The sequence below is a fragment of the Trachypithecus francoisi genome, unplaced genomic scaffold (assembly GCF_009764315.1).
Source record: "Trachypithecus francoisi isolate TF-2019V2 unplaced genomic scaffold, Tfra_2.0 Lachesis_group3, whole genome shotgun sequence".
Taxonomy (NCBI): Eukaryota; Metazoa; Chordata; class Mammalia; order Primates; family Cercopithecidae; genus Trachypithecus; species Trachypithecus francoisi.
Genome location: NW_022681468.1, coordinates 50,274,859 through 50,419,037, shown reverse-complemented (window position 1 = coordinate 50,419,037; position 144,179 = coordinate 50,274,859). Strand labels below are relative to the sequence as shown.

General features: G+C 40.3%; 3 protein-coding genes and 2 pseudogenes across 5 annotated transcripts in view; 2 read left to right on the top strand and 3 right to left on the bottom strand.

Moving 5' to 3' along the window:
- Positions 1–30,985: 30,985 nt before the first annotated feature.
- Positions 30,986–118,576, bottom strand: WDHD1 (WD repeat and HMG-box DNA binding protein 1). The gene is given in 27 exon segments (XM_033187971.1): positions 30,986–31,388; positions 34,040–34,178; positions 41,400–41,530; positions 43,048–43,218; positions 43,602–43,645; positions 48,409–48,462; positions 48,649–48,764; positions 48,863–49,080; positions 52,409–52,540; positions 53,208–53,322; positions 69,162–69,318; positions 72,662–72,799; positions 75,381–75,622; positions 77,227–77,411; positions 79,386–79,573; positions 84,287–84,364; positions 84,367–84,493; positions 89,785–89,926; positions 90,168–90,274; positions 91,857–91,949; positions 97,250–97,345; positions 98,270–98,320; positions 98,559–98,670; positions 100,257–100,408; positions 103,630–103,741; positions 118,152–118,244; positions 118,471–118,576. Coding segments are annotated over 26 exon segments (3,378 nt in total). The 5' UTR covers positions 118,229–118,244; positions 118,471–118,576; the 3' UTR covers positions 30,986–31,187.
- Positions 90,451–90,894, bottom strand: LOC117069616 (annotated as a pseudogene).
- Positions 94,716–95,765, bottom strand: LOC117069614 (annotated as a pseudogene).
- Positions 118,577–118,672: 96 nt separating the features above from the next.
- SOCS4 (suppressor of cytokine signaling 4) lies at positions 118,673–140,660 on the top strand. Of its 2 annotated transcripts, XM_033187972.1 has the most exons (3): positions 118,679–118,914; positions 123,641–123,769; positions 134,129–140,660. In XM_033187972.1, the coding sequence occupies exon 3, from the start codon at positions 134,221–134,223 to the stop codon at positions 135,541–135,543; it is 1,323 nt and encodes a 440-aa protein (XP_033043863.1). In that variant the 5' UTR covers positions 118,679–118,914; positions 123,641–123,769; positions 134,129–134,220; the 3' UTR covers positions 135,544–140,660. The 2 variants fall into 2 exon arrangements, with proteins under 2 accessions (XP_033043864.1, XP_033043863.1); XM_033187973.1 differs by lacking the exon at positions 123,641–123,769 and having other exon boundaries at positions 118,673–118,914.
- Positions 140,661–142,772: 2,112 nt separating this feature from the next.
- Positions 142,773–144,179, top strand: part of MAPK1IP1L (mitogen-activated protein kinase 1 interacting protein 1 like) — a 14,822-nt gene continuing 13,415 nt past the window's right edge. For both annotated transcript variants that reach the window (XM_033187975.1, XM_033187974.1), the window contains exon 1: positions 142,773–142,968. The gene's annotated coding sequence lies outside the window, so the exon portion shown is untranslated. The remainder of the gene's footprint in view (positions 142,969–144,179) is intronic.

The following is a 144,179-nucleotide window of genomic DNA, read 5'->3' as shown; positions in this document are numbered from 1 at the left end:
GAGCCAAGATCACACCACTGCACTCCAGCCTGAGCGATACAGCGAGACTCCATCTCGGAAAATAAAAAGAAAAAGAAAAATGGGACTAATAATACAATAATACCCTCTTTGCAAAGTTGTTAAATGCAAAGTTGTTAAAGTGATTTCTAAAAACACAATGTATGTTATATGATTCCATTTATATAAATTTCACAAACACTTTGGGAAGCCAAGGCAAGAGGATTGCTTGAGTCCAGAAGTTCAAGACCAGCCTGGGCAACATAGTGAGACCCCATGTCTATAAAAAATTTAAAAATAAATAAATTGTCAAAAACAGGGATATTAGTCTGTGATGTTGCAAGGTAGGATAGTGCCTATGTCTGAGGGGAGAGGAGGGTCTTGCTTGGGAGAGGCACCTTGTGAACTTCTGACGTATGGGCAGGGACTTGGAAGGAAGGTATACGGGGCTTCACTTTGTGATAGTGCACTGAGATTTACATTTATGTTGTGGACAATTTTTTGTATATAAATATGCTTAAATTTTGTTGACGTTGAAAGAAATAACACATATAATGGCTTAGCACTGTGTCCAACATATTCTAGGTGCTTGGTAAATGACACTTGTTATTTGTCATTCATTCTAGATGGCAAAGCCTGTTGAAAGATGTGCAATTGATAAATCAATAAGAATGAAATCCAATTTTAAAATTTCCAATAGTTTGTGCTTCTATAACATGTCATTGACAGCCCACATGGAAATTTGAGAAGTATTGTTATTAGTATCAGAGAGGGGTGTAACTGGAAGCTGTGAAAACTCACATCTGAGGGCACAGAGAACAGGCTCCATTTTGCTATTATGTAGCCCTCCTAGTTCCTGTTTCCCATTGGAGTTGCTCTGAAACCTTCATCTCTAGTCTGTGATCCACCCACCATTTAGGTCTGCATGTGTCCATTTTAAATTAAAATTGAGTTCCCACTATGTAATTTTCCCATTGAAAAGCTGGGGCATGCAAAACCCTGTCGATCTCATCAAATCCTCATTAGTGGTCTGTTTCTTGCAAATCATGGAAGAAGGCATTTACAATGAAATTCTCATTTTCTTTTTTTTTTTTTTTTATTGTCCCAGCTTTTTTCTTTTTCTTTTTCTTTTTCTTTTTTTTTTTTTTTTTTGAGATGGAGTTGTGCTCTGCTGCGAAGGCTGGAGTGCAGTGGGGCATCTCGGCTCACTGCAACCTCCACCTCCCAGGTTCAAGCAATTCTCCTACCTCAGCGTCCCAAGCAGCTGGGACTACAGACATGAGCCACCACGCCCAGCTAGTTTTTGTATTTTTAGTAGAGACAGGGTTTCACCATACTGGCCAGGCTTGTCTCAAACTCCTGACCTCGTGATCCACCCGCCTCAGCCCCACAAAGTGCTGGAATTACAGGTGTGAGCCACTACTCCTGGCCATTTGGATGATAGTAATTGGAGGATTCCACAAAATGGGGTAGAGAATACCCAGAAACATACTTACCTTTGACTCTTAACTGTCCTTACCCTCCCATCCAAGCTTCTCAGACTGACTCATTCTAATGTGTCTAGACTAAACTGAAACTTCATGTATTGAAAATAAAGTAGACAGTTATCAAGGAGCAAAAACACATGTTTAAACAAGTTTTGAAAATTATCTTAATGGGGCTTAGTTTATACCCCAGGGTAAAAGTGAATCTGATCTTTGTTATCAGCTGAAAGGAACAGATCGGTGTAAGTTGTCCAACTTAATTTTTTTTTTTTTTTTTGAGATGGAGTTTTACTCTTGTTGCCCAGGCTGGAGTGCAATGGCGCTCTATCTTGGCTCACTGCAACCTCTGCCTCCTGGGTTCAAGTGATTCTCCTGCCTCAGCCTCCAGAGTAGCTGGGATTACAGGCACCTGCCACAACACCCACTAATTGTTTGTATTTTTAGTAGAGATGGGGTTTCACCATGTTGGCCAGGCTAGTCTCGAACTCCTGACCTCAGGTGATCCACCCGCCTTGGCCTCCCAAAGTACTGGGATTACAGGCATAAGCCACCCACTGAGCCTGGCCCCAACTTAAACAAACAAACAAACAAAGATGATTCGTGGGGAGAGGGACAAGATAAATTAGCAGGAAACTAGTGGGAAATTGCATTTACAATCATGGCGTCTGGGAAGTTTCCTAAACCCCTTGGGAGGTAAGGGTTGATATTTCCATTTTGAAGAGGAAGAAACTGATTTTTACTTGCAAAATATCAGTAATTTGTTCAGTCAAAGGCTGCCCTCCAAAGCCCCAGCTGGACCAACCCACCATTCTAGCCCCCAGGGGATAAAAGGGGGGTGAAATCAACAACAATGTCTCTTTCCAGAGCTCCCTTCTGGCTCTGGCAGATCCAGGATTGACAACCAGGAGCCCAGATGTTCACCTGGAGCTTTCTTTCACACAGTCGGCCTACTCCCTATTGTCTTGTTCCAAGACCCCAGCATCAAGCCAAATTCTAGCGGGTGTCCACCCATTTCTATATATATCATCAATATCCACCTACACTTTTGTCCAGACAGACCGACTTGTGGCAAATCTCCTCTTCCATCTCCCCTTTTACAATTGGCCTGCTCTGTCTTTACCAAAAGAAAGTCATCAGCCTCAGGCATCCCATATCTATCTATGATACACTGCCCCAGGCACCCTGTGAAAGTAGCAGTTCAGAATGTTGCTATCTGCATGGGGAGTAACAATAACAACTGAGTAATGTATTCATTTGCCAGTTAAGCTGCTCTCAATTCTTTGCTTTCACCAAAACTGAAAGAGCATCTAATCATATTGTCAGCTAATAGATCATGTAAGATAATTTTTAATGTATTATGTAATTTTTACAGACATACACAATTTTTCATAGAAGCAAGGTAAATAATAACTCCTGCTGTTCCCATCTATTCAGTACTTTTGTCTTTAAATACAAAATTTGGAATAGAATTGATTATGAATATTTTCTCATTCTAGCAATAAACAATATTTATCCATGGCTTCATGAATGAAGTGGGAGGCAAGACCAGTTCTTTTTGTTAAGAAATGGGTTTCCAAAAGAATTGTACTGTTCAGTCAATATAAAAATTTGTGATATGTTTATTTTGTTTTGATACAAGATATACTACTAATAATGAAAAGATAATCCAGAATAACTTCAATAACACTTTAGAGCCTTATGGTCACAGTAACTAGTTTTTAAATTTAAATTTATGCATAAATTGTTTTTGCAGAGAGGGTCATCTGAGACAATAAGAGAAATTTAGATAAAGTTAGGTAGAGGAAAGAGAAATAGAAATACAAATTTAAGAAGAAAAATGAAAAAAAGCAAGAGCTTACTCAATGATTTGTATAACTGGATGATGGTAGGGAACAAAGTGCTATAGTATTTACATTCCATTGACCATTCTAAAAGTGTGTTATAATTTTGCTTTAAAGTCAGTATTTAGAAGACACTGCAAATTATACCTTTAACAATTATTTAATCTTATAGAACTTTTAGTTATCAATCTAACAATGAGTGTGTGAGGCAGAGGAGGGTAGGGAGAGGACACATAGGTTTCTATAACAATTTTTTTTTTTTTTGAGACAGAGTCTCGCTCAGTCGCCCAGGCTGGAGTGCAGTGGCCCAATCTCGGCTCACTGCAAGCTCCGCCTCCCGGGTTCACGCCATTCTCCTGCCTCAGCCTCCCGAGTAGCTGGGACTACAGGTGCCCGCTACCATGCCCGGTTAATTTTTTGTACTTTTAGTAGAGACGGGTTTTCACTGTGTTAGCCAGGATGGTCTCGATCTCCTGACCTCGTAATCCGCCTGCCTTGGTCTCCCAAAGTGCTAGGATTATAGGCGTGTGCCACTGCGCCTGGCCATGGTTTCTATAATTCTTTTGGAGGTACCTGAGCACAAAAATGTTTGGCAATAGCCACTGTGGGATTTGGAGACTCAGGTGTCAGAATGTATCCTCACTTCCCTAGACTCACATGCCACAGTACAGTAGCCACTAGCCATGTGTGCTTGTTGAATGCCTGGGAAATGGTTAGCCTGAATGAGATGTGCACAGTACCTATAAAACCTATCCCAGGTTTCAAAGACTGTATTAAGGAACAAAGAATGTAAAACATCTCAGATAATTTTTATACTGATTATATATCAAATGATAATATTTTGGATATATTGGGTTAAATAAAATGTATTACCAAAATTAATGTCACTTATTTCTTTTTTATGTGACTAACAGACAATTTTAAATTACATACCCATAGGTGGTTTCCATCTGTGGTTCATGTGACATTGCTTTCTTTTTTTTTTTTTTGAGATGGAGACTTGCTGTGTCATCCAGGTTGGAGTGCAGAGGTGCAATCTTGGCTCACTGCAACCTCCGCCTCCTGGGTTCAAGCGATTCTCCTGCATCATCCTCCTGAGTAGCTGGGACTACTGGCGCCCGCCACCACGCCCGGCTAATTTTTTGTAATTTTAGTAGAGACAGACTTTCTCCATGTTGACCAGGCTGGTCTTGAACTCCTGACTTCAAGTGATCTGCCCGCCTTGGCCTCCCAAAGTGCTGGGATTACAGGCATGAGCCCCCATGCCCGGCCTCATGTGATATTTCTGTTGCACAGTACTGTGTCTAGACAAATGTTTCTCAGACCTCAGAAATTCCTGTGGCTCTTCAAGACTTTTGCAATATCTGCTTTACTGATGGTAATACTATGGAATATGAAGTTACTATTTTTCACTTTATGTTGACTGTCATTTTAAATTAAAGTTATTTTAAAAGGAAGCTATAGATCATGGACTTAATATATTAGCTCAAGTTGTTAATACACATTAAATGTATAACTCTTGAAGTTTTAAAAAAGTCTCTCTCTCAATATATCTCTGAAACCATGACATGCTGCAGGAGTAACACACCAACTGTACATTGGGAAATCTTGCCCTGGACAGAAGAAGAGGGATTTAGGGGGAATTTCCTTGGGTGGTGGAAGCTCTTGGCCTACTCCTAAGAAGTGCTATTCCTGGCCACCAGAGAACTGGCCACCCACAGCTACGACCTTGGCAGCAGCTGTGAGACAGAACAGAATCTGAGCTTCAAAGGAGGGATGGAATTGCATGCCTTAGGGAGACCCTAAGATAACTCTAAGAAACACTTAGACAAGGAGCATCTCAGTGGCAATCAGATGGACTGAATAATAAAGATCTTTCTCTGTTTTCCATACATCCCAAAAGCAGCCTCGCAACTCCTCATTCTGGTATTGTCCTCAAAGGAAAGATTGCCCTACCCTGACACATAGGGTTTGAAGTCAGGTTAAATTTGATTTAGAAAAAGAATGTGAGTCTTACCCCCCAAGATTGTGGGATAAAATTCATATCTGCAACACATATATATATAAATGAAGCTCAGATGGCTTAAGTGACTTCCCAGCATCATTACAGTTAACAAGCGACAGCCTGCTGGCTCCAAATCTGGAAGCCTTGTTATAGCCATTTGCTCCTGCTTTTTTACAATAGGCATCATGGACACAACAGAGACATGGCTCTGCCCTCCACACACTTGAAATCTAATTGGGACCCCAAATATTTTTCCCTATTATGTATTAGGAAAACACCAGAAAATGTTTTCACTGGCAAACATAAATCCAGTTCCCACAAATGGAATCTAAGGCCATGTTCAGCATCCTTCCGTTCCCCACAAATGCCTTGTTGTTATTTATTTTAATTTAATATTTAATAGAGACAGGGTCTCATCCTGTGGCCCAGGCTGGTCTCAAACTCCTGGCCTCAAGGGATCCTCCTAACCCGGCCTCCCAAAGTGCTGGGACTACAGGCAAAAGTGACCATGCCCAGCCATTTATTTTATTTTAAAATTTTCCTCTGACCACAAGGAAATGATCATTTGGCAGCTGTGGTAACAAAAGCCCAGGCCAAAGTCTGAGAGACCTGGCTTCCAAATCCTAGCTCTGCCCTTTACTGTGTGACTTTGGGGAAATCCTTAATCTCTCTGGGCTGCAATTTCCTCACTTGCAAGAAGAAAAAAGTTGTTTTAAAAAATTAGACCAGGCACTGTGGCTACACCTGTAATCCCAGCACTTTGGGAGGCCAAGGCGGGCAGATCACTCGAGGTCAGGAGTTTGAGACCAGCCTGGCCATTATGGCAAAATACTGTCTCTACTAAAAATACAAAAATTAGCCAGGCGTGGTGACGCACCCTTGTAGTCCCAGTTACTCAGGAGGCTGAGGCACGAGAATCACTTGAACCCAGGAAGCGGAGGCTGCAGTGAGCCAAGATGGTGCCACTGCACTCTAGCCTGGGTGACAGCGAGACTCTGTCTGAAAGGAAAAAAAAAGAATGTATGCAAAAGGCCTTGGTAAATATACCTAGTAGTGATAATATGATGATCATAGCAAATAATCATCCCTTATTCTTTTTTCTCAAAATCTTCCATCAGCTTTAATACAAAACAGGAGCAAGCCTTTCATCTAAGGAAGAATAAAAAAGGCTAAATGGCGTGTGTGTGGCTGCACCTGTCTGTTCACTTACTTAATGTCACCATTTTCCTAGAATCAATAAGACTATTTGCCCCTGGACATAGTTTCCCAGCAACACACATCTTGAACCAATTCAGGTGAATTTCCTCTGTCATTTATAGTCACCTGGCTTCTGCATCAAGTGGCTCTTTGCAGACCTCCATAAATATTAGTATTATGCCTGCTTAAGGGAAATGAGCAAATGTTAGGTTTATACACTGTCTTTCCCTTGGGATTTTATAATACTAAGCAAAGAGCCATCAGCTGAGGCTGCCACATTCTCTTTGAAGGCTGTTGGGTGGGTTTTTTTGTGCCTTGAAAACAGAGCAGAAGAACAGATTTATCTCCAAGGTTTTCTGACCCTGTGGGAAAGAAGTTGTCCTTACTCAACAACCATTGCTAATAATCAGGAGAGAGACCTAGGAAATAATACGATTTTCCCACACAAGGGTCTAACCTGACATTTTCTTTCTTCCCACTGAGAGCAGGCTGGCAAGCACCTTTAAGGCAAAATGACAGTCAAGTTATTGCCAAACCTTTTAGCAAATAGTGTATGAATTTTTTTGTTTTAAGTGTAAATATTATTTATTTTAAATTCTCTTTATCCTTCCAAGCCTGATTTTTAAAAAAATTTATGTTGTTTGAATCCCCACAGGCGGGACATTCACTCTGATATTCATTAAGTGGGTTTTTGTGATTGCTAAGCAAGCTTTTCATATGTTTAACAACAATAAACTGTTTTTAATTAGAAAAATAATGACAAGGCCCGGCGCGGTGGCTCAAGCCTGTAATCCCAGCACTTTGGGAGGCCGAGACGGGTGGATCACGAGGTCAGGAGATCGAGACCATCCTGGCTAACACTGTGAAACCCCGTCTCTACTAAAAAAATACAAAAAAACTAGCCGGGCAACGTGGCGGGCGCCTATAGTCCCAGCTACTCGGGAGGCTGAGGCAGGAGAATGGCGTGAACCCGGAAGGCGGAGCTTGCAGTGAGCTGAGATCCGGCCACTGCACTCCAGCCCGGGCGACAGAGCGAGACTCCGTCTCAAAAAAAAAAAAAAGAAAAATAATGACAATTATTTTAAATTGAATTAAAATGTTATCATTGTGCTGTATTTTTAAAAATCAGTTTTCTTTTGTACAGTTATATTTTATTTTACCTTTTTTTTTTCTTTTTGAGACAGGGTCTCTTTTTGTCACCCAGGCTGTAGTGCAGTGGCACAATCGAGGCTCACTGAAGCCTTGACCTCTCAGGCTCAAGCAATCCTCCCGCCTCAGCCTCTTGAGTAGCTAGGACCACAGGCGCATGCCACCATGCCCAGCTAATTTTTTAACTTTTTTTAGAAATGGGGTCTCATTATATTGCCCAGGCTTGTCTCAAACTCCTGGGCTGAAGCGATCCGCCCACCTCAGCTTCCCAAAGCGGTGGGATTACAGGCATGAGCCACCATGCCTGGCCTTATTTTACATCTTTACATTTCACTGGTAACCTCCTTTTTTTCTTTTATTGTCATTATTAGCACTATATTAATTTTTCCATGTTACAACAAAATTTTCATAGTTTACAAAAAGAGCTTCTTATTAAAATCTCTTATTAACAAGAGAGGTCTTCATCACTGGCTATCACTCAAGGACAATAAGATGACCTTTATCAGGGTCTTAAATCTGTACCAGTTATAGATAAACAAATTCTGTTTTTAAGATACTTTTAAAGATACTATTCTTCTTAGATAAAAATCTGAAGTACAGAGATATCACAAGCATGTGACCTTCAGTAAATTATTTAGCCTCTCTTAACTCCTTTATCTGTAAAGCAGGGATAATAATGAAACCCAGTTCAAACAGACCTGAGATCAGGACCTCTCACATGCTGAGCAATCAATAAAGGAATATAGGAAATGTATTTTGTTGTTGTTGTTTTTGTTTTTTTTGAGACAAAGTTTCACTCTTGTTGCCTAGGCTGGAGTGCAATGGTGCGATCTTGGCTCACTGCAACCTCCACCTCCCGGGTTCAAGCGATTCTCCTGCCTCAGCCTCCTGAGTAGCTGGGATTACAGGCATGCACCACCACACCAGGCTAATTTTGTGTTTTTAGTAGAGACGGGGTTTCTCCGTGTTGGTTAGGCTGGTCTCGAACTCCCGACCTCAGGTGATCCGCCTGCCTCAACCTCCCAAATTGCTAGGATTACAGGCATGAGCCACTGCGCCTGGCCAGGAAATGTATGTTTCAAACAAGAACCATTTCCTGTCAAAACAAATGAAAAAGAAAGCGTTGGACTTTTACTGCCAGTTATCAAATTAGAGGCCATGTGTAGGGGGCAGCCTAAAGAAATATAAGTTGACCGGGTGCAGTGGCCCATGCCTATAATCCCAGCACTTTGGGTGGATCACTTGAGCTCTGGAGTTCAAGATCAGTCTGGGCAACATGGTGAAACCCTTTCTCTATAATAAAAAAAGAAAAAAAAAAAAAGGAAGGAAATATAAGTAATGGTACAATCCATGGAAAATGTTATCTCTTGATTCAGCAGTGCCAAGCTTGCCTTTGTCAGGAACTGCCAGCCTCCCTCTCTGGCAGAGCCAGACAACACAGCGGCTCTCTTCCCCCACCTCGGTCAGCTCAGTGCCTCCAGGCAAGCTTGGCTGGCCTGCACCTCTCAATCGCCAGCACATCTTGAAAACTCTATAAGACAACACACAGCTGGTTTTCTACAAAGAGCAGGACATGTTATTTTCCTTTAGCCTTCAAATGTCTAAATATTATTCCAAACAAAATTTTGTAATGAATCCCACATTTCTAATTCACTGTAAGCTGCTTTTCAAACATGCTGAAATGCCTAGTGCAAAAGGGAAGAAATACTACTAGATTTTCCAGGGTTTAAAAAAAAATGTCTATTTGATAATTTCAGATTTAAAGAAAATTTTCAAAAAGTCAAAGAATTCCCATATGCCCTTCAACCAGACCCTGTAGATATTAATTCCTGCTTCATCATTTGCTCTCTCATTGCCTTGAGTTAACCAATACTGTGTACAAGTTCAACATGTTTTCTTTACAGCCACTTCTTCCTGTGAACTGGGGTGCTCTCTACTGTCCTTATTTCCTAAAAATTATAACCCCACATAGGCTTTAAAATATATATGTATATAAATGTTTATAGATAATACACTTTTTTTTTTTTTTTTGAGACAGGGTCTTGTCCTGTCACCCAGGTTGAAGTGCAGTGGCACAATCTCAGCTCACTGCAGCCTAGACCACCCAGGCTCAAGTGATCCTCTCTCCTCAGCCTCCTGAATAGCTGGCGCTACAGGTACACACCACCAGATCCGGCTAATTTTTAAATTATTTGTAGAGATGGGGTCTCACTATGTTGCCCACACTGGTTAATTATAAATGTGTCACGTACTGCTCAAGTATCAACCAAAGTGATACACACATATAGTTTAGAAAATCAAATAGAAAAAGATGAGCTAGGCTGGGTGCAGTGGCTCACACCTGTAATCCCAGCACTCTGGGAGGCCAAGACGGGCAAGCTGCCTGAGGTCAGGAGTTCAACACCAGCCTGGGCAACACGGCAAAACCCCATCTCTGCAAAAAAAAAAAAAAAAGCCAGGCATAGTGGCACATGCCTGTGGTCCCAGCTACTAGGGAGGCTGAGGTGGACGGATCGCTTGAGCCCAGGAGGTCCAGGCTGCAGTGAGCTGTGATCACACCACTGCACTCCAGCCTGGGCAACAGAGCAAGGCCCTATTGGAGAAAAAAAAACAAAACTCATAATGGAAAGCCATAATTCCACCCTTAGCTCTGCTCCTGAGAAGCAATATCTTTTTTTTTTTTTTTTTGAGACAGTCTCGCTCGGTCGCCCAGACTGGAGTGCAGTGGCGCGATCTCAGCTCACTGCAAGCTCCGCCTCCTGGGTTCACGCCATTCTCCTGCCTCAGCCCCCCGAGTAGCTGGGACTACAGGCGCCCACCACTACATCCGGCTAATTTTTTGTATTTTTTAGTAGAGATGGGTTTCACTGCGTTAGCCAGGATGGTCTCGATCTCCTGACCTCGTAATCCGCCCGCCTCAGCCTCCCAAAGTGCTGGGATTACAGGTGTGAGCCACTGCTCCCAGCCAAGAGGCAATATCTTTTAACCAATGCTTTCTGCTTTGATTCTTCCGGTGGTGACCACCACAACATCCTTTTTTTTGTTGTTGTTTTTTGTTTTTTTTGTTGTTGTTGTTGAGACAGAGTCTTGCTCTGTCACCCAGGCTGCAGTGCAGTGGCATGATTTTGGCTTACTGCAACCTCTGCCTCCTGCGTTCAAGCAATTCTTCCTGCCTCAGCCTCCCCAGTAGCTGGAATTACAGGTACGCACCACCACGCCTAGATAATTCTTGTATTTTTAGTAGAGACGGGGTTTCACCATGTTGGCCAGGCTGGTCTCAAACTCCTGACCTCATGATCCACCTGCCACAGCCTCCCAAAGCGCTGGGACTACAGGAGTGAACCACAGCGCCTGGCACAACATCTTTAAATAATGTGTTTCAGCTGCTATTTTTTTTTTTTCCGAGGTGGAGTCTCCCTCTGTTGCCTAGGTTGGAGTGCAGTGGAGTGGTCTCAGTTCACTGCAATCTCCACCTTCCAGGTAGAAGCGATTCTTCCACCTCAGCCTCCCAAGTAGCTGGGACCACAGGCACGTGCCACCACACCCAGCTATATTTTTGTATTTTTTGGTAGAGACAGGGTTTCACCATGATGGCCAGATTGGTCTCAACTCCTGAACTCAGGTGATCCACCTGCCTCAGCCTCCTAAAGTGCTGGGATTACAGGCATGAGCCACCGTGCCCTCAACTGCTATTTCTTACTAGTCAGCTTTGGACATTTACTTTTAACTTACTGCTATGAAAGACAAGAATTTAGCTCTCCCCCATAGTGATATCACTATTCTTAGTTCTTCTACTGGTCACCTCTGTATCTTCAACCAACATGCACATTTTGTCCCAGCCATCTCACATTTTGTCCCAGCCACCACAGAAAGCGAATTGACTTCCCACTTTGTAAGCAGAGAACATTAGCACATTAATTCCTTACCTTGTCCCTTCTAAAGACTTCCCCTCATAGGCCGGGCACGATGCCTCACGCCTATAATCCCAGCACTTTGGGAGGCCGAGGCGGGCGGATCACAAGGTTTAGACATAGAGACCATCCTGGCTAACATGGTGAAACTCCATCTCTACTAAAAATACAAAAATTAGCTGGTTGTGGTGGCGCGTGCCTGTAGTCCCAACTATTCGGGAGGCTGAGGCAGGAGAATTTCTTGAACCCAGGAGGTGAAGGTTGCAGTGAGCCGAGATTGTGCCACTGCACTCCAGCCTGGCTACAGAGCGAGACTCTGTCAAAAAAACAAAAACAAAAAACAAAAAAACACAGACTGCCCCTCTTTCTTTCTTCACATTGTCAAAAATGTATAACATTTTCATTCTGTTCTGTAACCACCATTGAAATGTCCATAATCTGTTCACTCCACAAGGTGGAAAACTAATAGGGAGAATGTACCTTTCCGTGACTATGTGCCCCCAGGTCACTACAGAGCAAGTGGCATGCTAGGATTCCTTCTCCCCTGGGCCAGGATCATGATCATGTGTCGCTCAGGGAGAATGTTCCTGGAGTGAAATTGAAATGGGGATTCTACTTCCACTAGACCCCTTGGTCATCCCTCATGTTTTCTGAGTTCTTAGTACTACCTGGTCATTCATTATGCTGGCATCTGTGTTTCATCTTGGCTTGCACCCTCCTTGTTGGGCTTTGTAAGTGTGCAGGACCCTGAAATGCCAGAATATGCTTCTCTGGTTCTCCTTAGAAAATGTGCTCCTGTTTTTTAGCACAGAAGCTTTCCATTTTAATTAGTTGCCAACAATGAAACAAAATCGAGATATTTCACACAAATTCTAGATTTCTGTCTTTTTAAAAATTATGATTGGTGGCCGGGTGCAGTGGCTCATGCCTGTAATCCCAGCACTTTGGGAGGCTGAGGTGGGCGGATCACCTGAGGTTGGGAGTTCGAGACTAGCCTGACCAACATGGAGAAATCCCATCTCTACTAAAAATACAAAATTAGCCTGGCGTGGTGGCTCATGCCTGTAATCTCAGCTACCCGGGAGGCTGAGGCAGGAGAATCGCTTGAACCTGGGAGGCAGAGGTTGCAGTGAGCTGAGATTGCTCCACTGCACTCCAGCCTGGGCAACAGAGTGAGACTCTGTCTCAAAAAAAAAAAAAAAATTATATATATATATATATATATATATAATTGGGTAACTATGGACTTGAATTCCATGGCGATATGCTGAGGTACAATAGTACCAGCTCTCTTCCTTCTGCCTGTGTGGACTCTTTTGTTGCTGGGTCTCCAACCCCTGAAATTAATCTTGGCTCCAGCCCCACATCTTTTTTTTTTTTTTTTTTTTTTTTTTTTTTTTTTTTTTTTGAGACGGAGTCTTGCTCTGTCGCCGGGCTGGAGTGCAGTGGCCGGATCTCAGCTCACTGCAAGCTCCGCCTCCCGGGTTCCCGCCATTCTCCTGCCTCAGCCTCCCGAGTAGCTGGGACTATAGGCGCCCGCCACCTCGCCGGCTAGTTTTTTGTATTTTTTAGTAGAGACGGGGTTTCACCGTGTTAGCCAGGATGGTCTCGATCTCCTGACCTCGTGATTCGCCCGTCTCGGCCTCCCACAGTGCTGGGATTACAGGCTTGAGCCACCGCGCCCGGCCAGCCCCACATCTTACTCCTGCCCTCAGTCTACATCCCTTCTCAGAGGCCGCAGGGCACACCCTGCTTTTCCTGGACCATAGCCCCGCCCTATGTATTCTTCCTTGCTACTTCCTAAACATGTGGTTCATGGACTAGAACAGACTCAGCGGCATCCCCCGAGAACTTGTTAGAAATGCAGAATTTCGGCCAGGCACGGTGGCTCACGCCTGTAATCCCAGCACTTTGGGAGGCCAAGGCGGGAGGATCACCTGAGGTCACAAGTCTGGCCAACATGGTGAAATCCCGTCTCTACTAAAAGAAATACAAAATTAGCCGGGCATGGTGGCAGGCGCCTGTAATCACAGCTACTTGGGAGGCTGAGGCAGGAGAATCGCTTGAACCCGGGAGGTGAAGGTTGCAGTGAGCTGAGACCATGCCATTGCACTGCAGCCTGGGCAACAAGAGCGAAACTCTGTCTCAAAAAAAAAAAAAAAAAAAAAAAAAGGCAGAATTTCATGCCCTTCCCTAGAACTGGTACTGAATTGTAATCTGCATTGTAACAAAATCCCAGGTGACTCATGTGCCCATTAACATTTTTATTTTCTTCTTGTTTTTTGAGAAAGGGTCTGGCTTTGTTGCCCAGGCTGGAGTGCAGTGTGACAATCTCCGCTCCCTACAACCTCTGCCTGCAGGGCTCAAGTGATCCTCCCACCTCAGCCTCCTGAGTAGCTGGAACTACAGGCACATGCCACCACACCCAGCTAATTTTTGTCTCATCATCTGCCCTTTCTTCCTCCCTCCATCCCTCCCCTTCTTTCCTTCCTTCCTTCCTTCCTTCCTTCCTTCCTTCCTTCCTTCCTCTCTCTCTCCCCCCGCTTTCTTTTTCTTTCTTGTTTTCCTAAATTTGTTGAATTCTCTCATGCATGGATATCCCCATCCCTTTCACTTCATCACTGATCATTGATTTTGTGGATTTACTTCTTATTTTCATTTCATTTATATTATTTAATGGCATCTCTAGAAAGGCAAAGCAAAAATTTTGTGTGATCAGGATTCAGAAGTGATTTGCCAGTTTTCAGAGACAGGTCTTAAAACACTAGAGTAATAGAAGATTTTACCAAGCTCTGTTTTTGTTTTGTTTGCTTCTTTGTTTGTATTTTGCAGTTCTCCTCTCAGTAAGAACACAAATGTGAGAGGGGATGACAGATGCTTATGATCTTAATGGAACAATTCCTCATGTGGATGCAGAAGTCTCTTAATGCTCTTTAGTTGATTACATTACACCTGGAAAATTCAGAAATACTGCTGCCTGTAAGACCAGATCAGTGGCCACCATTTTGCTAGAAATACTGGAAATTTCTAGCAAACCGGAAACATTAAAAAGCATTAAAAAAGCAAACTGGAAATTACAATAAAGACAAAGGGAATGGAAGAGCTCAGCAGAGAGGTGCAAAACCATGTTTCTTTGTTGTTCTAGCTATATTTTTATTTTTAGCACCACAACTGCTACTGTACATTTGTCCCAGCCAGTCATCCAAGTATTTGTAGAAATTAACTGCAATGTTATGAATGTTTCACAGATGGCTGAGCCAAAGCTGATGAGAAAACAAAGGGGTTCTGATCTTGTCACCATCTGGGGGCTCTGAGTTTTATCTGGCTAAAAATAAATATGTTTTCAATCAGAAACTACTGTGGAGACATAAGATATATATATACATCTTACGTGTTTTAAGACTTGTCTCTGAAAACTGGCAAATCACTTGCTGAATCCTGACCACATAAAATTTTTCTTTTGCCTTTCTAGAGATGTCATTAAATAATATAAATATATGTTTTATATATATATATATTTTTTTTTTTTTTTTTTTTCTGCTAGAAACATAATGACCAACTAAAAGTGGCTTAAACCAATGGTTCTTAAAATTGACTGCATGTCAGAATCACCCAGAAGGCATGGCTCCCACCTGGTGAGACCTGATTTCATTGGCATAGGTATTGTCCTGGGCATTAAGAGTGATTCTCATGTGCAGCCAAGGCTGAGAACCACTGACTTAAACACTACATTTACTGTTTCACTTCACCAGAAGTCTGGAGGCGGTATTATAGGCATGGACGCAAGCACTTTCTTTCTCCTTAGTCATTCTCAGCCTGTTGTCAGTGTGTCCACATTGGCACAGATGACTTCTAGAGCTCTGAACATAAAGGGTTCAAATACAGCAGGGAAAGTGAGGTCAAAAGCACTTCCTCTGCTGGGTGTGGTGGCTCACACCTTTAATCCTAGCACTTTGGGAGGCTGATGCAGGAGGATTACTTGAAGCCAGGAGTTTGAGGCTGCAGTGAGCTAGGATCACACCACCACACTCCAGCAGCCAGGGCAACAGAGTGAGACCCTGACAGAAAAAAAAAAAAAAAAAAAAGAAAGAAAGAGAGAGAGAGAGACAGAGAGAGAGAGAGAGAGAGGAAAAAAACGGTACTTACTTTTCATACTTGTCTTTCTAGGTCAGCAAGCAAGAAAAACCTTCTTAGAAGCCCTGATTGCTTCTTATTTCATTGGCTAGAACACTGTCACCCATAGACCAATCACTGGCAAAAAGCAATGGGATTGCCATAATTGGCTTATGTCAGTTACTTTGTTGCTGTTAGGAAACAAAAGGAGGGTTCCATTAAACTAAGAACAGAGAAATAACTATTAGGTAGACAACCAACAATGTATCTCTGTTACCTTGTTATCTGAAACAAAGGAGCAAAAACTCATCACTAACCATCAGTCTCCACTGAAACCAATTTTAGTTTTTTATTTTCATTTTAGAGCATTTTTATTTGTTTTTGTTTGTTTGTTTGTTTGAGATGGAATCTCGAGTGCAGTGGTCCAATCTTGGCTCACTTCAACCTTCACCTCCTGGGTTCAAGTGATTGTCCTGCCTCAGCCTCCCGAGTAGCTGGGATTACAGGCACCCGCCACCATGCCCAGCTAATTTTTGTATTTTTAGTAGAGACAAGTTTTCACCATGTTGACCAGGCTGGTCTTGAACTCCTGACTTTAAGTGATCCACCCATCTTGGCCTCCCAAAGTGCTGGGATTACAGGCAGGAGCCACCACCCCTAGCCTCTATTTGTAAGAACTGGTATTTTATGGCTCTAATTCTTTCTTGGGGTTCTTCCAAAGAACAAGAGAAATTTACTTAAATAGAAAAAAAATACTGTCTTGAGATTGCCTTATGGATTCATTGATGCTTTTATAAATTCAAGATACATTATGGGATCTTACTGATCTTGTTTTTCATATTTCATATTTTGCTATTTCATGATTTAAGGAATTATTTTATCATACGTTTTAATCTTTTCCATATATATCTGGAATATATATTATATTTATACATATATATTTTGTGTGTGTGTGTGTGTGTGTATATATATGTATATATATATTTTTTTGAGACAGAGTCTCTCTCTGTCACCCAGGCTGGAGTGCAATGGTGCGCAATCTTGGCTCACTGCAACCTCTGCCTCCTGGGTTCAAGTGATTCTTCCTGCCTCAGCCTCCCAAGTAGCTGGGATTACAGGCACCCGCCACTGTGCCTGGCTAATTTTTGTATTTTTAGTAGAGGCGGGGTTTTGCCATGTTGGCCAGGTCCCAGCCATATTTTTAACGTGACTGAATTATAAGAAAATAGAAAAATAATGGAATCACCTAAAAGGATGATATGATGGCAAAAAATAAATTGCTATCCTTTTGTTTTCTTTTTTCATTGCCCAAGTATTACATCATTTTCCAAGAAAGTATAAAAGAAGACTAGAGAAACCATCTTTATAGTTTGCCTTACAATTTCATAGAAGTTGAGAATTCAGAATTTTTATTTTCCATCCACAGTGGCAAAGAGAATTGACTGAGGAAGACATTCTGATATTATTAGATAAATCAGAAGATGAGTGTAAACAGACAGCAGCACTCTGGACTCAATGATGATGGTGATCTCAGATTACCAGAGAGAGGAATGGTCTCAAACTCAAAAATAAATAAGTGACTTACATATTTCTAAGGACAAAAAGGAAATGTACTTTCAGCCAATTAGTTATTCAACAGAAAGCACTTCATCATGTAATATTTTGAGACAAGATCCTAAAACATCCTGTTTTGCTAAAAGGATCTTTTTTATTTTTTCTTTCTTTTTTTTTTTTTTTTTTTTTTTTTTGAGACAGGGTCTGGCTCTGTTGCCCAGGCTAGAGTGCAGTGGCAAGATCACAGCTCACTGCTACCTCTGCCTCCTGAGCTGAAGCGATTCTCCTGCCTCAGCCTCCCAAAGTACTGGGATTACAGGCGTGTAATCTTTTAAAATGTTTGTGGACCAGCATTTACTTGAAACAAAGGTGTACTGTTTAAATTCTTGTTAACATTTCTATTAAAGTTTTTTTTTTTTACTGTCCTTTTATTATTCCAAAAATTAAGCATAAAATGACTACAAAACAGTGATGACTATTTTCCTTGGTATACTGACAAAGATTACTCAGATTACCCAGTTGTGGGCTCAGAATCCTTTATCAGTGTCCACAGGAGAAATATATTGATGATCTTGTTTAGGATATGTACGGTGCCAGGTTCTGAAGATACAAAAAAATACATCTGTTCCTGAAGAGCTTTTGCCCATGCTGGGGAGTCAGGAATACAAATTCTCTCCCAGTAGCTACAAATGCCACATTAGGGTTTTATTTATTTTATTTTATTTTTATTTTTATTTTATTTTATTTTATGAGTGTCTCTGTCTAAGGTAGGTGGATCACTTGAGGCCAGGAGTTCAAGACCAGCCCAGCCAACATGGTGAAACCTCATCTCTACTAAAAATACAAAATTTAGCCGAGTGTGGTGGCACACGCTTGTAATCCCAGTTACTCAGGAGGCTAAGGTAGGAGAATCGCTTGAACCTGGGAGGTGCAGGTTGCAGGGAGCAGAGATCGTACCACTGCACTCCAGCCCAGGCAACAGGGCGAGACTCTATGTCAACAGAAAAAGGAAAAAAAAAAATTTGTTTTAATAGAGACACTCTGCTGTCCAAGCTGGAATGTGGTAGCACATTAGGGCTCACTGCAGCCTCAACTTCCAGAACTCAATCAATCCTCTCACCTCAGCCTCCCAAAAAGCTGGGACTACAGATATATGCCACCACACCTGGCTAATTTTTCATTTTTGGTAGAGCTAGGGTCTCATTATGTTGTCCAGGTTGTTCTCAAACTCCTGGGCTCACATCGGCCTCCCAAAGTGCTGGGATTACAGGTGTGAGCCACTATGCCTGGTCTTCATCTTTAACTTTGATAACTAGTAATCTGCTCTTTATCTCTATAATTATTTCATGAATGTTATGTGAATTAAATTCTGTAGTTTTTATTCCTTTGAGATTGGCTTTTTTTCACTCAGCAAGCATAATGTCTCTGAGGTTAATCCAAGTTGTGAAGTGTATCAACAGTTTATTCCTTTTCGTTACTGAAGAGTATACCATGATATGAATGTACCATAGTTTGCTTAACCATTAACACATTGAGGGACGTTTGGGTAGTTTTCAGTTTGGTACTATTACAAATAAAGCTGATATAAACAGTCATGTACAAGTCCCTGTGTAAAAATAAGTTTTCATTTCTCTGGGATAAATACTCAAGAGGGCAATTGCTGGGTTGTATGTTAAATGCATTTTAGTTTTGAAAGAAACTGCCAGACTATTTCCTAGAGAGGCTGTACAGTTTTACATTCCTACCAGCCATATATAAGCGATCCAGTTTCTCTGCATCCTCACTTGCATCAACAGCATTTGGTATCACGATTTTTCATTTTGGCTTTTCTGAAAGGCCTATAGTAATATCTCACTGTAGATTTAATTTGCATTTCTGTAATGGCTAGTGATACTGAATATCTTTTCACATGTTTATTTGCCAGTTGTATAACCTTTTACTGAATGACTGTGCATGTCTTTTCCTTAGCTTCTAATTGGATTATGTTTTGGTTTTGTTTTTTAATGTTGACTTTTAGAGTTCTTCATATACTTTAGATACACCCAGCTACTATTTTTAATCAGCTGCTATAACATTTCATATGTGGGGTAAATGATGTCATATAGAGGCTCTATCTCACCAAACCACATTACCACTCCTCCCTCTTTGGAAACACCATCTATATCAATTCCAATCCAGTCTTCAGAGAAGAACCCTCTTTTTGAGGGGCCAGTAACAATCTTGGCCAAATGTTTCTTTTCTTTTCTTTTTCATTTTTTTTTTTTTGAGACGGAGTCTCGCTCTGTCGCCCAGGCTGGAGTGCAGTGGCCGGTTCTCAGCTCACTGCAAGCTCCGCCTCCCGGGTTCCCGCCATTCTCCTGCCTCAGCCTCCGAGTAGCTGGGACTACAGGCGCCCGCCACCTCGCCCGGCTAGTTTTTTGTATTTTTTAGTGGAGACGGGGTTTCACCGTGTTAGCCAGGATGGTCTCGATCTCCTGACCTCGTGATCCGCCCGTCTCAGCCTCCCAAAGTGCTGGGATTACAGGCTTGAGCCACCGCGCCCGGCCAAGCCAAATGTTTCATTTGCCATTAATCTGCTCCAAGAATTAGAATGCCAACTCTTCATCCTTCTTTCTCTAGGTTTTTTTTGTTATCAGAGCCACAAAAGCAGCTGCGACAATATTGAGGTGATAATTTTTCAGTTTGTTTTTATTTTTTTTCCCACTTTTCCAGCTTTCACTAGATTGGTTTTCTCTGCCTTTATATGACCATGCAGTTTAGTTCTGCAGATGAACGAATTTGGCTTCTGTGTCCAAATTCCAGACAAATGGGAGAGATATTAGAATCCCCAATATTGTGGTCAATTGCACTTCTACCAGCTGTGGCCAGAGGAAGTGATGGCAAGAGATATGTAGGCTATCCTTCTGGAGATGTGGACTGTGCAGCTTGTCTGAGGAGGTCTGAATAGGAAATTATTGTCCCTTTTATCACAAGGATCATAAATAATAAGAAGTCAGACAGGTTAAGTGGTCCCCTGAGGCCACATATCCCCAGTGGTAGAGCCAAATATAAACCCTAAGTCTATCAAACTCCAAAGCTTGTACTGTATCGATTATGCCAATCACCTCACCAGCATGGTTTTTTTTGCTCTCAAAAACCTGGGTCTCTTGGTGAGATAAACACGTATCCACAATTACAAGAGACACATAAATTCTGACAGAAATATGTAAGGAGAAAGCAGAAGATAGCGATCTATTAAATTAATTTACAGGGCTGGAATTTTTTTTTTTTTGAGAGGGAGTCTCACTCTGTCACTCAGGCTGGAGTGCAGTGGCGTGATCTCGGCTCACTGCAAGCTCTGCCTCCTGGGTTCATGCCATTCTCCTGTCTCAGCCTCCAGAGTAGCTGGGACTACAGGCGCCCACCACCATGCCCAAATAATTTTTTTTGTATTTTTAGTAGAGACAGGGTTTCACCATGTTAGCCAGGATGGTCTCGATCTCTTGACCTCGTGATCTGCCCACCTCGGCCTCCCAAAGTGCTGGGATTACAGGCGTGAGCCACCGCATCTGGCCTGGAAAATTTTTTTAAAGGAAAAATAGAAGATAGAAATCTATTAAATTAACTTATAGGACTGGAAATTTTTTAAAAAGGAAAAATAATAAATAAATACAATTTACGGCCAGACGTGGTGGTTCATACCTGTAATCCCAACACTTTGGGAGGCCAAAGTGGGAGGATTCATTGAGCCCAGGAGTTCGAGACCAGCCTGGGCAACATGGCGAGACTCTGTCTCTACAAAAAAATTAAAAATCAAGACATTAAAAAAATCAGCTGTGGCTGGCTCACGCCTGTAATCCCAGCACGTTGGGAGGCCAAGACAGGTGGATCATGAGGCCAGGAGATCAAGACTGTCCTGGCTAACACGGTGAAACCCCGTCTATATTAAAAAATACAAAAAAAAAAAAAAAATTAGCCAGGTGTGGTGGCGGGTGCCTGTAGTCCCAGCTACTCTGGAGATTGAGGCAGGAGAATGGCGTGAACCCAGGAGGCAGAACTTGCAGTGAGCCGAGATCACGACACTGCACTCCAGCCTGGGTGACAGAGAGAAACTCTAAGAAAAAAACAAAAAAATCAGCTGGCCATGGTGGCAAATTCCTGTAGTCCCAGCTCCTCGGGAAGCTGAGGTGAGAGAATCCCTTGAGCCTAAGAATTTGAGGCTACAATGAGCTATGATTGCACCACTGCACTCCAGCCTGGGTGACATAGTGACACCCTATGTCTAAAATAAACACAGATAAGTAAAATACAACTTACAAGTAAAGAAACAGCATTATTCCCTTTCTAACAAGTGTTGGAGTATTTTAAATTTATGCTTGTATTACTATCCTCCTTATCAAAATACTTCAGTGTGTTTATAAGCCCTTGGGACATATGGTCTAGTGCCATGCAAAATTAATTCCATAGTGACAGAAATAAACCAGATGGCACAAATCTCTTTGAACAAGATATATGTTTTTGTGAAAGAATACTTTAATTTTGTGCTTTAATCAGCATTAACTGACTTTCTAATGTTAAACCAATTTTGTGTCTTTAGGATTAAGCCAATGGGGTAGCTGAATAGTATTTTTTAATACATTATTGGATCTGGCCTACTAAAACTTTCACTTAAGATTTTTCATCCCATGTCCATGAATGAGATTGGTTTATAATTTTTCTTTCTTGAACCTTGTCAAATTTTATATCAAGATTATGACTGTCATTATACTCCATAATTATATAAGACTGTAAATTTTACTTCATTATGTGATAGAATTTTAAATTCATCTAGCCTGGTGGTTTTCTTTTTGAAAATAATTCTAAATATAGACTGATTTTAAAAATTGGTTATAGACTATTCAGATTTTCTATTTTTTCTTGAGTTAGTTTTACTATAACAACTTTATTGAGCCATAATTCATATACCATACTTTCACTCATGTAAAGTACACAATTCATTTTTTTCTGTTATTTTATTTTTTTTTTTGAGATGGAGTCTTGCTCTGTCGCCAGGCTGGAGTGCAATGGCGTGATCTTGACTCACTGCAAGCTCCGCCTCCTGGGTTCACACCATTCTCCTGCTTCAGCCTCACAAGTAGCTGGGACTACAGGCACACACCACTACGCCCAGCTAATTTTTTTTTAGTAGAGATGGGGTTTCACCATGTTGGCCAGGATGGTATCGATCTGTTGACCTCATGATCCTCCCGCCTCAGCCTCCCAAAGTGCTGGGATTACAGGTGTGAGTCACCGCACCCGGCTTTTAGTAAGTTCATATAATTATGCAACAACTACCACTATCTAAAACCAGATTCTAGAAAATTTTCATCATTCCAAAAAGAAACCCTGTATTCATTATCAGTCACTCCCACTTTCCCCCTAACTCCCAGTCCTAGGCAAACACCAATCTACTTTCTGTCTCTATAGATTTGCCCATTTTGAACATTTCATAAAAGTGGAATCAAAATATGTGGTCCTCTGTTTGAAGGTATCCTCACTAGCCGTCCTGCCTCAAGATAGCCTGCCAGCCCACCCTACTGATTTCACTCTACATCAACTCTGACCTTGATTTCCTGGTTTCTACCCTGCTGGTCAGCCCTATAAAAACTTCCAGCCTGCCAGCCCCCACAAGCTTAAATTGGTATTTCAAAAATCAGACTAGTATATTCTGGACTGAAGTGGGCAGGATCCTGGGCCTCAAGATGAACAAGCCCTGGTCTGCCCATGCCTGAGCAGGACAGGAAAGGCTTCGTGGATAAGGAGAATCTTGCTGTCTTTAAAGGGAATTATTTTGAGGCTCTTCCCCTGAACTGGTAGACTAACATCTATATAAGGCTGATTTGGGCTTGAGAGTATGGCCTGGAGTGCTTCTCCCTACTATAGGGACAATGACATATTCTCAATATATTCCTTTTTTTTTTTTTTGAGACAGAGTCTTGCTCTGTCGCCCAGGCGGGAGTGCAGTGGCGTGATCTCCACTCACTGCAACCTCCACCTCCCAGGTTCAAGCAATTCTCATGCCTCAGCCTCCCAAGTAGATGGAACCACAGGTGCGTGCCACCATGCCCAGCTAACTCTTTATATTTTAGTAAAGAAGGGGTTTCACTATGTTGCCCAGGTGGCCTCGAACTCCTAAGCTCAGGCAATCCGCCCACCTCGGCCTCCCAAAGGGCTAGGATTACAGGCATGCGCCACCTCACCCAGCTTCCCAACTCTTAAATAGCTTACCAGGTTGTTTTCATGTCCTGGTCTGGCACTCAGTATTTACTCAAACTTTGAACATGAACACCCTATGTTGGAAAATTACTAGCAGTCCTAACCATGGGTTTCTGACAAGTTTCAGTACTCCCGTAAGTTATTGAAAAATCACTTCTCTGAACCAGAAGTTTATATTCCATTAGGAACACCACTCTATAAATTGCCCTAATTACTTGCTTACTAGTATTTTGTGTTTCTTTTTTTCCTCCACCCGTTAATAAAATATCCCTCTTAGTAAGTTCATTTTTATTTTTAGAAAAATAGGGTAAAATATGTGGTTCTTTGTGAGGTTTCTTTCACTTACCATAGTGTTTCTATGGTTTATTCATGTTATAACATGTATCAGTACTTCACTTCTTTTTGTTATCAAATAACATTTTTCCATTCATCAGTTGATGGACATTTGGGTTTCTACTTTTTAGCTATCAGGAAAAATGGTGTATGAATATTCATCTATGTTTTCATGTGGATACACGGTTTCATTGATTTTTGGGCTTATAGCTAGCTGTGGAATTGCCAGTTAGCCTTTTGAGGAACTGGTAATGGCACCATTTTACATTCCTACAAGCAACTTATAAGGGTTCCTATATCTCCATATCCTCACTAACATTTGTTATTGTCCATCTTTCTGATTATGGCCTTATAGCCATCCTAGTGGTAGTAGGTGTGAAGTGTTACCTGTTTTGTTTTTTTTTTCCTTAGAGACAGTCTCATTATGTTGCCCAGGCTAGAACACAATGACTGTTCACAGGCACAATCATAGTACACTGAGGCCTTGAACTCCACACTTCCAGTAATCTTCCCACCTCAGTGGCGTAAGTAGCTGGGACTACAGGTATGTACCTGTGTGCCCAGCTTCTTTGTGGTTTTTGATTTGCATTTTCCTGATGACTAAACATACTGAGCATCTTTTCATGCACTTACTGGCCACCGGAATGCAATGGTGCAATCATAGCTTACTGCCGCCTCGAATTCCTGGGCTTTAGGTATTCTCCTGCCTCAGTCTCCTGAGCAACTGGGACTACAGGCATGCACCACCATGCCCAGGTAATTTTTACAATATTTTTGTGGAGATGAAGTCGAACTTCTGAGCTCACACAATCTCCTACCTCAGAGTTCTCAAAGTGCTGGGATTATAGGTGTGAGCCACTGTACTTGGCTATCACTTTCTTGATGGTGTTCCCTGAAACATCAAAATTTTTAATTTTGATGTTGACTTCATCTTTTCTCTTGTTGATTGCACTTCTGGTGTCATATTTAAAGTCACAAAGATTTACATCTGTTTTCTTCTAAGGGTCTTAATAGTTTCAGCTCTTACACTTAGGTCTTGATTCACTATATGGTGTGAGGTAGGGCTCCAACTTCTTTGGGATGTGTCTAGATGTCCAGCACCATTTGTGGAAAAGACTATCCTTTTTCCATTAAATTTTCCTGGCACTCTTGTTAAAAATCAATTAATTGTAAATGAGAGGGTCTATTTCTGGATTCTTCATTCTATTCCATTAATCTTTATGTCTATTCTTATGCCAGTACCACACTGTGAAAGTGTGAATCCTCCAACTTACTCTACTTTTTCAAGAGTGTTTTGGCTATTCTGGGTCCCTTGAATTTTCTTATCAATTTTAGGACCAGCTTGTCAATTTCTGCAAAGAAGCCAGCTGTGGTTTTGATAGGGATTGCATTCAATCTATAAATAAGTTTAGGGAGTATTATCATGTTAACAGTATTAAGTCTTCTGGTCCATAACCGTGAGATGGCTTTCAATTTATTTAGTTCTTCTTTTATGTCTTTCAACAATGTTTTATAGTTTTCAAAGAGTAAGTTTTGCACTTATTTTGTTAAATTTATTCCTAAATGTTTTATTCTTTGTTATCATAAATGTCTCAATTTTAATAAGCTTTACTTTTGTAGGTACCTGTTCATTTAAGTTTTCCAATTTGGGCCGGGCGCGGTGGCTCAAGCCTGTAATCCCAGCACTTTGGGAGGCCGAGACGGGTGGATCATGAGGTCAGGAGATCGAGACCATCCTGGCTCACATGGTGAAACCCCATCTCTACTAAAAACTACAAAAAACTAGCCGGGCGAGGTGGCGGTGCCTGTAGTCCCAGCTACCCAGGAGGCTGAGGCAGGAGAATGGTGTGAACCCGGGAGGCGGAGCTTGCAGTGAGCTGAGATCCGGCCACAGCACTCCAGCCTGGGTGACAGTGAGACTCCGTCTCAAAAAAAAAAAAAAAAAAAAAAATTTCCAATTTGTTGTCATAAAATTGTTTGTAATACCTTGAGTCAGTGTTCAACCAAAAAATAGAACTGGTAGGAAATATATGTAAGATTTCTTGCAATGAACTGGCTCACATAATTATGGGGGCTGGCACAGTAAGTCTAAAACCCTAAATCCACAGGCCAGACCTTCAGGATTGGCAGGCTAGAAGCCTTGGGCATGAGCTGAAGTTGCTATCCACAGGTATAATTTCCTCTTTTTTCTCAGGGGAGCCTCAGTTTTGCCCTTACGGCCTTTGAACTGATTAAATCAGGCCCATACAGATGATCTAGGATATTCTCTCTTCCTCAAATTCAACTGATCATGAACTTTAATATCCATAAAATAACATATAAGTCAGTATTTGATTGAATATTGGTGACTCTCACTTAGCCAATTTGACACACAAAACTGACTACAAGCTTCTTTTTCATATCTGTATCATTTGTAGTTAATAAATCTCTTTTCATTCCTAAGATCATTTTTTGTGCTTTTCTCTCACCTTGATCAATGTAATATGAATATTAACAAGTGTAACTGTCTTCCTTACTTTATATAATAGATATCAAAGACTTATGATTGATTACTAACTTAAAATCATAAGGTACTTTAAACTCTGTCTTTTTTTTTTTTTTTTGAGACGGAGTCTTGCTCTGTCATCCAGGCTGGAGTGCAGTGGCCGGATCTCAGCTCACTGCAAGCTCCGCCTCCCGGGTTTACGCCATTCTCCTGCCTCAGCCTCCCGAGTAGCTGGGACTACAGGCGCCCGCCACCTCGCCCGGCTAGTTTTTTGTATTTTTAGTAGAGACGGGTTTTCACCGTGTTAGCCAGGATAGTCTCGATCTCCTGACCTCGTGATCCGCCCGTCTCGGCCTCCCAAAGTGCTGGGATTACAGGCTTGAGCCACCGCGCCCGGCCTAAACTCTGTCTTAAGTATAAAATGTTTTCACATAATTGTGATTTTAGGCCAAAGACCGGGTTCCAGATGTGGCTAGAAGAAAATATAAGTAATATTTTGTCTGACAAGCCTGACTTTTCAGATGAAGCAGACGTAATTTTTCTAAGTCATTAATCTATCAAAAGACCAACTTTTGGCTTTTTTTAATTCCATTATGTTTATTTCCTATTCCATCACTTTTTGTCCTTTATAATACAGTCCCAAAGTGAGTAGAAATTAGTGTCAATCCCAGAATACCACCTTCTACCCATTCTGGCACAGGCCATCCTTCAAATTTTAACCTTGGGGCTGGGCGCGGTGGCTCATGCCTGTAATCCCAGCACTTTGGAAGGCTGAGGCGGGCAGATCATTTGAGGTCAGGAGTTTGAGACCAGCCTGGCCTACAGGGGGAAACCCTGTCTCTATGAAAAACACAAAAATTAGCTGGGCGTGTGGCGCGCACCTGTAATCCAAGCTACTCAGGAAGTTGAGGCCAGAGAATCACTTGAACCCAAAAGGCAGAGGCTGCAGTGAACCAAGATCATGCCACTGTACTTCAGCCTGGGCAACAGAGAGACTGTCTCAAACAAACAAACACAGGAGTTTGAGACCAGCCTGGGCAACATGGTGAAACCCCATCTATTTAAAAAAAAATACAAAAACTAGCCAGGTGTGGTGGCATGCGCCTACACTCCCAGTTACTTAGGGCTGAAGCCGGAGGATCACCTGAGCCCAGGGAGGTCAAGGCTACAATGAGTTGTGATTGTGCCACTGCACTTCAGCCTGGGTGACAGAGAGAGGCTCTGTCTGAAAAAACAAAAAACAAAAAACAAAAAACAAAAACCCCGTACCTCTAATAATTAAAAATAATACATGATTCTTGAATGGATCCTAAAGTGGGGGTAAAAATGGCTAACAGCACTTTGAGGGCAATTTTATTATAAAATACAGGCTATGTAATAACATCATCTGTTAAATTTCTTTGGAGTAATTATGGTATTGTAATTATGCAGAAGAAAATCTTTGTTTTTAGGGTACACGCTGGATACTGAGGGATGAAGTATATGCATATTTCAAATGGTTCAGAAAAAATCCTGTCCATAAAATATACATGGTAAAATGTCAACAATAAGACGAACTAGAGGAAAGATATACGGGTGTTTACTGTCAAATTTCAAATTTTCTGTAGGTTTGAGAGATTCAAGATGAAAACCTGGGGGAAAATTATATATTCTGATAATAAAACAGATGGGAAACAAAGAGGGCTTATAAGACCAACAGTCACTGATTAAGATGCTTTCTATATGAATGGGCCTCATCCTTTTGTCCAAAGGGACTACTTGGCATCTGTTCCATGTTAGTGACAGTGACTCACCCCAGGCTGCTAAACAGATATGGGAGGCTACAGATCACAGCATAGTCCCCAGAGTTGCACATAACCCCAGTGCCTATTCACTTGCTCTCCGAAATAAATCTGTATCTTTTTTTTTTTTTTTTTTTTTTTTTTGAGACCGAGTCTTGCTCTGTCGCCCAGGCTGGAGTGCAGTGGCCGGATCTCAGCTCACTGCAAGCTCCGCCTCCGGGTTTACGCCATTCTCCTGCCTCAGCCTCCCGAGTAGCTGGGACTACAGGCGCCCGCCACCTCGCCCAGCTAGTTTTTTGTCTTTTTTAGTAGAGACGGGGTTTCACCGTGTTAGCCAGGATGGTCTCGATCTCCTGACCTCGTGATCCGCCCGTCTCGGCCTCCCAAAGTGCTGGGATTACAGGCTTGAGCCACCGCGCCCGGCCTCCGAAATAAATCTGTAAAGTAACCTCCTCCGAGGAGTTTTTGCTTTTGGAGAATAAAATTATGTCAATTTTCTATAGTATACAATAAGCTCGAGTAGGCAGTAATTGATATGATGATTAATATATTAATTTATTTCCATTTTCATTTTCATACTATTCAGTCCCAATTCTCTGGGAAAAAAAAAAAAAAAAAAAAAAACCCTGGAAAAAAACAGGTTTACTATTATGTAGCAGAGAAATAAGGATAACGTTTCTTGGTTTCAAAGTCCCGATTTGTAAGTTAAATCGAGTCAATACAAAAACCTTCCTTCAGCCAAATAAAAGTAGGGAATTAAAAACCCTTTTGCAAATTATTGGTATTATCAGGTTGCTATGAATCTGAAATACACACAGATTATACCCTTAAGCATTAGGCTGGCACAAAAGTAATCGTGGTTTTTGCCACTGAAATGGCGAAACTGCATTCACTTCTGTACCAACCTGGTATTATAAACCATATACAAAGCAAGTTGAGGAACCAAAAACAAAACACATGTCTACAAAAATGCTTTCCAATGTACTCTAAACAAACCTTTACTTAAGATCTTGAAATCAAAATTAGTTTGTATTCAGAATCAAACCTAATAACAAAGCAAGATGAAATAACAGCATCATCATTATCAGAATAGTAACTAACATTGGCCAGGCACGGTGGCTCAAGCCTGTAATCTCAGCACTTTGGGAGGCCGAGACGGGCAGATTACAAGGTCAGGAGATCGAGACCATCCTGGCTAACACGGTGAAACCCCGTCTCTACTAAAAAAAAATACAAAAATCTAGTCGGGCGAGGTGGCGGGCACCTATAGTCCCAGCTACTCGGGAGGCTGAGGCAGGAGAATGGCGTGAACCCGAAAGGCGGAGCTTGCAGTGAGCTGAGATCTGGCCACTGCACTCCAGTTTGGGCAACAGAGCGAGACTCCGTCTCAAAAAAAAAACAAAAAACAAAAAACTAACATTTATATAAAAGATTATTATGTGTCAGAAACTAAGTGCTTTCATTTCATTTAATTTTCATAACAACTTATAAAGTAGGTACTATCATTATATCCATTTTACAGATGAGGGAACAAAGGCTAGAAATTGGGTCACCAGCCCAACATGACCCAACTATTAGTAGTAGGTAGAGAAGTGGGTCTTTGAACCTAGGTAGTCTGGCTTTGGAATCTGTGCTCACAACCACTGTGCTATCATGTCTCTGATATCAGCTACTAATTACAAAATCAAAAATGTATGTCTTCCTACCTTAACCATCATGGGATAAGGAATATTCTTGGCTCCTTTATGTCTAAACTTTCAACATACTTTTTCCCTTTCAACCCTCAATTTTGAGTCAGCTGATTTTATGTGATTCTTTCCTTCCCACCCCCAATACACTGCCTTTATGTGGCTGCATTTGTATTAGTCTCTGCTTAGAACAACCAAAAATGTATGAAATGATGAAACCTTGTTTGTTCAATATAAAAGAAGAGTTAAATACTTTCTGTAACTTTGGTCTCTTATCAAGCCTTCAAAGACTTGCTCAGGAAAGTACTGTTGATGTTGATAACCAGAGTATCCCACCAGGAGCACATGATGCCTTGGACTGCAATATTGTCACAGCAGTGTCTTCAGTTCTTCTCTACTGTGTATAATGCAGAGCAAGATGAGGGTGGTGGCAGAAATTATGGTAGTAAATATAAGATATATTTTCTAGAAATATATACATTTCATGGAAAGAAAATATTAAGACCATATCAAGACAAATATACAAATGAGAAAGTTACATTTATCTCAAAAAAATCCAGGCTATACAAACAGACAACTGAAAGCCACACAGGAAGAAATTTCCAAAAAAAAAAGTCTCACCTGCAAGATTATTTACATGTTTAGGGCCAATATTATTAAAAGACATGGTCCCCTAGGTCTAGTAGAAACATATAGAGTAGTCTATGCTAACACACTTGGGAAGAGGACTATTGTCCTTCCTTGTACATGACAAAAACCAAATGAACCAAACCCCTAGAAGGTATCAATGCACAGAGGTTTTAATACCTTGGCTTTAATGATTTTTCAAGGTAAGAAACAAATTCAAATTGGTTGTGGCTTCAACTCAGTAATTACAATCACAATGCATCTCTGAAAGGCCCTGCATTTGGAGGCAGAGTAATCTGCAAATATGATAGTCTTTACTTATGCTGTTACCTACACCAATATAATTACTACATTATCTTATAAAGACAAACAGTTGCTTCAAATTCTTTTTTTTTTTTGAGACGGAGTCTCGCTGTGTCGCCCAGGCTGGAGTGCAGTGGCCGGATCTCGGCTCACTGCAAGCTCTGCCTCCCGGGTTCACGTCATTCTCCTGCCTCAGCCTCCCGAGTAGCTGGGACTACAGGCGCCCGCCACCTCGCCCAGCTAGTTTTTTTTGCATTTTTTAGTAGAGACGGGGTTTCACTGTGTTAGCCAGGATGGTCTCGATCTCCTGACCTCGTGATCTGCCCGTCTCGGCCTCCCAAAGTGCTGGGATTACAGGCTTGAGCCACCGTGCCCGGCCACTTCAAACTCTTTAAAAAATACATAATGAGTTTTCCAAAGACTCAAGTCTATATTCAAAGATGAGTAAAAAAAATCCATTACTTTCCTAGGGTCACTTTCTTCCTTTACTCCTGCTTAAATGCAAAAGCTGATAGTTTCTGATTTGTAGAAAAATCTAAAGGTTTCTGCTTTTTAGGCAAATTCAGATTCTCTTTTGTTTTTTCTTCCAGGTTTTCTGTTTGATCGCTTTCATCGACCACACGGTTTCGCTTCTTTGCTCCAGCTCCATCACTTGCCGTTTCTCCTTTGGCTTTGTTAGCCCATGCCTTTGTAAAATAGCAGGGGTGAAAAGAAAATATTTTTAGGAAATAACAAGTAAGAAGTAAATGATTTATTTACTTTTCCAGGTAATATTTTTATATATAAAGCAGAATAAGTAGCACTTGAATTAAGTGTTCTCATTGTTAACAAATCTTTTATTACTTAAATGCAGAGCACATTAAACATTTGTACTACTTTTATATCTCAATCTAAGCTTTGCTTATATTAATCAAATAGTTGCAAAATACTGTAATTACAGTACTATTTAAAAATGAAACTTTTTATTCTAAGATAATTGCAGTTTCACATGCAGTTGTATGAAATAATACAGAAAAATCCTGTGTAGCCTTGACCCAGTTTTCCCTAGTGGTAATATTTTGCAAAACTATAGCCCAACAATCACAACTATAGGGAACTGACATTGAAACAATCCCATTTTACTTCTACTCATTTGGGTGTATGTATTTAATTTTATTGTAGGTTTGTTTGTTTACCACCACAGTCAAAATACAGAACTGCTTCCCCAAGCCCCAACTCCGACTCCAACCCCTGGCAACCACTACTCTATTCTTCATCCCGATCACGTTATCATTTCAGGAATGTTATATAAACGAGTATATATTCTTTGGGGTTTGGTTTTTATTCACTTAGCAAGAGCCAGATAAGGTCCACTCATTTCATCTGTCTCTTAAATCTCTTTTAATCTATAAGAGTTCCCCGCTCCTACTTTATTTCCCTGGCCATTTCAGGGGCTCTTCAAGCTGTAGAATTTCTCACATTAACAAACTGGATTTAAGTAAATGCTTATGGTTTACCTTAAGAACATTGATTACATTTTTAAGTATTCAAAAACACAATCACAGCCTTTGCCAAGTCTCTTCCTTTTTTGCGGTGTAAGGTCTTATTTATTTAGATGCCATTTTATCAAACAACAAACGAGAAACATAACATTGTAAATGAGGTTCTAAATGATGCTAAAGGTGTTTAGACCAGTTTCTGGCTTCTTCATTACACAACACCATTTTCATAAAACCCAATTTACCAAAGCAAGTATCTATGTTACTAGGTGCCTGTGCTGCGCCCTGCCATTCCTGGGGAAGTAAAACCTGAGGATTTAACAGGTACACCACACACATTCCTTCCACTTCTTTTTTTTTTTTTTTTTTTTTTTTTTTTTTTTTTTTTTGAGGCGGAGTCTCGCTCTGTTGCCCGGACTGGAGTGCAGTGGCCGGATCTCAGCTCACTGCAAGCTCCGCCTCCTGGGTTTACGCCATTCTCCTGCCTCAGCCTCCCGAGTAGCTGGGACTACAGGCGCCCGCCACCTCGCCCGGCTAGTTTTTTTGTATTTTAGTAGAGACGGGGTTTCACCGTGTTAGCCAGGATGGTCTCGATCTCCTGACCTCGTGATCCGCCCGTCTCGGCCTCCCAAAGTGCTGGGATTACAGGCTTGAGCCACCGCGCCCGGCTCCTTCCACTTCTAACAGAGAGATTGCTCCTTCCTTCCTTCACATGGCAGAAGTTCATGAGAAGCAAGCCAGACACCTGTTCTAATTTCCATGTCAAAGGCTGGAACAGAACACCAGTCTTTTTCCCAAAAGGAATAGTCTCATGTAGTATCCAATGTGTAAGTAGAAAGAATTTTTTAAAATTCTGCTTGCAAGAACCCTAAAGTAGTATTCAAAAAATGTGAATTCATTTTTACTTATTAATTTTTTTCCCCCTTGAGACATGGTCTCACTCTGTCACCCATGCTGGAGTGCAGTGGCACAATCATGGCTCACTGCAGCCTTGACCTCCTAGGCTCAAGTAAGTGATCTTCCCACCTCAGCCTCCTGAGTAACTGGGACTACAGGTGTGTGCCACCATGCCAGGCTAATTTTTAAATGTTTTGTAGAGATGGGGTATCACTATGTTGTCTAGGCTGGTCTCAAACTCCTGGGCTCAACAGATCCTCCTGCCTTGGCCTTCCAAAGTGCTAGGATTACAGGCTTGAGCCAATGAACTCAGCTTGACATTTTTGATTTTTAACAAATGTATCTTTTCTTGGAGTATTCTCCTAACTTAAAACATACAGGAACTCACAGAAATTAAAACAGTAAACTGTCAAAAAATTAATCATCCAGGGTGGGCAACACAGTGAGAGCTTGTCTCTATAGAAAAAAAAAAAAAAGAGGATAATTGCTTGAGCCCAGGAGGTCAAGGTGGTAGTGAGCTGTGATCACACCATGACACTCCTGCCTGGATGAAAAAACAAGGCCTGCCTCAAACAAAAACAAAACAAAAAACCCATCACCATTACATAATAATTACTACCTATCCATATTACGACATATACGACAAACTCTTTCAAAAAAAGTTTGGTGGATGTATTCAGTTTCCAAAAACAGAAAAAGGTTTTTCCTTTTTTTTTTAAAGTTATCATGATTGTTATTATCATTGTTTTTGTTATTATTATTATTATTATTAGAGATGAGGTCTCATTATGTTGCCCAGGCCGGTCACAAACTCCTGAGCTCAAGTGATTCTCCCACCTTGCCCTCCCAGTGTGCTAGGATTACAGGCGTAAGACACCACACCCGGCTAAAAGGCATTTCTATAATAATTTTTTAAATCTGGGAATTCACTAAGATCTCAATCTTGGCACAATTATCCTTACCTTTCTTTCTTCAGTTGACAATACTCTAAACCGAATCATTCCTTCTTTTATTATATCTGCTTCATCTGAAAAGTCAGGATTGTCAGACAAAATATTACTTCTATTTTCTTCTAGCCACATCTGGAACCCAGTCTTTGGCCTAAAATCACAATTATGTGAAAATATTTTATACTTAATACAGAGTTTAAAGTGCCTTATGATTTTAAGTTAGTAATCAACCATAAATCTTTGACATCTATTATTTAAAATAAGGAAGACACAGTTACACTTGTTAATATTCATATTACGTTTTTTTTTTTTTTGAGATGGAGTCTCACTCTGTCACCCAGGCTGGAGTGCAATGGTGCAGTCTCAGCTCACTGCAACCTCTGCCTCCTGGGTTCAAGTGATTCTCCTGCCTCAGCCTCCCAAGTAGATGGGATTACAGGCATGCGCCACCACATCCGGCAAATTTTTTGTATAGGGTTTCACCATGTTGGTCAGGCTGGTCTCAAACTCCTGACCTCAAGCGATCTGCCCACCTTGGCTTCCCAAAGTGCTGGGATTACAGGCATAAGCCACCGTGACTGGCCTCATATTACTTTAAACTGCCTAGAGACTGCAGGATCAATGAACTGGAAAATCCTTTGTAAGGTAAATTCAAAAGGATCACTCACATTTGTATTTTCCAAGTGTAGCAACTATGAACTCTGTACTTTCAACTTTTTAATGAATGTTGACAGGCTCAAGGCCTCCAACCTCACTTAGCCCTTGTGGCCTGGTAAAATTCTTCCACATGTCCTTGGTACGCTCTTTTTCTATTTCCCCAAACCAGCTATTTGAATTCCTCACTACTTTTCTCAAGTCCCTTTCCCATCGCCTCACCCTTGCTCTCAGAGCTGACCTGCATCAGCATTAGGTGAAGCATGGACACAGCACATTTGTACATTTCATTAGATTCCACTCATGACACAAATTGTCTTTAAGTTACACAAGTGAAGGTTTAATGCAAATATTTAACATTTACTGATCACTATCTACTAGGCACTATTCTAAAAGCTTTATGTATAATACCTCATTTAAATGACAATAACACTATGAGATAGATACAATTATTATCTCCATTCCATAAGTGAGAAAAGGGAGGCTCAGAGAGGTGAAATAACTTATCCCAGGTTACACAAACAGTAAAACTCAGACCTGGGATTCAACAACCAGGCAATTTGACTCCAGAGTCTATGGTTTTGTTTTTTTACATAGACAGAGTCTCGCTCTTTCCCCCAGGCTGGAGTGCAGTGGCTCTGTTTCAGCTCACTGCAACCTCCACGTCTGGGTTCATGTGATTCTCCTGCCTCAGCCTCCCGAAGAGCTGGGACTACAGGCACGCACCACCACACCCAGCTAATTTTTTATTTATTTTTTATTTTTTTTTATTATACTTTAAGTTCTAGGGTACATGTGCATGACGTTTATATCATGTATAACTCCCCAATGCAATCCCTCCCTCCTCCCCCCTCCCCATGATAGGCCCCAGTGTGTGATGTTCCCCTTCCCGAGTCCAAGTGATCTCATTGTTCAGTTCCCACCTATGAGTGAGAACATGCGGTGTTTGGTTTTCTCTTCTTGTGATAGTTTGCTAAGAATGATGGATTCCAGCTGCATCCATGTCCCTACAAAGGATGCAAACTCATCCTTTTTTATGGCTGCATAGTATTCCATGGTGTATATGTGCCACATTTTCTTAATCCAGTCTGTCACAGATGGACATTTGGGTTGATTCCGTCTTTGCTATTGTGAATAGTGCCGCAATAAACATACGTGTGCATGTGTCTTTGTAGTAGAGTAATTTATAATCCTTTGGGTATATACCCAGTAGTGGGATGGCTGGGTCATATGGTACATCTAGTTCTAGATCCTTGAGGAATCGCCATACTGTTTTCCATAATGGTTGAACTAGTTTACAATCCCACCAGCAGTGTAAAAGTGTTCCTATTTCTCCACATCCTCTCCAACACCTGTTGTTTCCTGACTTCTTAATGATTGCCATTCTAACTGGTGTGAGATGGTATCTCATTGTGGTTTTGATTTGCATTTCTCTGATGGCGAGTGATGATGAGCATTTTTTCATGTGTCTGTTGGCTGTATGGATGTCTTCTTTTGAGAAATGTCTGTTCATATCCTTTGCCCACTTTTTGATGGGGTTGTTTGTTTTTTTCTTGTATATTTGTTTGAGTTCTTTGTAGATTCTGGATATTAGCCCTTTGTCAGATGAGTAGGTTGCAAAAATTTTCTCCCATTCTGTAGGTTGCCTGTTCACTCTGATGGTAGTTTCTTTTGCTGTGCAAAAGCTCTTTAGTTTAATTAGATCCCATGTGTCAATTTTTGCTTTTGCTGCCGTTGCTTTTGGTGTTTTAGACATGAAGTCCTTGCCCATGCCTATGTCCTGAATGGTACTACCTAGATTTTCTTCTAGGGTTTTTATGGTATTAGGTCTGACATTTAAGTCTCTGATCCATCTTGAATTAATTTTCGTATAAGGGGTAAGGAAAGGATCCAGTTTCAGCTTTCTACTTATGGTTAGCCAATTTTCCCAGCACCATTTATTAAATAGGGAATCCTTTCCCCATTTCTTGTTTCTCTCAGGTTTGTCAAAGATCAGATGGCTGTAGATGTGTGGTATTATTTCTGAGGACTCTGTTCTGTTCCATTGGTCTATATCTCTGTTGTGGTACCAGTACCATGCTGTTTTGGTTACTGTAGCCTTGTAGTATAGTTTGAAGTCAGGTAGCGTGACGCCTCCAGCTTTGTCCTTTTGACTTAGGATTGTCTTGGCAATGCGGGCTCTTTTTTGGTTCCATATGAACTTTAAAGCAGTTTTTTCCAATTCTGTGAAGAAAGTCATTGGTAGCTTGATGGGGATGGCATTGAATCTATAAATCACCTTGGGCAGTATGGCCATTTTCACGATATTGATTCTTCCTATCCATGAGCATGGTATGTTCTTCCATTTGTTTGTGTCCTCTTTGATTTCACTGAGCAGTGGTTTGTAGTTCTCCTTGAAGAGGTCCTTTACATCCCTTGTAAGCTGGATTCCTAGGTATTTTATTCTCTTTGAAGCAATTGTGAATGGAAGTTCATTCCTGATTTGGCTCTCTGCTTGTCTGTTACTGGTGTATAAGAATGCTTGTGATTTTTGCACATTAATTTTGTATCCTGAGACTTTGCTGAAGTTGCTTATCAGCTTAAGGAGATTTTGGGCTGAGACCATGGGGTTTTCTAAATATACAATCATGTCATCTGCAAACAGGGACAATTTGACTTCTTCTTTTCCTAACTGGATACCCTTGATTTCTTTCTCTTGCCTGATTGCCCTAGCCAGAACTTCCAACACTATGTTGAATAGGAGTGGTGAGAGAGGGCATCCCTGTCTTGTGCCAGTTTTCAAAGGGAATTTTTCCAGTTTTTGCCCATTCAGTATGATATTGACTGTGGGTTTGTCATAAATAGCTCTTATTATTTTGAGGTACGTTCCATCAATACCGAATTTATTGAGCGTTTTTAGCATAAAGGGCTGTTGAATTTTGTCAAAAGCCTTTTCTGCATCTATTGAGATAATCATGTGGTTCTTGTCTTTGGTTCTGTTTATATGCTGGATTACGTTTATTGATTTGCGAATGTTGAACCAGCCTTGCATCCCAGGGATGAAGCCCACTTGATCATGGTGGATAAGCTTTTTGATGTGCTGCTGAATCCGGTTTGCCAGTATTTTATTGAGGATTTTTGCATCGATGTTCATCAGGGATATTGGTCTAAAATTCTCTTTTTTTGTTACCCAGCTAATTTTTGTAATTTTAGTAGAAACAGGGTTTCACCATATTGGCCAGGCAGGTCTCGAACTCCTGACCTCGTGATCCACCCGCCTTAGCCTCCCAAAGTGCTAGGATTATAGGTGTGAGCCGCTGTGCCCAGCCCAGAGTCTCTTATGTTTAACCCACCAGTCATACGCCCCTCACTAGGATGAACCTAAATGAGTCCTAAATAACAAGCCTAAACTTTTTAAAATTTTATTTATTTATTTTTTTGAGACAGAGTCCCGCTCTCTCGCCCAGGGTGGAGTGCAGTGGCGTAATCTCAGCTCACTGCAAGCTCCGCCTCCCGGGTTCACACCATTCTCCTGCCTCAGCCTCCTGAGTAGCTGGGACTACAGGCTCCTGCCACCACTCCCGGCTAATTTTTTGTATTTTTAGTAGAGATGGGGTTTCACCGTGTTAGCCAGGATGGTCTCAATCTCCTGACCTCGTGATCCGCCCATCTCAGCCTCCCAAAGTGCTGGGATTACAGGCTTGAGCCACCGCGCCCGGCCTAAACTTTTTAAGGTTAAAAAAATTTTATTAAAAAATTACTAGTATGACCATAACCACTTGCCCTAATTTCTGAAAATATGCAAATTTTAAGTAATCTTAATGTAAACCGATTTCCAGAAAAATAACAGAATCAAAACAAGTAAAAATCAAGGTATAACAAAGGTTCTTGAATTTCCAAAAATTAATGAAGACCCATTTTAATGAAACTTGGAGCAATGTCACAAATCTACCTAACAGCCTGCAATCTTCTGCTTCTAAACAGCTACTTTTAAAAACAGAATCAAACTTGAATATTACTTTCTTTTTTTGTTTTTTAAAGAGATGTGAGTCTCACTATGTTGCCCAGGCTGGCCGCAAACTTCTGGGCTTAAGCAACCCTTCTGCCTCAACCTTCTAAGTAGCTGGGACTAAAAGAGTGTACAGCCACCTGGCTAAAATTGGACATTTCTGATTTAGTATATCAATATCTGTGAAGAATATTAGTTTTAATAGTCATAATTCCTTAAAATTTCAAAAAGTAAGTTTTATGTATAACCAACTGATAGTATGAAAAATTAAATTATCAGTCTTCTTTGTTGTTGTTTCAACAGACAGGGTCTTGCTTTGTCGCCCAGGCTGGAGTGCAGTGGTATAATCAGTTCACTGCCACCTCAAATTCCTGGGCTCAAGCAATCCTCCCACCTCAGACTTCCAGGTAGCTGGGACTACAGGCATGTGCCACCATACCTGGCTGATTTTTTTTTTTTTTTTTTTTTTTTTTTTTTTTTTTTTTTGAGACAGAGTCTCGCTCTGTCGCCCAGGCTGGAGTGCAGTGGCCAGATCTCAGCTCACTGCAAGCTCCGCCTCCCGGGTTCACGCCATTCTCCTGCCTCAGCCTCCCGAGTAGCTGGGACTACAGGCGCCCGCCATGTCGCCCGGCTAGTTTTTTGTATTTTTAGTAGAGACGGGGTTCACCATGTTAGCCAGGATGGTCTCGATCTCCTGACCTCGTGATCCGCCCGTCTCGGCCTCCCAAAGTGCTGGGATTACAGGCTTGAGCCACCGCGCCCGGCCATACCTGGCTGATTTTTTTTTTTTTTTTTTTTTTTTTTTTTTTTTTTTTTTGAGACAGAGTCTCGCTCTGTCGCCAGGCTGGAGTGCAGTGGCCAGATCTCAGCTCACTGCAAGCTCCGCCTCCCGGGTTCACGCCATTCTCCTGCCTCAGCCTCCCGAGTAGCTGGGACTACAGGCGCCCGCCATGTCGCCCGGCTAGTTTTTTGTATTTTTAGTAGAGACGGGGTTCACCATGTTAGCCAGGATGGTCTCGATCTCCTGACCTCGTGATCCGCCGTCTCGGCCTCCCAAAGTGCTGGGATTACAGGCTTGAGCCACCGCGCCGGCCATACCTGGCTGATTTTAAAACTTTTGGTAGAGACGGGGTCTCCCTACATTGCCCAGGCTGGTTTCAATCTCCTGGGCTGAAGCTATATGACCACGTTGGCCTTCCAAAGTGTTAGGCTTGGCCAGGTGTGGTGGCTCACACCTGTAATCCCAGCACTTTGGGAAGCTGAGGTGGGCAGATCGCTTGAGGCCAAGAGTTTGAAACCAGCCTGGTCAATGTGGCAAAACTCCATTTCTACCAAAAAATAACAAAATTAGCAGGCATGGTGGCACACACCTGTAATTCCAGCTACTCAGGAGGCTGAGGCATGATAATCGCTTGAACCCAGGAGGTGGAGGTTGCAGAGAGCTGAGATTGCACCAGTGCGCTCCAGACCTGGTGACAGAGCAAGACTGTCTCAAAAAAAGCATTAGGCAGGCGGGGCATGGTGGCTCACACCTGTAATTCCTGTGCTTTGGAAGGCCAAGGCGGGTGGATCCCCTGAGGTCAGGAGTTCAAGACCAGCCTGACCAACATGGTGAAACCCCATCTCTACTAAAAATACAAAATTAGAAGGGCGTAGAGGCGCATGCCTGTAATCCCAGCTACTCAGGAGGCTGAGGCAAGAGAATCACTTGAACCCAGAGGCAGAGGTTGTGGTGAGCCGAGATTGTGACACTGCACTGCAGTCTGGGCAACAAGAGCGGGAAAAAAAAAAAAAAAAAAAGTTAGGCTGAAAAAAAAGCATGAGCCACTATGCCCGGCCTATCAATTTTCTTAAATAAAATTTTCATTGTTTAAGACCTAAATTAAATTCAGAACAAAACAGGAAATGTGAAAACCACAGCCACTCCCTCAAATTAAACTGGTTCACATGAAGTTATTAGGAAAATAATATATACTTTATTTTATTATTATTTTTCTCCCTGGACTGCTCAGCATGAGAAAAATAAGATATATTATGGCAAAAATGAAATTGTGACTATTCTTTTCTTTTTGTTTTTTCTGAGAAGGAGTCTCACTCTGTCACGTAGACTGGAGTGCAGTGGCGCAATCTTGGCTCACTGCAGCCTCCGTCTCCTGGGTTCAAGCAATTCTCCTGCCTCAGCCTCCTGAGTGCCCAGCCACTATAAAGAAGTTCTTTATGTAGTAATAGAAAATAAGCTGCAAAAGCTATTGTTAAGTGAAAAAAGTAAGGTACAGAATAATGTGTGAAACAAAAAATAGACAAATAGGTATTTGCACATAAACAGAAAAATTTTGGAAAGTTCCACAAGAAACTTGTTGCAGTGATTGTTTTTGGAGACAGAAACTAGTTGGATGAAACTACTTATTAACACACTTCTTTCTGTGTCTTTTGTTGTTTCTTCCCATTAAACTATTTAAAAACAAACAAAAAATTGATTATAAAACATGTCCTAATAAAATATATCTACAATTTAAAAATATACAATTTACTAAAGCATATTTTAATAAATATTGTAAATAGACATTAATATCTGTGGCTTCCTTAAAGCCACAAGTGTCCAGAATGCCCACTACCAATGCCAATGTATTGTTTGTATTAAGGAATAACAGCACTGCATAATTTGGTATTGCTGCTACTGTATACTTTTTATACTTGGTCACTGCATGCTAAATTTCTCTATGTACTGACCTTTGGTTTTCAGTGTTTTGAGGACATATAGCTGGGGTTTCAGACAATACATTTTTAGGATTTTCTTCTTTCACTTCCTCAGTTTTATTAGTTTGAGAATTTCTTTTCTGGAAATAGGATGCTGCAGATGCCTATAAAAACAAACGTGAACACTGCAATAACATCTAGTATAATTTTATATGTTTTATAAGCAAGTTCTGAAAAATGTGAAGAAACATCTATAATTATTGAGAATTCTTATACTAACACGTGAAATCTTGAGTTCTTAGTTGTCAACAAATAGGCAAACACATGCAAAACCAAAAAAGTATACTTCAGATTCCATGTTTTCTTTTTTCCTTTTTTTTTTTTGAAACGGAGTCTCACTCTGTCGCCCAGGCTGGAGTGCAGTGGCGTGATCTCGGCTCACTGCAACCTCCGCCCTGAGTTCAAGCGGTTCTCCTGCCCTCAGCCTCCCGAGTAGCTGGAATTACATGCGCCTGCCACCCGCCTGGCTAATTTTTTGTATTTGTAGTACAGACGGAGTTTCACCATCTTGGCCAGGCTGGTCTTGAACTCCTGACCTCGTGTGATCCACCCGCCTCGACCTCCCAAAGTGCTGGGATTACAGGTGTGAGCCACTACGCCTGGCCTAAATTCCATGTTTTCTAAGTGAATACAATTTTATGAAATAGAAAAGATAAACAATAGATCTATTTTACTGATGACAAATCTGGGATCAAATACTTATGAGAGTGGAAAAATCAGGATTCAGAACAAGGAAAAATTAGGGCCATGTACAGTATCAGTCACTATTAAATAATAGTAAATAATAGTAAATTAATATTTATGAATAACAGTAAATAAGAATATACATCAGAACTATCTGGGTGATTTTAATAAAAATACAGATACATGTCTGAGCTTCTGGGGTCTGAGTATATACATTTTTAAAAAGTGATTCTATAAAAACAAGGAGGAGGGGAGGACAGGTTGGGTGTGGTGGCTCATGCCTGCAATCCCAGCACTTTGGGAGGCTGAGGTAGGTGGATCACTTGAGGCCAGGAGTTCGAGACCAGTCTGGCAATCATGCTGAAACCCCATCTCTACTACAAATACCAATATTAGCTGGGCGTGGTGGCAGGCCCCTGTAATCCCAGCTACTCAGGAGGCCAGGGCATGAGAATTGCTTGAACCCAGGAGACAGAGGCTGCAGCGAGCTAAAATCCTGACACTGCACTCCAGCCAGCCTGGGTGACAGAGTGAGCCTCTGTCTCAAAAAAGACGGGGGGAGCAGGACAGTGCTCATGGAAGTCAGAATCTGCTACAAAGTGTGTAACAAATCATGAGGCAGAAGAGGGAGTGATTCTGAAGCAAAAACACAACTGTTTTGGGGTTTGTTTTTTTCAGATGGGGTATCTCTTATAGTTTCCCAGACCTGACTCAAACTCCTGGGCTCAAGTGATCCTCCCACCCCAGCCTCCTGAGTAGCTGGGACTACAGGTGTGTGCCACCATGCCCAGGTGCAAAAACAGAATTGAACCCACTTCCCTAAAAAGACAATTGTAAACAATCATAACCTCCTATCCTATATCTGAAACAGTGAACAAAACTGAAGACAAACAGATCCCATGCTGCTTACTGCAGATGAGGGTAGCTGAAACAGTACCTGCTTAGACTTTGGCTTTGGAATCAGAGGCTTTATAATGGGAGACTTTTCATTATTTGTAGTTCGATTAAGTGCAGTGGATTTCTTGGATGATTTGCCCATATTGTCTAAAATATTAGTTGAACGTGCTGAATTCATTGACATGGCTGGTTCTTTGGAACTGGCTGATACCTAAAGAGCAAACTAGTGTTAGCACTTTATGTTTAAAGAAGAAAAATATCCCGAGACTTATTTTTTTCTTGAAATTTCTGTTAAGTTTGTATTGCCATCTCATCTTTAGAACTAAATACATTTGGTACAATCCAAATTAAGAATGATACATATATTCCCAAATACCACATCCCCAAGAAAGACAGAGGTATCTTTCAAAACCATAGGTACTTAGAAGGTAAGTAGAAAAGACAACTCTCAGCCCAAGTGCTGCTTTCTTCTGTTTCCACACAGATCAGTCTTTCATGCCTCCAAGCCTGGGGAGAGTCATCTCATCATATGGAAATACTTCTCTGTATAGATATGTATTTAAATAATATAAAACATCACTTGGAAGACTTTACCTTAAAGGGATTTACTCGTCCTTGGCTGCTAAAGGTAACTGCACCTTTCACAAAAAAGAAACCCTTGCTTAATAATGGTAGAAAATAGATGACTTCTGACATCTATAATACTAGACAGAATATTTTAATCCCCATTAAATGAAAACAAATGTATTTTGCAACTTTTAAAAACTATTAACAACAGACATCCTTTTTCCTACTTCTAAGCCAAAATAAAAGCTATTAAATGTGAACTATCCCAATGTGGCACTATGAAACATATTCAGTATGTACAGATCTTTTTCTCCTGTTACTGTGGAAGAGGCGGTGGCTAGTCTGAGCTAAAGTTAGTAATCCCTTTACTTGTGTTCTGTATCCCATGCCCTCCTGCTTTGTCAGAAAACCTGACCTATCAAGTTTCTTGACAGCCTACATCTTTGACTTTTCCCTATTTATTGGCCCCTAAAGTTTCCCAACTTAAAAAGAAACAAAAACCAAACCTTCTCTACCCTACATTCCTTCCAGTCATCATTTTCTCTCGTCTCCTCCATCCAGCCAATTTTTTTTTTTTTTTTGAGACAGAGTCTCACTCTTGTTGCCCAAGCTGGAGAGCAATGGTGCGATCTCGGCTTACTGCAACGTCCATCTCTCAGGTTCAGGCGATTCTACTGTCTCAGCCTCCCGAGTAGCTGGGATTATAGGCGCCTGCTACCACGCCTGGCTAATTTTTGTATTTTTAGTAAAGACAGGGTTTCACCATGTTGGCCAGGCTGGTCTTGAACTCCTGACCTCAGGTGATCTGTCTGCCTTGGCCTCCCACAGTGCTGGGATTACAAGCATGAGCCACCGTGCCCGGTCATCCAGCCAAATTTTTCCAAGAGCTGTTGACACTATTATCATTTCCTCACCACCCATACATTCCTCCACACAATATAGCACTTCCAGCCCTACTACCCTACAGAATCTCCTCTTGCTAAGGTCTTTAATGATCTCTACATGGTCAAATCTGGTGGATACCTTTCAGTCACCTTATTTGTTCTATCGATGGCATCCCACATAGCTGACTGTTCCTTTCTTCTTGATACTTTGTCCTCTCTTGACTTCTGAGATACTGCATTCCCTGACTTAGTTCCTTCCTCTCTGGACCTGTGGACTCATTGTCTTCCAATAGTTGGTTCCTCCTCTTCCTCTGATGCTCAAATGTTGGAGATTCCCTAGTCCTAAGCTCATTTTTCTTCTTGCTTTACATTCTCCCCCAGTGCTTGCTTCCCCATGCCCATGGTTTAAATTGCTATACTTATGCCAATGATTTTCACTTTGTATCTCTTGACCAGAATACTTTCCTGAGCTCCTGATTCAAATATCTGTCTTCATGACATTCTACTTACCTTACAGTAATTCATCATCTTCCTCTCTAAATCTGCTTTTAGTGTTTCCTGACTTAGGAAATGGCACCATCATTCACTCAAATACTCAAGCCAGTGTTAACAAACTAATCTCTAATCAAGAGCTTTCCTGGCATGGTGGCTCATGCCTGTAATCCCAGCACTTTCGGAGGCTGAGGAGAGAGGACTGCTTGAGCCCAGTTTAAGACCAGCCTGGGTAACATAGGGAGAGATCCTATCTCTACAAAAACAAAAAACATAACAAAACAAAAACCCCAAACCAAAACAAAACTAGCCAGACATGGTGACACATGCCTACAGTTCCAGCTACTTGGGAGGCTGAGGTGGAAAAGATCGCTTGGGTCTGGGAGGTTGAGGCTGCAGTGAGTCATAATCTTGCTACTGCACTCTAACCTGGGTGACAGAGTCAGATCCTGGGGGGAAAAAAAAGAGGAGGGAAGGAGGGAAGAAGGGACAGAGGGAGGGAGGGAGGAACAGAGAGAGGGCGGGAGAGAGAGAGAGAGAGAGGGAGGGAGAGAGGGAGGAAGGAATGAAGGAAGGAAGGGAGGAAAGGAGAGAGGGAGGGAGGGAGGAAAGGAGAGAGGAGGGAGGGAGGGAGGGAGGAAAGGAGAGAGAGAGGGAGGGAGGGAAGAAGGAAAGAAGGAAGGAAGGAAGGAAAGGAGAGAGGGAGGGAGAGAGGGAGGGAGGGAGGAACTAACTAACTTTCCAGCTGAGCATGGCCACTTGTGCCTATAATCCCAGAACTTTGGGAGGCTAAGGCAGGAGAGTCGCTTAAGCCCAGGAGTTCCAGACCAACCTCAGCAACAAAGCGAGCCCCTCTCTCTACAAAAAGTACACGCAAAAAATTAACCAAGCATGGTGATGCACAACTGTAGTCATAGCTACTCAGTAGGGTGAGACAGGAGGATCATTGAGCATACAAGTTCAAGGCTATAGTGAGTTAGGACTGCATCAGTGCATTCCAACTCTACTCCAGTCTGAGTGACAAAGCAAGATACTCTGTATCCCCCCATCCCCACAAAATAACAACAACAAAAACTTTCCACCTAGCCAATAAAAATTGTTTTACTTATCTTGTTTCTGAAAATACTTTATAGAAGTTTCCCCTTTTGTCTCTCCTGGCAGAGTGCTAGCCCCTTGCGGTTTGGTGCCTCCCTGATTCATGAATCACGGAACACTCAAATTAATCCTGTAAGATTTAAATGTGCTTAAGTTTTTCTTCTATTACAAGAAACTGAGTCATTCTTTATGCCCTGAACTCCTACACGCTCTTTATCATCTTCAGAAATAGCTCTCCAATTCTGCCCAATCTTTCTAACATCACCATCATCACCTTAGCTCAGGCCCTTATTCAGTCTAATTTGGACTGCCTCTGTATGTAGTCTATTTATTTTTAAATTTTTATTTACTTACGCTTCTTCTTCTTATTTTTTTAGATGAAGTCTCACTCTGTCACCCAGGGTGGAGTGCAGTGGCATTAACTCCACTTACTGCAACCCCCACTTCGTGGGTTCAAGCAATTCTGCCTCAGCCTCCCGAGTAGCTGGGATTACAGGCATGATATATATATATATATGTATTTCTTGTATTTTTAATAGAGATATGGTTTCACCATTTTGGTCAGGCTGGTCTTGAACTCCTGACCTCAAGTGCTCCACCTGCCTTGGCCTCCCAAAGTGCTGAGATTACAGGTGTGAGCCCCCATACCTGGCCTATTTACTTATTTTTTGATACAGGGTCTTGCTCTGTCACCCAGGCTGGAGTGCAGTGGTACAACCATAGCCTACTGCACCCTCAAACTCCTGGGCTCAAGATATCCTCCTGCACCAGCCTCCCAAATACCTGGGACTACTGGTGTGCAAATACCATGCCTGGCTAATATTTTTATTTTTTACTTTTTGTAGAGATAGGGTTTCGCTGTTCCCTGGGCTGGTCTCAAACATCTGGCCTCAAGTGATCATTCCACCTTGGCCTCCCAAAATGCTGAGTTTACAGACGTGAGCCATCATGCCTGTGTATATCTATTCTTCTTCAGCACAGTGTGCCATGCTATATCTCTGCTTAAAACCAACAGTCTCTCAGTGACCTTAGAATAAAGAGCAAAATCCTGACCGGGTGTGGTGGCTCACACCTGTAGGTCCAACACTTTGGGATGTGTAGGTGAGCAAATTGCTTGAGTTTGAGACCAGCCTGGACAACAGAGTGACACCCCATCTCTATTAAAAAAAAAAAAAAAAAAGACCAAAATCCTCAATATGGCCTATACAGATCTGCATGACATGGCTCCTGCCCATCACTCCAAAACCCTTCAGCACCACTTTCTCTTTGCTCTCTGAGCTTTTCACACCATCCTTTTGCAGTCTTCACTTCACACATATTCTTCCTTAAGTCCAATGCTCCTCTTCGGCTCCTGTTCCCATACACCTTTGCCTCGCTGACTATTATTCATCCTTCAGGTCTCCGCTGTAAATACTCGATGAGGTCTGCCTTGGAGTCCCTACCATTCTCCACCACTGACTAGATGACAGCTATGTGTCTGCCTTGGAGTCCCTACCCATTCTCCACCACTGACTAGATGACAGTTCTTTTCATATTCTATATGGTTTTTAAGTTAATTTTTTAAATGAAAGTAACATATGTCTACAGTTTAAAAAGTCAAATGGTACTACAAGGTTTATGCTCCCCACCGACAAAAGGCCAGCAGGGCCCTACTCCAACCTTCTCTATCCCCCAGGCCCACTCCCTGAACGCAACTATTTTCAACTCCTTTTTTTTTCTTTTCTTTTCTTTCTTTTTTTTTTTTTGAGATAGAGTCTTACTCCATTGCCTAGGCTGGAGCAATGGCACGATCTCGGCTCACTGCAGCCTCCGCCTCCCGAGTTCAAGCGATTCTCCTGCTTCAGCCTCCTGAGTAGCTGGGATTACAGGCATGCACCACCATACCCAGCTAATTTTTGTATTTTTAGTAGAGATGGGGTTTCACCATGCTGGCCAGGCTAGTCTAGAACTCCTGACCTCGTTATCCGCCCGCCTTGGCCTCCCAAAGTGCTAGGATTACAGGCGTGAGCCACTGCACCTGGCCTTCAATTCCTTTTAACTATTTCTCCAGTATCCTGCATGTTTCCTCAGTGATACCCAGATCTGTCTTCCCAGCTGGGCTAAAATAGCATCAAAACAGAGATCAACCATGCATGTCTGTTTGACTTCTGTATCCACCATTAAGTAAAATGCCTGACACACAATAGGCAGTTTATAAACATTTGTTAAATGACCATAGCTTCACAAACAACATCTGAGATTAAAAAAACAAAAACATAAACACACACACACAAAAATGGCCTTAAGGGGTAAGGTGTATTTGGGTAGATGTGCCACTTTACAGACAACTTTCAAAATTTCCTTGATATATAAATATTTCTCACCTGACTTAGCTGAAATATCGGAGGAATTTGTACTTTTGGAAAATAAGTTCTGTCCTACAGATTAAAATAAAGCAATATAATGTAAATAGGGAAAATAAAGTCATCCTCAATATACAACAACCAGACAGCAAAGAGATCTGAAAAAAAGTATGAGTATTCAATTTCCCTCAGTTAAGTAAAATGGGAAAAGCCACATCCATGATAGTTCTCATCATTTATGGGCTTGAAAATGTATCTCACCAGGCTTATGTATTTCTGGTTTTTCTTCATCATCAGCTTCTCCACTGTCCTCGGCATCTTCTTCAACTTGATTTCTGAACCTTGGTTGGCTCCACTCTGTAGCAGTATTGCTGTAACTAAGAGAAAATAAGATTATTCAATAAAGAGCTATGTAAAGACCAACTTAACAGTCAAGACGGTAAAGGAAAATTCAAACAACTAAATTATTTCTTACCCAGAATTCAGCTTTTTTCTGAAATCTTCTTCTTCTCCCTCTTCCACCTGGGTTGCTGTCAATTCAGCTGCCTTCTCTACAGCCAGTTCACTAAGTTTTTGAGCTAGTATTAATTTCCGAGAGCGAGAAGCATATTTAATGGCTAAATTCACAGCATTTTGAGTCATTAGATCAGCAAGTTCCACACAACGGAATTCCCGCTCCAGTTTACAAGAAAGCTAATCCAAAAAGGGAGGGAGAAAAAAAGATCAAATCACATCAAGTAAAACCTTTTAAAGATACTGACACTACTAGTAAAACTGAGAAAACAGTTTTCTAGCTACTGTAACTCCCTGATTCTAAGATGCACATTTTTACAAGTTTTAACATCTCTGAAATTGGAATTACAATTAATTACAATTAATGGTGGGTCAGTTTGGCAGCATTTTTGTGTCTCCATGGCTTGAATGAATAAAGTAATGGTGCATTATGCAATAAATAGTGGCTTAGATTTGATGAAATATTACATACCACTTTAAGCTACTAATTGCAAGAAAATTAAGAAATTCATTAAAAAAATTCAAGGGGGAGGCTGGGCATGGTGGCTCACGCCTGTAATACCAGTGCTTTGGGAGGCCCAGGTAGGTGGATCACGAGGTCAGGAGTTCGAGATCAGCCTGGCCAACATGACAAAACCCCATCTCTACTAAAAACACAAAAATTAGCCAGGCGTGGTGGCATGCGCCTGTAATCCCAGCTATTCAGGAGGCTGAGGCAGGAGAATCGCTTGAACCCAGGAGGTGGAGGTTGCAGTGAGCCGAGATTGCACCACTACACTCCAGCCTGGGTGACAAAGCGAGACTCTGTCTCAAACAAACAAACAAACAAACAAAAAAAAAAACCCAAAAAAAGCCAAGGGGGCCAGGCGTGGTGGCTCACACCTGTAATCCCAGCACTTTGGAAGGCCAAAGCAGAGGGATTGCTAGAGGCCAGGAGTTTGAGACTAGCCTGGGCAACATGGTGAGACCCTGTAACTACAAAAAATAAATTAGCTAGGCATGGTGGCATGCCCCTGTAGTCTCAGCTACTCAGGAGCCTGAGACAGGAGGTTCACTTGAGCCCAGGAGGTTGAGGCTGCAGTGAGTCACAATCTTGCCACTGTACTCTAGCCTGGGTGACAGTGAGACTCTGTCTCTAAAAAATACAAAAAAGAAAACCAACAAACTGAGAAAAACTGGTACTTTGAAGATTACTAAGGGTCTCCTAATTCATAGCATATTAGAACTGTTTTCTTACTTATATATTCCATGTCTGATCCATCAGCACAGAAGCTTTAGATATTCACCTGGATATCCTTTTTAAGATTTTTAGTATCATTTATCTATAACCAGTACTTCTTAATCAGGATGGTACACTGCCTCAGGGGGCATTTAGAAATAAAAAGGAGGCTGGGCGTGGTGGCTCATGCCTATAATCCCAGCACTCTGGGAGGCTGAGGCGGGTGAATCACAAGGTCAGGTGATTGAGACCATCCTGGCTAACATGGTGAAACCCATCTCCAGTAAAAATACAAAAGATTAGCCGGGTGTGGTGGCGGGTGCCTGTGGTCCCAGCTACTCAGGAGGCTGAGGCAGGAGAATGGCGTGAACCCGGGAGGCAGAGCTTACAGTGAACCGAGATCGTGCCACTGCACTCCAGCCTGGGCGACAGAGCGAGACTCCATCTCAAAAAAAAAAAAAGAAAAGAAAAAGGAATAGTTTAGTTTCCACAGTGACTATGCTGAACTAAAGGCATTTGCCCGGGGCCAGGAATGCTAAAGAAGAACTCACCAATCCCCTCAAACTCCTGGGCTCAAGATATCCTCCTGCCCTGGTATCTTTGATATGAGTCTCCTGGTATTTTTGATATGAGAAATACTGCCACAAGGAAAAGCTTCTCTAAGGCTAAATAGCAAACACATGAAACATGTTTCCTTACATGTGTTGTACAAAGTAAAAAGGCTGCTAGTTCCTGGACCACAAGTAACACTTTATCAAAGGAATAAAACTTATTCTACAATAAAGTTTTCTTAATACCAAAATGAGTTTTCTTAATACCAAACTTAAGGCCATGTTGCATAAAGGTGACAGTAGTGAGTACTACCTTTTGGAGACAAGAGTGGGAATTTGCTCGTGGTCTCATATACCACTTTTCTCTAACAACCTTTTTTCTTCAACTTTAAAGTTAAAAGTCTGGACCATTCATTCTGTCAACAAATATTAAGGTCTACTATGTGTTAAGCCACCACATCAGTGCCTGGCATACAGCAGTGAGCAGGTCTCTGCCCTCAGGGGCGTAAAGTCTGGTGTAAAACAAATAGAGAAGAAATAATACTATACTCCTCTCCATAAACCAACTACGAGTGGGGACACAAGCACAGGAACTTTAAGACACCCTGCTCCAGAGATAAATGTACTTAAATATTCTAGACATCAAACCTGGCCACTGGTCACAAATAAATTTTCATCACACACAGCTGCCTAATTCAAAGAGGATGACAAAAGGCAGGCATATCTAAAAGCCTGATCAAAGTTCTTAAGATTGCCCAGCCCTGGATATTAAAAAAAAGTATACACTCAAACTTTGTAAAACAGTAACAGAAACTAGAGCAGTAGTTCTCAGTTACTTTGAGGGCCTGTTAAAACACAGACTGATGGGCAAAAGCAAAAGGGCAGTAGCCCCAGAGATGTTTATTCCTGCACATGATCTTAGCTACAAGGTAATGTTGTATACATTCTAGGCTGGGCGCAGTGGCTCACGCCTGTGATCCCAGCACTTTCAGAGGCTGAGGCAGGTGAATTACCTGAGGTCAGGAGTTCAAAACCAGCCTGATCAACATGGTGAAACGCTGTTTCTACTAAAAATACAAAAATTAGCCACGTGTGGTGGCACACGTCTGTAGTCCCAGCTACTCAGGAGGTTGAGGCAGGAGAATCACTTGAACCCGGGAGGTGGAGGTTGCAGTGAGCCAAGACTGTACCACTGCACTCCAGCTTGAGAAACAAGAGTGAAACTCCGTCTAAAAAAAAAAAAATTTAACTGCAAGACCAACTAGAAAATAGAACTTTATGGGGGAAAACGCCACCAGATAAAACTTAAGAATGGCCGGGCACGGTGGCTCACGCCTGCAATCCCAGCACTTTGGGAGGCTGAGGCGGGCAGATCACGAGGTCAGGAGTTCGAGACTAGTCTGGCCAACATAGTGCAACCCCGTTTCCACTAAAAATGCCAAAAAAAAAAAAAAAAAAAAAATAGCTGGGCGTGGTGGTGGGCACCTGTAATCCTAGCTACTCGGGAGGCCGAGGCAAGAGAATTGTGTGAATCCAGGAGGCAGAGGTTGCAGTGAGCTGAGATCACACCACTGCACTCCAGCCTGGGTGACAGAACGAGACTCCGTCACAACAACAACAACAACAAACTTAAGAATCTTAGGTTGTGGGACTTAGTCCTAATGCACAGACCTTTAAGAAATTCAACCTATAGAAAAGCATTTAACTTTAACATCTTCAGTATATTTATTTTACTCACCGCAAGCATTTTCATTAAAAGTTCCTGTTGCTCTTTTGTTGCTTGCTTTTTAGTGCTCTCTTCGTATTCATAACCATTTTTAGCTAAATAATCAAGATGGTTGTGAAATATAACTGAACGCCAAAATTGCTCCTAGAAAAGTGAACAAAATTGCTTAATGCCAACTATCACCTTAATATGAGGCAAGTGTTAAATATTTCTCTTAAGACACCAGTTTTTGAATAAAATATGTTCTGAAGCCCTCCTTTCTATAAGTTTATTTTACAATTCAAATTCTAGTGTGATACTACAGCTTAACTTTTTCCCCTATCCTTAAAAAAGGCAGTTGGGGAGGAATACAGCATTTAAAACAGTTTCCTAGCTATCAAAATGAATGCTCAGAGAACTTGGTAAACAAGCTTTTTAAAAGCTAATTTGTTTCTTATTTAGAGTAACTAATTGCAGATTTCAAATGACTTTTGATGACACAAGGCTAGGACTAGGGTCAGGCAAGCCAGGTGCCTATGGCACAAAATGATGGAGGCACTTCTTCTCAGGGACATGCCCCATCCTGAGAGTAAGTCTTTCCCCAGTGGGTCTCTGATAGTCACACCCATTTACTTTGTAGACAAAGTCCCTGGAAGCAGTGATGGCAATCAGGTGGCCTGGTTATCCTAAGCAGTCCTCCTCCCTCCCTGCTACCCCTATTTATGTAATTATACAGTAATGAATATACTGGCCATCATGACAATTTTAAAGTGTATGTATCACAGGTGCTGTATGATCAAATTCAAAGTGTCAAGGTAAGACTTCCACATACCTCCATTTGTCCTTTCTCTGTTGCAATCTGACAATAAGGAAGCTTAAAGGATAATATAGCAACAGCAGGGCGTGGAAGGGTTGGGGGAAACCGAGAACCTTTACAAGGAATGCACCTGTCAGTAAAGAAAAGTTCCACCATAAAAATTTGCTAACATGTCATAAAAACAGCAAAATTTAAAAAGTTTTCAAAAGTTAATAACTTAGAATAGTAATATTATTATTATAATAGCTGCCTTAATTATATGTAACAAATATCTCTTTTTAAAAAAGTGTTTTAGGCTTGACTAGATATAAAGACTATCCCTACAAGCATTTCAGGAACAGAAAAATTTCTTCACATCTCACTTATTTTTTTTGAGACAGCGTCTCACTGTGTTGCCCAGGCTAAAGTACAGTGGTGTGATCACGGTTCACTGAAGCCCCAACCTCCCAAGTTCAAGCGATCCTCCCACCTCAGCCTCCCAAGTAGCTAGGACTACAGACATGTGCCACCATGCCTGGCTAACTTTTGTATTTTTAGTAGAGATGGGGTTTTGCCATGTTGCCCAGGCTGGACTCGAACTCCCGGGCTGAAGTGTGCGTCCTGCCTTTGCCTCCCAAAGTGCTGAGATTACAGGCGTGAGCTACCCTGCCCAGCCTCCCATTTCACTTTATTAAATGACAACCACTAAAAGTCAAATCAGCTCTCTTAGTTTTCCTTAGCAAACTATCCACTTTTAAAATATAAAAACTATATTATTAACACCTGTCATGGAATCCATGTTATCACCAAGATAAAAGCTGATGATGCTGCACATGGAACATACTCTAAGGTCAACCACATGCTTGGCCGTAAAGCAAGTCTCAAAATTTTTTAATTGAAATCATACCATGCATATATTCTGAGATCACAGTAAAATAAAAATAGAAATCAATACTGAGGATCTCTCAGAACCACACAAATTACATGGAAAGTAAACAACATACTCCAGAATGACTTTTAAATAAACAATGAGATTAGTAGAAATCAAAACATTCTTTAAAATAAATGAAAACAGACACAACATATCAAAATATATGGGATGCAGCAAAAGCAATGTTAAGAGGAAAGTTTATAGCACTAAACACCTAAATCAAGTTAGAAAGATCTCAAATAAATAATCTAACACGGCATCTAGGGAAACTAGATAAATGAGAACAAACAAACCCCAAAGCTAGCAGAAGAAAAGAAGTAACTAAAATCACAGCAGAACTAAACAAAATTGAGACTCAAAAATCCATACAAAGGATCAATAAAACAAAAAAATTGGTTTTTTGAAAGGATAAACAAGATTGATAAACTCCTAGCTAGATTAACCAAGAAAAGAAGAGAGAAACTCCATACAGGCACAACCAGAAAATGGCAAAGGTGACATTACAACTGATATCCACAGACATACAAAAGATCCTCACAGACTATTATGAACACTTCTACGTGCACAAACCAGAAAATCTAGAGGCAATGGGCTCACACCTGTAATCCAAATACTTTTGGAGGCAAAGGTGGGAGAATCACTTGAGGTCAGAAGTTTGAGACTAGCCTGGGTAACAAAATGAGACCCAATTGCTACAAAAATTTTAAAGATTAGCCAGGCGTGATAGTGTGTATCTGTAGTTCCAGCTGCTCAGGAGACTGAGATGGGAGGATTAATTGAGCCTGGGAGGTTGCAGTGAGCCATGATCATGCCACTGCACTCCGGCCTGGGTGAGACCCTGTTTCAAGAAAAAAAAAAAGAGAGAGAGAAAGAAAGAGAAAGAGAAAGTCCTCAAAAGCAATTGTAATAAAAACAAAAATTGACAAGTAGGACCTAATTAGACTAAAGAGCTTCTGCACAGCAAAGAAAATCTAGAGGAAACGGATAAATTTCCGGAAACATAAAACTTCCCAAGACTGACTCAGAAAAAAAAGAAACTGTGAATAAGCCAATAATGAGTTTCAAAACTGAATCAGTAATAAATAAAAAACCTATCAACCAAAAAAAGCCCTGGACCAGAGAGATCACAGCTGAATTCTAGATGCACAAAGAACTGGCACCAGTCCTACTGAAAATATTCCAAAAACTCAACTCCTCTCCAAATCACTCTATAAGGCCAGCATTATCCTGATGCCAAAATCTGGCAAAGACACAACAAAAAAAGAAACTACAGGTCAATATCCTTGATGAACACAGATACAAAAATCTTCAACAGAACACTAGCAAACCAGATCCAGCAGTACTTCAGGAAGTTAACACACCACAACCAGTAGGTTTTATTCCTGGGATGCAAGGTTGGTTCAACATATGCAAATCAATATACGCAATTCACTACATCAACAGAATTAGAAACAAAAAACCACATGATTATCTCAATAGATGCAGAAAAACCTTTCAATAAAATTCAACATCCTTTCATAACAAAGACCTTCAACGAACTAGGCATGAAAGGAACATAACTCAAAATAATAAGAGCCATCTATGGCAAACCCACAGACAACATCATATGAATGGGCAAAAGCTGGAAGCGTTACCCTTAAGAACTGGAATAAGACAAGGATGACTGCTCTTTTCACTCATATTCAACAGAGTACTGAAAATCTTAGCCAGAACAATCAAGTAAGACAACAAAATAGGAAAAGAAGTCAAATTATCTCTCTGCTGACTATATGACTCTATAAATTGCTAAAGGGCTTTAAGTTAAGATAAGACTTTGGTAAAGTTTCAGGATACAAAATCAATATACAAAAATCAGTAGCATTTTTATACACCAATAATGTTCGAGCTGAGAGTCAAATCAAGCATGCAATTCCATTTACAATAGTCATACACATACATAAAATACCTAGGAATACATCTAACCAAGGGGGTGAAAGATCTCTACAAGAACTACAAAACACTGTTGAAAGAAATCACGGATGACACAAACAAATGGAAACACATTCCATGCTCATGGATTAGAAGAATCAATATCATTAAAATGACCATACTGTGTCTGCAGCAACCTTGGTTCGCATCGAAGTCCCAGCATCAAGAAAAGAAGAAAAGAAAAGAAAAGAGAAAAGAAAAGAAACTATACTCTCCAAAGCAATCTATAGATTCAACACTATTCCTATCAAATTAGCAATGTCATTTTTCACAGAATTAGAAAAAACTATTCTAAAATTCATAAGGAACCAAAAAAGAGCCCAAATAGCCAAAGCTATCTAAAACAAAAAGAACAAAACTAGAGACATCACATCACCCAACATCAACATCAAACTGTACTTCAAGGCTGGAGAAAAAGAACATGGTACTGGTGCACAAACAGAAACACAGACCAATTGAATAGAATAGGGAACCCAGAAATAAAGCCACACACCTACAACCAATTGATTGATCTTTGAGAAAGTTGACAAAAATAAGCAACTGGGAAACGAATCCCTACTCAATAAATTGTGCTGAGGTAACTGGCTATCCACATGCAGAATGAAACTGGACCCTTACCTATCACCATATGCAAAAATTAACTCAAGATGGATTAAACACTTAAATGTAAGACCTAAGACTATAAAAATCCCAGAAGAAACCGTAGCAAGTACCCTTCAGGACACTGGCCTTGGTAAATATTTCATGACTAAGTCCTCAAAAGCAATTGCAACAAAAACAAAAATTGACAAGTGGGACCTAATTAAACTAAAGAGCTTCTGCACAGCAAACAAAACTACCAAGAGTAAACAGGTCAGGTGCACTGGCTCACATCTGTAATCCCGGCACCTTGGGAGGCCAAGGCAGGAGGATTACTTGAGCCCAGGAGTTTGAGACTAGCCTGGGCAACAAAGGGAGACCTGTCTCCACAAAAACATTTAAAAATTAGCCAGGTGTGGTGGCATGTGCCTGCACAATCCCATTTACAATAGCCATATGCACACACACAAAATACCTAGGATATATCCAACCAAGGAAGTGAAAGATCTCTACAAGAACTACAAAACACTGTTGAAAGAAATCATAGATGACACAAACAAATGGAAAGACATTTGCAGATCCTGAAGTGGGAGGATCATTGAGCCCAGAAAGTTGAGGCTACAGTGAGCCATGATCACACCACTGCACTGTAGCTTGGGTGACAGAGTGAGACTATGCCTCAAAAAAAAAAAAAAAAAAAGACATCCTACAGAATGTAAGAAAATATTCGCAAGCTATGCATCCAACAAAGATCTGATATCCAGAGTCTATAAGGAACTTAAACAAAAAATCAACAGCAAAAAAACAAATATCCCCATTAAAAAGTAGGCAATGGACATGAACAGACACTTCAAAAGAAGACATACAAGGCTGGGAACGGTGGGTCACACCCATAATCCCAGAACTTCGGGAGGCTGAGGCGGGTGGATTGCTTGAACCCACTAGTTTCACACCAGCCTGGGCAACATGGCAAGACCCTATCTCTACAAAAAATAAAAAAATTAGCCAGGCATGGTGACGCACATCTGTAGTCCCAGCTACTCAAGAGGCTGAGATGGAAGGATCCCTTGAGCCCGGGCGGTTGAGGCAGCAGTGAGCGGTAATTGCACCACTGTACTCCAGCTTAGGTGACAGAGTGAGAATCAAAAAACAAACAAAATAAAAAACCGCGGCCGGACGCAGTGGCTCAAGCCTGTAATCCCAGCACTTTGGGAGGCCGAGACGGGTGGATCACGAGTTCAGGAGATCGAGACCACCCTGGCTAATCCGGTGAGACCCCGTCTCTACTAAAAACTACAAAAAACTAGCTGGGCGAGGTGGCAGACACCTGTAGTCCCAGCTACACGGGAGGCTGAGGCAGGAGAATGGCATAAACCTGGGAGGTGGAGCTTGCAGTGAGCTGAGATTCGGCCACTGCACTCCAGCCTGGGCGACAGAGCCAGACTCCGTCTCAAAACAAACAAACAAACAAACAAACAAACAAAAAACCCGCAATGAGTTATACCATCTCACACCAGTAAGAATGGTTACTAAAAAGTCTAGGCTGGGCATGGTGACTCAAGCCTAGAATCCCAACACTTTGGGGAGCCTGAGGTGGGAGGACTGTAGGAGTTTGAGACCAGCCTAGGCAATATAGCAAGACCCTGTCTCTATGGAAAAAATAATTAGCCAGACGTGGTGGCATGTGTCTGTAGTCCTACCTACTCAGGAGGCTGAGGTGGGAGGATCACTGAGCCCAAAAATTCAAAGTTACAGTGAGCTATGTTTGTGCTATTCCACTTCAGCCTGGGCAACAGAGCGAGACCCTGTCTCAAAAAAATGTAGGGGGGGGAAAAAAGTCAGAAGAGGAAAAGCTTAAACATTGTAGTGGGGATGTAAATTAGTTCAGCCACTGTGGTAACCACTTTGGAGATTTCTTAAAGAACTAAAAATAGAACTACCATTTGATCCAGCAATCCCGTTATTGAATATATATCCAAAAGAAAATAAATCATTCTACCAAAAAGACACATGCACTCGTATGTTCACTGAAGCACTATTCACAACAGCAAAGACATGGAATCAACCTATGTGTCCCTCAAGAGTAGTTTGGATAAAGAAAATGTGGTACACAACACACCATGGATGCCACACAGGTTTTACTTTCTTAAGTAAAACCAGTTGAATACTTAAAAAAGTAAAACCACGTACTTTGCAGCAACATGGATGCAGCTGGAGGCCATTATCCTAATCAAATTAATGTAGAAACAGAAAACTATATACTGCATGTTCTCACTTACAAGTGGGAGCTAAACACTGGGTACACATGGACATAAAGACGAAAAAAACAGACACCAGGGACTATAAGGAGGGGAGAGAGGGAGGGAGGCAAGGGATGAAAAACTACCTATTGGGTACTATACTCACTACCTGAACGACAGCTTCAGTTGTACCCCAGACCTCAGCATCATGCAATATACCCTTGTAACAAACCTGTACATGCACCCCATGAATCTAAAATAAAAGTTAAAAATTTTAAAAAATGTTGTCCAGGCATGGTGGCTCATGCCTGTAACCCAGTACTTTGGGAGGCCGAGGCGGGCAGATCACAAAGTCAGGAGATGGAGACCATTCTGGCTAACACAGTGAAACTTCATCTTTACTAAAATTATAACAAAAAATTAGCTGGGCATGGTGGTGGGCGCCTGTAGTCCCAGCTACTCGAGAGGCTGAGACAGGAGAATGGCGTGAACCCGGGAGGCGGAGCTTGCATTGAGCCGAGATTGTGCCACTGCACTCCAGTCTGGGTGACACAGAGAGACTCGGACTCAAAAGAAACAAACAAACAAAAAAGTTGGCCAGGTATGGTGGCGCATGTCAGTAATCCCAGCACTTTGGGGGTTAAGGCAGGCAGATCACTTGAGGCCAGGAGCTTGAGACCAGCCTAGCCAACATGGCAAAAACCCATCTCTACTAAAAATACAAAAATTAGCTGGGTGTGGTGATGAATGTCTGTAATTCCAGCTACCCGGGAGGGTGAAGCACAGGAATCTCTTGAACCTGGGAAACTGCGCTACTGCACTCCAACCTGGGCAACAGAGCAAGACTGTCATCAAAAAAAAAAAAAAAAAAAAAAAAATGAAGCATACTCACTTACATTCATCAGTTTGAGAATTCTTAGTACTGTTAGTATAAGTTGTCAAAAAAGAGAAAAAAGTCAGGCATGGTAGTGGGCACCTGTAATCCCAGCTATTCAGGAGGCTGAGACAGGATATTGCTTAAGCCAGGAGACCAGCCTGGGCAACAGAGCAAAACTCCATCCCAAAAAAGAGAGAAAGATGATGAAATGCCTAATACAGGTTAAGTGTTTATTAGATATTGGTCAGAGTGAAGCAGAACATCCACTACCATTAGAAAGACTATAATCTGTATCTACTCTGATAAATGAAAGGTTGCCTTATATGGTAATAGGTCAATGGGTAAGGACTGTCTAAACCTGTTCTGAGTAGGCTATATAAGGCATTCAAACACACCCATCATGAGTAGTACTCTTGCAACTGATTTACTAAAAAGCTTTCATTAATCACAGAATGATTTACATATATAGAACTCTTTCAACTTATGTACTCCAATTTATTTGTTAGAAAAGCACTGGAAAACCATGACTGCACACTATAAATACCACTGGCAAATTTTATATTTTCATAAAGTCATTTAAAAAGACGAAATCTCTTGTTGAATGCTTACTAATAGTCATCCATTTAATTTATAGTATAGCCTTTTAATCAGGACATTCTTGAAGGGAGATACTAAGTAGAAGCTAGACCCTTGGGCTTAAAAATTTTATAAATATCTTCCAGTATTATCAAATGCCCACTAGTGTAATTAGAAAACAATAAGTGACAATATCTAGTATTCTTTTTCAAACTACTCAGGCCCCTTTCTTGTGAGATTGAAATACCTTCCCTTATTTTTTTTCTGACTATACAATAAAAATACAAATGTTTTTAGAGTTCCAATTTTTTTTGAACATACAATCTCATTTCTTTCTTCCTTCTCTCCTTTTATGATTTTATAAAAAATCTAGTTTTCACCACACAGTATGAGGTGGCAGTGTGAATACCTAAAATTTCAAATAATCTTGTGGCAATTCTGTCATAAATCTCTATTTACAAGAATCACTACTTTACTAGTCATGCAAAATGAAAAAGAGCATGTACATTCACAAAAGATGAGTCCAAGAACATATATATGTACATTAACAAAATTAGAAGGAACACTGGGAGTAATGTTAATTGCCTAAACATTTTTTTCTAAAATATCATTTTACATGTTTAAATGTTCACATGTTTAAAAACATTTTACAGCTCACTTCATTGATTTACACATAGTAAGCAATTATCACAAAGAAAAAGGAAATATTGAGTAGGATTTTATTAACAGCTACTTTCTAAGCCACATTTACATCAAAGTAGAGCACCAGTTTGCATTTTTTTTATCCTTTCCTTAGCTTTAAAGACTTGAACTAAAAAGATGTTTTCTCTGTTAAATATCCCTGTCATAGAAGAATTCAAGGGAAAAACAAACACATTTAAACTGCTAATTTGGTGGGTTTTGGAATTCGATGGAGTTTCCTGGAAGCTATGTGCATAAACCATATGGAAGAGGAATGTTAAAAAAAAACAAAAAACCAAAAACCTGGTTTACTAAGAAAACAGAAGTGGCTGGGCACAGTGGCTCATGCTTGTAATCCCAGTACATAGCAAGGCTGCGGTAGGCAGATTGCTTGAGCTCAGCAGCTCAAGACCAGCTCGGGCAAAACAGCAAAACCTCGTCCCTACAGAAAATACAAAAAATTTGCTAGGCATGGCAGCATGCACCTGTAGCTTTAGTTACTCAGAAGGAAGGCTGAGGACAGAGGATCGCTTGAGCCCAGGAGGCAGAAGTTGCCCAGACTGGAGTGCAGTGGCGTGACCTCAGGTCCCTCCAACTTCTGTCTCAAAAAAAAAAAAATTACTTCAGTTTGTTTCAAATTGACCGCAAGACCTGTTTTTTTATAAAAGAAAGAGGTTAAAAAGGCCAAAATAATCAGGTGTGGTGGCTCACACCTATAATATCCCAGCACTTTGGGAACCAAAGCCAGTAGATCACCTGAACTCACGAGATCGAGACTGGGCAACCTGGCAAAACGCTGTCTCTACTAAAAATACAAAAAAATTAGCTGGGCATGGTGGCACACGCCTGTAATCCCAGCTACTTGGGAGGCTGAGGCACGAGAATCACTTGAACCCAGGAAGCGGAGGTTGCAATGAGCTGAGATTGTACCACTGCACCCTAGCCTGGGCAACAGAATGAGACTCTGTCTCGAAAAAATAAAATAAAAAAAAAATTAAATTAAATTAAAAAATGCTAAACTGGAGAAAACTAGGTCCAGTGTCCAGATTAACCTTGCCCCAGCCAGCAAATTTTGCTTTTTCTTCTATGTTGGACAGAACTTTCTTCTGCATTTGAGGGGACTTTGCTCACATCTCTTTTAAATCACTTATTTGGGAGTAGCATAATGACTTTACAAGCCTACCTCTTCCAGGCCATAGTCTCATTTATCTTTGTGTGGTATAGCACATCTAGTCGGTACTATAATAAATGCTAATTCAGTGAACGCAACTACGAAAAAAGTCTAGTTTTCAAGCACATTAAATAACTCTTAAGAGTTCTGAAAAACTGGCCGGGCGCGGTGGCTCAAGCCTGTAATCCCAGCACTTTGGGAGGCCGAGACGGGCGGATCACGAGGTCAGGAGATCGAGACCATCCTGGCTAACATGATGAAACCCCGTCTCTACTAAAAAATACAAAAAACTAGCCGGGCGACGTGGCGGGCGCCTGTAGTCCCAGCTACTTGGGAGGCTGGGGCAGGAGAATGGCGTAAACCCAGGAGGCGGAGCTTGCAGTGAGCTGAGACCCGGCCACTGCACTCCAGCCTGGGCGGCAGAGCGAGACTCCGTCTCAAAAAAAAAAAAAAAAAAAAAAAGAGTTCTGAAAAACTAAACATAAAAAGAAAGAAGGTCTTTGTTGGTAGAGAGCAAATTAGACTGTAACACAGCAAAATTTATATACTCTCAATTATGTATTAACCAGTAGTGTCATGGAAAAACCTTTAGAAGAAACAATACTTGGTAAACTGAAGTTCAATTCAAAAGGGGGTAGGGATGACACCAATACAGATCAGTAATTTCTCATATTTATAATTTTTTTTTTTTTTTGAGACAGAGTTTCGCTCTGTTGCCCAGGCTGGAGTACAGTGACGCAAACTTGGCTCACTGCAACCTCCACCTCTTGAGTTGAAGCGATTCTCTTGCCTCAGCCTTCCAAATAGCTGGGATGACAGGCATCTGCCACCATGCCTGGCTGATTTTGTAACTTTAGTAGTGATAAGGTTTCACCATGTTGGCCAGGCTAGTCTCGAACTCCTGACTTCAGGTGATCTGTCTGCCTTGCCCTCCTAAGGTGCTGGGATTACAGGTGTGAGCCACCACACCCAGCCTCATATTCATCATTAAAGGAAAATAGGAAAATTTTATATTGACAGACAGGGTTTTGCTGTTGCCCAGGCTGTCTGCAAACTCCTGGACTCAAGTGATCCTCCTGCCCGTGTCTTTTAAGTAGCTGGGATTCAGGTGTGCACCACTGTGGCAGACTCTCAAATGAATTTTTAAAAATTATTTTTCACAAAATGTACTCTCTTTTAAAGGATCTCTGAACAAAAAGAAAGCATAAATACTACTGAGTTGGGTTAGAAAATGCATTTAAAGTGAAAAGAATAAAGAGATATCACTAAGTCACTTGATCTTCACAGAAATTCTGTGAGATGAGTACACTCTGGTTTTAGAGATGAGGAAACAGTGGCACAGAGGGTTTAAAGTGTAAATAACACACCAGGGCTACTGAGTGAGGATTTCAGCCAGGATACCACAAGCAGGCAGTGTGACTTGAAAGCTTGAGCTCTGAACCGCTAGGCCACATTGCCTTTACAGAGAAGCATGTGATTTGCTATCTTTACCACAAACAATGAGAGCAAACAGAAGCATTAAAAATGCAAATAAATACGAAGATGAATTTATGTCTTCTTTATTTTAGAGACCAGGTCTCCTTATGTCACACAGGTTGGGGTGCAGGGGCTGTATAACCTTGAACTCCTGGGTTCAAGTCATACCCTTACTTCAGCCTCCCGAGCAGCTGGGACTACAGGCATGTACTACCATGCCTGGCAGGGTCTCTCTATGTTGCCCAGGCTAGTCTCAAACTCCTGGCCTCAACCGATCCCTCTGCTTTGGCCTCCCAGTGTGTTGGGATTACAGCTGTGAGCCACGAAGCCTGGCCAAAGATGAATTTCTTGCTAGCCAGAATAAGCAAGCCTCTTTAAACAACAGCAGGCTACTAAAAAGTAATTGCAGAATTTTACTCCCTGAACTTCCAAGTACCGCTATCCACAGAAAGGAAATGAATCATCTCTAAATATGCCTACATATCAGCAAAACTGGTGTGAAAAGTACAGTAAGCCATACTGAGAAGCGTAGCTTCCAATCTTTGAAAAATATTTAAGGCTATATACCAAAAAATAGTAATAATAAATAAATAAATAAAGGTTCTACCAAAAAAAAAAAAAAGAAAGAAAAATATTCTTATTCAAGTTTATTATTCCAGCATAAAGCCAGGAAAATATGAAAACATTCTGCAGTTATCAATTTATCACAAAATATACAAATAAATACATTTCTATCAACAGGACTTTTTAATCTTCTCAGTGCTTCAAATGCCTACTGTGTAAGATTCCCCTCAGTAATTCAATTATTCTACAAGTTGGTCTTTACAGGAGAAGTATTTATTCTTTCAATCTACTTATCAACTAACTCCCTTTGTTCCTATATTTTAATACAAAAAAATAAGCTTTTTTTTTTGCCAATAAATAGATGTGTACTCTACCAAATTACTTTAATCTTTTTGGACCACAGTTTTCTCATATGTAAAAATTGGGGAGAAGTGCTGAGGGGGAAGAGAGGCAGCAAATAGACCAAAAGAACTTGGTAGTTCCCATTCTTTTATTCTTGTAGGGCTGCTGAGCTATTATAAAGGGTCTAGGAATGCACACAAGCACCATGAATTGTCTGTAGACCAAATACAAAAATAGTTTCCACTTTACATACTAAAATTTTCACATGTATGCAGATAACGTGATTTGTAAATACAATTTTATATTAAAATAAAAGTTTTAAGTCTACAGAAGCTTACGTTATCATGTCTGTAATCCCAGCACTCTGGGAGGCCAAGGTGTGAGGATCACTCGAGGTTAGTTCAAGAAAAGCCTAGGGAACATAGCAAGACTGTCTCAATAAAGAAATATTCTTTATTAGCTGATACTAAATGTAGAGTTACTAGAGCTACTATCATTTGCAGGTATGAATTGTTCAACATTGAAAAAGGACTCTTGTTCAAGTCTAGCCTGGATAACGTAGGGAGATCCTGTTTCTAAATAAATAAACAAAAGTAGCTCTTATATTTGAAAATGTCAGGAGCTACTAGTAGAGATGGGTTCTAAAATCCTTCTAAATCTAAAAGCTGTAATTTAGAGTCCATTATTTCGTTATCCATTATTGAATATAACAGTTAAATGTTACTAGCTGTAATTATCGTAGTTTTTAACAAGTTAAAATTCTTTACAAATCTTAAATAAAAAGCAGGTAAAAAATGTGTCCCAAAGGTTGTGTGGAAAAAAAAAAAGCATGTAAGAAAAAAAGCCAGCTGGATAAATTACTAAGGCTGTGAAAACTGCAACTGATGAAATACTTGTAATATTAAATTAAATGAAAAAGCAAAATTATTCATTGCAGATGACTAATTTCATATATTGCAAATAAATAATTTCATATACCTCCTTAAGATAATGACATTCACTAACAAAATGAATAATCTTACTTGAATAAGCATTAGGCAGAACAGTAAAAATCCTCATAGGTTCAAACCTTAACCTACTATTAAGACAGACTGTGAATTCTTTAATTCAAATTACTAAACTAACTAGATTCCTGAAAACGGACTTGCAAGAAATCCCTGAGAACAACCTACACTATAAGAACTATTAAAAATAGTGAATGTGGCTTGGCACAAGGCTTATACCTATAGTCTCAGCACTTTGGAAGGCTGATGCAAGAGGATCAGTTGAGGCCAGGAATTTGAGATCAATCTGGGCAAGATGGTGAGACCCCATCTTTACAAAGTATTTTTAAAAATTAGCCAGGTGTGGTAGTCTGTGCCTGTAGTTCCACCTACTCAGGAGACTGAGGTGCGAGGATCACTTGAGCCCAGGAGTTCAAGGCTGCAGTGAGCTATGACTCTACCACTGCAATCGTAGAGCCAGTGACACCCTGGCTCTAAAATAAAAAGAAAAAAAGAAGTTAATAAATATACATAATCTGATACTAAATATGTCAATTTTAGAATGTATTATTCAGTGATTACAACTATAAAGGCAAAACACACAGAAAAAACCAGCAATTCCTCTGAAGTTCTCTACTAATTCAATTCTGCATTCTCTTGAGACTATATGTCTTTTCTTCTCAAACATCCCACAATGCCAACCACTGTCTCTAGAAATAACTGAATTCTGCTTCATGATCTGCCAACAAAACAGAAGCCAAAAACAGAAGATAGGAATTTGTTACCTTTCAGCTACCAAATCTATCTGCATTTGTGCCTGTTTTTTTCCCTTCTACAACTGATAAAATGTCTATTTTCCTATTTTAGACAGCTGATCTAAAAACAACTACTTTTTTTCCTTTTAAGATTTCATTCCTTTCATTGGATCCTTCTTTTAAATTGTCAATCTTACCTACTTTACTAAATTCATTGCCAAAAGATTACAAAAATGCTGTAGAGCCACCTAAGCTAAAAAATCCATTCAAAGACTTTTTATCCTCCCTTAGGTGCCACCCCAAATCTTTGCTTCTCTTCACGCCAAAGTTTTTTTTTTTTTTTTGAGATAGGTTCTCTGTCACCTAAGCAGGAATGCAGAGGCGTGATCACAGCTCACTGTAACCTCAAACTTCCTGGGCTCAAGTGATCCTCCCCTCTCAGCATCTCAATTAGCAGAGACTATAAGTGCACGCCAACATGCGTGGGTAATTAAAAAAACATTTTTTGTAGAAACTGGGTCTCACTGTGTTGCCCAGGCTAGTCTTGAACTCCTTCCACCTTGGGCTCCCAAAGTGTTGGGATTACAGGTGTGAGCCACCTCACCTGGCCCAATAGTCAAATTTCTTGATAAGAGTTATCCACATATTCTACTTTCATTTCTTTACCTCCCATGCCCACCCCAATCTGGAATTTAACATTTTATCACTTTTATCAGAGTCACCATTAGCCTCCATGTAGCCAAATTAAGAAGTCTTTCTTGGGTGTAGCACACCAACATGGCACATGTATACATATGTAACAAACCTGCACGTTGTGCACATGTACCCTAGAACTTAAAGTGTAATAAAAAATTAATTAATTAATTAATTAATTTAAAAAAAAGAAGTCTTCTTGAACTTCTGGCCTTATCTGATTTAGTTTATTGAATTGCTGCTTTGTTTAAAAATTCAATTTATTTAACTTTTGAACTAGTAATTCAAAGTTACATGCTCAATTTACATGCTTAAAAAGTATAAAAATGAATACAGAGAAAAGTCTCCTATACTATCCACTGAGTTTCTTTCTGTGAGGTAACTATCATTGTTAGTTTCCTTTTTATTCTTCTAGAAATTCTTTTGCATATGTAAAGCAAATACAATTACATATTCTTATTCTTTCCCCACTTTTACACAAATGGTATTTATTTCACTTAACACATCTTGCAGATTTTTCTGTATCATTACATAGTGTCCTTATCCTTTTTAACAGCTTTGTCAAGATATGATTCACATATTGAGTTCACAGAGAATGTACCAGCCATATCATATGGTAAGTATACAATTCAGCCAGGCACGGTGGCTCATGCCTGTAATCCCAACACTTTGGGAGGCTGAGGCGGGAAGATCCCTTGAGCTCATGAATTTGAGACCAGCCTAGGCAACATGGTGAAACCCTGCCTCTACAAAAAGTAGCTGGGTGTAGTGGTGCGTGCCTGTAGTCCCAGCTACTTGGGAGGCTAAGGTGGGAGGATTGCTTGAGCCTAGGATGTCACTGCTGAAGTGAGCCTGAAGTAAGCCATAATCGGGCCACTGTGCTCCAGCCTGGGTGACAGAGTGAGACTCTGTCTCAAAAAAAAAAAAAAAAACAGTACGTAATTCAGTGGTTTTTTGTATATTCACAGAATTGTGCATCTATCACCACTAATTTCTGAACATTTTCATCACCCCAAAAAGAAATCCCATGCCATGCCCAACCAATGTATTATTTCTTACATGTGCCAGCAGCGATACTTCCCAAACTTTAATGTGCACACGAATCAACATAAAATACTATTAGTCCAGGGCCAAGTGTGATGGCTCACGCCTGTAATCCCAAAACTTTGGGTGGATCACTTGAGGTCAAGAGTTCAAGACCAGCCTGGCCAACATGGTGAAACCCCGTCTCTACAAAAAATACAAAAATTAGCTGGGCATGGTGGCACATGCTTATGTAATCTCAGCTACTGGGGAGGCTGAGGTAGAAGAATCGCTTGAACTCAAGAAGTGGAGGTTGTAGTGAACCGAGATCACGCCACTGCACTCCAGCCTGGGTGACAGAGACTCCATATCAAAAAAAAAAAAAAAAAATCGGCTGGGTGCGGTGGCTCATGCCTGTAATCCCAGCACTTTGGGAGACTGAGGTGGGCGGATCATGAGGTCAGTAGATTGAGACCATCCTGGCTAACACAGTGAAAACCCCTCTCTACTAAAAATACAAAAAACTTAGCCAGGCGTTGTGGTGCGTGCCTATAACCCCAGCTACCGGGGAGGCTGAGGCAGGAGAATGGTGTGATCCTGGGAGGCGGAGCTTGCAGTGAGCCGAGATCATGCCACTGCACTCTAGCCTGGGCAACAGGGCAAGACTCCGTATCAAAAAAAAAAAAAAATTCTATTAGTCTTTCCTCCTATTATAATAATTAAGCAAAACATCTCAAAAAGCAGCTTCATTATATATTTCAATTCTCAACTGAATATATATTCAGTTTTATCAGTTTTATTTTCATTTTTACTATTATATTGATTATTATTTTATTAAAATAAAAGACAATAATAAAAGATGAAATGCCACGTTTAATCAGAATTCCTCTCCCTGTGTGGCTGAAATGATGGTAAGGTCACCCTAATTATTTCTATTTCATTCAACATGTTTCAAGTAAAGCAAGTGACTGAAAACATCAGAGTGAATATGAACAAATTCCTAATTTAGTGACTATAGAAAGAAAATAATTGGACTAAGATAAAAGACAAACACACTTAAAGAGCCTCACAAAAAGAATTTCAAAATACTTTTAAAAAAGAGTCAACTTCAGACTTCTTTTAATAGCCTACCTTAGTTGCTGGGGATTTTCATGGATACCAACCACCCAGTAGTGATCAGATTTTCCTTTGCAGTGCTCTCTTGTATTACATACAGGAGTCCATGTATTACCAAGTCCTCTGTTAAGCATTCGAACAATTCCTTCTGAATCCACGTAACAAGGGGTACCTAAACACCAACAGAAAAAGAAATCACTTGCAGACATAGCTACATGTTGTTAAAGAAACCCTATTTCAAATACATTATACATACCAAGGATTCAACTTTGCTTTCAAAAGCAAAACACAAAACAGAAGCAAATAATCTAAGATTATTTACTGTAAAATTTCATTAACCATAGAGTAAGACCTAACAGAAAAAAGAAAAAAAATTGTATTTTATATGACTAAAATTTACACAAATAAAGTGAAAAAACTGAGTTTCAGTGAAAACTATGCCACCTGCTGGAAGACAATAATAATTTTATTTACTTATTTATTTATTTTTTTTTTTTTTAAGATGGAGTCTCGCTCTGTTGCCCAGGCTGGAGTGCGGTGGCATGATCTCGGCTCACCGCAAGCTCCGCCTCCCGGGTTCATGCCATTCTCCTGCCTCAACCTCCAGAGTAGCTGGGAGTACAGGCGCCTGCCACCACACTTGGCTAATTTTTTTTTGTATTTTTAGTAGAGACAGGGTTTCACCGTGTTAGCCAAGATGGTCTCGATCTCCTGACCTCATGATCCGCCTGCCTCAGCCTCCCGAAGTGCTGGGATTACAGGCATGAGCCACCGTGCCTGACCGATAATAATTTCAAAGCCAATTTTAGTAAAAAATTAAACATGAATGAGAAGGTTCCCGGTTGAGAAACATTTAGAAAAATGATCAAAACCTGATACAAGGTGATCTTTACGAAATTTATCTTTAGTACTCTTCTTTCTCTCTCTTCTCTTTGTTGGCCTTGTTACTATTCTGTCCCCAACTACTGGGTAAGCAATTCTTACCTAGTAAAACAGAAGCATTCTTGTTTTCCACCTATTCCGCTTCCAACTCAGGAAATCTGTGGCAAATTACCTGATTATCCCTTTTCTTATGTGTGGCTTCATACCCCCCTTACTCTGCAAACATCAGTTTCCTCAGGGTCTGGATCTAATTGGTACTTGGGAGAAAAAAATCTATACAAATGGAAGTTATCAATGGTTCATATTATTAAAGCCTGAGTGACTAACATCAAAACAGAAAACACATCTAGAAATGGTTGATATTTTAAAGAGAAAGTGGAGTTTCCAGCAATGTAAATGAAGAATACGAATCTCCAAAAAGAGAAATATTTAAGTCCCCATGAGACAGGGTTGACCGGTGATTTAAAATAAGGTACTCCTGGGCCAGGGGCAGTGGCTCACTCCTGTAATCCCAGCACTTTGAGAGGCCAAGGCAGGTGGATCATCTCAGGCCAGGAGTTCGAAACCAGCCTAGCCAACATGTTGAAACCCCATCTCTACTAAAAATACAAAATTAGCCAGGCATGGTGGCACGTGCCTGTAGTCCCAGCTACTTGGGAGGCTGAGGCATGAGAATCACTTGAACCCAGAAGACAGAGGTTGTAGTGATCTGAGATCGCATCACTGCAGTCCAGCCTGGGTGACAGAGTGAGACTCTGCATCAAAAAAAAATGCAAACACAAAAACAAATAAAATAAGGTACTCCTCAGTGTGTTTCAGATCATCTGTCATAAGCCTCTAGAATTTGGTCTAAAATAGCACTTATCCAAAATAAATATCATGTGAGCCAAAAGTGTAATTTTTAATTTCCTAGTGCCACATTAAAAAAGAAAAACGGCTACATACCATGTATCTGAACACCAAAAAAATTAAATGAAAAAATTTAGGCTGGGGGCAGTGGCTCATGCCTGTAATCCCAGCACTTTAGGAAGTCGAGGCAGGTGGATCACCTGAGGTCTGGAGTTCAAGACCAGCCTGGCCAGCATGGTGAAACCCTGTCTCTATTAAAAATACAAAAATTAGCCAGGTGTGGTGATGCAAGCCTATAATCCTAGGTACTCAGAAGGCTGAGGCAGGAGTACTGCTTGAACCCAGGAGGCAGAGGTTACAGTAAGCTGATATTGCATCATTGCACTCCAGCCTGGGCAACAGAGCAAGACTCCTAATTTATTCCTTAAAATATATATATATATTTAAATAGAGATGGGATCTCACTATGTTGTCCAGTCTGGTCTTGAACTCCTGGGCTCAAGTGATCCTGCTGCCTCGGCCTCCCAGAGTGCTGGGATTATAGGCATGAGCCATCATGCCCAGCCAAAAAAAAAATTTTTTTAAAGAAAAAAAGGGTGAAGTTAATGTTAATAATACATTTTATCTCATTGAAGGTATCTCAAATATTATCATTTAATAGGTAATCAATGTTAAAAAATTGTTGATTTTTACATTTTTTTCATGGTAAGTCTTCAAAATCCAGAGAGTATTTTATACATACAAGCACATCTCAGCCATATTTCAAGTGCTCAATAGACATACATACTAGTTATTGTAATAAACAGTGAAGTTCTAGAAAATTCTAAGTTTTGTGTATGATCTGCTGGAAAAGACACAATTTATTATTGATTTGTATCACCTCCTTGCTATTTAATACTTTCAGAAAAATATATTTCCCTCTTTGTAAGTTTTCTAATGAGAATTCTCATGAAGAGAGATCTTAGCCGGGTGCAGTTCCTCACGCCTGTAATCCTAGCACTTTAGGAGGCCAAAGTGGGTGGATCACTTGAGCCTAGGAGTTTGAGACCAGCCTGGGCTACATGGCAAAACCCTATTTCTACAAAAAATACAAAAATTAGCTGGGCACGGTGGCATACCCCTGAAGTCCCAGCTACTAAGGAGGCTGAGGTAGGAAGATGGCTTGAGCCCAGGAGGTGGAGGTTGCAGTGAGCTGAGATCATTCTACTGCACTCCAGCCTGGACAACAGAGCCAAACCCTCTCGCAAAAGAACATAAAAATAAAAGCAAGATCTCGTACAGAAAATAATGGCTACCTTGCCTAAAGATTGCAGTTCCCAGACGGGCGCGGTGGCTCACGCCTGTAATCCCAGCACTTTGGGAGGCCGAGGCGGGCGAATCACAAGGTCAGGAGATCAAGACCACGGTGAAACCCCGTCTCTACTAAAAATACAAAAAAAAAATTAGCCGGGCGCGGTGGCGGGCGCCTGTGGTCCCAGCTACTCAGGAGGCTGAGGCAGGAGAATGGCTTGAACCCGGGAGGTGGAGCTTGCAGTGAGCCGAGATCGCGCCACTGCACTCCAGCCTGGGCGACAGAGCGAGACTCCGTCTCAAAAAAAAAAAAAAAAAAAAAGATTGCAGTTCCCAGTTCTGCCAATATATTAAAATAGAAATTTAAAATATAAAATAAAGATAATTTATCCTTAAAGAAATTAATTATGAATAAAACAATGAAATAATTTTCTTCTTGAAGAATATCTTAACTCTTTATATTATACTGTTTTTTTTAAACAAATTTATCTTGCCTTCAGCTGAAAACCCAATCCATGCAAGGTAGGATTTCCTTGTAAGAGGAAGAGGGTCACCATGCACAATTTGTTTTTTCTTTTTCCCCAGCTCTAGCAGTTGAACTCCAAGGCACTGATCCCCATCAAATCCTGTACCTAATGAGAAAATGTAAATATAAATCAGGCATTAAAGGTTATCCAACTATAATGCAGTCCACATTATTTTCTGTGAATTGATTTTGTGGTAAATTACTAGACTGACTAGCACTACTTTTTATGAATAACCCATCTAACTGAGGCATCATTCAGGTATTAGAAACCGAGTAAGATGTTACATGGATTATTCACATAAAGTCCTTATAAGTGGGCATTTATTCACTCAAGAAATATTTACAGAAAGATTACTATATGCCAGCATTGGCCTAGATCCTGGAGCTAGAGCAATAAACAAAGTCACTGCTCTCATTAAATTCAAATTTCAGGTAGAAGACAAATTAAAAAACACAAAATGAGCAAAAAATGTTATCAAAAAGTTAAAATAATGTGATACACAATGTCAGAGTGGTTTGTTAGACTGGTTAGTCAGAAGTGGCCTCTCAGAAAGTAAAGTTTACGCTAAGACATGAACTGCAAGCTGGAGCCTGCCATGCAAACATTAGGGAAGGAACATGAAAGTGGATGGAGGGAACAGCTAATGCAAAGCCCTAAGGCAGGAAGAATAGAGAGCTCAAAGAACACAAAGAGGCAGTATGGCCAGAACATGGTAACGAGAAACAATGGTAAGAGATGAGGTTGAAGAGGCAGGCAAAGGTCAGATCATACGGGATCAGTACATCACCTTGACAGCTATCAGAAGTTTGACTTTGGCCAGGCGCGGTGGCTCAAGCCTGTAATCCCAGCACTTTGGGAGGCCGAGACGGGATCACGAGGTCAGGAGATCAAGACCATCCTGGCTAACAGGGTGAAACCCCGTCTCTACTAAAAAAAATACAAAAAACTAGCTGGGCGAGGTGGCGGGCGCCTGTAGTCCCAGCTACTTGGGAGGCTGAGGCAGGAGAATGGCATAAACCCGGGAGGCAGAGCTTGCAGTGAGCTGAGATCCGGCCACTGCACTCCAGCCCGGGCGACAGAGAGAGATTCCGTCTCAAAAAAAAAAAGAAGTTTGACTTTGATTCTAAAAGTGAAGGAAAGTCAGAGAGATTTGAGAAGAGGAGCATGATCTATGTTTTTAAAAGATTACCTAGGCTGCTGTGTGGAGAATGGACTGTGGAAGGCAAGAATTGAAGCTAAAAGACTAGTTAGGAGACTACTATGATAGTCCAAGAGATGACATCTAGGTTGCATTAGCAGAAGAAATGAAAAGAGACAAATTTAGAATGTGTTATTCCATAGAATTGACATGATGATATAATTTTACTGTTGGAGTTGATGCAGGGGAAATGGAAAGAGAAGAATCAAAGATAATTTTCAGATTTTTGGCTTCAGCCACTAGATTGTTAGTAGGCCATTTACTAAGATGGGGAAACTACGTAAGAAGCAAGTTTGGAAGGAAAAAAATCATTTTTTTATTGTGAGTAAATTAAGTCTGAAATGTTTGTCCAAACTCTAAATAGATTTCAAGTGGGCAACTGGATGTGTAAGTCTGGAGACACAAGGAGAGGGTAGGGTTGGTGCTATCAAAAGTCATAGACACTGAGATGTATTTAAAGCCATGTTATGATAAAATTCCCCAGGGTGGTTTCTCAAACTGCATTTTTTTGACCTATGAGTCATGGAATCAAGTTTAAGTTGCAACTAGCATTTTAAAAAATGAAATAAAAAAATTTAAACTGAAATCAAAGAGTAAACATCGTCTATGAGACTTTTATTTCAGTTACATTTGCAGATATTTATAGAACAGTTATATAGAATATATTTCTTTTCTTCTTCTTCTTTTTCTTTTTAAAATAGAAATAGGGGCTTGCTATTGTTATCCAGGCTGGTCTTGAACTCCTGGGCTCAAGCAACCCTCCCGTCTCGGCTTCCCAAAGTGCTGAGATTATAGGTGTGAGCCACCACACCTGGTCTAGAATCTATGAATCTATGTCTTACTGTGGCAAAGCAGACAAAAAGACTGAAAGACTCTGACCTAGAGAGTAGTAGAGAAAAAGGGGATACACTCCAGCTAAAAAGGTAGAGCCAACAAAAAAGTAAAAAGGGAGTTGCCAGTGAGGAAAAATATTGAAAGTATGATGTCACAGAAGTCATGAGAAAAGGTATTTTCAATGGAATTATTTTTTTTTAAAGCACAGAGATTATCAGTTACCTTGATAAGACCAGTCTTAGCATAGTGATGGGGACTAAAGAAAGACATGAGGGGAGGAAAAGGAGGCAGCAGCTTTTAAAAAGTGTCCATTCAGAGTTGTTTTGGCCCTTCCTACTAGGAGTTATTTTTATGGAGTTTCAATGCTGAAAGTTCTCTGGTTGTGCTTGCCAAATGGTAAGATTTAGACATGGAAGTAATTAACCAAATTCCAACTTGGAATTCTCTCTATAATACAGTTCTATTAAGAAAACATTTTCATTTTTATTGCTACTAGTAAACACAACAAAATTCTCTACATGTAAAGATCACACTGATTCAAAAGGAAGTATATAATCCAAGACAAAAACAGTAACAAAAACAGCAAAAAAGCTCAAGTAATTTCCATTTTACTTCAAGTCACAGTAAAATCATAAAAGACTGAAAAAAATCTACCTCTGTGATAAACAATGAAAAGCTGTTCTCCATGTCCTGCCATTGACACCACAGGTCCAGCAAGGCTGAATACCTCTTTCTGAATCCCTCCAATAGTAAACAATCGAAGAAGCAGGGCACTAGTTGCGGCAGCAGCCCATCCTTGACCAAGACATATGGCTTCGATATCCTCATTCTGAGGCAAGTCTATTATCCATTCTTTGCTTGAATCCCAAGAACTAAAGTGCAGGCAGTGAAGCTTGCTAAAAATTGAAACAAGACAGAAACAATCAAACTTTCATATGATATATATATATAAAATAAGTAATCATGATATTCAACAACAAAACTAGTTTACTTTCTATTACACACAGTATAAGAAGTTGCTTTAAAAAAGTAATTATGAAATACCCTTAAAATGAAATATATTGTTATCTTTCCAGTCTTTTTTCTTTGCACATACATATATGTAAGTTACCATTATATGAAATGGAGTTTTGCTCTGTCACTCAGGCTGGAGTACAGTGGCATGATCTCTGCTCACTGCAACCTCCAACTCCCGGGTTTAAGCAATTCTCCTGTCTCTTGCCTCAGCCTCCCGAATAGCTAGGACTACAGGTGGGTGTCACCACATCTGGTTAATTTTTGTATTTTTAGTAGAGACACAGTTTCACCATGTTGGTCAGGCCGGTCTCAAACTCTTGACCTCAGGTCATCTGTCCGCCTCGGCCTCCAAAAGTGCTGGGATTACAGGCGTAAGACACCATGCCTAGCCTGAAGGATACGAATTTCAAGTCACATAGAAGATAAGAGTAAAATCCATGAAGTGTATCAGTACTATAATCAGCTGAAGAAGGGATCAAGAGAGGGCAATCTCTTGATTAACAAAAAGCTGAAAAAATATTTTCTTTTAAAAACATTCTGCACCCATTGCTTTCCCATCATAATTTTTTTCTTGACATCCATCTACCTATTTATTTACCTACCTACTTATCAAATCATGTAAACATCCAAAAAACATTAAGTAGAAAAAGCAAACGGGTGACTAGTACATTTTTTGGTTTGTTTTTCCGCTTTTTTTTTTTTTCCTTTCTCGAAGAGAGATTTTAAATCTAATCCATAGTGACAAAAATGTAGATTAACAGTTGGCCAAGGCTAGAGTTGAATTAACTGCAAAGGGATATAAGAAAACATTTTCGGGTGATAAAGACACAGTGACAAATATCTAGACTAATAGTTGGCCAAGGCTAGGGTTGAACTAACTGCAAAGGGATATAAGAAAACATTTTCAGGTGATAAAGAACATTCTATATTTGATTGTGGTAGGGGTTATGTGTATATACACCTTTGTCAACTCATCAAATGGGTGCATTTTATTGTAAGTAAATTACATTTCAATAAAGCAAATTAAAATAAGGGAGGTTCAAATAGAAAGAAATCTGGAAGGATACATATCAAATTGTTAATAACAGTTATATCTGAGAGTAGAATTCTGGGAGGAGCTTTCATTTTCTGAACCTTCTATACTGTATACTGTTTTTTTTTTCTCTATAATGTATGTATATTACTCTTACAATAGCAAAAAAAAAAAAGCACTTAACAATGTAAAAAAAATCCCATCTCTTGCATTACTAACCATGTCATGTCATTTTGCTATGTAGTTACAGCATGTAATGAGGGAACCATTAGGGCAAAAACAGACATATGTTCTGAGGTATTTTGGGTGTGCTGGTGTCTGTACCAAACTCTTCTGAAATTTCATACTACAAAAAATAAATTTTGTTTTATTAACTTTTTGTCTTTAATTTCAACAACTGTATCTAACAGTTTAACAGTGCCAAATTCTTCCTAATAATCTTGAGTTTACCTTGCTAGTTCATCAGTGCTTTCACATGCCAACAAAATAGCTTCGTGGGAAAGATCTGCTATTGTATAATTCAAAGTGTTTGATAAGTGTGTTGCATGGTGTATGGAGGAATCATGGAACTCCACATCTATGGCATTGTCTTGCTCATCATTATAGCAGCGAATAATTCCAATAGAGTTCCACACCTACAAACAGGTAAGATTAAATATAAGTTGAGAAAAACTGAAGCTCCTAGAATCAGTAAGCCACAGTAGTACAAATTAACAAATATTATAATTAAATCTGTATTAAGATTTAGGTTTTGGGAGCTACTACATCTCATCTATCTCTAAATAGTTTCTGACAGGAGTCATAATACCAGAGCTACAATTACTTATTATTTCCTTCATGAGAATAAGATACATATATACTTATTAATTAGCAAATGGAGTATTTAATAATATTTAAAAATAAATTACATGACTGTTACTTTAAAAGTACATTACAGTTGGTCTTTGAACAACCAAACCATTAAATTCCTCAAAAGAAACATTTCAATAATTGAGTTTTCTTACAAATATGAATGCAAATAACAAGACTTTTTTCCTATTCTAACTAGTTATTCTATGATAAAATAAATATATACATTTTAAGAAAACATAATTTTTTTTTTTGAGACAGAGTTTCGCTGTCACCCAAGCTGGAGTGCAGTGGCATGATCTCGACTCACCGCAACCTCTGCCTCCTGGATTCAAGCGATTCTCCTCCCTCAGCCTCCTGTGTAGCTGTAGTTACAAGTGCATGCCACCACGTCCAGCTAATTTCTATATTTTTTAATAGAGATAGGGTGTTTCACCATGTTGGCCAGGCTGGTCTCCAACTCCTACCCTCAAGTGACTCGCCCACCTTGGCCTCCCAAAGTGCTGGGATTACAGGCGTGAGCCACCACGCTCGGCAGAGGCAACATAAATTGATACCACTTGGAAAACTTATCTTGCACTGATGTCCATTATAGGTTCATACTTGGCCCTAGAGTTTCTAACAAAATTAGTGCCAATATTTTATTTAACATAACTATAAATAAAATATTGACACTAATAAAAAAATTAAGACCTATGACTTGATGACTATTGATAACAATAAAAAGTTTTATTAATATTAATCACCACCCTCAATCTTTACATAAAAATTTATGCCAGGCCTATACTTTTAAAAAGGCAAAATCCTCAGAGTGGAAAACGTCATATAACCAACATAGAAATACTAAACTTTTTAAGAGCTCAGGCCAGGCACAGTGGCTCACGCCTGTAATCCCAGCACTTTGGGAGGCCAAGGCGGGTGGATCATGAGGTCAGGAGATCGAGACCATCTGGTGAACAAGGTGAAACCTCATCTCTACTAAAAATACAAAAATTAGCCAGGCATGGTGGTGGGCACCTGTAGTGCCAGCTACTCGGGAGGCTGAGGCAGGAGAATGGCGTGAAACCGGGAGGCGGAGCTTGCAATGACCCAAGATTGCACCACTGCACTCCAGCCTGGGCAACAGAGCGAGACTCTGTCTCAAAAACAAAACAAAACAAAAAGAGCTCAAACCTAAGGCAAAAAGCCAATATAGTCATTTTGTCTATTCATGAAATATATATTTAATGTGTACTGTATCATGCCTTGTTCCAAATCCTAAGAACATATCAGTACACAAAACAAAAATCTTTATTTTTGTGTAGCTTACATTCTGGTGGGTAGTGGGGTGAGGAAAAGGGGCAGATTTTTTCCCCCATAGTACTTACCACCTTCTAATATACTATTAGTTGCCTTCTAAGAAAACACCTCCTTACTAGAGTTTTGGAGTCAGTATAATCTTCTATATAACAATGACTATGAAGAATAAGGTTTGAAAGTATTGCCAAGAAACACTGTAAGATACTAATATTTACTTACGTTCATTTAACGTCATTTTGGAAAGCAGAATTTTATTTAACGTCATTTTCAATAAGGTTGAAACAAGATTAAAATTGTGAACTAACCATAAAATAAACTAACCACAAAACTCTTATCAACTACAGTGCTCCGGGCTACTTAATCAAAGTTTTAAAAAATACGTTTTATCCAAAAAAATTACCTATAGTAAGAAAAAAGTGCTGAAAACCTACTAAGAAGTTAAGTGTAGATCCAAGGCTTACCATGAATCTGTGAGTGAGATGCAAGGGCGTAGAACCTGACTGAAATGGCTTTTGCCGGGGAGTTGGCATGGGTCCATCATAAAATGGCCTTTGGGATGTTACAAGTGGTAGATTGTGAATGCTGCCTTCCTGACCATCTTCCTCCTCCTCTTTGAGAAGACTAGAACCAGTTTTTAGCATTGATATATCTACAACACAAAGGATCATAATTAAGGGAATCACGAATACCAATGATTTGGAAAAAGGAAAGCATTATGGAATCTAGTAACTTTTTCATTCATATGCAATGACACTGACATGCTATTTGCCTCTTTCACTGTGTTAAAGAGATGCAGTGGGCCGGGTGCGGTGGCTCAAGCCTGTAATCCCAGCACTTTGGGAGGCCGAGACGGGCGGATCACAAGGTCAGGAGATCGAGACCATCCTGGCTAACACGGTGAAACCCCGTCTCTACTAAAAAATCCAAAAAACTAGCCGGGCAAGGTGGCGGGCGCCTGTAGTCCTAGCTACTCTGGAGGCTGAGGCAGGAGAATGGCCTAAACCCGGGAGGCGGAGCTTGCAGTGAGCTGAGATCCGGCCACTGCACCCCAGCCTGGGCAACAGAGCGAGACTCTGTCTCAAAAAAAAAAAAAAAAAAAAAAGATGCAGTGAAGGTGCAAAAGCAATGGTGGGTAAAATTCCTGGTGCCTTGGCACCAATCAAGGCAGTGGCACCTAACTGTATTAGTCATTACTGCATTGTTAACCACTACTCACTTGCAGTAAAAATATTAATTTTATTAAATCTTGACACTTATATAGATTTTTTTTTAAAGTTGTGTGCTAAAATGAGAAGTGTGATGGCTGTCTTAAAAAAAGCACTTATGCAATTATTTGAGTTGTAAGCTGAACTAAGTGATTTTTTTTCATAGAACACTACTTTTACTTAAAAAACAAATGCCAAATAAACTATGGTTATGCAGAATTGGATCTTTGGCAAACATTTTCTCGGAAATGAATGAAGTGAGCCTGTCAATTAAGAAAAAATAACTGGCAGAATTTGATGCCAACGACAACATTTGAGCTTTCAGGCCAGGCGCAGTGGCTCACACCTGTATTCCCTTATTCCCAGCACTTTGGGAGGCCGAGGCAGGCAGATCACTTAAGGTCGGGAGTTCCATGTTGACCAGCCTGGCCAACATGGTGAAACCCCGTCTCTACTAAAAATACAAAAATTGGCCGGGCGCGGTGGCCGGTGGCTCACGCCTGTAATCCCAGCACTTTGGGAGGCCGAGGTGGGCGGATCAAGAGGTCAGGAGATCAAGACCATCCTGACTAACACAGTGAAATCCCGTCTCTACTAGAAATGCAAAAAATTAGCTGGGCGTGGCGGTGGGCGCCTGCAGTCCCAGCTACTCGGGAGTCTGAGGCAGGAGAATGGCGTGAACCCAGGAGGCGGAGCTTGCAGTGAGCCGAGATCACGCCACTGCACTCCAGCCTGGGCGACTGAGCGAGACTCTGTCTCAAAAAAAAAAAAAAAAAAAAAATAGCCAGGCATGGTGGCACATGCCTGTAATCCCAGCTACTCAGGAGGCTGAGACAGGAGAATCACTTGAACCTGGGAGACTGTCTCAAAAAAAAAAAAAAAGAGCTGAGCACAGTGGCTCATGCCTGTAATCCCAGCACTTCGGGAGGCCGAGGAGAGTGGATCATTTGAGGTCAGGAGTTCGAGACCAGATTGACCTACATAGTGAAACCCTGTCTTTACTAAAATACAAAAATTAGCCGGGCGTGGTGGCGGGCACCTATAATCCCAGCTACTCGGGAGGTTGAGGCAGGAGAATCACTTGTACCCAGGGGACAGAGGTTGCAGTGAACCGAAATCACGCCACTGCCTTCTAGCCTAGGTGACAGAGCAAGACTCCCTCTCAAAAAATAAAAGAAAGAAATTTGAGCTTTCAATTAAAAATTAAGATATTGGAAAGCTTCTATTTGCCATTATGAGCTTCACAACTTTCTAGTACTTAGAAACTGCTGATGAGATTGGTAACAACACTAGCAGATATAATTTATAGGCAAGTGCTGTGACTCATGCTTGTAATTCCAGCACTTTCAGAAGCTGGGGAGGAAAGATCACTTGAGGCCAGAATTTCAAGACCAGCCTGGGCAACAAAGCAAGATTCCATCTCTATAAAAAATAAAAAATTAGATGGGCATGGTGGCATGCATCTGTAGTCCCAGCTACCCAGAAGGCTGAGTGAGAGAACTGCTTGAGCCCAGGAGTTCAAAGTTATACTAAGGTATGATCATACCACGGCACTCCAGCCTAGGTGACAGAGCAAGACGCTATCTCTAAAAACAAAAATTAATTAATTAAAAACAACATATAATTAAAAACAAAAACAAATACTTTATATTAGATAATAAAAAGTGTCAAAATAAAGATCTATAAACTTCAGTGAACCAATATTATCAATTCATGTTACAAAATTAAACATGATTTTAAAAAATCCATTCAACATTCAAGTCAGACCAATAAATTTTTTGATTTTTATTTTTTTCTGAGACAGGGTCTTGCTATGTTGTCCTGCCTGGAGCGCACTGTTGCAATCATGGCTCACTGCAGCCTTGACCTCTCAGCCTCGAGAGATCCTCCTACCTCAGCCTCCCAAGTAGGTGGGACTACAGGCACACACTACCACACCTGGCTAATTTTTAAAGTTTTTTCTAGAAAGAAGGTCTCACTATGTTGCCCTGGCTGGTCTTGAACTCCTGGCCTCAAGCAATCCTCCTGCCTGGGCCTCGCAAAGTGCTGGGATTACAGGTGTGAGCCACCATTCCCAGCCAGACCAATGAATTTTAACATAATAGAGCCATAAGAGTTCACTGAAGTTTTCAGATTACATTTTGCAAGTAATCTTTAGGAAATGATCATCTTCTGAGTCTTGGTGCAACATCAAAGAATATCCACAATTAGTTGAATGTGCTATTAAAAGATTTCTTAAAATACTTTTCTCTTTTCATATTACATATTTATGTGAGGCCAAATTTTCTTCATACACTTGAAACAAAAACAATGTATGGCAATAGACTTAATCCAGAAGTAGATGAGATAATCCAGCTGTCCTCTATGATAGACATTACAAAGATTGCAATGCCACTCTTCTCACTAAATTTTTTTTGTTCTTAATAAAAAAGTATTATTCATGTTTACGTGAGTTTGTTATTTTTAAGTGAATAAATATTTTTAAATTTCTGAATTTTAATTTCTAATATGTAAATGACAATAGACATAACTCTATATAAATAAATGCTCTCTGAAGGGTCCTCAAATTTTTTTAGAGTTTTAAGGCTACTAAGACCAAAACATTTGAGGACTATTGTTCTATAAACTCTATATGACTTTAAACAGCACAACATAGCACTGCACGTTGGCATTTTACTTGATAATGTTCAAGTGTTATTTCAGCATGTGAGTTGTCACAATAAGCACTCTATTCAAAGATTTTAAATTACAATCTCAATTTCTTTAACGATACAATACTATTCAGGTTATCTATTACTTCTTGAGTGAGCGAGGTAGTTTGTGTCTTTCAGAAAATTCGTCCATTTCATTTAAGTTGTTAAATTTATGGGCACAGTTATTCATAATATTGCCATTATGCCTTTGATATTAACAGTAGCGCTGCCATACAGACATATAATGTGAGTTACAGCTGTAATTTTAAATTTTCTAATAGCTATGTTTAAAAAGTAAAAAGAAAACAGCCGTAATCTTAATAATATAGTGCATTTAAAATACATATTATCATTTCAACATGTACTATGTATACAAAATTTCCCAGGAGTTTTACATTCTTTTTTTCATATTGTCTTCAAAATCTGGCTGCACTCCATGGTAAAACCCCATCTCTACTAAAAATACAAAAATTAGCCAGGCATGTTGGCTCTGTAATCCCAGCTAGTCAGGAGGCTGAGGCACAAGAATCACTTGAATCCTGGAGACAGAGGTTGCAGCGAGCCAAAATCACACCACTGCACTCCACTCTGGGTGACAAAGAGAGACTCCGCCTCAAAAAAAAAAAAAAAAAATCTGCTTGCACTCTTAACATATCTCAATTTGAACTAACCACATTTCAAGTGCTCAACAGCTACATGTGGCTAGTGGCTACTACATATTGGACAGCACATATCTACAGATCTATAGTGATGGCCCACCCCTTTCATTCTCTATGTTAGTAATTTGTGTCTTCTCTTTACTGATCAACCACAATAGATATTTATTAATTTTATTGATCTTTTCTTTTGAGATGGTGTCTTGCTCTGTTGCCCAGGAGGGCATGCAGTGATGCGATCTCAGCTCACTGCAACCTCCGCTTCCTGGGTTCAAGTGAGCCTCTTGCCTCAGTCTCCTGAGTAACTGGGATTACAGGCATGTGTCACCACACCAAGCTAATTTTTGTATTTTTGTAGAGACAGGGTTTCACCATGTTGGCCAGGCTGGTCTTGAACTCCTGACCTCAAGTGATCTGCCCATTTCAGCCTCCCAAAGTGCTGGGATTATAGGCATGAGCCACCATGCCCGGCCTTATTGATCTTCTCAAAGAACCAGCTTTTGGTCTCATTGACTTTCTCTATAGTTTGTTGTCTTTTTCTGTTGTCAATTTTATTGAATTTTGCTCTGTATTATTTCCTTCCTTCTATTTGCTTGGGGTTTAGTTTTCTCTTTTTCTAGTCTGCCACAGCAGAAGCTTGGATTATAGATTTGAAACCTTTTTTAACAAAGTCCTAATGCTATAAAGTTTCCTCTAAGCACCGTTTTTAGCTACATTCTACAAATTCAATAATGACTTTAACAGTGTTAATAAAAAATCCAAAATACTAATCAACAGGATAATCACATGCACGAAGTCAAATTCTTACCAACTGAGTTTTCATCATCTTCTAGGATGTGACTTCGTTGTCTAAGACGACCTGAAGCCATCATGAGGTCATCATCTCATCATCATTTATAATCCCTTTTGAAAAAGAAGGGATCTCGACTGCATTGTCATTTAGAAAATCACCAGTATTACTCATATCATCACCATCAAAAAGATCATTGTAATCCTTTTCCACTCTGCTAGATACCTTGAACAAATTAATACAAATTATAAAAGTGAATGATTTAGAAAAACTCAATTACTAAAAAGGTAATCTTTTAATATGTACCTATAAATTCTACCAAGTAGCAAACTCACTGAACAGATAAGAATAATTAGTAAATGTATTTATAAGAATGGGCCGGGCGCGGTGGCTCAAGCCTGTAATCCCAGCACTTTGGGAGGCCGAGACGGGCGGATCACGAGGTCAGGAGATCGAGACCATCCTGGCTAACACGGTGAAACCCCGTCTCTACTAAAAATACAAAAACTAGCCGGGCGACGTGGCGGGCGCCTGTAGTCCCAGCTACTCGGGAGGCTGAGGCAGGAGAATGGCGTAAACCCGGGAGGCGGAGTTTGCAGTGAGCTGAGATCCGGCCACTGCACTCCAGCCTGGGCGACAGAGCGAGACTCCGCCTCAAAAAAAAAAAAAAAAGAATTATATTTATGTTTACACAATAAGACCCAGTTCTTATTTCAAATGCCTTGTAGTCTGGGGATGCGATAGGAGTATAGGGACTGACATGTAAACAAATACGGTATATGCCAAAATATAAAATAAGATTTTATTCCTCAGAAGTCATTCTCCAGAAAAGTCACATTAATATGATAAAGTTCCTATAAAGTCTCTCATATTGTAAGACATGCTCTCATTTACTTTTATTTTGAACAAGATACTGCATAAGATACATTTTCTTTATATTATCTCAGTTAAAGTTAGTGTTTTGATACTTATAAAAATAAAGTGATAGAACTAATAGAAAAACAAAGAAGGCAAAGAAATTCTACATAAAGCCCCAGCATGGTGGTTCACACCTGTAATCTCAGCACTTTGGGAAGCCGAAGCACGTGGATGGCTTGAGCCCAGGAGTCCAAGACCAGCCTGGACAACATGATGAAACCTCATCTCCACAAAAAATTAGCCAGGCATGGTGGCATGGGTCTACAGTCCCAGCTACCTGGGAGGCTGAGGTGGGAGGATCACCTGAGCCTGGAAGGTCGAGGCTACAGTGAGCCATGATCTCACCACTGTACTCCAGCATGAGTGACAGAGTGAGACCCTGTCTCAAAATAAACAAATTTTTAGATCACTTTAAAAAGTGAAATGGTAAGCAGATACACTGCAAAGATCTCAAGTTACTCCTAGATAGGATGAATAAAAACTGTACAAATGTTAAGCCAAAGTAAATTTATAGTTTGGTATAAAAGTCTAATGAGAACACCATTAACAAATTAAAAAGTATTACATCATAAACCGTTTATTTTCATTTATTTATTTATTTATTTATTGACAGAGTGGAGCCTCGCTCTGTCGCCAGGCTGGAGTGCAGTGGTACGATCTCGGCTTACTGCAACCTCCGCCTCCTGGGTTCAAGCTATTCTCCTGCTTCAGTTTCCCAAGTAGCTGGGACTATAGGTGCGCGCCACCACATCCAGCTAATTTTTGTATTTTTAGTAGAGATGGGGTTTCACCATGTTGGCCAGGATGGTCTCGATCTCTTGACCTTGTGATCCGCCCGCCTTGGCTTCCCAAAGTGCTGGGATTACAGGCATGAGCCACTACGCCAGGCCTTTTTTTTTCTTTTTTGACACAGAGTCTCATTCTGTCACCTAGGCTGGAGTGCAGTGGCATGATCTTGGCTAACTGCAAACTCCGTCTCCCAGGTTCAAGTGATTCTCCTGCCTCATCCTCCTGAGTATCTAGGATTACAGGCCTACACAACCACACCTGGCTAAGTTTTGTATTTTCTGTAGAGATGGGGTTTCACCATGTGCACCAGGCTGTTCTTAAACTCCTGACCTTAGGTGATAAATCCACCTCGGCCTCCAAAAGTACTGGAATTATAGGTGTGATCCACCATACCCAGACCCTCATAAACCTTTTAAATGGAAGTAAACATAATTGTGCTCTGAAAACTGATGTTTAATGAAATGAGATGAAAAAGTGTTTCTAAATCCATAAATTGAAAAATACTTGATATGAGTAAATAACTAAGTGCTATAAGAAGATATTTAACCAATCCATTTATAGTCCTAAAAGTTTACATACTCAAGTTGGTAGAAAACTGTTTTTAGATTTTCTTATTTAAAAAAACGGGGAGGTCAGGCATAGTGGCCCAAGCCTGTAATCCCAGCACTTTGGGAGCCCGAGGTAAGTGGATCACCTGAGGTCAGGAATTCAAGACCAGCCTGGCCAACATGGTGAAACCCCATCTCTACTAAAAATACAAAAAATTAGCAGGGCGTGGTGGCAGGTGCCTGTTATCCTACCTACTTGGGAGGCTGAGGCAGGAGAATCGCTTGAACCCAGGAGGTGGAGGTTGCAGGGAGCCGCCATTGCACTCCAGCCTGGGCAACAGAGAGAGACTCTGTTTCAAAGAAACAAAATTTTTTTAATGGGGGACTGTGCCTCATATTTATGATGAAGGCGATAAAATGGTCACAGGTGTGAAATCAGCCCAGCTAATTTTTGTATTTTTAGTAGAGTCGGGGTTTCGTCATGTTGGCCAGGCTGGTCTTAAACTCCTGACCTCAGGTGATCCACCAGCCTCGGCCTCCCAAAGTGCTGGGATTACAGCTATGAGCTACCGCGCCCAGCCAAAAATTTTTTTCTCAATTCACTTTTTGTTTTTACCAATGTTACACATGCATATATATTAGTTGAGCAGTTTTACAAGGTGTGCCATGAAAACAGCCCTCTCCACAGCCCCAACTTACTTCTCTACAGAATAAATCCTTCCAGCTCTTTTAGTTGTTTCTTTGCTACTTCTTCCATACCTGTAAATCATATTCTAGCAGAACTTTTTTTTTTGAGACGGAGTCTCGCTCTGTTGCCCAGGCTGGAGTGCAGTGGCCGGATCTCAGCTCACTGCAAACTCCGCCTCCCGGGTTTACGCCATTCTCCTGCCTCAGCCTCCCGAGTAAGCTGGGACTACAGGCGCCCGCCACCACGCCCGGCTAGTTTTTTGTATTTTTTAGTAGAGACGGGGTTTCACTGTGTTAGCCAGGATGGTCTCGATCTCCTGACCTCGTGATCCACCCGTCTCAGCCTCCCAAAGTGCTGGGATTACAGGCTTGAGCCACCGCGCCCGGCCTTTTTTTTCACTTTTAATCACTGTGTTTAATAGATCCTATTAACTTCTATCTATGGAAGACGAGGATTTGGTACCCTTTCACAACCACTCCAACTGCCATGCTTGCATGTACACTATTCTCCGACCCCAATTCTCCCAATAGAGATAGATATATCCTCCTTGTGGTTCAATCAATATACAGTATTTAGGTGAGTAAGATCATGCAAATGTTATTCATAGCTGAATGATAAAAATAATAGCCAACACTTATAAAGTACGTCAAACTTATGAAGTGTGCTAGACACTGTTCTAACTATATGTAATTCACTTAAGCCTCCCAATAACCCCAAGTGGTTGGCATTATTCATATCTTTTAACAGATATAGTATATTATGATCACTTCTCCTTTCTTTTACAACTTTTTGTTTTCCCTGGAGTTAAGAAACTCTCTCTTGGCCGGGCGCGGTGGCTCAAGCCTGTAATCCCAGCACTTTGGGAGGCCGAGACGGGCGGATCACGAGGTCAGGAGATCGAGACCATCCTGGCTAACACGGTGAAACCCCGTCTCTACTAAAAAAAAATACAAAAAATTAGCCGGGCGAGATGGCGGGCGCCTGTAGTCCCAGCTACTCGGGAGGCTGAGGCAGGAGAATGGCGTAAACCCGGGAGGCGGAGCTTGCAGTGAGCTGAGATCCGGCCACTGCACTCCAGCCTGGGCGACAGAGCGAGACTCCGTCTCAACAAAAAAAAAAAAAAGAAAAGAAAAAAAAAGAAACTCTCTCTTTACATCTTTTCTCTTAAGACAAATTTGCCAAAGATGATTTTCCCAATCTCCTGCCTGAAACGCATAACTGGCTGACAATGTTCTGGGAACCTAGTAGACGTGAGATGGTCATTTCAACACTCAAGTATCTTACCTTTCATTTAATCCTGTTTTCAGTACAGTATTTCCCCCTTACCCCAGACCATTCAACTGTAACCAGTGTCCCTAGACCAAGGACAGTCTATTTCATCTTTTATAAAAAAACAAATCTCCAACATTCTGCCAGAATGCATGTGAAGACAGGGGAGGGCAGGTACTCAGCTTTGAACACAGATGTTGAAACTAGAGGACTCTACTTGCTTATTAAATCACCTCTCCTGTTTTCTGCCCCACTTTTAGAAGTACCTAGTGCTACCAAATTCTGAATCTCTGGGGATTCAGTGAGGCAAACTGAGTAGCACCTCAGCTTCCAGAAACTAGTTTTAGAATTCAACTTTTTGAGAAGTTGAAGTGAGTTTCCAATCATCCTTCTATTCTCTAGCCTCCATTTTTTAATTTTTATTTTTTAGATGGGGTCTCACTGCCATCCACACTGGAGTGCAGTGGCATAATCACGGCTTGCTGTAGCCTTAACCCTCTAAGCTCTAGTGATCCTCCCACCTCAGCCTCCTGAGTAGGAGCATAAGACTACAGGCACACACCACCATACTTGCCTAATTTTTATTTTTTGTAGAGATGGGGTCCCACCATATTGTCCAGGCTGATCTCAAACTCCTGGGCTCAAGCTATCCTCCCAAAGTGTTGAGATTACAGGTGTGAGCCACTGCAGCAGGGCTCAAAATTATTTTTATAATCATCCCTTCAACTGTCTTCTTAAACCTTATGGGATTATGCATTCAAAAGAAGCCTTTAGTATAGTTTTTGTGGGGGTTTCAGGAGGGACAGATATAAAGGCATGTATTAAGTCTGCAATCTGTAATCAGAAGTCTAAACTAAGACTTGAATATGAATAGGTACATCTGCCAGGCAGGGTGAATAATGAACAAAAGCAAGAAGGTATAAAACAAGGTGCCTGTTTAAAGTTGCTCAGTAAAGCTGTTTGGCTAAGCAGAGGAGGTGTATGGGTAGTTCTAAGAGTTAAGGCTAATTCAGAGTAGATACAGTTTGCAGGCCAGACTGAGATCTGATACAAAATAGTATTTAATGAAAGGTATTCCTTGGAAAGGCATTATATGGAGAGAAAAAAGTTTCTTAGTAAAATACACTTGGGAGACATTGGGTTGAACAAGTAAGAAGTTTTCTTACTATAGATTACTACTCAGAATCTACTACAGTAACATGAAAAGTAATTTTCCAAGAAAATAAGGCAGTTTGTGGTGTCTTCCAAGTCCATATGATCACAGAAACATTTTGGAGAAACCGTTGTACCATACTTCTTTTTACCTTACTGCTTGATGTCTTTCCACCGGGGTCACAAACATTCTCTAGAAGCCCTAGATTTCCTTCTGCATCAGTATATGATATTCGACCACAAGTAGGATGCCATGCCAGACCACAAATTGCATAACCTTTCTCATGTTTCACCCTAAAAATTAAAAAGTAGTTTCTAAAAATACTGTCAAGAAAAATATAAACTGTACATTTCTTTATGTAAATTTTAGTTAGTAAAGATTAAATGGCTTTTGACAATAATCTATAAATAATATAAATTTAATTATATTTTCATTCTGACAATCTGATGGCAAATTTGAAATGTTTAGAAATAAAACAAATACAAAACTAATAAAGATGAGCAAAGAAGAGACAAAAGATAAACTAAATCATACCTTTCCATGCAATCTTTGGTTTCCACATTCCAAACTATAATTAGACCATTAATACTACCTGCAGCTAAATATTGCCCACAGGGAGACCAGGTTACTATATTGAGGGTCTGTAAAAAAAAACAGTAATAAATAATGATTTTGTAAAATTTCAAACTAAATACACATTTTATTACCAAATTCAATTTTCTTTACATTTTTTTTTCAAGATTTTGGAGATCAACTAAATTCAAATGTTTATATCCTTGTTCTATATTATTTCTAATCATATTTGATACACAAATGACAAGACAAAGTTTGCTTTTTTTTTTTTAATTTTATAACTTTATTTGATGTATTTGACTATCAGCGATTAGTTCTCATCCACACTGACTGTCTGTAGATTTTTGAAAGTGGTAACAGGTACATAGGTAACCAAAGCATAGAGCTTATTTGGTGAATCTTCATCCTCATTACGTTTTCTGGACAGCTGCACAGGGATTCGGTATGGGACATTCCTTATTCCTTTGGCCCAGACAGCTTTGTTGAGCCTATTATCAACGCACACATCTGGAGTTCCCATCTCCTTCATGGCAAATTTCCGAATCTCTTTGAGTGCCCGAGGGGCACACTTCTTGAAGCCCACTCCACAGATGAGCTTGTGAATGTTGATGGTGTATTCTCAGGTCACCACCTCGTTGATGGCAGAACGGCCCCTTTCCTTCTCGCCACTCTTCCTTGCGGGAGCCATTCTGCCAGGTCCAAGTTGGAAAGGAAGAGCGTGAGGTATTGTGGAGTTTGCTTATTTTCTAACCTTATTTTTCAATAATATTCAAGTATCACTATCAGCTATTACTTTATCATGAAAAGGTTATACTGGAACAATTTTATTTTATTTTTAGAGTCGGGGTCTTGCTCTGTCACTGAGGGTGCAGTGCAGTGGCAGTGGCACCATTATTCACTGCAACTTCCAACTCTTAAGCTCAAGCGATCCTCCTGCCTCGGCCTCCCAGATAGCTGGGACTACAGGCACGCAGCACTACACCTGGCTAGTTTTTTAGCATTTTTTTGTAGAAATGGAGTCTTGTTTTGTTGTCCAGGTTAGTTTCGGATTCCTGGCCTCAAGCAATCCTCCTACCTCAGTCTCTCAAAGTGCTGGGATTACAGGCATGAGCCACTGTGTCCAGCCACTGGCACAATTTTCAAAGCAAAACCTAAAACCTAAAAAATGTTATTATCCTAGAAAGAGAGACAATTCAAGACATTCTCTTTAGCATTCACAACCAAGATGAAGAAAACCAGTAAGTGAAAGCCACTGATGACCTACTGGGCTTACATTTCCTTAACTATAAATATCTGTGCATGTAAGAGAAAGAGAAAACAGACCAACAACCTTTCTTGCTCTAAAATTTCAGAGTCCAAGATCACAAGTCTCAGTGAAACTCACTTAACAATAAAGGCTAACTACTGATAGCTTTAGAGTAACTTGTGCTAATACTATGCAAGGGTTAAATTTGACTTCTTATAATGAAGACCTATTTCGTATCCAGTTATGGTTAAATGAAGAAAGGATGAGTTGTTAGAAGATGGACCACATACAACAGCCAGGAGTTGTTTTCCATTTCAATAATATTAAACTGCAACTGTATTCAGGCAAACTATGCATTAACTGCTCCTTATAGCCCACTGAAAGTGTCACTTTATAAAACCTACCTGAGAGATGAAATTATCTGAAAGATCAAATTGATGACTCCAAGTTTCTCTTCTATACAGCTTAACAGATTTTTCCACAGGAATTGCCAGTAACTATTAGAAAAGATAAACAACTTAAACAAAAGTTTACATTAAACTGAATTTGAAGATGGAAAAAGGCACAAAATTCATTCAGATAAATTTACAAGACATAAAAGCAAATTATTTTTTATTATTTCTGTTTTTAAGAGACGGTGTCTCACTGTGTTGCCCAGGTTAATCTCCAACTCCTGGGTTCAAGGGATCTTCCTGGCTCAGCCTCCCAAGTAGCTGGGACTACAGGCATACACCACTGTGCCAGGCACAAACCTGTATTTTAACTGGCAACTAATGAAACTCAGAACATTACTTAAAACTTCAATAAGCAAAAAATAGGTGATAATTTGTCATGGAAAGAGAAAAAATAAAGGTGATCACTCTGTTGCTTGCACCAAAAAATGGAGAACTTGTAATTACTAGCACTTTTAATAAGATTACTTTTTCCCCCCACCAAAAAATGGAGAACTTGTAATTAATTACTAGTACTTTGAATACGATTACTTTTTTCCCCAACCAAAAAATGGAGAACTTGTAATTACTAGTACTTTTAATAAGATAACTTTTCCCCCCACCAAAAAATGGAGAACTTGTAATTACTAGTACTTTTAATACGATTACTTTTTTTCCCCTACCAAAAAATGGAGAACTTGTAATTACTAGTACTTTTAATACGATTACTTTTTTCCGCCTCCAAGAGACAGTCTTGCTCTGTCACCCAGGCTGGAGTGCAGTGGTGTGATTATAATTCACTGAGCCTCAAACTCCTGGGGTCAAAGGATCCTCCTGCTTTAGCCTCCCAAATAGCTAAGACTACAGCCCAACTAATTTTTTTCCTGTTGTGTGTGTGTTTTTTTTTTTTTTGTAGAGATGGGGTCTCGCTGTGTTGCTCAAGCTGGTACTGAACTCTGGCCTCAAGTGATCCTCCTGCCTCAGCCTCCCAAAGTGTTGAGATTACAGCGTGAGACACTGTACCTGACCTTCAATACTACTTAAGGAATCTAGGCCCTTCTAACTTAAAAATTCCTCCCATTTGTTGGAGGAAGATAAAGACAGAATCCTTCAAATATCTTGAAAAACAAGAAATATATCTTCTTATGCATTCTTCTAAAGAAACTGATTAGTAGAAAAAACTGTATTCGTTCCATGATTATCCAAAAAACAATTAGTAATATATAATAAAACCTTTATTTTAAATAATTTTCAATTAGATTTTTTTGCAAGCAAAGAAAAAAATACACACTACATTTCCTTGAGCTCAATTATCACTTAATCTAGAATGTACATTGTTAAAAGTTCACATGGGCTAGGTGTGGTAGCTCAGGCCTATAGTCTCAGCACTTTGGGAGGCTGAGATAGGCAGATCACTTGAGCTCAGGAGTTTGAGACCAGCCTGAGTAACATAATGAGACCCTGTCTCTACAAAAAATAAAAAAATTAGCCAGCCATTGTGGGTGCGTGCCTCTAGTCCCAGCTACTCGGGTGGGGGACTGAGGTGCGAGGATGTAACTGAGTCCAGGAGGCAGAGGTTGCAGTGAATCATGATCATGCCACTGCATTCCAGCCTGGGCAATAGAGTGAGACCATGTCTCAAAAAAAGGAAAGAAAAAATAATTTTAAAAGCCAATTGTGTGTGTGTATATATCTACAAAAGAAAGAAAAACAAACTATATATTTATATATATATATAGCCCAGGCTGGAGAGAAGTAGTGCCATCTCAGCTCACTGCAACGTGTCTCCCAGGTTCAAGCAATTCTCCTGCCTCAGCCTCCCGAGTAGCTGGGACTACAGGTGCGCACCACCAAGCCTGGCTAATTTTTGTATTTTCAGTAGAGGCAGGGTTTTGTCACGTTGGTCAGGCTGGTCTCGAACTCCTGACCTCAGGTGATGCACACACCTCAGTCTCCCAAAGTGCTGGGATTATAGGCGTGAGCCACTATGCCCGGCCACCAACTGTATATTTTTTATGTACACAGTCTGCTCATGTCTTTGCTTATCTTTCTAATGGCTTTTTATTGATTTGTAAAAATATTTTGCATACTATGGAAATTAGCTGTGTTTTATTGTTTCAAACTTTCTTCCCCAGTTTGTCATTTGTACTGTGACTATAATATTTTGTATCATGCAAAATTATTTATTTTATATGATCTACTGTATTTTCTGAAAAATTTCAAAAGAATAGACAAGTTGAAATAATAATATAGTAAATACCTATATATAGACTCATCATGTGGAAGAAAGCTTCCAAGATGGTCCTCAACGATTCCCACTTCCTGGTATTCATATCCTTGTGCTAATACGTTTGCTGAATCTCCTTTTCTCTACCTTTATATACACTAACTTTCCATATACATTTGGGTCTATTTATCTCTTTAACAGGTATGTGTCTATTCATAACTCAATAGCAAACTTTTAATTCTCATAACTTTGTTTTATTATCTGATTGAATTAGATTATTTGCAACACTTTTCTTTTTCAAAACTTTTCATTTTCCACATGGATTTTCTCATTTTTTTTTAGAAACCAATGTTTGTTTTTTGAGATAGAGTCTTGCTCTGTCACCTGGGCTAGAGTGTAGTATTGCAATCTCGTCTCACTGCAACCTCCGCCTCCCGAGTTCAAGCAGTTCTTATGCCTAAGACTCCCAAGTAGCTGGGATTACAGGTGTGTGCCACCACGCCCAGCTAATTTCTGTATTTTTAGTAGAGACAGGGTTTCGTCATGTTGCCCAGGCTGGTCTTGAACTTGTGGCCTCAAGTGATCCACCTGCCTCAGCCTCCCAAAGTGCTGGGATTATAGGCATGAGCCATCGAACCCGACCCAATGTTTATTTTCCATCAACCTTATTTCCATGTTGCTTCAGAGCCTGTGCAAGAACAGCTTAAGATCACTCAGTGGTTGTTCCTATGCATTCAGTGGTCTGAGCAGTGGGGAGCCACAAACCAGTCTTCCGTGGCAGGCTGAGCACATCAGTTTTCAGGAGGAAATTGCTAAATAAGCACAGAGGGCACATGCACACCTTCAGACCAGTCTGCAACCTCAGGTTGAGGAGTACCAAACTCAGGAGTTGGAGCAGTCCATTCACCCTGAACTTCCTCCTGGGTCACAGCCTTTTTAGCAGCAGCCTGCTCTTCTTTTTCAATCTTTTTGGGAACTCTATAGAAGTAGAGATGAGGCATGACCTCCCACAGGAAATGGTGCCATGCATGCGAACTTCCTGGATCGGCATCCACCACATCAATCCCACTGAGTGAGCTCCCTTGCTGTTGCATGGAATGGTAGTGTCCACATAACACAGAGGAAAATCTGTGTGACACAGAGCAATGGTAGGTAGGTTAACATAAGTTGCCTCTGTGAGAGGCTGGTATTCAGCCCTGGGACTAGTCATTATAAGAAGCTGTGGCTCCTAAAAGACTGCCTGGATCTGGTTAGTGAAAGTTCCAGGAGTGAAGCAGCCAGCAATTGGAGTGACTCCAGTGGCAGCAGCAAACTTTAGCATGGCCCTCTGGCCAGTATTCCTGTATGATATGAGACTGACATCGGCAGGGTTTTCAACAGCAACAATGGCACAAGCTCCCAGCAGAAGCTTCTCCCAGGTCCTCTTCAGATTTATGATGTAGATGCCGTCACTTTTCCTTTTATAGATGTACTGTTCCATCTGGAAGACAAAGCTGGTGCTACCTAAGTGGGTTCCTGCTGCAAGGAACTTAAGGACATCCTCCTCCTTCATTTGCAGGACATCGAGGGTTCTAGACATTGTGAAAGTTTCCCTTTAAATTATGATGGGAATCCAGAACAACATCATATGGACCCTTCTCTGGGTAGCGTGGAAAGCCCACATGGGCTTTAGAATCAGCTGAATTTGGTCCTCCCAGACACCTTATTGGTACTTTTATTTTATTTTGTTTTCTTTTTTTTTTTCCAAGAGCCTTCAGATAAGATATTTTATTTTTGAGGCAGGGTTTTGCTCCATTGCCCAGGATGGAGTACAGTGACAAGATCATAGCCTACTGCAGCCTTAATCTCCTGGGCTCAAGTGATCCTCCTGCCTCAGTCTCCCAAGTAGATGGGACTACACGAATATGCCATCACACCTGGCTAATCTTCATTTTTTTGTGGAGATGAGGTCTCACTATGTTGCCCAGGCTGGTGTCAAACTCCTGAGCTCAAGCGGTCCTCCCGCCTCAGCTTCCCAAAGTGCTGGGATTACAGGCTGAGCCACCACGCATAGCCTGGTATTTTATATGTGAATGTTATCAAAACTATAGATTTAATTTAGAGAAAAACTGACATCTTTATTTATATCAAAAATTCCTTTCTAAGAATATATGTTTCTATTTATCCAAGTCTTCTTTTACTTCTCTTGGTAGCATGTTAAAATTTTCTATATATAGATCTTTCACATTTCTTGTATATTTAACCTGTTACTATATCTTTTTCAATTTAACAGTAAATGCATTATTTTTCCTACGTACTTTCTAAATGGCTATTGTTTGTATACAGGATAACAATCCTGTATACAAACAATTTTGCTTCCAGTTACCTTACTAAATTTTCTTATTATTAGTAATGATTTTCTTCCCCAGTTGATTTTCTTGGGATTTACTCATATACAAACATTTCATTTGCAAATAATGAACATTCTCTTTCTTCCTTTCAAATTTCTCACATCTTTCTGTTGTCTAACTGTATCAGTTAGTACCTCCAAAATGTTAGGTACTAACGGTGAGAGTGGACATAATAAAACTGTCTCCAGAGTTGTTCCATTAAGCATGAATGTGAAGGAAAATATAAAATTCATTCATTCATGCAAAATTTATACTTTAAAATGAATCTTGACAAAGTTCAAATGTTTCTTAAAGCATTTCAATACTAATTATTTGGCTTGGTACTCTAAAATTTATAATCCTAATTTTTAAAAAGTGACAATTAAAAAACTATTTTTACATTCAAAGTTGAAAAGGACTGAATAAAACAAAGGTTAAAAAATAAGAATCATGCTGGGCACGGTGGCTCACGCCTGTAATCCTAGCACTTTGGGAGGCCAAGGTGAGTGGACTGCCCGAGTTCAGGAGTTCGAGACCAGCCTGGGCAACACGATGAAACCTCCTCTCTACTAAAAATACAAAAAATTAGCCAGACATGGCAGCTTGCGCCTGTAATCCCAGCTACTTGGGAGGCTGAGACAGGAGAACTGCTAGAACCTGGGAGGCAGAGGTTGCAGTGAACCGAGATCGTGCCACTGCACTCCAGCGTGGGCAACAGAGTGAGACTCCGTTTCTAATAAAAAATAAAAATAAAAATAAGAATCTCTTACCTTCCCACTTTTTGGCTGCCAAGCAAGTCTGCAGATGGATTTTGCATTTATCACATCGTTGCATTTTTGTAGCAGTGGCCAACTAATAGCACATGTCTAATTGGTAAAAAAAGAAAATGTCTTTCCCTTTATGAAAATTCCCCCCCAAAATATATGCAGAACTGAATATATTTAAACGTTTCTTCAAATTAATGTATATCTCAGAAAAATGCAACTTAATGTACCTTAATTATAATAATACCTGATATACCTAAACTGCTTTAAGTCCTTCAAAGATATGAAAAGTACAAATCTTAAATAACTAGAGCACTTTCTGTGCAGAATAAACAAACGATATACTTATTGAATCATACACACATACACAAAACCCCAATATGTGAAATTCTTAGAATGACTGCAAAAAAAAAAAAAATTCAAAGGTCTACTATAAAATGTTAAAGTGTCAAAGTCGTTTCTTTTAAATAGCTCAAGAATGAAGGGAAGGAACTGTGGATATTAAGGCATATTTGTGGAGGATATTTCTCTAGTCAGCTACATTCATATTCTCCCTAGAAATGCCAAGCCATCTCTGATTGTCTTGGGAAGACTTAACCGTTCCCTCTGTCAATCTGGAGAACACCTCATTTCGTAACTCCTTTAAAACCTTTATTAGGCTGCATTTGAACAAATTGTACATGTGACTCTCCAAATCAAGTGTGACCCATAATTTTTTATCCCCAACTGTCTAACCCAAGGCCCAACGCATGGTCATTACGTTACAAATATAAAATAACTGAATTTATTCCCTTCATTTACAAAACTTAGAAAGTTAAATATAAGATTATCATTCCCCTTGTGATTAGGTACAAATGCAATTTACTTTGGCATTAGATTACTGTGGACTTTGATCACAAAAAGTATTTAATGGTAGCAAAGAAAACTCTAAAGAAAAGCAATTATTAATTTGGCCCAGTAATATGACATATAACAATTTATTACAGAAATGGGCAAAAAACTTTAAATTTAAATTACTGAGTTTACCTGATCTGAAATTTGCCACACTCTGACAGATCCATCACAACTAGCTGATGCCTGCAGGAATAAACAACACATTTCTCTATAGTCATAGCCATAATACCACACGGAAAGTGGTTCAATTAATTAAATCAAAAAGCCCTTTTATCAACTGGGTGAAATTTCCTGCTAACTCTCTTCCTGAATAAAACAAAGGTTGAAAAGTTAGAGTTAGCAGAAAATTGTTTAGATAGAAGGAAATATATTTTTAAACATATTCAGGAAAAACACAAAAAGAGAAGGAAAAAAGAATTACCAGAAAGATGTCCTTAGGATCAAAGGAAAGACTTAAAACAGGGGCATCATGTCCTCGAAATGTTTTCTGTTGGCTGCTATCCATCACATCCACAATTTTGACCAGAAAATCACTAAGAACAAAAAGAGTAACGCAAATGAATAAATGCTAATACAAAGGCCTCTCCTAAAAGCTATGATCCAAATATTTCTTCTTCTTCTTTTTTTTTTGAGATGGAGTCTTGCTCTGTCACCCAGGTTGGAGTGCAGTGGTGCGATCTCAATTGCAACCTCTACTTCCCGGGTTCAAGCGATTCTCCTGCCTTAGCCTCCCAAGTAGCTGGGATTACAAGTGCACATTACCATGCCCAGCTAATTTTTGTATTTTAAATAGAGACGGGGTTTCACCATGTTGGTCAGGCTGGTCTTGAACTCCCTACCTCGTGATCTGCCCACCTCAGCCTCCCAAAGTGCTAGGATTACAGGCAGGAGCCTGTCCAAGTATTTCAAAATCACAAGAGTAAATGCTGTAATTTCTTTATAGCAGTTTATAAAATTTGGTACCCAAATTTAATGACTTACCTTTTAGTTTTGCTCTATAAATATGCTGAAAACACAAGTCAAGATTTCCCATTATGCTAAAATACAAACACTTCCTACATGGCTTCTTTAGTTACATCTTAAACTTCTATTACTTGCTAATCTAATTATAGCTACAACCATTTTTAAAAGTACTATACCTTTCACTTCACCTCAGCAATTCAACCAATTATATTGTTTTCCTATGACAAAGAAAAGCATCAAGAGAAACTCCAAAATATTCTGACTATACAGTCCAAGTTCTAATTAAAATAATTTTTTTTTTTTTGAGATGGAGTTTCACTCTTGTCACCCAGGCTGGAGTGCAATGGCGTGATCTCAACTCACTGCAACCTCTGTCTCCCAGGTTCAAGCAATGCTCCTGCCTCAGTCTCCCGAGTAGTTAGGATTGCAGGTGCCCGCTACCACGCCCAGCTCATTTTTGTATTTTTAATAGAGAAGAGGTTTCACTGTGTTGGCCAGGCTGGTCTTGAACGCCTGACCTCAGGTGATCTGCCCGCCTTGGCCTCCCAAAGGGCTGGGATTACAGGCATGAGTCACCACGCAAGCCCTACAGTAATTTTTTAAAATTTTGAATCAAGCTGTGCTTTCAGTATTATCAAATAGGCCATCTGCAGAGCAGTACATTTCTTTTCTTTTTTTTTGGGGTGGGGACAGTGTCTTATTCTGTCACCTAAGCTGGAGTGCAGTGGCACCATGTTGGCCCACTGCAACCTCTGCCTCCTGGGTTCAAGTGATTCTCCTGTCTCAGCTTCCTGAGTAGCTGGGATTACAGGCACCCGTCACCACACCCAGCTAATTTTTTGTATTAGTAGAGACAGGGTTTTGCCATGTTGGTCAGGCTGGTCTTGAACTCCTGAGCTCAGGTGATCTGCCCACCTTGGCCTCCCAAAGTGCTGGGATTACAGGCGTGAGCCACCACACCTGGCCAAAGCAACATGTTTCAATTCAAAAAGAAGCCCAAGTTTGTCCTCAAAAACCTTTACTAGATAAAAGAATATATGAGGAAACAACAAACAACAAAAAATTAAGTCACAGTCCTGAAAACATTACCCTGAAACAAATTAACAAGGCCTTTTGTTCTAACATTATTTCCTTTTCTGATGTCAAAGAGCCTTACCTAGATCCAGCAGCAATTTTAGCACCATCCCCATTAAAGACCACATGGTTTGCATTTGTAGTGAAGCGAGTCAATATACCATCTGGAACGCCTTCAGGAAATGTGTGGACTTGAATAGTATTATTAGAAACTGCAGTGACCAATTTTCCATTCTAAAAGAAAAATTAAGGTAAGAAACATTAGCAAAACAAATCCAAATGACTGGGAGTCTCTCCACAGATAAAAATCCGGCAAAAAAAAAAAACCTTAAAAATGTAGTTCATATCAACAGAAAAATTATCACTAAATATACAACTTTGCTGGAATGTGCATTAGCAAGAAAAATTTGCTAGCTTTAGAAAAATTAATTCTACCTTCAGCAACCAATCCTTTAGCCTCTAATTTTTCTTTTATTCTGGTAAGAAAAATATTTAAATAGTAGTTCTACGGATCCTAAGTGTTATAAAAATGAAGGAGACTCGAGAGAGCTTTTCAGAGAAAACAGAGCTAGTCTCAAAATGAGAAGGCATCAGAATGCATGGCCACAATAGTCACTGCCCTATGTTTCCACAACAAAATCATTACATGTCTTTTTAGAGTAAAGCCTAAATGCAGAATCCATGCCAGAGACTGGAGTGATATACCTACAAGGCAAGGAATGTTAAGAATTGCCAGACCACCAGAACCCAGAAGACAGGAATGGAACATATTCTCCCTCAGAGCCTTGGGAAGAGCCAATCATGAGGACACCTTAATTTCAGACTTCCTGCCTTCTGAACTGTGAGATAATTTTCTGTTGTTTTAAGCCACCAAATTTGTGGCAATTTGTTACAGCAGCCTTAGTAAACTAATATATGTTCACTGATCAGAAAAAAAATGACAATATGAAAGTATTGGAGCTGGGTGTGGTGGTTTACACCTGTAATCCCAGCACTTTGGGAGGCTGAGGCGGGTGGATCATGTGAGGTCAGGAGTTTGAGACCAGTCTAGCCAACATGGTGAAACCCCGTCTGTACTAAAATTACAAAAAAATTAGCCAGGCATGGTGGTGGGCACCCAGCTGTTTGGGAGGCTGCAAACCCAGGAGGTGGAGGTCGCAGTGAGCTGATACCACACCATTGTACTCCAGCCTAGGCAACAAGCGTGAAACTCCGTCTCAAAAAAAAAAAAAAGGTCGGGCGTGGTGGCTCATGCCTGTAATCCTGAGGCTGAGGCATGTGGATCACAAGGTCAGGGGATTGAGACCATCCTGGGTAATACAGTGAAACCCCGTCTCTACTAAAAATACCAAAGATTAGCGGGGCGTGGTGGCTGGCGCCTGTAGTCCCAGCTACTTGGGAGGCTGAGGCAGGAGAATGACGTGAACCTGGGAGGCGGAGCTTGCAGTGAGCCGAGATCTGCCACTGCACTTCAGCCTGGGCGACAGAGCGGAGACTCGTCTCAAAAAAAAAAAAAAAAAGAGTATCCTGAGCAGAGGGTGAGTTCCTTATTTTATGAAGTAATCTCCATTAACATTTTGGGGTTAAGTCTTCTTAATTTTGTTATATTCGTGTGTGTGTTTGTGTGTGTGTGTATATGTATTTATTTATTTTAACAAACATAAGACTACACTATATTAACTGTTCTGAATCTCATTCTTTTTTGACTTATTGTAAACTTATTTTCAACTTATTATAAATATCTTTTCAGATGAAAATAGAGATACCCTATTTTTATAGTGGCTGCATAGTATTCCATTATATGGCTCTACCAAAATTTATAAAATAACTTCTCAATTGAAAGACCCTTCAATTGTTTGTAACGTTTGCTATTATGAATTGTGCTTTTACTAATATCCTTTTCCACATAAACTTGAAAATAGCCAAAAATGACTGTGTGCATTCTAATTTTAATATATGGTATCAATTTGCTCTAAAAAAAAAAAAGTTTCTCACTTGTATATCCAGCCACTGTGTGTGATAATATTTACTTCTCAAAGCCCTCACTATTACTGGGATTAGCAATATTTTTCGTCCTTGCCAATTTTATGGGGGAAAAAATCCAATTTTAAGATTTGCACTTCTTTGCTTACTAGTAAGATTTAGCTTATATTTAATGTATGTTGGTCATTTACGTTTTTTCTTCCGGGAATGTATTTTCCAATCATATATGATCATTTTAAAAAGAATATCTAAACACCATCTTATCTACCTTAAATGCGCCTGGGTTTGGAAAAAATATGAATTCTGTGGAAAGATTTTTGTACCTAAACACAATACACTCAAATTAAAAGTCATCATGAATAAAAAGCTTAGGGGTTTATAGATACTTAATTGCCAAAGTCCTTCTGAGTAAGTCTTCATTCTCCAAGTAACCTACATCTCATTCCCATATTTGCCTTACACAAAACATGAGAAACATATATGAATATGTATCGGGAAAGTTAATAAAACATTCCCTTTTCTAGAACAATTCCTTAAGTTATCTGAATCAGTAGGTGTTTTAGTCTGTTCTGTACTGCTATAAGAATACCACGGACTGGGTAATTTATAATGAACAGAAATTTATTGTCTCTTGATTCGACACTACAAGATTGAGGGGTGTGCATCTGGCAAGGGTCTTCTTATTGCATCATTCCATCTTGGAAGAGTAAAAAGAGGGCAAGAGGGAGAGCAAGAGGATCAAACTCACCCTTTTATGATGAACCCACTCCTGAGATAGTGGCATCAATCCAATCATGAGGCCAGAGCCCTCATGGTCTCAATACTTCTCAGTAGACCCCACCTCCCACCACTGTTATGTTGGGGATTAAGTTTCCAACACGTGCTTTTGGGGGAACACATTCAAACCACAGCAGTGAGCTAAAAACACCACTGGGTTTTCCCTTAAAGGAAAAAAGGGAACATTTAAACCGTTCTTGAAAGTAGTATTTTCCTGCACTTATTTTAATTGGTTCACCATTCATGTCATTAATCTCTTTTAATAAACCACTCAAGAGTTTACCTTTAAAATTTTGGGGTGGTTAGGTATGGTGGCATGCACCTACAGTCCTAGCTACCTGGGAGGCTCAACTGGGAGGATTGCTTGAGCCCAGGAGTTTGAGACCAGTCTGAACAACATGGCAAGATCCCATTTCAAAAAAAAAAATTGGTGGGGCAAGTTATGGCATTATCATGCATTTAAAAATATTATTTAATGAGATAAAAAAAGCAAAGGTATATCTATATTCAAAAATATTTTTTCACATCCCTCAAAAAAAAATTGGTAGGGCAAGTTATGGCATTATCATGCATTTAAAAATATTATTTCATGAGATAAACAAGGTATATCTATATTCAAAAATATTTTTTCACTCAAGCATAAAAATCACATGCCAGTATCATTTCATATCAATTGATATAACTGTTTTTACTACCTTCAAAGCACACGAATATGCCTTTTCTCCAACATTAATGAACTTAGGATCATCATCATCCAAGTCTTCCCAAATCCTCACATCACCATCACTTCCACAAGTCACAATAAAACTGTGAAGAAAAGACACAAATTAAAGTCATCGGGCATGGTGTCTCATGCCTATAACGCTAGCACTTTGGGAATACAAGGTGGGAGGATTGCTTGAGGCCAGGAGTTCGAGACTGGCCTCGAAAATACAGAGAGTCTCTATAATAAATTTAAAAATTAGCTACGCATGGTTATGTGTACCTGTAGTACCAGCTACTTGGGAGGCTGCAGTGGGAAGATCACTTGAGCCTGGGAGGTCAAGGCTGCAGTGAACCATGATGGCACCACTGCACTCCAGCCTGGGCAACAGAGCAAGACTCTCAAAGGAAAGAAAAAAAAGTCACCTAGTTTCATACATACTAGTTTTTTGGAATGCTACCTCTGTATTTGCCACTTTTTCATAAAATGAAGACATTAGCCAGTATTTTTTCTCATACAGATAAACCTTAAAAATAAAGTGCTAATTTTCTTCTATAAAATCAAATGAGTTTAATACTCTAGTTCTTCTTTGGCATAAAATTATAAAATTTTGAGGCAGAGTCTCATTCTTTTGCCTAGGCAGCAGCACGATTACAGCTCTCTACACCCTCCGCCTCCTGGGCTCAAGCGATCAACCCACCTCAGCTCCCCAAGTAGCTGGGACTACAGGCGCATGCCATCATGCCTGGTTAATTTGTTTAATTTTTGTAGAGACAGGGTCTCCCTACATTGCCCAGACTGGTCTTGAGCTCCCGGGCTCAAGGGATCTGCCTGCCTTGACCTCTGGAAGTCAAGGGATTACCGACATGAGTCACCATGCTTGGCCAGCTTAAAATCATTTATTTGTAAGAATGTAAGAAAAATGGGTATATAATCTCTGCAACAATAGTGACCGTATCTTCCTTGCCCACCATTGTATCCCTAGCACCAAACAGTCTCTGACAGAAACCTTAATGTTTGTTGAATTAATAAATGAATAGATGTGTGAGCTCAACTATCCAAATATGTTTCAAATAGCCATCTGTATCTATCTTATTTTAAACTTCTCATCTTTCAAATGCTTTTACTCATTTAGTATGTGCCCTATCTATATATATACAAAAAAGCAAATAAAAACAAAATCTAACTTATGTAATAAAATAGAAAAATAACATATAGCAAAAAAAAAAAACTATATAAAGAGTTGTGGATGTTCCAAAGGAAAAGACTAATTATCACCTGGGAAAATCAAAAAGGTTCATAAGAAAGATGGTATTTACACCGCGAAGTCAAAGAACAAGTAGGACTAGATATGCCAAGGCTGGTGACAAGGGCAGTTCCAGAGAAAATCACATGAACCAAAATATAGTTAATACAGCACGGGGGAGTTTACCTGGAGCACACAAGCCAGGAAAGGAAAAGGAAAATGAAGTCTAGGTCACCTATTTAGAATAACCTTAATGCCAGAGTAAGGTAGTTAGGCTCCCTTCTATAGGGAGTAGATAGGAGGACCACAAGTCTCATTTTGTCTGGGATGCTCCCGGTTTATCTGTCCAATCGGCCTGGCATTTGTTCAGAAATTTTCACTTTAAAACGTATTGCATCCGGAATTAGTTGGTTCTTGGTCTCACTGACTTCAAGAATGAAACCGCAGACCCTCATGATGTTAGTTTTTAAAGATGGTGTGTCCGGAGTTTGTTCTTTCAGACGTTCAGATATGTCTGGAGCTTCTTCCTTCTGGTGGGTTCCTGGTCTCGCTGTCAGGAGTGAAACTGCAGACCTTCACGGTGTTATAGCTTTTAATAGCCGCATTGATCGAAACACTGAGCCGCAGCAACAGCTATTGCAAAGAGTGCAAACACAGAACTTCCAAAACGTGGAAGAGAATCCGAGCTGGTTGGAGCTGCTGGCGCCGGCAACCTGCTTTTATTCCCTTATCTGACCCCACCCCCATCCTGCTGATTGGTCCATTTTACAGAGAGCTGATTGGCCTATTTTACAGAGAGCTGATTGGTCTGTTTTGACAGAGTGCTGATTGGTGCATTTACAATCCTGGAGCTAGACAGAGTGCTAAAAGGAAAAGTTCTCCAAGTCCCCACTAGGTTAGCTATATACAGAGTACCAATTGGTGTATTTACAAACCTTGAGCCAGACGCAGAGTACTGATAGGTGTATTTACAAACCCTGAGCTAGACACAGAGTGCTGACTGGTGCGTTTACAATCCTTGAGCTAGACACAGAGTGCTAGACGGAAAAGTTCTCCAAGTCCCCACTAGGTTAGCTAGATACAGAGTACCAATTGGTGTATTTACAAACCTTGAGCTAGACAGAGTGCTGATTGGTGTATTTACAAACCCTGAGCTACACACAGAGTGCTGATTGGTGTATTTACAATTCCTTCGCTAGACATAAGGGTTCTCCAAGTCCCTACTAGACTGAGGAGCCCAGCTGGCTTCTAGTGGATCCTGCACTGGGACTGCAGGCGGAGCTGCCCGCCAGACCCAATCCGGGCCTGCAATCCTCAGCCCTTGGGCGGTCAATGGGACCGGGTGCCAAGCAGCAGGGGGCAGCACCCGTCGGGGAGAGTCGGGCGGAGCTGGAGCCCTCCATGGATGGGGGGCTCGGACACGGCAGGCTGCAGGTCCCGAGCCCTGTCCCATGGGAAGGCGGCTGAGGCCCGGAGACAATTCTAGCGCGCTGCATGCAGGCCGGCAGTGCTGGGGGACCCCGGCGCAACCTCCGCAACTGCTGGTCCGGGTCCTAAGCCCCTCACTGCCCTGGGCCGGCGGCTCCGGCCGGCCACTCCATGTGTGAGACCCAGGCCAGCCGTGCCCGCCAGAACTCCCGCTGGCCCCTGAGCGCAGTGCACAGCCCTGGTTCCCGCCCATGCCTCTCCCTCCACACCTCCCCACAAGCAAGCAGAAGGAGGCGACTCCAGCCTCGGCCAGCCCAGAGAGGGGCTCCCACAGTGCCGTGGCGGGCTGAAGGGTTCCTCAAGCGCCACCAGAGTGGACGCTGAGGCCGAGGAGGCACGGAGAGTGAGGGCTACTAGCACACTGTCACGTATTAGTTGCATCAAAATTGGCTAGGGTGGAGCCTGACCAACATGGCGAAACCCCAACTCTACTAAAAATACAAATATCAGTCAGGCATGGTGGTGTACACACCTGTAATGCCAGCTACTCCAGAGGCTGCAGTATGAGAATTGTTTGAACCCAGGAGGCACAGGATGCAGTGAGCGGAGATCGCACTACTGTAGCCTGGGAAACAGAGCGCAACACTGTCTCAGAAAAAAAAAAAAAGGCTAGGGTGGGTTTGGCAGACCTTTTCTTTGTACTTCTAGCTTCTGCCATGATCTCATTTAGTAATATAACACACATAACACATGGTTAAATCTGTAAAATGACTGGTGATAAACTATCTTCCCTTTCCCTACACTTTCCTGATGCAATGTAACTAATAAATCCTTTCAGGGACAATACGTCAGTAAAAAACGGAATGAATTCAGACATAAGACCCTAGGGATAGCTACTTCTTTCAGTCCCAATGGTGATGAGAGAAGTATTTCACGTTTCTGTTACGATGGACCTTTTTTTTTTTGAGACAGAGTCTCACTCTGTCTCCCAGGCTGAAGTGCAGTGGTGCTATCAAAGCTCACTGTAACCTCCACCTCCTGGGTTCAAGTGATTCTCCTGCCTCAGCCTCCCAAGTAGCTGGGACTGCAGGCGTGCGTGACCACACCCAGCTAATCTTTGTGTTTTTAGTAGAGACAGGGTTTCACCATGTTGGCCAGGCTGGTCTCAAACTCCTGACCTCAGGTGATCCACCCACCTCAGCCTCTCAAAGTGCTGGGATTATAGGCATAAGCCACCACACCCAGCCCTGATGGGCTTCTTGGTATATCAGCAGGTGCACTGGAGGAGATGTACAAAGTTACAGGTGCCAGTTGGTGGGACCAATGGAAAATTATAGTGAAATATAGTGAAATTAATAAGAAATAAAGGCAGAAAATAGAGTTAAGCAGTCTTCTAAAGAGCTTTTATAGTAGTTTGAATGTTTTTCTAAATGGTTTTGTCCTTTATTGTATCAAATAACTATATATTAATTTTATTGATTGCTATGCTTTTTAAATTTTGGGAAAAAAATAAAAACCAACACAATCCTTTCAGTGGCAAAGAGCTAAAAAAGTATATCAAGTACATATTTAACAAAAGATTAAATACTAAATTTCTGCTCAGGAAAGTTGATAATGGAAATATAACTTGAATAAAATGTTAGTTGACATTTACCACGGGGCTATAGTGACACTAGAGTGATAACACCAACCACAGGAAAATTAGAAGAGAAAAAAGTCCCGAAGAAGAATCAGTATCTATTCAAGTTAGTAGTTGTCTTAAGAAGGCTGCCTGAAAACTGTGATTCTACTCCTGCAGAAGGTGAGTTTATATCTTGTGAAGCATGATTCTTCCTAAGAACTTAGTGCTCTCCAAAACAACTTTCTGAGGTGATGAAAATGGTCTATACTTGGTTACTGAGCAATTGTGGCTAATGTGACAGAGGAACTGAATTTTTAATGAAGTTAACCTTAACTGATTTAAATCTATATAGCTGCATGTGTCTAGTAGCTACTGTATTGGACAGTGCAGCATTAAAAGAAATGTCAGCTGTTCTAAAATAATTTTGTTCACTTTTCATTCCAAGTTTTCTGGTCCTAGCATAAAAAGCGAAGTGGGGAGGCTGAGGCGGGCGGATCACGAGGTCAGGAGATCGAGACCATCCTGGCTAACACGGTGAAACCCCATCTCTACTAAAAATACAAAATTAGCCGGGTGTTGTGGCGGCGCCTGTAGTCCCGGCTACTGGGGAAGCTGAGGCAGGAGAATGGCGTGAACCCGGGAGGCAGAGTTTGCAGTGAGCCGAGAACACGCCATCGCACTCCAGCCTGGGCAACAGAGCGAGACTCCGTCTCAAAAAAAAAAAAAAAAAAAAAAAGTGAAGTGACTGTTAATGGGTTGTCTCCATTATCAAAAGAACTTTCGGATGAGATCAGGTGCGTTCAGGGTGGTATGGCCATGGACAGCAAAAGAACTTTCAAACAGTCAAATGATAAAAGTATTATATCAATGTCATCAGGAGTTTTAAATAGAAAATCACCCATATTAATTCCAATAATAGTTTAGTTTACTCTTCAGTTCATGGAAACAAAGTAAATCTTCTGGAAGTTCATTCTGCTGAAAGTGAAATATCTGACATCATTGGGGATTCTATCTAAATTTATTTGAAAAGTTTAACACTAGTGATAAAATTCTTAATTTTTACAGTAATACAAATACAAACTTTGGCAGGAAATAGAGTTAAGCAGTCCTGTGAAAGAAGTGCTTTCAGAGTAGTCTAAACTTTCTTCTAAATGGTTTTATCCTTTATTGTATCAAATAACTACATACTAATTTTGTTTTCTACAATGCTGTAGGAAAAATCAATATTCTTTTTTTTTCCTTTTTGAAACAGGGTCTTGCTCTGTTGCCTAGGCTGGAGTGCAGTGGCACCATCTCGGGTCACTGCAACCTCCACTTCCCAGGTTCAAGTGATTCTGCTGCCTCAGCCTCCCAAGTAGCTGTTATTACAGGCACGTGCCACCCACACCTGGCTAATTTTTGTATTTTCACTAGAGATGGGGTTTCACCATCTCTGGTCTCTGGCCAGGCTGGTCTTGAACTCCTGACCTTAAGTGATATGCCTACCTCAGCCTTCTGAAGTGCTGGAATTACAAACATAAGCCACTGCACCCAGCCAGTAAAAATCAATGTTCTTACTATATTAGGAAACCTGTGAAACACAAAAGTACTTGAATTTGGAATTACAATTCATGATTCTGTCCAAATTAGCTGCAAGATAACATACCAACAAAAAAGAAGCCATACTTGTCAAATTTTCAGATTTTATTTATATCTAGAATTGCAGAACAACAGAATTTTTGAAAAAAACATGTTTTGTTTCTGATTTTGTTGCTCAGGCTGGAGTGCAGTGGCCCTACCATGGCTCACTGCAGCCTTGACGTCCTGGGCTCAAGCAATCCTCCCACCTCAGCTGCACACAAATCAATGTTAAATACACAAAAACTACTAGACCCCCTGGCCTCAAGCAATCCTCCCACCTCAGCAGCGCACAAACAAATGTTAATTAAATACACTAAAAATACTAGGATTGCAGGACATACTTTCTCCCTCTGCTTGGAATGATTAGGTTTTAAAATCTGTAAGCCTTTGAAGAGCGACCCTATAAAACAACCTAAGGGTCCTACTGTAATAATGGTATTATTATTATCAGAAACAAGTCCCCTAAATCTTAGTTGCATTTAGTTGAAAACAGACATCTTTAATCAAAGCATTCAACTTAAGCTTTTGAAGCTTTTAGTGAAATGCAATTCATGAAAATAAAACCTATGCACAGGAAGACACTGAAATTTATCCCTACAAAAGCAAATAAGAATTGAACAAATTGCACATGAAAAGCTGGAATGGTGAATGATTTCATTTTAAAATTCTGTAACTGTACTTTGAAATATCTTGACTTGTGGGAAGAATCTTTTGATAGAACTCCTATTTTTAATTGTATAAATTTACATTCTGTGCCAGAATGAAATAAAAGAGTAGGCTTAAAATCTGTGAACTATCCAAAAGAATCATAGACAACTTGATGAATTTTGTCCTTAAAAATAGTGAAGACCCTATTATTGAAGAAGGGTACCCTGAATGGAGATAAAAAGACAGAACCTATAAAAATACTGAGGCTGAAGTATTTACTCATTTCAGTTAAAACAAATTCTTAAAAATTATGACTCTCCCAGCTAGTAGAATTTGCTCTGAGCCTGCCAAGTACCTTAGAACCTAACATTTTTCTCTTTAAAAAATGTTATAGTCTAGGCGAGGCATGGTGGCTCATGCCTGTAATCCCAGCACTTTGGGAGGCTGAGGTGGGCGGATCACCTGAGGTTGTAGTTCGAGACCAGCCTGACCAACATGGAGAAACCCCATCTCTACTAAAAATACAAAATTAGCCGGGCATGGTGGCGCATGCCTGTAATCCGAGCTACTTGGGAGGCTGAGGCAGGAGAACTGCTTGAACCCGGAGGCAGAGGTTGCAGTGGGCCGAGATGGTGCCACTGTACTCCAGCCTGGGCAACAAGAGTAAAACTCTGACTCAAAAAAAAAAAAAAAGAATTGAAGATCTAACTTCAAATTTATAAGGCATAAAATGCAACTCTAAACAAGGCTAGAGCTAATTTTATGAGAAAAATTAAAATAACACTGTATTAAAAATATTTTTTTCAGAAAGATATCAGTAATACCATAGGACAGGCTAAAAACTGATTAAAGCACATAAATATGTACCAGAAATGATTATCCTACATATATTAACATTGAGATCATATGTTTAATGTTTGGATAATCAATGTAAATAAATATTTTTAATTTTTCTTGGGTAAACTGGGTAAGTTGTTAATTTACATATTCCTAGAAAATTGTATCTTTGTTTCTAATTTCAAAACTATTAGCATAAGAGTGTCAATGTATTCACATATTTTGAAGCCTTTACTGTACCTTTTTTATCTCTAATATTATTTTATTTGTGCCTTCTCTTTTTTGATTCATGACTCTTGCTAAAGCTTTGTTCTACCAGGTTCTACCCCCAAGAAACCAGATTTTAGTTATAAGATGTATGGGATTTACATCTTATACATGTGGTGGTTCATGCCTGTAACCCCAGCACTTTGGGAGGCCAAGGCCAGCGGATGAATTGAGGTCAGGAATTCAAGACTAGCCTGGCCAACATGGCGAAACCTTGTCTCTACTAAAAATGCAGAAATTAGCCAGCTGTCCTGGAGGGCATCTGTGATCCCAGCTACTTGGGAGGCTGAGCCAGGAGAATCGCTTGAACCCAGGAGGTGTAGGTTACAGTGAGCAGAGGTCGTGCCATTGCACGATCTGGAGTGCCAGACACTCCAGCCTGGGTGACAGAGCTAGACTCCATCTCAAAAAAAGAAATCCACTATCAGTGTCTGGGCATGAAGATTAATTATATCAAGACTTCATCCACTTTATGACATAACCTCAAGGAGTCCATGATTACCGATGCATTTCTTACTACCTCGACTCTATCCTCAGAGAGCAACATTCCTTCCCTAATTTGACCACCTCTCCTTGACTCCTTCATTGAGTCTCATGAGGTTCATGGTAAGGCACCAGCAAAATCTCTATCTACTCAGCTTTCTTTCTGGTCATTCTTCTGGAGTCAGTGTTTCCTCTTCAGCCCTCTTAAGTAGTGACTGATTTCTTTCTATACCCCTCTGGTACTAGAGACAAAATCAAAACCACGTAGTGTCAACCTCACTAATTCAAATTCCTTCCCTTCTATTATCTTGAATCCACTTCAAAGTTTTCATTCTTACCACTTTATAAAACTTGCCAATGGCCTCCACATTGCTAAATCTAATGGTGAATTCTCAGTCTTCAACCTGACCCACCAGGAGCATCTGACAGTTTATTATTTCCTGTTCCTCAAACACTTCATTTGGCTTCTAAACATCCTTCTTGTCTTTCAGTCCTCTACTTTTCTAGCTACTCTTTCTTAGTCTCCTTAGCTGGATCCTCTTTAACTTGATCTCTAAATATTTTGGAGTACCCTCGAACGTCTTTTCTTACCTATATTTACTCCTTCACTAAGTGATTTCATCCAAGTTCACAGTAATAAATACTATGTATATAAGGACAATTCCCACATTTATATTCTTAGCCAGGACCTCAATCCTGAACTCTGGAAATTATCAGCTAAAGGTGTAAAGGTGACCCTTGAACAACATGGGCGTTAAGGGTTCTGACCCTGCAACAGTCAAAAATCCACATATAAGTTTTTTTTTTTTTTTTTTTAGACGGAGTCTCGCTCTGCCGCCCAGGCTGGAGTGCAGTGGCCGGATCTCGGCTCACTGCAAGCTCCGCCTCCCGGGTTCACGCCATTCTCCTGCCTCAGCCTCCCGAGTAGCTGGGACTACAGGCGCCCGCCACCTCGCCCGGCTAGTTTTTTGTATTTTTTAGTAGAGACGGGGTTTCACCGTGTTAACCAGGATGGTCTCGATCTCCTGACCTCGTGATCCGCCCGTCTCGGCCTCCCAAAGTGCTGGGATTACAGGCTTGAGCCACCGCGCCCGGCCCCACATATAAGTTTTGATTCTCCCAAAACTTTACTAATAGCCTGCTGTTGATTAGAAGCCTTACTGATAACATAAACAGTCAATTAACACATATTTTGTGTATGTATTATATACTGTATCTGTACAATATAGTAATATAGAGAAAAAATATATCAGGAAAATCATAAAGAGGAGAAAATATATTTACTATTCACTAAGCGGAAGTAGATCATCATAAAGGTCTTCATCCTTATCATCTTCACATTGAGAAGGCCGATGGGGAACAGGAAGAGGAGTTGGTCTTGCTGTCTCAGAGGTGGAAGCGGGGAGGAAGCAGAGGAGGAGGCAGGAGAGGCAGGCATACTTGGTGTGACTTTATAAAAACACATCATAATTTCCATCTGACTCTTTTCCTTTTTAATTTCTCTAAAAATGTTTCCATACAGTACCAATCCTTCTTCCACCATTTCCTTTAGTTTCAGTGCTCATATCATAGAAGGGTCTATGTTGTAAAATAAGTCAAAAGCAGTCCTGAATAATCAGAACCCTTCTGCCAGATTACCTAAAGTCAATTTGTTTTCTGGCACTGCTTCTTCTACATCTTCTTCCCTATCACCTGGCACTAGTTTGGAAGCACTCAGTTCTATCAAATTGTCTTCTGCTAACTCTTGGGCTTAGTGTCTATTAGCTTTTTTTTTTTTTTTTTTTTTTTTGGAGACAGAGTTTTGCTCTGTCGGCCAGCCTGGAATTGTGCAGCGGCACAATCTCGGCTCACTGCAACCTCCACCTCCCAAGAGAAGGTGGCATGTGGGATTACAGGTGTGTGCCACCACACCCAGCCAATTTTTTTATGTTTTTGGTAGAAATGGGGGTCTCATCATGTTGGCCAGGTTGGTCTCGAACTCCTGACCTCAAGTGATCCATCTGCCTGGGCCTCCCAAAGTGTTGGGATTACAAGTGTAAGCCACCGCGCCCAGTCGTGTCTGCTAGCTCTTGAATGTCTCCAAGCACCATATCTTGAAATTACTTAGCTCCCTATCTTTTTTGCCATACCCACAATCTCCTTCATGATTTCCTTGACTGGCTCTGCTGTCAATCTTAAGCCATGCACAACATCTGGACACAGTTTCCTCCGGCAGGAATTTATTGTTTTGTGCTTGATGGCCTTCAGAGCTTTTTCTATAACAATGATGGCATCTTCAATGGTGTAAACCTTCCAGACTTTTATGATGTTCTCTCTACTGGGGTTCTCTTCCACAGCAATGACAATCCTTTCCATAGAATAGCTTATGTAATGAGCCTGTAAAGGTCTGTATGAACTCCTGATCTAGAGGCTGAATTCGAGGCATTGTGTTTGGGGGCAAGTATACCACTTTGACACCTTTAGTATTGAACTTACGGGGTTCTGGGTGGCCAGGGGCATTGCCCAACATTAAAAGAATTTTAAAGGCAGTCCCTTACTAGCAAGGTACTTTCTGACTTCAGGCACAAAGCATCAGTGAAACTAATCCAGAAAAAAAGGTTTTCATTGTCTAGGTCTTCTTGTTATACAATTAAGAGACTGGTAGCTGGTGTTTATCTTTTCCCTTCAAGGCCTGGGGGTTAGTAGCTTTATAAATAATGGCAGTTCTGATCATAAATCTGACTGTATTTGCACCAAACATTAGAGTTAGCCTTCCTGCCTTAAATCTTGGTGCTCACTTCCCTTCCTTACTAATAAATGTCCTTTGTGGCATTTCATCCCCGCCCCCCCCAGAATAGGGCACTTTAATCTACATTAAAAATCTGTTCAGGCTGGGCACGGTGGCTCACGCCTGTAATCCCAGCACTTTGGGAGGCCAAGACGGGCGGATCACGAGGTCAGGAGATCGAGACCATCCTGGCTAACAGGGCGAAACCCCGTCTCTACTAAAAATACAAATAATTAGCCAGGCATGGTGGCGGGCGCCTGTAGTCCCAGCTACTTGGGAGGCTGAGGCGGGAGAATGGCGTGAACCCGGGAGGCGGAGCTTGCAGTGAGCCGAGATCGCACCACTACACTCCAGCCTGGGCAACAGAGCAAGACTCCCTCTCAAAAAAAAAAACAAAAAAAAAACCTGTTCAACAGCCTGGCCAACATGACAAAACCCCCTCTCTACTAAAAATCTAAAAATTAGCTGGGTGTGGTGGCGCATGCCTGTAATCCCAGCTACTTGGGAGGCTGAGGTAGGAGAATCACTTGAACCCAGAAGGCGGAGGTTGCAGTGAGCCAAGATTGCGCAACTGCACTCCAGCCGGGGAGACAGAGCCCAACTCCATCTCAAAAAAACAAAACAAACAAACAAAAAACCTGTTCAAGCAGATGTCCTTTCTCCTCAATGATTTTCTTAATCATGTCTGGGAATCTGTCTGCTGCTGTCTCTTGGTCAGCAGAAGCTGACTCTACTGTCATCTTGCCTTTTCCTTTTCTTTCTTTTTTTTTTTTTTTGGAGATGGAGTTTCGCTCTTGTTCCCCAGACTGGAGTGCAATGGCATAATCTTGCCTCACTGCAACCTCTACCTCCCGGTTTCAAGTGATTCTCCTGCCTCAGCCTCCTGAGTAGCTGGAATTACAGGTGCCCACCACTGTGCCTGGCTAATTTTTTGCATTTTTAGTAGAGACAGGGTTTCACCATGTTGGGCATGCTCATCTCAAACTCCTGACCTCAGGTGATCCACCCACCTCCGCCTCCCAAAATGTTGGGATTACAGGCCTGAGCCATTGCGTCTGGCCATCTTGACATTTCCTAAGCCAAATCTCTTTCTGATATTATCAAACTATCCTCTGTTGGTATTAAACTTTCCAGCTTTAGATCCTCCACCTTCCTTTTGCTTTGAGTTGTCAGATAATGACTTCACCTTTTCTGGAACCACATTAGAGTCTATAGCTATGCCTTCCTATTGCAATCCCATACCCACATAAAAGTTGTGTTTTCAATACAAGATGAAGTTATTTCACAAAAAAGTGCAAGGTTTTCAAGCCTGCTGGCATAGTTGCAGTAACAGTGTCTCAAATTTCCTTTTCACAGTGGTCCTTACACTGGATTAATTTATCTTGAAACAGTGAGCAACCACAGCTGCAGACCTCAATCTATAGTACATATCAGGCAATTCAACTTTCTCTCTTAATGTCATGACTTTTGTCTGCTTCTTAGGATCCAGCATCACTAGTGGCACTCCATATGATTCCCATGGTGTTATTCAGGGTTATGGTGTTGCACTAAACATGATGAAAAATATGTGAGAACCACCAGAGATATCTTTTTACTGGGATAGGCAAGTTACTGGAGAGACAAACTGCTCATGAGCATCATACAGTGTTTTAAGCAAATACAACATCATACAGTGTTTAAGCAGATACAACACTTGAGCTGATCAAAATAGCAACAGGAGGTGGCCATGAAATTATTACAGTAATATGGTATATACTACCGTTAATTTTATGTAGTTATGATTTAACACTGCATCTTTATGTTTGTTTACATTTCTCTTGACTGTGGATGGTCTGGAAATGTTTGTCTGTGTAAGTTTTAGTACATTTTAACTTTTTATAATAGATTTGTGTATATTTTATGGTAGTAAATGATAAAATACACTAGTATCTACATATATTTTATGCACTCATGACATACTTGTGTATTGAAAAAATCCATGTATAAGTAGACATACAGAGTTCAAATTCACGTTAAGAGTCAATTGTATATTTCTATCTCTAGCTCACATTTTTCTCTGAGCTTGAGACCCATTTATCCAACTGTCTACTTTATCCCTCTAGTTGAGTATCTCTAAGAAATCCTACAATAATCACATCCAAATGCAAACTCAATCTCCACCCACAGCTCTACCTGTGAAATATGCCCTTCTTCAAGTGTTCCTGTTATTTGCAAGTGGAAGCATCACTTTCTCAACTGTAACATCCAGAAATGTAGACATTATCTCTGTTGCCTCTTTCTCCATCCTTAGTATCTGATCCATCCTGTTGACTTTATCTTTTTGAATATTTCCTGAATGTATCCTCTTTTCTAACACCCATGTTTACTCTAATCCAAGCTTCTACCACACTTACCCAAACTAATACAGGTATCTTCTAACAGTCTTTCTGCATCCATGAGTGCTCCTTTTCCAATTCATCCTCTATGCATTTTCTCAAAAACAAATCTGATCACATCTCTCTGCTTCAAGCCTTTAATACCTTCTCAGGGCTTTTAGGATAAAACAAGATTCCTTAATAAAGTCCAGAAGGTCTTGGATAGGACATCCATTGCCTAACTTCACAGATTAATCTCTCATCAAACTGCATCACTCTCCACATTTTAGCAAGGCTAGTTTTCTTTTAGTTCTTTGAGCATATCATGATCCCCGGCCCCGTTCGGCCTTTACACACAGTATTGCCTCCACTTACTATGCCAACAACACCACCCCACCGCCTCCACCACTCATCTCTTTATACTGCTCAATGCCTGTTCCGTCTTCAGATGGCGTCTCAAGAAACATCTCCTCAAAGAAGCCTTCCCTGACTCCTTTAACTAGATGAGCTTCTCCTCATACATGTTTATGACTGCACATATTACTATTTCTAAATACACATTTATTTTTGTGATTAATTTATGCTCAATGCCTGTCAATCCAAAAAGACCTTAAGCTCAACGGAGGAAAAGACTGTGTCTGGTTCGCTCTATTCTATCGCTAGTCCCCAGCAAAAGAGACACTCAAATATTTTTTCAACGAATCAATCAATATAGGAGCAACACTGGAAGCCGTCCAATCGAGCAGTAGTAGTGCATAAGAATGGGACTTGGAAAGATAAAAGGGACCAGAATAACCCTAGGAAAATATTATCGTTTAGGAATCAAACAGAGGAAAATTTTTTTAAGCCGTCAAAAAGTTAAAAAAAAAAAAAAAAAGCAAAAAAGGAAAAAGCATCACTAGAGCCATGGAAGGATACCATTCCAAGGCCACCGAAGTTGACAAGTAGGTAGTATCTAGTGATCTGACAAAATTAATAATGTAAGACGCAGAGAAGGGGAAAATATAGCGGGGGGAAGCTCCATCTTTCCAATTCCTCTGTAAGTACGATTATAACTTTGTTGATAAACTACCATGACGGCCCGAATCAAACAATAAATCTAAAGAAATATGTGTGCCATTTTAGATTTCAACATTATTCCTCTCTATCTGCAAGAGTCATTTTCAGCTGACGGCATATATAATGTTTAAGGATAAATGTTTTAACATTTGCACCGGAAACGTTGTTTCTCAAAGAACCTTACCTCCCAGAATCATCAAAACAGACCTCCGTGTGTCCCTCTGTATGTCCGTATCTCATTGGCTTCCGTGTGGCCGGCATCTTTTCCTTTATCTACCTGAAAATGTTTTATAAAAGCCAGTCTTATTATTACAAATGAGAGAAAAGCAGCGAGGCTAGGGATAGGAAGAGAGGTTAGTCTCCTCCAGAGCACGTTCTCCGCAGCCGGGTTTCCCCCACCCGAGTGACAGCAGCAGGATAAGGCGCAGGGTCTGTCAGACAATAAGCAGGGGAGGGAACACGCATCTCCTTGGTGGGCGCGGGCAGTCAGAGTGGGGACTCACCCGGGTGACCGAGCCTCCGCGACTGAGGCTCCGCAAGAGCAGCTTCCCGCGCTTCGGCTCGCTCACCACACTGCGCCTGCGCCGACCCTCCCACGCCCGGCGCGGGTCCCGACAGAGGTCGCGGGGTGGTGGCGTCAGCGACGGCGCCCTCCGCGTGGAAATTAGCCGGTTGCCCGGGCAAGTGAGGGAGGAAGGGAGGGAGCTGAACACGGAAGTGGTGGCGGCGCCCTGGGAACCGGCGGAGGCGTTGACCGTGACGGCTGGTATGGGACCGGAAAGCCGAAGCGGGATTGGGGGTGGCAGAAAAGCATCTGCTTTGTAAGACCTACACGAGGTGCAGGAGTGGTTGGGCCTCCCGTCTCCACTTAAGCAAGCGCCCAGAGTGATGGCGATGGTGATGGCAGCAGTTACTCGGACAACCCCAGTTAAGCTGTGCTCCGGAAGGTGAGTGGGGGAAGGGTGACCGCTGCCTGGCCTCGCAGGCCGGGGTCTTTTTCCTGCCCTCCAGGCTCTTCTCTCAGGAAACAATATCCAGATCCCTAAAAGGATCCAGTCTCTTCTTGGGGCCCAGTCAGCAGACAGATCTTTGAGTATCTTCTCTAGAAAAGAAGGCGAGATCTTTAAGAGCCTCTAATCTTGGCATCCTTCGTGCCATCACCTTGTCGCTTCTGTAGAGATAAAGGAGGAATGACTTAATTTCTGTTCCGGTTGGTTCTCTTGGTCCCTGGAGGTATGAGGTATAAATTAATGCTTATTCTTTGCGACTCCATCTGTATATCCCTTATGAAGAAAGTAACTTGTATTCTCTATTCAGATCCCACCTAAAGTTTACTGAAGTGACCAAAAGAAGAGTTACAACTTAACAGCGTTGAGTACTTACATTTGATCCATGCAATATCTGCTAAAGTCTTGGCCACTAAGTTTAAGTTTATGCTTATTTTGTATCTTCGCATTCTTCATATTGGTACACCAGCCTCTGATGAAAACCTTCAGAATGATATTCTTTCTTTTGTACTTACCTTTGAGAATTTTTCTGCGTTTTTGTGATACCTTCTAGTATCAATCACGTTTATTTTATTACCTGAGACGTTTTTCTGTTGAAGAGGTTTCCCTATTGTTTTTTCAGTCTAGTTCCATTGTGAAAAGTTGCAAGCACACAGGCAAACCGTCGTGTTCTTACCGTGAGTGGCATTGTGTGAGGCGTTTTTAGTACTAGAGCTCCAGATAGCCTTGCTAGACGCTGAGGTTTGTATATGAATGAAGAGGAAGAACGATTGGCTTAAAAACAACCTGGGATTTGTGGAAAAATAACCCACTGTTGATCTCCCGAAAGAGCAGTGGTACCTAAGATGATGCTTTCTGAATGACCTAATTTTTTTTGGAAATCATTTGTTTTTTCGATAGACTGACTGATAAATTTTTTTGTTCAAGTAACTTAATATTCGTTAGAGTACATAGGGTTCAAGATGAACTCTCATAATATTCGTCTCTATGTTGAATAAAGCGAGGTGAGATTTCTGGTTAGTACTATTCAGAGCTCAGCATAAGAAGAATCTGCAAATTGGAACAAGTTATAGCTACAAATTCCTTCACTGTAATATCTATAATACCTATGTGACTTTAAGACTGTGATTGGTGTCCACACATCTGTCTTTTTCTCTTATCAATCAAGTCGTTTGATTCATAGGTTAAAGAACAATTTTCTTTGCAGATTTCTCATGTATGGTAAAAGCTTGAGCCTCTGACTTCAACAGTCCTGGGTTTTAATTCTAACTGACAGATTGTGTGACCTTGAATATGTTCCTTTACTGAAAATCGAATTCCTCATCTCTAAAATGGAGATGACACCTACCTCTGTCGCATTGTTAGAGTATATTGGAGATACTCATGGATATATAAAAGTAATTGTTATTAATGTCTCATGTTATTAAAGGGGTACTTTGGGTGGATATTTAGTGGTTTTTGTTTGAAGTGGGATTTGTTTAAATACTTATACAGTAAATTTTTCAAATATTAAAAAATGTATTCTTGTTTTTGCTTGTATCATGTTTTCACAATTCAATTTGTTTCAGTTAAATGGCTACAAATTGTAATACCTTCAGTGAGTTTATGGTCTTGCTGAGGGAAATAGACATTCAAACAATATAGTCAAGATGATAGTGCAGTAATGAAAGATGTGTAACTTAAATATTAGCAAAATTGTCTAGTTAGTTAAAATAACATAGTTTTTTAAAAAAGAAATCAGTGTAGCTGTGTCACAGATATGAGTATCAAAAATTTTCCCAATATAGTTATTTATCATTAACAGTGCTTATCCCATAGGTGTGGTTGGCTAAATGAACTGAGTGAAAATGATGCCAAAGTCACAGATTCAATTGCAGTGACGGTTAATTAGCTTTGCTGTGTTGTAACCACTCATACTACCCTTAGGCTCACAAATATTTTTGCTCCCAAGGGCAATTGGGTGAGAAAACACGGGTACACTGCCATTGTACAGATGATGGTATTACCTATATAAAATCATGTGATCTTACAGGGTTTATCTAAGAGGATATATCAGTATTGGCGTATAGAAGGAGTTTAAAAAATGATTTTCTAGTAAAATATGTACTTGGTGTAAAAATGATTAATCTTGTGAAAGGTAAGGCTAGAAGAATGTAACAATAGCCAAGGAGACCAAAGTACTGAAAAAAGAAACATTGAACGCACTTTAGAAATGTGAAGATTTGTGTATTTCCAAATGTGTCCTGAAACTTACTAGCCTATTTCATAATTTGGGGATAAATAGTACTTGTCTGTAGGTATACTTAATATGATATAAAAGGCAATACAGTAAAAGTCCCCCTCCTACTCATACTCCCAGCCACCCAGTTCCCCTAACTAAACACAGCCAGTATTTGATTCTTGTATTACATTAACACTAGATCCTTACTACAGCAAGATGAGATAATCAGTGTTTTATAGATAGAAAAACTAAGAAAAGTTGTGATTTATCTGGTGTTTATCTAGTCACGCACCTGCGAAATGTCAGAGCTAGAAATAGAACCCAGGTCTTTCACCTAGTCCAAGGTAGTCTACCACATTAATTCTCCAAATCATAGCAGTTGCCACAAAACTTAGAATTTAGTAAAACATAAAGTCTAGAGTCACTTTTTACTAATTTGTACATAAAACTTGTTACCCAACCTTAAATGTAACCATATGTAATTGTTATAAGGCAGTGAAGAAAATATAATACAATCTTATAAAATCTTTGCTTGTTTCTATTTAAATCTATTTACTAAGTTAGCTTCTAAAAAACTACAATTTTTGTTTTAAATAATTTAAAACTTTTTTAAAATAATACATTTAACATCAGGAATAATATAAAGTGCTTTGTGATATTTCAGAAATGGAAGAGCCTCCTTGACTTCAGATTTCTGAGGCACGTTTTTGTGCAGATTTTCTAGCCTTAACATGTAGCCTTTGTTTCCCCTCTCCTTTTTCTGAATTTTGCCACTTTCCCACCTCTCATTCTTAGAAATGTACTTCTTCTAACATAAAAAGTTCTGAGTAATACTAGTAAGCAGTTACTACTTGTTTTCCTTAAGTTCAGTGTATGTTATTTTCATACATTTTACTCCTGGCAGTAAAAACATGAGGTAGCTGGCATTATCCAGATTTTACAGTGGGAGAACTTAAGCTAAATTAGATTTTTTTTTTTTTTTTTTTTGAGATGGAGTCTTGCTCTGTTGCTCAGGCTGGAGTGCAGTGGTGCCATCTCGGCTCACTGCAAGCTCCGCCTCCCGGGTTCACACCATTCTCCTGCCTCAGCCTCCCGAGTAGCTGGGACTACAGGTGCCCGCCACCACGCCCAGCTAATTTTTTAATATTTTTTAGTAGATACAGGGTTTCACCATGTTAGCCAGGATGGTCTCGATCTCCTGACCTTGTGATCCACCCGCCTCGGTCTCCCAAAGTGCTGGAATTACAGGCATGAGCCACTGCGCCTGGCCAAAATTAGATTTTTTTAAACCAGGTAACATACGTAGTGTGTGTCAAAGTCTGAATTGTAGCCCACATTTGACAGTTTAGCAGCTCATGCTATTTCATCTTTACCATGTTTATTTTTAAGTATGGTATAGAGAAAAACAGTATAGGTTGTTAATTTTTTACAGATCTTTAAAACTTTAAAATTTTCTTTATATGCTTAATTGGTCTCACAAGAAAAAAGAATTCAAGGAAATAGGCCAAAATGTTAAAATTGCTTGCTTTTAGGTAATGGAATTATAGCTTTTTTCCCCTCCTTTTTAAACTTTTCTGAATGGTCCATGTATTATACAATGAGCATATATTGTTTTTATCATAATAAATTACAGATTGGAAGAAAAAATAAATCTGTTCAATCTAATTTATTCCATAAAATGGTTCAGTACTATATCTTAAATATTCTGTTTCTTAAATTCTGTTCATCTTCCTTCTGCTTTTAGAAGTTCAGGTACTGCCAGCTTGTAGTTTTCTGCTTTCTTCACTCTAGATTAGCCTCTTCAGTGATGGGTTCCTAGACCTCTCTCCTTTAGCTAATAACCTTAGGGAATGTACATTCATGTTAACAGATTAGCCCATTAATGTTTCCCCAGACTTTCTTCCACAAAAGGCTTTGTGGCAAACTAAACACAGGAAGCTATGGCTTATGCTTTATTCTTTTTCTATTCTTTCTATTGCTATTCTTTATTCTATTGCTTATTTATTTCTTTACTGAAGGATCTCCTGGGAACGTTTGCTAAATATGCACTGTGATCTTTGAGAGGAGAAGCATTTCCCAAACTTACTTGACAAGAGAACCTTTTTTTCTCCAGAATATGTGTTAACATCTTTCAGAACTAGTGTCCACAAGAGTACAGAGTGGGGAAAAGTGACATAAGGAAACTATAGTTAGGAAAGCGTGGAAAAAGTGGGGAGAAAGGGAAAGGAGGGTGTAGTGCTACCAAATCAATGATTCTTTTTTTAAAAATTGCCATTAAGTCCCATGAGCCCTGGCTCAGTAGCATCAAAAAAGGAGATACTTTAAAATATTTACTGGAAAATGAACCTGTATTGCTTCTGTAATGAGAAAAACGTTGGTTTTTTAGGTCAGATATTTTCCCATACAAACAAACCCGTTTTCACATTTTTTTCTTAACATTCCAAGGAGTTCATCTGTTGTCTGCTCTCCAGTGACTCCCGTTTGTGGAGCCTAAGTGTTTCTACAGAATCCAACTCGAATATCACGGACTATGATCAGAATGCTTTCAAGGACTGTTTGGGCACATGATGGCAGGTAAACTTTGGAATCATGAATTTGGTAGGGAAAGTCCCCAGGCTTAATTACTACCAGAATAATAATATATTTGTGAATTATTAATGTAGTATACTGAATTATTCTTTATAGGATCAAATTTATTTCAGTTTAGTATTTACATTAATTGTGGTCTTAGATGTATGTCAGCATTGTAGACATAAGTAGCTCAATGAATAATTAATGTATACAATAATGCTGTTATCCTACATCATAGAGGATACTAATGAATTTCCAGATTAATGAAGCTTATCCTTTTAATTATTGGATTTTAATTGTTTTCTGTAGAAATTTTGAATTAAATTCTCCTTCTCGGCCTTATTCAGTATTACTAAATGTTATTTAAATATTTTGTAGTGAAAATTGACATAATGGGCACTCATTCTGTTATCGTTGTCATTGTAAAAGAGCCTGGGACCAAATAGTGGCAGAATCTGGGAACTTGTTTTCTTGAGAAGGCTTTTATATAAACTTACTTTTTAAACATTTGCTTTTTGCTCATCAAGAAATATGACTTTAAAAAAAAAAAAAAGATGTCATTCTGTACTCCCCAGGGCAATGTAACATAGCAGCCTTCATAAAAAATTAATTATTGAATCAAGAGCCAAAGCAGCCTTTTCCCAAGTGATTCTTTCACCTTCTTTTTAAAAAGCTTCTTTGCAGCTACAGTCAAAGATCTTTGATTTGTCAGCATCTTTCAAACTATCATCTTTGATTTCTGTGTCACATAAAATTGTTGGTAAAGCCACCTTATCATTTCCTCTTCTACTGCATTTATACAAAGTTTTTATAAAATTTTAAGAATTAATGATAGGCTATCTGGAACAACTTGTTCAGATTTAGAACCTACACTTTTTTTTACATTCAGATTTTACATGTATGGACAAGATACCAAAGCACATTTTCAAAAAAACTCACCTTTAGTCTTCATAACAATAAAAATAAGTTTTCTCTCACCAAAATTAATAGTTATTTTTATTGAAAGCAAAATGATTTTTTTTTAATATTTTAGAATTTTGGTTCAAAGAAGCTTCTGGAAGAGATTAGAAAATTCTCTTTATATGTGTTTAAGGATAAAGATATGATAGTTTGATATACTTCTCTCATTTTTTTATAACAGAATCAAATAATGGTGAAAGAAATTCTAAAGTGTCTTTTTTCTAATAAGATTATCTCCATAGCACAGGGTTATTTTTTAAGCAGTTACTTCCTCAGTAATTGTTAAGATGTTACCTATGCCAAAAAGTGAATGATTAAATGTATGTGTTTTAAAAAAATATATCTATCTGCGAAGTAGTTTCGAGAGCCACTTGTTGTTTCAGTAATGGTTATGAAATTTAGAACACTTGTTATTTTGTAAAAGAAAAATGTGTAACTCCTCTTAAAAGTTCAACAACTTATTTAAGTACTTTGCCTTGAGATAATTAGCAAACGCTGCATGTTATAAAATTTTTATGGTCATGTCTCATTACAAAGTATTTTAAAGATTCTCTTATTTAAAATGATACAATCCACGAACTATTCTAGTAAGATATAAACAGTAAGGCCAGGCACGGTGACTTATGCCTGTAATCCCAACACTTTGGGAGGCTGAGGCGGGTGGATCACTTGAGGTCAAGGAGTTCGACACCAGCCTGGCCAACATGGTGAAACCCTGTCTCTGCTAAAAATATAAAAATTAGCCAGGCATGGTGGCACATGTCAGTAATCCCAGCTACTGGGAAGGCTGAGGCAGGAGAATCACTTGAACCTGGGAGGCAGAGGTTGCGGTGAGCCGAGATTGCACCACTGCACTCCAGCCTGGGTGACAGTGAGACCCTGTCTCAAAAACAAACAAACAAACAAAAAGTTATAAACAGCACACCAAAAGTTAATAAAGAAATGGAGAGGGCTGGCTGCCATAACTTGTCAGCTTTTTGGAACTCCCATTCTTCTCTTAGGAACAGCACAGACAAATGACCATCTGACAATGCATGATGGTAACATTATCAACCATATTTAGTACTAATACTAGTTTTTGTAATTTTTAGACAAATATAAATCGAAAAATTTTCTTCCGACTTTGAAGACTAAAATATCCTATGACATTCTATACCATATATCGATGGGGCAAAAAATAACAGTTTATAAAAGTAGGGCTTCTTGAGCATGAACTTACAGTTCTCTAGCAAAAGAATAGCCATGCGAAATTTATATAAAGCTCTAATTCTGAGAGAGATACAAAACAGTAACTAATCAGAAAATTTTCAGGCCGGGCGCAGTGACTCACGCCTGTAGTCCAGCTGAGGCAGGTGGATCACGAGGTCAGGAGTTCAAGACCAGCCTGGCCAAGATGGCGAAACCCGGTCTCTACTGAAAAAAACTACAAAAATTAGCCAGGCACAGTGGCAGGTGCCTATAATCCCAGCTACTCGGGAAGCTGAGGCAGGAGAATCACTTGCACCCAGGCAGCAGAGGTTGTGCCACTGCACTCCAGCCTGGGCGACAGAATGAGACTTCGTCTCAAAAAATTAAAAAAAAAAAAATTTCATTGCATTAACTATTTTTTTTTCCTTAAGATGGAGTCTTGCTCTGTCGCCCAGGCTGGGGTGCAATGGCGCAATCTTGGCTCACTGCAACTGCTGCCTCCCAGATTCAAGCCATTCTCTTGCCTTAGCCTCCCACGTAGCTGGGACTACAGGTGCACACCACCATGCCAACTAATTTTTGTATTTTTAGTAGAGACAGGGTTTTACCATGTTGGCCAGACTGGTCTCAAACTCCTGACCTCAGGTGATCCACCCATCTGGGCCTCCCAAAGTACTGGGATTACAGGCGTGAGCCACCGCGCACGCCCGTCCTGCATTAGCTCTTTAAGTACAATAAATGTGTGGAAAACTCAAGTAGGGCAGTGATATTTTTCACTTTATTTTATGGACATCTGCAGCATTAGCACACGTAAAAACAGCTAACCTAAAATCCAAACACACTTGATTGACTGGTACCTGTAACATACAAGTTGGTAAGCCTTGCCAAAGAAAACCAAACTAGTGTGTAAAGTTGTTCTTTGGGGAAAGACATCGAATTGTTCTGTAACTTCGCGGTCTATTGAGTTTCACCTGTATCTGACATATAGATCCTTTTTCACTTTGAAGCATTAGTTTTCCTCCTGAAAATTATATTTGCTCATGAAAATCTCTTTACCTTGTAGTAACACTGCACTAGAAACAGAGGTATTCTGTAATTTCTTCATTATGAAGAAAACTGTAAAGCCAGTAAGACTGGCTTAGGTGCTTTAACAAAACAACATATGTAATCTTTGTTTCTTTTTAAAACAAAAAGAAAAAAATTAACATATATATTAACATACATTGAGTACTTAGTACATTTAGGACCTGAACTGAGTACATGCATTATTTTATTTAATCCCCAACAGCCCAATGAAATAGATAGCATTAGTACCTCCATTTTACATGTAAATGAACTGATGTTTCAAGGTTATATGGCTAGCACAAAACAGAAACTGGACTCAAACCATGTTTCTTTTTTTTTTTCCTTCCAGAAATATTTTAATAAAAATTGGCCATTTCCAAGAAACACCCACTGCATGCCCATCAATAAAAGTGAACCCTAACAAAATAAAAAATTTACCATATGGCTATGATTTAAAGAAAAAAAGACACAAGCACATTAGCAAAATATTAAAGTCACATTTCTTCTTAGGGACTCAAACCGTGTTTCTAATGCCTGCCACCACTATGCTATGGGAATGCATCCTTGCCATCCATATATATGTATAGAGATACTGAGAATGTTAAAGTGGTTACTGCTGGATGGTGGGATTATGGATATATTTACTTTTTTCCTTATAACTTTATGCCTGGTTTGGGTTTTCCACGGTGAGCGTGAATGTTCCCTCTCAGAAAGACTTAGTATCTCCTCTTTATCTCTAGGCTTCTAAAATTAGAATAATGTACTTTGATGTTGAGTGGGCTCTTTCAATATGGAGGTGCCTGTCCTTTAGTCCTGGGAAATTTTCTAACTTTTTGTTTGTTTGTTTTTGTGACGAAAACACTCTTTGTCCCCCAGGCTGGAGTGCAATGGCGTGATCTTGGCTTACTGCAACCTCCGCCTCCGGGGTTCAAGTGATTCTCCGGCCTCAGCCCCCTGAGTAGCTGGGATTACAGGCGCCTGCCACCACACCCAGCTAATTTTTGTATTTTTAGTAGAGATGGGGTTTTACGATATTAGCCAGGCTGGTCTAGAACTGTGACTTCAGGTGATCCACCTGCCTGGGCCTCCCAAAGTGCTGGGATTATAGGCGTGAGTTATCACACCTGGCCATTCCTGGGAAATTTTCTAATATAGTTTCTTTAATAATTTCTCCCATCCATTTTGTTGTTTTCTGTGAAATGCCTGTATTAATCTCTAATTTTCTTGTCTTTTCTGTCTAGTTAACCGTGTTTTCCTATTTGCTGTATTAGTTCCTAAGCATACCCACCAACTTTTCTATTGAATATTTCATTTCAGGCTAGGTGCAGTGGCTCACGCCTGAAATCCAACCACTTTGGGAGCCAAGGTGGGCAGATTACTTGAGCCCAGGAGTTCGAGACCAGCCTAGGTAACATGGCAAGACCCCATCTCTATAAAAAAATACAAAAATTACCCAAGCATGGTGGCATGCACCTGTAGTCCCAGCTACTTGGAAGGCTGAGGCGGGAGGATCACTTGAGCCCTGGGAGACAGAGGTTGCAGTGAGCTGAAGTTATGCCACTGTACTTCAGCCTGGATGACAAAGTGAGACCCTGTCTCAATTAAAAATATATATATATTTCAGCAATCTTTTTTTTTTTTTTTTTGAGATGGAGTCTCACTCTGTCGCCCAGGCTAGAATGCAGTGGCATGATCTCAGCTCACCATAGCCTCCGCCACCTGGGTTCAAGTGATTCTCCTGACTCAGCCGCCTGAGTAGCTGGGACTACAGGTGCCTGCCACCGCGCCTAGCTAATTTTTGTAGTTTTAGTAGAGACAGGGTTTCACCATCTTAGCCAGGCTGGTCTTGAACTCCTGACCTCATGATCTACCTGCCTCCCAAAGTGTTGGGATTACAGGCATGAGCCACCATGCCCGGCCTAACAATCGTATTTTTAATTTCCAAAAAAATTCTTACTCTAGTAGTCCCCAGCTCTTTTTTTTTAATTAATTTATTTTTTATTTTTATTTTTAGAAGGAGTTTCGCTTTTGTCACCCAGGCTGGAGTGCAGGGGTGCAATCTTGGCTCACTGCAACCTCCACCTCCCAGATTGGAGCCTACCTGCCTCAGCATCCCCAGTAGCTGGGATTACAGGTGCCTGCCACCACACCCAGCTAATTTTTGTATTTTTAGTACAGACGGTTCACCATGTTGACGAAGCTGGTCTTGAACTCCTGATCTCAGGTGATCCTCCCACCTCAGCCTCCCAGAGTGCTGGGATTACAGGCATGAGCCACTGTGCCTGGCCCCCACCTCCTTTTTATAGCATCTTACTTATTCATAGTTGTAATATCTTTTCTTGAAATAAGTCAATTTTAGTTTCTACTCTTCCCATAGTTATTGCTTTCTCCAAATTCCGTATTTTTTTTTATTTCATATATGTTAGAAGTTTTCCTCAAAAGTCTTATATTAGTCTGTTCTCACGCTGCTAATACAGACATACCCAAGACTGGGTAATTTATAAAGGAAAGAGATTTAATTGACTCACAGTTCCAAATGGCTGGGGAGGCCTCACAATCATGGCACAAGGTGAATGAGGAGCAAAGTCACATCTTACATGGTGGCAAGCAAGAGAGCTTGTGCAGGAGAACTCCCATTTATAAAACCATCAGATCTCGAGAGACTTATTACCATGAGAACAGTATGGGGGAAACTGCCCTCATGATTCAATTATCTCCACCTGGCTGTGCCCTTGACACATAGGAATTATTGCAATTCAAAGTGAGATTTGCCTGGGACACAGGCAAACCATATCAAGTCTGATGACCCAGGAGTGTTGTTTCATAGTTTAGAGTGTACAACTATGCTGCCTGGAAACTGTGTGTGAGTAACCAGGGCCTGTGGATGTGTGTGCTTCACTGTATATACAAGGGTGGTGTTCTAGCTTTTTATCGCAGGATTCCCAGCTATCAGCTTTGACAGGTCTTTTCTCTTTGGCCATTCTCTTTCTCCAGGAAAGTATCTGCCACTCTTCTATTAGGAAGGTATAAAAATCTAGCTGCTGGAGTTCTGGGAGCTGGATGGCAGAAGAGAGCAAGGAACTTTTACTTTGTTACTGTTTTTTAGGCCCAATCTTCCCCTCTACCCTCTGCTGTGTCTGGTATTTAAAGTCCTGAGCCCACCTGGTTCAGTTTCTTCAAATAATAAATGTCCCATCTCCTCTAAATGTGGGATAAGAAACTGAGAAATCTACCTGCTCTTAGGCAGAATTTCAGCTCATCTCCCCATGTTCCACCCTGTTCTCCACCCACACTTTCTGTAGCACCCAGTACTTGTGGGTCCTGAATTTTACCTGCTCTGTTGGCTTGTGTCTTATCTGTGTTACCTCTGTGCCTGATGTCTGTCAGCTGCATCTCTGCTGCTGAGTCAGTTATTGTTCATTCATTTTCTGTACTTCTACTTTATGACTCAGGTTATAGATATCTGTTCATTTCATTGAAGAAGAGGTTTGTGATTTTATTTCTCATATTTTCTTGTTGTATGTACTGACTTCTGAAAGAAGGATGGGGCAAAAAGATTTTTACTCAGCCATTTTCTGACTGGAGTAATTTTTATTTTATAATGAGAAAAATACAAAAAGTGGTTTTCATCTTGAGAGGAAATTAAATTACACTACTCATTGAGAAATTTAGGGCCACGCTCAGTAGCACATGCCTGTAATCCTAGCACTTCCACTTGAGCTCCGGAGTTCAAGACCAGCCTGGGCAACCTAGGGAGACTCTGTCTCTACAAAAAAATTTTTAAAAATTAGTCTGGCATGGTGGTGTGTGCCTGTAGTCCCTGCTACTCCAGAGGCTGAGGCAGGAAAGTCACTTGAGCTTGGGAGGTCGAGGCTTCAGTGAGTCATGATCGCACCACTGCACTCAAGCCTGGGCGATAGAGACCCTGTCTTAAAAAAATAAAATAAATTTAGTAGAAATGGAAACAGTTATGACTAAGAAAGCATTATAATAATCACTGAAACATTTTATAAGCAGACTTAGTTGTTTTTGAAGTTAGCAAGAAGTTTGAGAGAGAAATTGAAGTAGGACCCTGGTAAAGGTCAGAATGTCATCAAGAACACAGGTAGAGAACTTAGCTCTCATATGGAAGTGAAGGAAGAAATGCCACAATTTAGAGGTAGCAAAGAGACAAGACTAGAGGTCACACTCAGAAGTGAAGTTCATTTAGTAAATAAAAGCGCCAAGCATTTCAAACCTTATTAATAAATGACTTTTCATATTCTTCAGCCCACTTTGTTGCTTCTAATTTTTGTTCAGTGGAATTTAGTCAGTGAACAGCCAAAGCATGCAGTTGAATACAATTCAATACAATTTGAAGTTTCTTTCAGAATTAGATAAATAGTTTTCCCTAAAGATCTTAAATGGTTATAGATCATTGAGCACACTAAATCAAAATACAGTTGTCTCTGCATATCCATGGAAGATTGGTTCTAGGACCTCTGCAGATACTAAAGTCCATGGATGCTCAAATCCCTTAAAATAAAATGGAGTAATATTAGCACATAACCTACACATGTCCTCCCAAATACTTTTAATCGTTTCTAGATTACTTATAATAATATAATGTAAATGCTATAAAAAGAGTTATTATACTGTGTTGCTTTTAATTTATTGGGGATTTTTTCCTCGAATATTTTCGATCTACAATTGGTTGAATCTGAGGATGAAGAACCCATGGATATGGAGGGCTGATCATAATAACTCTAATCACCAGATTTTTTTTTTTTTTTTTTTTGGAACTGGGGTCTCTGTCACTCAGACTGTAGTGCAGTGACAAGATCACGGCTGTCTGCAACCTCTGCCTCCTAGGCTCATGTGATCCTCCCACTTCAGGCTCCTGTGTAGCTGAGAACACAGGTGTGTGCCACCATACCCAGCTAATTTTTTTGTATTTTTGTTAGAGACAGGGTTTCGCCATGTTGCCCAGGCTGGTCTCAGACTCCTCAGCACAGGTAATCCCTCACCTCGGCCTCCCAAAGGGCTGAGATTACAGGCATGAACCACTGCACCTGGCCTTAGAAATGGAATTCTTTATATAGCAAGTCTTTATTATTAGTTCACACTTTTAAACACTTGCCAATCATATTTTCTAATATAGATACTTGTTTCAAATCCCACTACTTTGAAAATGGATTCAAGTGTCTGTAGACATTTACTTGACTGTTGGGATTTTTAAATTTTCTTCTGACATAGTCAGACAATCATATCAGACTGTTGAGTATGACTGATTTTTTTTTAGTTACAAAATTTATTTTTCATTTGTAAAATATTTGAGATTATAGGACCCCTTCCCCCAGTTCCTGGCCTAAATCTTTTTTTTTTTTTTTTCCCAAGACGGAGTCGTGCTTTGTCACCCAGGATGGAGTACAGTGGTGTGATCTCAGCCCACTGCAACCTCTGCCTCCTGGGTTCAAGCAATTCTCCTGTCTCAGCCTCCCAAGCAGCTGGGATTACAGGCATCCACCACTGTACCTGGCTAATTTTTGTATTTTTAGTAAAGACAGGGTTTCACCATGTTGGCCGGTCTGGTCTCGACCTCCTGACCTCATGATCCACCCGCCTCAGCCTCCCAAAGTGCTGGGATTACAGATGTAAGCCACTGTGCCCAGCTAACCCTAAATCTGTTTTGTTTGTTTTTTGAGACGAAGTCTCACTTCTGTCCCCCAGGCTGGAGTGCAGTGGCGTGATCTTGGTTCACCACAACCTCCGCTTTCTGGGTTCAAGCGATTCTCCTGCCTCAGCCTCCTGAGTAGCTGGGATTACAGTCGTGTGCCACTGCACCTGGCTAATTTTTTGTATTTTTAGTAGAGACAGGGTTTCAGTGTGTTGGCCAAGCTGGTTTTGAACTCCTGACCTCAGGTAATCTGGCCACCTCAGTCTCCCAAAGTGCTGGTATTTATAGGCATGAGCCACTGCACCCGGCAACCCTAAATCTTATTCCACATAAGAATACTTAAGTAGGGCCGGGCGCGGTGACTCAGGCCTGTAATCCCAGCACTTTGGGAGGCCAAGACGGGCGGAACACGAGGTCAGGAGATCGAGACCATCCTGGCTAACACGGTGAAACCCCGTCTCTACTAAAAAAAATACAAAAAGCTAGCCGGGCGAGGTGGCGGGCACCTGTAGTCCCAACTACTTGGGAGGCTGAGGCAGGAGAATGGCGTAAACCCGGGAAGCGGAGCTTGCAGCGAGCAGAGATCCGGCCACTGCACTCCAGCCTGGGTGACTGAGCGAGACTCCGTCTCAAAAAAAAAAAAAAAAAAAAAAAAGAATACTTAAGTAAATTCTATTTACAGACAATCATTATCATAAGTCTTCATGAAACTCGGTATTTTACATTGCAAATTCTAGTATGTTTTACCAACTTCAGAGGAAAGGCAGTGCCTTATGGAAATGTATCTGCTTGTTTTCAAATGATCAAGAATACAAAGGAGTATGTGTTTAAAATGGCAAATTTTTATTCAATTTTATATTTTCTAAAAATTGCCTAGACTAATGGTAGAGTTGACCAATTATTGAAGTGAGTTTAAAACACTGTATTGGGAATGCTTACTGGGCATTTCTGCTGTTCAATGGTGATTGCTTATTTAATAAATTCTTACAGCTTTACAACTTAAAATTGTTCATATTTTAATCAATAGGGAAGTAAATAGTGAGACGAAGGTGAAGGAACTATGTAGGGTAGTAGTTCTCAAACACCAGCTTATAAATTTGTGTCTGTCTCCTACAAAGAATTCCCTGGTCTGCTGTGAAATAACAAAACTATGGTATGGAGAGATGAGCATAAGATATACTTCAAGACTAGAAACTATTCACATTTGAGCATATATTATGGTCGATAGAGGAGGCTTGGCCTTTTCTGATCCACACTGAAAATTAGCTATGAGAAAGGAACTCACTCTTCACTCTATGGCACTATTAAGTTATGTATATTATGTAATATATAGCATTTTATTTAAGTGATAACAAAGTGTCTTGGGACTCCCTTCCAACATCTCTTTTTCATGTACTAACTGTGCTTTTTCCTCGTGTCTAATTGAAGCTTAATATGTGTAAACTAGACAAGGTAGATGACAAATGATTAATGACTTTTTTTGTTTTCTTTAGATACATCCAGAAAGTGCCCAGAAGAAACTTTCTGCTGGAAAAATTGAAAAAGCAGTATTTATAACATTAGAATTTGTGGATAATTTGTTAAAATGGCAGAAAATAATGAAAATAATAGTAAAAATGTAGATGTAAGGCCCAAGACTAGTCGGAGCAGAAGTGCCGACAGAAAAGATGGTTATGTGTGGAGTGGAAAGAAGTTATCTTGGTCAAAAAAGAGTGAGAGTTATTCAGATGCTGAAACAGTAAATGGTATAGAGAAAACTGAAGTGTCTTTAAGGAACCGAGAAAGGAAGCACAGCTGTTCATCCATTGAGTTGGACTTAGATCATTCCTGTGGGCATAGATTTTTAGGCCGATCTCTTAAACAGAAACTGCAAGATGCCGTGGGGCAGTGTTTTCCAATAAAGAATTGTAGTAGTCGGCACTCTTCAGGGCTTCCATCTAAAAGGAAAATTCATATCAGTGAACTCATGTTAGATAAGTGTCCTTTCCCACCTCGATCAGATTTAGCCTTTAGGTGGCATTTTATTAAACGACACACTGCTCCTATAAATTCCAAATCAGATGAATGGGTAAGCACAGACTTGTCTCAGACTGAATTGAGGGATGGTCAGCTAAAACTAAGAAATATAGAAGAAAATATAAACTGTTTCTCACATACTAATGTTCAGCCCTGTGTCATAACCACTGACAATGCTTTGTGTAGAGAAGATCCTATGACTGGCTCTGTGATGAACCTGGTTTCAAATAACAGTATAGAAGATAGTGATATGGATTCCGATGATGAAATTCTAACACTTTGCACAAGTTCCAGAAAAAGAAACAAACCCAAATGGGAATTGGATGATGAAATCCTGCAGCTGGAAACACCTCCTAAATACCACACGCAGATTGATTATGTCCACTGTCTTGTACCAGACCTCCTTCAGATCAATAACAACCCATGTTACTGGGGAGTAATGGATAAATATGCAGCCGAAGCACTACTGGAAGGAAAACCAGAGGGTACCTTTTTACTTCGAGACTCAGCACAGGAAGACTATTTATTCTCTGTTAGTTTTAGACGCTATAGTCGTTCTCTTCATGCTAGAATTGAACAGTGGAATCACAACTTTAGCTTTGATGCACATGACCCCTGTGTCTTCCATTCTCCTGACATTACTGGGCTCCTAGAACATTATAAGGACCCAAGCGCCTGTATGTTCTTTGAACCACTGCTGTCCACTCCTTTAATTCGGACTTTCCCCTTTTCCCTGCAGCATATATGCAGAACAGTTATTTGTAACTGTACAACTTATGATGGCATCGATGCCCTTCCAATTCCTTCTTCTATGAAATTATATCTGAAGGAATATCATTATAAATCAAAAGTTAGAGTACTCAGGATTGATGCACCAGAACAGCAATGCTAATAACAGGATAGGAGCATGGAAATCATATATATATTTTCTTTTAATATTTTGTTTTTCTTGTTATGCCACTTTGAATTTTTCTGTGAAGGCAGTGGTGTCCAAAATAAATCTCTGCCCTAAATTTTACTTATAAATCCATTTTTTTAATGATACACAAATTGTTTAAGGTTATACACTAGAGCTTAAATAGATATTTTTAACCAGGTGTTTGGTTTTTGTTTTTACCTTGTAGGTTGTATACTTATATTTTTTTTCTTTCCTTAATTTACACATGATCCAGGCATATTTGAAATTTGGTAGGCATTGCAAACACATTTGAATATTTTATATTTCATACTTTTCTTTAAAAAGTAATCTTACGTCCTTTCCTACATGTGAAATATTTTGTTAATCTATGCCATTAGTAGTATTATATGTAAAATATAGTTACCTATCCTCCTTTTCATTGAGTTTGACATTCTTCAGTAAAGCTGAATGTTGTAATTCACCGTTCATACTAATGTTATTGACTTTTGTAACTTACTAATAGGGATGTTAAAGGTAACAAAACCAAGTCAAACTTGATGTGTTTTTATTTTAAATATTAACTCTAAAGCGGGATTACTAAATTTGATTAATCTGGTCAATGAGAATCAAATGAAAACATAACATTCTGGAGGTGCACTTACTTTTCTACAATGTGGCCGGATCATTTGTCATTCCTGAATAGGTCTTTCTCTCAACCTGTAAGAGCTAAACCATCTTCAAAACATCAATCTTGTTCCTTTCTCATTGGAAGCTTTGAAAATAATGATAACACTATTAGTAGCTATTAGTTACTGAAGTGCTAAAGTAATTGTGGGGTTTTTCTGTATTAGCTTATGAACTGTTGCTTCTACTTAGCCCTTTTATAGAAACTCTGAGCTGTTACTTTGGGGAAATTCCGCAATGTATAAGCAGCCACAAATTTCCACTGGTAACCAAAGAGTACCTAAGTAGTTTTTTATTATTTTAAGTTGAACTTGAATAAAGATTCAAGAAATAAACATGGAGCTCAGTATTCAGGAAGCTTAATATTGTTTTTGATCTACAAGATCCAAATAATTATCCCTATCTTCAGAATTAACTTAGTCTTTAATGTGGCTTCAAAAAAAGGAAAACCTTTTGACAGCTGCATGACTTATGGCATACAAAGCAGTACTGGACAAAAGGGATGATATTTTAAATTTACTGTCCCAGAAACAGGGCAACGTCTTTAGAAACATCTTTATCCCAAGGTAACTAGTAAAAATAAATGGAGTGGTATCCTATCTAACTTCTTTTTTTAAAGAATCAATGAATATTAAATGTAGACACAATTTTTCTTCTGGTGAGCTGCCTAACCCTTTGTACAAATTGACATTTTTAATGTCGTAATGGATTTCTTGATGCTAGTTTATCTATATTAGGAAACTGCTTCTACCTGGATTGAAAGAAATTTGACTCATAAACTTCCAAGTTAGAACAAATATTTCTTCATTATTGTTGCTGTTATGTGAGTAGTATTTCCCTATCTTGCAGTTCTGTTAAAATGAAAATGGCATTTTTCCATAATAGCTTTAAAATAATTTTTTAGTAATTATTACAAAATTAAATAAGGAAAATCTCTATTACCGTTATCTTTCAGCATTTTTTTTCTCAGTGATCTCAAGATTGTCTTAGTCTCAATGAGATGTAGCTACAAAAATGGCACCTCTCTTAGCAGTGATGAGGCTCAGGATATCATAACACCAATGTCAGGATAAATATCTCTTCTAAAGACGATATTTACCTTCTACAAGGTTAGAAAAGTCTCATACTACCTCATCTTTATTGTGGCGCTTTTGTAGATCACTGAGAAGCTTATCTTATTAATAAATATACCACTTCCTAAATATCCATCTTTGGTGAAAGAAAATAGTGTGGTAAGACTACCCATGATTATAGTTTTTTATCAGAATTTGATAAGATTTTCTGTTTCTGTGAAACAATTATTTTAAATATTTTTCTTTTAAAAATAACTTTTTATCAGTACAGAAAAACCTAAGGGATGACTAGCTTACAAATATTCTGTTAAGGGGTAGTTTTATAAAGAAAAATGATATATAATTATGTTGTCTTTTATAGTGTTAAAATTAGTATTTATATGAAAGTCAAGATCTAAGTACCTTTTCATATAATTCAAACTGATTGCTTGTGATATGTTTTCTCTGGCTTTTTTATTTTTTCAACTTCAAGGTATTAACAGCTGTTAACACTTAAAAGTACTGCCACATATGTAGCCTTGAAGTAGATGATCTAATAAATGAGAGCAGGGAAGAGATTCATTGACTCTGAAATGATTTTTATTTTTCCTTTGGTATTTGCCACAGTGAAAAGAAGTTTGGAAAGTAGATATATAAAGACTTGAGAAGGGAATTGTTTAAGGGAAAAGAAAAGAGTAAGAATTGTTTTTAAAATATTAAGGAATTGGAATTCAGAAAGGTTACCCCCTTCCTCTGTGTCTTGTGAGGATACATTTGGAAGGACATACAGTATTCAGAAACTAACCTATATAAAATGTCAACAGTATATAGATTGCACTATATAAATGAGTAAATTTTAAGAGGAACAATGTGGGAATGTATAAATTTGTCTAAAATTTTGTAACTCTGTTGAACAAAGGGAAGATTTGAAAAGTGTAAATTCCAGAATTGAGAAAGCATTTAGCATGGTGGAAATGTGGAGAGTTTATTGGTGAGAGAGGATGGAGCTAAGAGAAATAAGATCAAATATTAAAATTAGGAATTTAGGCATTACCTCAGGGAAAAGCCTTGACAGTGAAAAGAAACTACTTAATCGCTAATAGCTAGTCTGGACCAGACACTTAACTGCGCTTTGGGAATCATCCTGGGCTAATCAGGAAATAAACTTGACTTTTCTATTTTTCTCTGAAGCTTTACAGGACATACTCCCACTCCCATTTTTTCAAAGCCTACAGCATCTTGATTCATAGTATAATTCCTGAAGTGTGCTGAATGGACTTTAAGGTTCCTTTAGCATTTCTGTATAGAGTTATATGTGATCTTTCTATAACCATGCCACTCACTTAAATAATTCATGAAGGGAATGGTTTAATTTAAAGGAAGACCTAATAGGAAGAAGATTAAAGGAAGCTTTTAGTCAGCCTGTGGCTAGATTTATTGATTTGGTGATCAAACCTGTGTTCTTTCCTGAATTTCAGCTAATGGCCAACTGTGGTCAAAGAATGGCTTTCAGTTAAAGTTTTGACTTCTTATTATAAATAATATAAAGAATATCTTAGTAATTAGAAATCCCTTAATAAGTAGAACAAATGTGGCAAGTAGGACTCCTATCAGTACACAAATTCCATTTCTTTTTATAAGAAAAACACATAAACCATTATCATTTATTCATGAGCCAAAGCCATTAAGGAGATAAATCCAGTTATCAGCTTCCTGTCTCTGAAGTTTGGATCATTTTATAGATCCACACAATAGAGAGCTTCCTTCCTATGAAACAAAAACCTTGAGATCTCTCTTTTTTTTTTTTTTTTTTCTTTTTTTTGAGACGGAGTCGCGCTGTTGTCGGCCCAAGCTGGAGTGCAATGGTGCAATCTCGGTTCACTGCAACTTCTGCCTTCCAGGTTCTAGCAATTCTCCTACCTTAGCTCCCGAGTAGCTGAGATGACAGGCATGTGCCACCACGCCTGGCTAATTTTTGTATTTTTAGCAGAGATGGGGTTTTACCATGTTGGCCAGGCTGGTCTCGAAGTCCTGACCTCAGGTGACCACCCGCCTCGGCCTCCCAAAGTGCTGGGATTACAGGCATGAGCCACCATGCCTGGCAGAGATCTAACTCATACTTAACTTTTCATTAAAATATTTCTTGTCACTTTTAGCTATAATCAAAATCCAATTAACAGCTTACGCATTCATTTTGGTAAAGCAAATTTCACAGAAAAGTAGACAAAATTATAAGAGATTCCTGGAGACAACACAAGGAAAACAATGTTTAAATGTAAAATAGCCTGTATAATGTTAGGTGATGTAATGCCCAAGTGAATAAAAGATTTTTAGTCAAGCAAACTACTGTTTCTACTTTGGAGGAAAAAAAGTCAGTTTTCCATTTGTATTTTAAGGAGGGAACAGAAAGCACAAAGGTTTTTCTTTATTAGTGGCCTACTAGAAATGAGCAGTGCAAGAGTCTACCTGTACTATTCTAATACAGTAAGATATTAGACACAAAATGGAGGTAACTTTTTAAAATAGATTGGCTTGGAAGTTGAAATGTAGATTAATGGATATAACCCAATAGAAAGGGATTTTAAAATAAAGCCAAAGTCTATTTTTTTATTTACTTTCTAATTTTGAACAAATTACTCAGTCTAAATCTTCTTTGCCTGTATTTCCTATAAAATGTAGGTGATACTTGTCACTTGACTTCCTGGAGGTTAATTCTTCTGCAAGAGGTGACCCTGAGAGCATACTTTAAAATAATTGCTGTACAGCCATTGAGTACTAACGTGATGATAGGTTTTCAAAATATCTCTGTTAGTGGACCCTGCATAATTACATTCACTTCTCTTAGACTGTAAAATACTTTCTTGACTTGTTTTAACAGTAGAGATAGCAGTACAATTTGAATTTATGGTTTAGGCTCTGCAATTAGAGGAAAAATTGCAGTTTCCTCCTACCCTTCATATGGTCTGTGTAAAACTGATGTTTGCCTAACTTATTTTAAAAGTTGGTTACGTTTTCAGAAAATAAAGATAATCACTTTTGCCATGGTTATAATCAAACCTAAGCTTTCAGACTTGAGAGCCATGGTGTAAAACTCAAGGAGGTTTACTTAAATTATGCTGACTTTGCTAGAATTGGATAAATTCTATATAAGCCAAGTATGAGTTCACTTGTACTCAAATATACAGTTTTCACAAAGCTATTACTCTTGTCAATCAGGCTTGTATGATTTATTCCTTACCACGAAAGAAGTAGACAATTGCCACTTTTATTTCTAATCCTTAAGTTGAATGTTTCTTCTTGGATGTAAGTTCAAATAAACTGATCTGGATAAATTTTCATTTCTTCTTAATTAAAACTTCCTATGTAAAATCCAAAGGCTTTGTGTTTTATTTTAAAAACATATGTCTTTACCTCACACATTTAACTTAGAATCTGAAAAAGAGAGAGAAATCCACATTCTTACACATTTTCTAATTTATAATACACTCCTTTGAGTTTTTTGTATTTGGGTCTTCCAGAAGCAGGTGCCAAGATGTGATTAGAGGTGCAAGAGATTTATTTGGAGTGAAATACCTAGAAAGATAAAGGAGAAGGGAGCAGAAGGTGGGGAATTCTTCATACCACTCTGACACCTGGAAGGAAGGATTGGGTAGGGGGGCTTTGGACTTCAGTGCACCTTCAAACTGCTAGGTGAGGACTTAGTTCCCAAGCAAAGGTTCCTTGTAGACAAGTCCACAGGGACAGGAATGGCCTAGATCTACACCCCTCCAACGTGCTCAGCTACTGGCTGATTGCAGGCAAGGAAAAGTTGGAGGCTATCCATTACTGGTACACAGTGCCAGGACTAGGGTATGGTGAGGCACTTGGGCACAAATATTTGACTAATAGACTAAGGAAGACAATGTTTTGGTACAATATTGTAAAATCAGAATTGATGCAAAAAAAAGCCTATGATGAGCAAGATACCAAATTTCAAATCAAACGCGACTGGATTGCTGATTTCTTGTTGCTTCAGGCTTCACCATGGCTCCACAAAGCACTGCTGAATCACTGTCTCCAGTGAGGACAGGCTAGGTCCACACTAGTCGTGTAATTTTCCATAGGCCTGTGTGTCCTTATCCAAAAATAAGACTCTGGGCTTAGATATTTTAAGTTCCTCTGTTGCCCCTTTTTCAGTGTGAGAATTGTGTTTGCTGTGGAGTACATCCAGGGATGTCTTCCTTTAAACAAGTTCACAGTTTTAAATGGCCACCCCCTGACTCACTAATGCCTTACACAAAGCAAGATGCAAGTGTACCACATACTTTTAAGATATTTTTATATGTTAAAAAAAAATGTATATTGGCCGGGCACAGTGGCTCACGTCTGTAATCTCAGCACTTTGGGAGGCCGAGGCAGGCGGATCACAAGGGCAAGAAATCGAGACCATCCTGGCCACATGGTGAAACCTCGTCTCTAAATTAGCTGGGCAACGTAGAGCGCGCCTGTAGTCCCAGCTACTTGGGAGGCTGAGGCAGGAGAATCGTTTGAACCCGGGAAGCGGAGGTTGCAGTGAGCCGAGATCGCGCCGCGCCACTGCACTCTGGCCTGGCAACAGAGCGAGACTCCGTCTCAAAAAATATATATATTGCATATATGTATATATTTTGCACACCATATAATTATCACGACATCTTTATTGCTAGTTAGTAGGTTCCTTGACTGGGGTCATGTCATCTGTGCCTGACACAGGAGGTAATGTTTATTCAGAAATGAAGATGGCGGCTGTGCGCGGTGGCTCACGCCTGTAATACCAACACTTTGGAAGGCCGAAGGGGCGGATCGCTTGAGGCTAGCAGGGTGAGACCCCATCTCTACCAAAAACACAAAAATCAGCCGGGTGTGGTGACACACGCCTGTAGTCCCAACTACTAGGAGGCTAAGATGAGAGGATGGCTTGAGACCAGCAGGCAGAGGTTGCAGTGAGCCGAGATCCCGCCACCGCACTCCAACCTGGGTGACAGATGCCTCGTCTCAAAAACCACAAAAAAGAACATGGGAGAAGAGGCATTGATGAGGAAAACTCAGCAAAGACAGCAAATATCAATTTGTTAAGCTATTTGCAAAGGTTTTCCCTTTCCTGTATTAATCTTTTCCCTCTCCCCATTTTCGGCCCGAGGATCTGAATCGTTGGGTCAGGCCGAAATCAGACCGCGTCTATACCCAGCCTCCTTCGAGGCCTAGCTGTAAAAACCGCTGAGCAAAGGGAATCCAGAATCAGCCCTCAAGCAACTCAAGACAAGTTAGCAATTTCCGCCGGGATGCCTTGAACATCGGCGACCACTGGCGTTTCCTCTGAGTCCTCGGAACTCCGGAAACTCTGGGAGCTTTCAGCCAGCTCATCAGGGGAAAGCGGCCCGGGGCCGGCGCCAGGTAGAGCCCATCCCCCTGGGTCTGGCGGGCCGCAGTACCGCCAGGGGCCTGCGGGAGGCGCACGCGGCGCGGGCTGAGGGGAGGGGGAGAGCGGGCGGAGGCGGTGCGCTCGGCGCTTCCTGTTCCGGCGCCAGGAGGAGCCGCGCGCTGCTGGTGCTGTTGCCGCCGCTGCTTTCCCTGCCGTCAGTCAGGCTGCGCCCGCATCTTCAGGGCCCAGTCCCTCGGACCCATCGCCGCTTCTAGACCCTACTGCGGTCTCGGATATTGCCGGGTGAGGCTGATTCGGTACTAGTGGGAGTCGTGAAGGGGAATCGGGGAGCTGGGGTTGCGGAGCCCGCGGGCGCGGCCAAGCGGGAAGCGGGTGCGGTAACTGAGGTGCATCGAGTCACGTCCAGTGATCGGGCCGTGGTCGCCTGCCTGGGACCGGGGCTAAGCGTTTCTTCGGTCGCCTTCCTCCACGCTGCGGGCTGCCTGGGGATCGCCCCCCAGGGAGAAGGTGTAGGAGGCCGCTGACGTCGCGCCCGACGGGTTTCTGGGCGCCTGACGTCAGGCCTGGCTGCGGGGCGGGGCGGGCGCGGGCCAGCCCCTCCCCCACCCTTTCCCGGCGGGCGCGACCCGCTTGGAGGCCGGTTCGCTCCGGTTGATCCCGGACTCCCTTTGTTTGTGCGTCCCTAAAGGGCTGCTGGCCTCGCGCCTCTTGTCCCCGATTTCCCCTCTACCCCTACCCTATTGCACCCATTCATTAATTTCTAATAAAAAGGGAAAAGCGTGAAAAGATTATTACAGGAATCTCGGGCGCTTGTTAATCCGCAGTGTGACAACGTTCTGGTTATGATTCACTAGAGGAATTGCCCACGGATACATTAGATGAATACCCAGGGCAAACCACGAGAAGGGCAGAATTTAGGGATCTCCCTTTTTAGGACTGAAGAGCACATACCTACGATAGCTTATATATAGGGGGACCGTTTTCCTCTTTACCTTGAAAAGCAAGAGTACAGCTTTTAATAGGTAAAGATTCCGGTGTTAAAGCATGAAGCCAGACTCACTCGACCGAAAACATTTTTTTTAGTTTTACTACTGGAGAAATACACACCTGGGGGTTGTAAAGGTCTATTTTGAAAACGAACCCTCATTACAAGCAAAGGTAGCCTTCAGAAACATTTCGTAAGTTCTTTGTTCACTGGTGTTCTTTGAGGGAAGAATAGAAATTTTTCATGCTGGCATCTCTGAGCCCACAATGCAAAGCGAGTTTGCTTCAGAAACTTGGAGTGAATTGCAAATATTGGAATGTTCTTTTCCTCTCTCCAGGAGGAATGGGTACTATCCATCCCCAGTCTCTTAGCTGAAACTTTTGAAGCTAGTGTGTTTTGAATTCAAAAATACTTGGATTTTATCTTCATCGTTTTAGAAAGACGACATGTTAGACGAGAGATAACACCCCCAGCAGAGTGCGGCACCGCGTAATCCAACATTAATATT

What these genes read in the sequence shown, in the direction of transcription:
- SOCS4 (XM_033187973.1), top strand. Translation starts at nt 134,221, where the DNA reads ATGGCAGAAAATAATGAAAATAATAGTAAAAATGTAGATGTAAGGCCC.